At 33.2% G+C, this 144,179-nt stretch overlaps 7 protein-coding genes and 2 long non-coding RNA genes across 12 annotated transcripts; 4 read left to right on the top strand and 5 right to left on the bottom strand.

The window, feature by feature from the left end:
* Nucleotides 1-11,280: 11,280 nt before the first annotated feature.
* LOC122589763 lies at nucleotides 11,281-19,610 on the bottom strand. Of its 3 annotated transcripts, XR_006322330.1 has the most exons (4): nucleotides 18,990-19,610; nucleotides 17,786-17,935; nucleotides 13,184-13,247; nucleotides 11,281-12,325 (listed from the first exon to the last, which is right to left on the bottom strand). It is a non-coding gene; the product is annotated as an uncharacterized LOC122589763 (long non-coding RNA). The 3 variants fall into 3 exon arrangements; XR_006322329.1 differs by lacking the exon at nucleotides 17,786-17,935 and having other exon boundaries at nucleotides 18,990-19,607; XR_006322328.1 differs by lacking the exons at nucleotides 17,786-17,935; nucleotides 18,990-19,610 and having other exon boundaries at nucleotides 13,184-16,229.
* A 4,219-nt stretch (nucleotides 19,611-23,829) lies between these two features.
* On the bottom strand, nucleotides 23,830-26,290 carry LOC122587002 (60S ribosomal export protein NMD3-like). 2 transcript variants are annotated; one of them, XM_043759058.1, is made up of 2 exons: nucleotides 26,215-26,290; nucleotides 23,830-25,553 (listed from the first exon to the last, which is right to left on the bottom strand). In XM_043759058.1, exon 2 carries the CDS (start codon nucleotides 25,549-25,551, stop codon nucleotides 24,004-24,006), a length of 1,548 nt encoding a protein of 515 aa, XP_043614993.1. In that variant the 5' UTR covers nucleotides 25,552-25,553; nucleotides 26,215-26,290; the 3' UTR covers nucleotides 23,830-24,003. The 2 variants fall into 2 exon arrangements, with proteins under 2 accessions (XP_043614993.1, XP_043614994.1); XM_043759059.1 differs by lacking the exon at nucleotides 26,215-26,290 and adding an exon at nucleotides 25,725-25,746.
* Nucleotides 26,291-42,326: 16,036 nt separating this feature from the next.
* Nucleotides 42,327-42,678, top strand: LOC122586768. Its single transcript, XR_006322065.1, has 3 exons — nucleotides 42,327-42,368; nucleotides 42,467-42,568; nucleotides 42,654-42,678. It is a non-coding gene; the product is annotated as an uncharacterized LOC122586768 (long non-coding RNA).
* Nucleotides 42,679-72,257: 29,579 nt separating this feature from the next.
* On the top strand, nucleotides 72,258-76,626 carry LOC122589006 (probable LRR receptor-like serine/threonine-protein kinase At4g37250). Its single transcript, XM_043761233.1, has 2 exons — nucleotides 72,258-73,964; nucleotides 75,659-76,626. The coding sequence occupies exons 1-2, from the start codon at nucleotides 72,338-72,340 to the stop codon at nucleotides 76,351-76,353; spliced, it is 2,322 nt and encodes a 773-aa protein (XP_043617168.1). The 5' UTR covers nucleotides 72,258-72,337; the 3' UTR covers nucleotides 76,354-76,626.
* Nucleotides 76,627-91,261: 14,635 nt separating this feature from the next.
* LOC122588451 (cyclin-D3-3) lies at nucleotides 91,262-93,567 on the bottom strand. Its single transcript, XM_043760572.1, has 4 exons — nucleotides 92,856-93,567; nucleotides 92,529-92,733; nucleotides 92,288-92,418; nucleotides 91,262-91,729 (listed from the first exon to the last, which is right to left on the bottom strand). Exons 1-4 carry the CDS (start codon nucleotides 93,300-93,302, stop codon nucleotides 91,445-91,447), a joined length of 1,068 nt encoding a protein of 355 aa, XP_043616507.1. The 5' UTR covers nucleotides 93,303-93,567; the 3' UTR covers nucleotides 91,262-91,444.
* Nucleotides 93,568-105,057: 11,490 nt separating this feature from the next.
* Nucleotides 105,058-107,152, top strand: LOC122587291 (F-box protein SKIP2-like). Its single transcript, XM_043759417.1, has one exon. It carries the CDS (start codon nucleotides 105,251-105,253, stop codon nucleotides 106,886-106,888), a length of 1,638 nt encoding a protein of 545 aa, XP_043615352.1. The 5' UTR covers nucleotides 105,058-105,250; the 3' UTR covers nucleotides 106,889-107,152.
* Nucleotides 107,153-130,689: 23,537 nt separating this feature from the next.
* Nucleotides 130,690-132,727, bottom strand: LOC122590022 (F-box protein SKIP2-like). The gene has a single exon (XM_043762359.1). The coding sequence runs from the start codon at nucleotides 132,643-132,645 to the stop codon at nucleotides 130,996-130,998; it is 1,650 nt and encodes a 549-aa protein (XP_043618294.1). The 5' UTR covers nucleotides 132,646-132,727; the 3' UTR covers nucleotides 130,690-130,995.
* A 2,069-nt stretch (nucleotides 132,728-134,796) lies between these two features.
* On the top strand, nucleotides 134,797-136,217 carry LOC122588151 (UPF0481 protein At3g47200-like). The gene has a single exon (XM_043760285.1). The coding sequence runs from the start codon at nucleotides 134,797-134,799 to the stop codon at nucleotides 136,159-136,161; it is 1,365 nt and encodes a 454-aa protein (XP_043616220.1). The 3' UTR covers nucleotides 136,162-136,217.
* On the bottom strand, nucleotides 136,210-142,456 carry LOC122590023 (probable beta-1,4-xylosyltransferase IRX14H). Its single transcript, XM_043762360.1, has 3 exons — nucleotides 141,439-142,456; nucleotides 140,786-141,358; nucleotides 136,210-136,778 (listed from the first exon to the last, which is right to left on the bottom strand). Exons 1-3 carry the CDS (start codon nucleotides 142,203-142,205, stop codon nucleotides 136,526-136,528), a joined length of 1,593 nt encoding a protein of 530 aa, XP_043618295.1. The 5' UTR covers nucleotides 142,206-142,456; the 3' UTR covers nucleotides 136,210-136,525.
* Nucleotides 142,457-144,179: the final 1,723 nt, after the last annotated feature.

The raw sequence follows: 144,179 nt of genomic DNA, 5'->3' as shown, positions 1-144,179 counted from the left end.
ATCAGGTTTCAATTTAACTATTCTACTAATTATTTGCCTTAAACTTCTTATTCAGTACAACATTTTATTGCATTATTAATTCATTCGTGCGATACGTGCTTACGATTTACAAACCACCGACTTGGGACAAGCTTCTATTAAACTAGCTAGATTATATATGAAGGAGACTACCTGCCAAGCGTTGTAAGATACACACGTATAGATATATTTTTACGTTTCAAAATAAACGCTTTATTTGAAAAATGTATAAGCTTTTAAGAAATATCAAAAAAGAAAATACTCCGTACTACATTATTGGTTCATAAATATATAAGAAAAATTGTCTGTAAAATCATGTTAAACTATCTGGTGTTGGTACTTTTTATTCACATTCTGATTATCTAATTAACTAAGTATTCATTTTAACTAAGAGAGTTAATACGACTATGATTGAAAACTTATCTCATGTAATAGAGACATAACTTACTAAAATTAAATCCATCGTTAATAGTATCTATACATATAATTGTGAAGTTATTATACTTCTAATATGGCTAGCATCAATTAATTAATTTGAATATTTTAGATTTATCATTTTGTAGTTATTATTAAGTTGATAAAATTTATCATTGAAAAGATATCTGTTATTTGAAAAGGCGCCTGGTGATCCGACCAGTTTTTTATTAAAATGACCACACTTTTTGCAGCGAGGGTCGCTGTAAAAAGTCAGTGTACGAAACCGTACACTGTGGACCATCAAGTCAACAGTGTACACACGGTTCTATATATGGAAACAATTAGCGTCCGAAAGTTTAACTATCGTTTTTAATTTCTTTCTATTTGTTCTTTCTATTTCTATATCATTGTTTTTTCATTCACAATCTTCAGTATTATTATTATCAGTTTTAAATATATATATATATATATTATTGTTTTCATCCGAAAGTTTAACTATCATTTTCAATTTCTTTCTATTTGTTCTTTCTATTTCTATATCATTGTTCTTTCACAATCTTCAGTATTATTATTATCAGTTTTAAATATATATATATATATATATTATTGTTTTCATTTATATATATAGATATATAGATATACATTAGATTTTCAATATACTATAAATTGTAGATCTTTAGTATTATTATTATAGTTTATCATTATTTCAGATGGATTTTGAAAGTATATGGGGCGAAATGGGTGCGGAAGGTTTTGAGCTTCACTTAGAAGAACCTGATGAAGAATTTGACATACCAGAGGCGGCCCCTCATTTTGACTACGATGCTAGAATTTTTCACACCGATCAGGTATCCTTGTTAACTTAAAAAAAACTAATTTAGGCAAATATCATTATTAGTTTATATTTTAGTAGTATTTAATTTGTGTTTTTTTGTTAAATTTATTGCATATTTAAAATGTTAGATATTTATTAGTATACAAATTAATGATAATTTTTAAAAAAAAACTAATTTAGGAAATATCATTAGAATATTTATATTTTAGTACTATTTAATTTGTGTTTCGTTGTTATATTTATTGCAATTTTAAAATGTTAGATATTTATTAGTATACAAATTAATGATAATTTTTATAAAAAAAACTAATCTATGCAAATATCATTAAAATATTTATATTTTAGTACTATTTAATTTGTGTTTCGTTGTTAAATTTATTGCAATTTTAAAATGTTAGATATTGCATATTTAAAATGTTAGATATTTATTATTATACAAATTAATGATAATTTGTTAAAAAAAACTAATTTAGGCAAATATCATTAAAATATTTATATTTAGTACTATTTAATTTGTGTTTCGTTGTTATATTTATTGCAATTTAAGATGTTAGATATTGCATATTTAAAATGTTAGATATTTATTAGTATACAAATTAATGATAATTTGTTAAAAAAAACTAATTTAAAATGTTAGATATTGCATATTTAAAATAGGAGCTGATTTGCTCAAGGTAATAATTACTCTGCACAAGGAAAATATTATCAAATGACTTTAATACCCCTATTCTTGATTTTACTAAACCCCCTATTACTTGTAAACTTTTACCGTAATTTTGTATAAATATATTGTTAGTCCAAAAACTAAATATTGCTAGAATATAACAAATTTATCTGTTTTTCATTTTATTGATAAGATATGTATTATGTTTGAGAAATATCATTAGAATATTTATATTTTAGTACTATTTAACTTGTGTTTCGTTGTTATATTTATTGCATATTTAAAATGTTAGATATTTATAAGTATACAATTTAATGATAATTTTTATAAAAAAAACTAATTTAGGTGTTCGATTCACACGAAGAATTGTTCAACTGGGCCAAAAGTACAGGATTGCAGCTTGGTTATGTGTTAATCAAACGACGAACAAATTCCAACTTAGCTGGTGTAAGAAATAAAGTGACGATAGTCTGTAATCTTTCTGGGAAAATGGATGATAGGATAAGCGGCCTCGTTAAAAAGACACTTAAGTGTCAGTGCCCCTTTAGATTAATCGGTCGTTTAACTGATGATGGTTGGAGGATAACCGTTGTAGACGACACACATAATCACTATCCAGCTGAGAATCTGGAGGGTTACGCGTACGCAAGAAGGTTGACTGAAGAGGAGAGATTATTTCTGGAAGAAGAATATCATCGTGGTAGTACGCCCCGTAGGATGTTAAAGCTATTGAAAGAAAAATTTCCAGGAAACTTGACCCGCAGTGATGACATTTACAATTTCCAAAAGCTATGCGGAAGAAGGCGGCCGAAAAACATGGGAACACTCCAATGCAGGTATATCATATCAAATTTACATATCTTTTTATTTATTTACTATGATAGAGTATCGGAAACGACATATGTACGCCATATTGTTCAAACGAAACAGGTTATGTTCAGTTTGCTTAAGGAGCATAATTACTTGTATTATCATACAACAACAGTGTATCTGGTCGGTTGGGGAATCTGTTTTTATACATCCGACAGCATTTTAAATTGTGGCGTGCATTCCTTATGTTATCCAAATAGACGCCACGTACAAAACGAATATGTACAACATGCCATTGGTCGAGATCGTTGGTGTCACTCCAACAAACAGGACCTTTAGCATATCATATGCGTTTATCATAAGCGAACAAGAGCATAATTATAGATGGGTGTTGGAGTGTTTGAAGTCGACGTTAGGTGAAGGCTTTGCTGTGCGTGTCGTACTCACGGACCGGGATCTGGCGCTAATGAAAGCATGCAAAACCGTTATGCCTGAAGCATACCATTTACTGTGTAGAGTGCACATATGGAGGAACATAGACAAATTTAGCATGCCATCGTTAAAAGGGGAAGGGAAATGGGGGCCTTTTTACTGATGGTGGAAAAAACTTTACGAGTCCCGCACACTAGAAGAGTACACCAACAATTTATCATATTTAAAAGAGAAGATGGGTCCCCGTTTAGACAGTAATTGAAGTGCTTTTGAAGTTTTTTTTTTCCTAATTTTTGTTAATCACATATACCACACAAGCTAATCACATGTAAATTGACAGAGGTTTACAAGTACCTGCAGAAGGAGTGGCTTTCCCCGTACAAGGAAAAGTTTGTGTCCTTTTGGGTGGATCAGCACCTCAACTACCGTAATTACACTACCAACAGAGTTGAGGCTGAGCATTCACTCCTCAGCACCTCATTTCCTTATTTTAATCAATTTTTTAACAAATTTTAATCTACGTCATTTTTATTTTGTCAATATTCTAACCAAAAAGTAAAACACCTAACACTAATGACTAAAATATTCTAACAAATCAATATATTAACTTTTTAACTTAATTTTTTATACTTTTGAACTTAATTTTTATAATAATCTTATGTATATTTTGTTGAACTAAATTTATTACGTCTTAAGTAGTTTATTTAATCAAAATTTTACATAATCTTGCCTATATTTTAATCAATTTTTAACAAATTCTAATCTTCTTAATTTGCATTTAAGATATATATTCTAACAAATCACTAACAAAACAAATTCGTGGCTCTAACAAATCACTAAATTATCAATAAATCAAAACTAACTATACTAACAAACCTATTAAAATCCTATAAACAACTAATAATCCTAACAAAACTAACAAAACTAATAAATATACAAAAACTATACTAACATACCAATATTCTAACAAAACTAACAAAACTAATAAATATACAAAAACTATACTAACATACCAATATTCTAACAAAACTAACTAATTAACAAAACTAACAAAACTAATAATAACATACCAATATACTAACAAACCTATTTAAATCCTATAAACAACTAATAATTATAACAAATTAACAAAACTGATATATGTACAAAAACTATACTAACATATCATGGAGGCCCGAATTTTTTCACTTTTTGCAGCGAAAAAATTAGTAATGGTCTAGATACTAAAAAATAATGGTTTGGATATTGGGAAAAGCATAAAATACATACCACAATTTGAAAGGCCCGAGTTTTTTCATTTTTTGCAGCGAGGGTCGCTGCTTTGAAATGGCTTGAAAATTTGGGGGAAGACGACCGACCGAAATTTGGGGGAGGATAATCCCGACACTGGCGGTACTGCGGTGGCGGTGGACGGCGGCGGCGGCTGGCGGTACTGCACGGTGGTGGCTGGCGGTGGACGGTGGTGGCTGGCGGCGGTAATGCAATAGATGGTGGAGGAAGAGAAGGCTGGCGGTACTGCACGGTGGTGGCTGGCGGTCGACGGTGGTGGCTGGCGGCGGTACTGCAATAGATGGGTGGAGGAAGAAAAAGTGTTATATTTTGAAGGGTGGAGGAAGTGTAATCTGAAAATGATGGAATAGATGATGGGTGGATCTGTTTTTAAAAAGGCGCCGGGTTAACTTATTGCAGCGACCCTCGCTGCAATAAGTGGAGTAACGGTCGGGTCAAACATTTAAAGCGGTGAGTGGAAGCTGACGTGTCGAGGGTTATTGCAGTGACCCTCGCTGCAAAATGTGTCTGGTCAAATTACAAAAAAAGGTGGTTGAGATACGGGCCGCGTTTGAAAAGGTTGGACGGCTTGAGGTATCATTTTATGCAAGCTGTTGAGATATTTGTTGCTCATAAAACAGAAAAAGGGATACGTATCCGGTTAGGGATGCTGGTACGGTGTACCTTCTACCTAACTTTAATTATTGTACCAAATGTTTGTTTCTTTTCCTTCATCTATATATATTCTCTTTTCTTCACCACACGCTTTCTTTCAGATTTATACAATTTCTACTTTAGCCCCTTACTGTTTGTCATTTTCATTAGTTTTACCCTCTGATTCTCTTTTCATTTAAAGCAATCCCGATTTATGTCCAATGTTTTTATCCAAGTCCCCCAAGGTAAATAATGAGTAATTGGTCAATTACGTGTTCTACATATTCGCTAGTCACTGTTAAAAGGCTTCCAAATTTTATCCAAACATCACCAATCAAAATGATAGATGAGTTATTATGTTTCATAACCATAATCACAAGTTTTAATATGATGAAAGAAAAACAAGGACATAAAAATTAACTTGAAACACTTTAGGTATAAGAGAGTTTGATAATGATTTATCTTGATCAATTATCAATTTCCATTGTATAAAGCTATAATTTTGAGGTAATTTTCGAATCTAACATATTTTTCTCGAATTATCTTTTTGTAAATTGAACATGTGACATTGTGATGTGAATCCTTTTATGTAAAAATAAAGAAAAAGAAGTTATACCGTACTAGTAGACTTCACGACAAAGAAGCCGTATAACGTACAGTAACACCCAATAATACCGTTTCTTTTCGTTTCCTTTTTAAATGCTTTTTCACTTGTAATGTTTTATTGTTTTATTTATTTCGTTTTTTATGCATGGGACATCATCTTTGTTGTTCGACCGTTAACAAGCATGTGCAAAGAGAGAACTAAATCACGTGGGAGGTGTTCATGACCCACACGTGCGACTTGTAACACCATTCTTTTTCTAAAAATAAAAAAACTTGTACAGATATTATGCCTTACGGTTGTTTAGTTTGTCATCATTTTCGACTACATATATAGTTAGATTTATTCCTACTTAATTAATTGATGTATGGTAAAACTTAGCCCGTGTTAACACACTTTGCATTTTCTTATCATCGTGTTGTATAGCTTCTGCGAAAAAAATATATAAATAACTCATGATCGACTTTCACTCGTCGATTTATATGCAATAGCGAATCCAATGTTGTAGAGAGAAAAAGGAAAGGGGAATTGAAAACAAAAAAGGAACCCAACAAATTTTTAATTACCTTTATCTATCTAAAAATAAACTAAAATTATTATAAAATAATCTTACTTTTTAAATACCATAAATAAATTTATAATAATAAATTAATATATAACTGTATATTTTTAATACAATTAAAACTTTTATATTATTTATTAATTAATTAATAGATAGATTTAAATTTTTAATACAATAAAAACTCTTATATTGAAAATAATATTATATCTACTGTTACTATAATTGCCTATAATTGCCTATTTCCATTATTTAGTTTATTTATAATTTACTATAAAATATAAAAATAAAACTTATTTAATCTAATCCATAAAATATATTAATTTGATTAATAAATAATAACAATATATCTATATCTCAAACTAATAATTAATAATCTATTCACCTAAAAAAACGTGGTTGGAAATTTTCTAAGAGGGAGTTATGCCCTTTTTTCAAATGGGGATTAATGATCATTATATGTTATTTTAGTGTCTCACGAGAGTTATAAAAGTTGATGCAAATCAGGTCATTTTTCTAATGGGTGTTGGAGTTTGAAGTTTTTGTATCAAATTATTATTGTCTATATTAGTCGTCAAATTTAACAAAACATATTGAGTTTTTTTTTTTTTCACATTTTTTTTTACTTTATACTTTTAACAAAAATTGTCTTTTTCCCGTTTTACCTTTTTATTTAATTAATCATTTATAATTGCTACATGATTAACATCGTTTTTTTATTATTATTTCAACTATTCATAACACACATTTAAATAAAAAAAACTAACGAAATATATAACATAACTAATTTTTGTGAATTAAAGAGTATTTTTTTAATAATCATTAAATCAAAATGATTCACTGTCCTGCTAAAAAGACGGCTATTGCAACTTCATCCATGTTTTTCCCTTTTAAACGACACTATGAAAAAATAATCATCAATATGGTTTCTCAGTTTAATGTTTTCATTGGAATAAATTATTGCTTGATACGATGTTAAGTTCCCATTTTTGAGACAAGAACATGTTATATTAATGTTTGGAAAACTTAAATGGAACAAAAATGCGAAAAAACACCGTTAAGTAATCCGTAATAGAAAGCCCAAACGAGATGCGACGTGACAAAATCCAAAATAATGGTAATGGTAAGGGATATAGGCATAAAAAAGTTGCAATATATTGTTTGAAAAATCAAGAGGAAAAAAAGTATGCAAAAACCAATAAATAACCCGTAATAAATGGATCGGACGGGATACAATTCGACAAAATTTTACAAGATGTTACATGGACGAATAGTAACTCGCCACTTCATCCGTTCATTCCTCTTAATATTATGTATAATATAAATAAAAGTTTCAGTAATTTTTCTTTTAATTTTTGCATAATTAAAAAATAATGAGTAAATATAAGAAAAGTAATTTATTAAAGGGTGAGCCTCATACTCTAAATCGTTATAGATGATTCAACGAGGTAGCAAAATTACAATCCCAAAGCGTCAGGTAAAAATAACATTACTCTAAAATGAATGTGTCGAAGATAAAATTCTAAAGAAAGTTTTGTTTACTGTATTAGACTATTATGGAGTAGTTAGTTATTGGGTTTTTACTTATTATTATAGCTCAGTGGTTGAGCACCAATTTTACATATTAGAGGTCTTGAATTCGAGATATGGAAAACACATTTGAAAGATTTTTACAATAAAGTCCTCCAGTGAAGCAGGAAAAGGCAGAGTTTTATCCCAATTAAATGTCGTGCCTTCAGACAGTTTAGTTGAAAATTTCTCTTCTTATTGCGAGCAAATAATCTACACCTTTAAAAAAAGAATTAGGTTGACGCCAGCTAAACGCATTTCCAAGTTTATTTTCTACTTTAAGAAAGTGGACTAATATATATCCATTTGCTTTTCTCATTCCATCATCTTCCTAACCCCCTTTTCCTTTCTTAATAAATTATAACAGATGTCTTTGAATTGTAAAAATTAGACTAATAATTCATGATTATTTCCAACCGAAACTTAATATCGAACAGAATTTAATTTTTCTAATTAAAAGAGTTACATATTTCTCACACTGAAATTTCAATAGACATGGACTTACCAACATCTGTTAGTAGATTATTTCGATAATCAATTTTATATCTCACTCGATCATTACAGAATTGTATATCATTATTGTTAGTTGTGTGACTCGGTTTTTAAACGGGGTACATTACAAAAAAAAAGAAAAAAAAGAAAAAAAAGAAAGAAAGAAGTATACATGTCGATATTATATATGCCCTTGATAATATAAGGATTATAAATATTTCTCAAGAAAGGATTTGTGATTATGTGTTGGATAATTTATTTGATTGAGACATTAAGCACAAGCAAAAACACAACTTAACAAAGGTAAAGAGTTATATTTCCCTATAAAATTCTTAGATTTAAACCCTATTACATAAATATTTTTAAGGTGGCCACTAGGGGTGAGCAAAAACCAAACCACAAAAAACCGAAAAAACCAAACCACAAAACCACCCCATAATAAAAAACCGATTTTATGGTTCTTGTATTTAGAAAAACTAAATTAATGGTTCGGATTTTGGTTGCATATAATAAACCAAACTAAAAAAAAACAAACGGAACCGCATTATATATTATCAATAAAATTGAATTAAATTTTAATATTAATTATATATATATATACATCTCAAGATACTAGATCATAGTCTTTCATATGTATATAATGGGCAGTCCATTTATTGTCGTATTGCTCAAGATAACATACCCTAGCTTTTCATACGTGTGTGTGTGTGTATATATATATATAGTATACCCTATTTTTCTCAAAATCAACAAAGTAGACTTGTTCGATATTAGCGGTGTTTACCCTTTTTTAGTGGTGCTACTCCAACCTCGAGTATCACATATAAGGGTGAGCAAAAGTAAACCATAAACCACAAAAACCAAAAACCAATCCGAAAAACCAACCCGCTATAAACCATTTACAAATGGTTTAAAATTTTAAAAACCCACAATAATGGTTTGTGTTTGGTTTTAGCTAAAAATCGCACCATAATCACCCCTAGTGGCCACTGGCCAAAGATTGGCTATACGTGAAAAATCCCGATTAATCTGCTACAATGAGCTATAATGCCTTTTTTATTCAAGTCGTTAATTAACTGATTGTAGTTAGCATAATTAATAGTTAACTAATATTATACCAATGGGGTTGGTGGCTCATTAATAAGGTCTTTGACCTTGGGGAATCCACCTGGGTTCGAGTCTCACTTCCCATACTTTTTGGGGTGGATTACTAAGGATTTTTCGAGAATTATGGGTTTCATCTCAGACATGCATGTAAGTTAGGACTAGAAATAGATTAGAATGCCGTTCTAAAAATAAAAAAATAATAATAAAAAAAATTGATTGCAGTTAGCAATCGGATTACGGTCACATTAGGGCTCCGTTTGGTTTTAGAAAATATTTTATGGTTTCCATTTTTAATTTTCTAGAAAATGAGAAGGGTTTTTATTTTTTAGAATACAAATAAAAATTTTGAAAACGCGTTCTAATTTGAAAATTAAAAAATATGATAGGGATGTGAGAGGAAGGGAGGGGGGAAATGGAAAATGAAAATGAAAAACAAAAAACAAGGAAAAAATGTTTTTAGGTTTTCAATTGAAAAATAAAAAAATATTGTTTTTTATTTTCTTGAAAAATATTCTTAGAAAACTATTATTAGCTAGCGTTTTCTATTTTTCATGTGTTCTTGGAAAACAAAAATAGAAAACAAGGGTTCTTTTACACAACCAAACGCACCCTAGATTTCTAGTCGTACATAACTATGTTTTCCAATTTATTTTTCTTAGCATGTAAGTTAGCATTTGTGTGTGTGGATATAGTCGAACCAATGGTTCCTTTTATCGTAATATAAGATTCGACCAATTAAACTAAAATAAAACACAATAATCATGATTGATATTCTTTTGGTCGATCAATTAATTCATTTTAAATTTCCATCTTTATTATAATTTAAACAAATAAGTTTATTTCAAAAAGATAAAGAAAACCACTACACAGGAATCCCGCTAACATAAGCGGCATGCTGCATTCTCTCTATCGTACTGTCCAAAGTACCTCACTCGTACACCCACTTTTTTTTTTTCCTTTACACTTTTTCTTTTTCTATTATTGGCTCTCAAAAAAAAAACTTATTAAAGTTGATCAAGTTCCACTAAAACCTGTGTAGGTTAGCTGCATTTTTGGATTTTTTTGGAATACTTAGGCTCTAGGAAACCATACACACAACTTGTATGTTTTGCTTCTCTATGTTGTAACCTTTGTTGGGAAAGGTTTTTCTTTTGTATAAAATGCCAAGTTGTTTGTTGTTTTTTACTTAAAAGAAAGACCATGTGCATTTTATATAGGTAGAGGTAGGAGCGTGTGAGAAATATAACAATGTCAATATAATTCATGAATTCATCCGTCACTCCAAATGAGGAAACGAGAACAGAGCTGCAATTCAAGTACACACATCAAATCGAATGCGACTAACAGTTCGAGAGCTGACACCAGATTGAACGCGACTGAGTTCTCAAATTATTTGGACCTCCTATGTTTATGAGATCTGGAATTGTTTTAATAAAACTTTAAGCAGTAAGGAAAAAGGTCGTGTGATTCACGTACAGGCACCTCCTTGGAGCTGCCGTCGAGCTATATATGCCATTAACTCATTGAGTCATTAACTACTTAGCTACTAGAAAACTCATAAGGTTAAGCTCAATGTCTAAAATACAAACAGACAAAAAAAATAAAAAAGATCACATTTCTCATATTGACAATCGCTTAATATACCAAATTCTATCTCTTCCTATCACTACAACCACATAAAATTTGGCAAAAAAGGTGGGGTAGAGGTTTTTCAAAAGTCCTGGTTCCAGACATATGTGTAATTTAGGAGTAAAATAAAATGCCAGTTAAAAAAAATAAAAACTAAAATCCTTAATATTCGGAGTAACAATAAGGTTTTCAAGACTAGCAGCAAGATTAGGAGGGGGACGAATAAAATCTTCATGACAAATTAGGCAAAGCAAATTTCAACGGAAAGGGTTTAATTGTAGTTATAGCTATTTTTTCTAGAACCAAGTGATACAAGTTGCTTGTCGCTACACACTACAGTCTACGGCTCTTTATCGGGAAAACTTTATGCATGAACTCCACCAAATTAACTGCATGACTAATGCAAGAGAAAAAGAAATCGATCCGAAGATCCATTTGTTAATTCTTATGACTCTAACAATAGCATCATGTTTAAGAACAGGTTGTTCTGAATAGAAGAAAGTCTGCCTGTGGGTAAAGTGTCGTGTTAGCAGCAGCCACCTACTGATCAGGGTTGGCTTGAACTCAAGATGACGACTCACATATTTGATCCTGAATCGCAGACTTAACCATATAAGCTTTGCTCAAGAACCGCACCATTCATAACCTCTTTTCCAACTCCCAGCTTGACTTTAATCCTTTTAGAGTGAGGTTCCATCCAGATAAACACTGCATGAATCAACCTTGCTTATTTCAAAATCAATTTGAGCTTTATGCCAAGTTCTAGGTAGCTGCAAGTAGCAATCACATTCAGGGCAGTGAATGATGATAGCATGCTTAGGAAGAACTTTGACACACATATTGGCATTTAGCAAGCCTCCGAGGCCATTCGCTAACACAACACACTAGCATCAAAGATTTACCAAACCATAACATAAATTTGCTACATCAAATGACAAACAACTGATGAACTTCTAGTGATGTAATTTTCATTATCACTGGAAATTATGCCAAGTAGTTCTAAACTTTACCAAAAAGACCAACTCCAGAACTTAAAACTAGCAGATCCCCAAGACTGATGTTTACGTCATTCATGGTGGTTCATCCACGGATACGTTACTAGCTTTAGTAGAGTGTTCAGGCATCATGACACGTCCACCCAAGGAGTCAACCGGATGTGTGTCCAAGGCCCACCTTTTCATCCCATTGCAACCATGGGTGGTGGTGGTGGTAGCAACCCTGCCCTGAATAGAAGATGTTGCACTGGATCTGAGGGTTGTGCACCAACTGATAACCAATACAAGAGATTGAATGTAAGAAATAAAAGATGACATTGCCACTATTCTTTTTAAAATCCACATGTACTTGCTACCCTATCATTACCAAGATTTCTATGTTTTCCAGAAATCATGTTACAATAGTTAAAAGTTCAAAATATAAAACTTGCCGGTTTACTCTAAAGTCAACCTATACATGTAAGTATATTTGTTTAATTCATTTGGGAGGCAATAATAAGACTAAACAGAATAACTGTAAAGTAGACAAACACACTGATAGTGTTTCTTACATGTATTATCAGCTTAATTTACCTTAGTCGTTTACTAGAGCCTAAACTGTCTTTCATTTTCAATCAACTAGCATCTTACATTGGAAATGCAAGCAGCATAATTTTGGTCTTGTTATTTAAACTAGTAAAAATTATTATAGTTTACCACCCAAAAAAACATCGGTTTTCCAGTATTAACCATCCAATTTAAGATAAGCAACACTCATCATATTCACACAAAAACATGACGTTACATATATATCACAAAAAAGTATTCGTTCCCGATTTATGAATTTTATTATTTGCTATTTTCGAATAAAGTGTCCATCAAACAAGTATCAGCAAGCCCATCCATTAAATTTAATCTTATCTTAAGAAGCAATGACATGTACAGCTATTTATATTAATAATAATCGAGCAACATTTTTTTGTTTCATCACAAGGAAGCAATTTGTATTCCAGTGGTTTACACGACACGTCCTTCTGCAACTATAGTGCACAAACGAAACATTTCAAACATCTTAAATGTAGATACTGCCAATTACATATCAGCAAATGATAAACAAAAAGACTGAGAAATTATCAACCAGAAAACTTACTTCACATGTTTGAAATTAAGTCCCATTCGTTTACCACCATCTTGACCTGTATTAACCATTGAGTCTACCAACAAAAAGCAGCCGGTTATCAGTGGCTTCAATTAAGAAACACAGTAGGAATTACAAACAGCTGGATTTTCGGGTTTATTGGATGTACACTATGAATGCAAGTATCTAAGTATCGAGACCTTAAGTTACAATACTCAGTTCCCAGTAAGAATATGCCAATATGAAAGTCAAATAATCGGTTTTTACTGATAAGTTTGATACTAGCTGCAGCAAAACTGATCATCAAATTGTACATTTGCCCTAACTTTATCAATAACTCATAATATAATCACAATGATACATTTTAAACCAAGCGGTAAACACGCAGTTTTATTACTAACTTAGTGACTTTAAATTGCGCTTGCAAAACGGCAGATTCAAAAGGCAGGTCAACCTACTTGTTCAGAAACATGTTCTCTCTCTGATTTTTTTTTTTTTTGTGTGCAAATAAGCAGATTTCCAAATGATTTGTCAAACACTAGTTTCTGACTATTCGCGGTTTGCAAACACCATAATCAAATAACCCTACCTCTTCACAAATTCGGAAGAGCCTCTTGGCAGGATAAAATTATAACTTTGAAAATCATACTTCATGATCTTTTCCACTCGTACATGGAAACTGATACAAACCTCAAGGTTTACACAAAAAAAAAGACGAGTCAAAGCAGCTGATGAGAATCAGGAGCAATTTAATGCTATTTCTGGATTCTGGGTGGACCCATTGGGTGAGCAAACTATTGGGCAACTTGAAGCGAAAGAAGCAGTTCAGATCCTTCAGATTAGGGGCAGTTAACTTCAGTTTTATTATATTAGCAGGCCTACGTTTTAGTTTGGTTATTCAAGTATTTTTCTTTCATGTAATAACATTATAATGGAGACATGCCATCTCGAATTTGGCTTTTCTTTCATCAAACTTTGAATCACTTTCCCGCTTATCCTTATGATCTTTAATACTATTTATCATTGGTTCCATTGCCAAGAAATTTGAAAGCATGCTACAGACCCGATTCAGATGAAGGCAGTAACCCACCAGACCCAATTGCAACATAGTTGGCCACCATAGCTAAAAAATTAAATAAACTACAGAGAGATGTTGTGGCTCCCAAAACACAATCGCACCATAAGAACTGATTAGATAGCAATTTCAAAAAGCAAGACGAGGGTGAATCATTCTGACATCCTCATAGGTACCGCCCCTAAAACGAAATTGATTTTCCCACATTTAGTGATGCCGTGATGGATACCCTCAAGGTTGCGTCCTTAAGGCTGAGAAGTATTTCCTTCACTACAATATATCGGAAGAAAAGAAGGTAGATGTTGCGTGAATGCACTTGGAAGGAGACACACTAGATTTGTATCCCTGGCTTTCCACTGACCAACCGAAACGGTATTGGGATAAAATAATTCGTGCCCTAAAGAAAATTTTTGGGCCTGCGGAGATTCAAAACTCAGATGAACATTTGTACAGCCTAGGAATGGTACAAGAGTACCGACAAGAAATCGCTACACGTTCTTCCTGGGTTTCTAATTGGCCTGGACATTGTTTCCTAGGGGTGTTCCTCAATGGCCTCAAAGAAGAACTGAAAGCGGATGTAAGAATTCAGAAACCGAGAACGGTATACAGAGGGTGAGTTTGCTTTGTAATTTGGGCCAACCTGGACAGCACCTTCAAACTCAAAACAACCGACCCCAAATCTTCAACTTATACACCAGCCCCATCCACCAACTTCAAAAAACCCCAACGAATTTCTGATGCAGAAAAAAGTCCTGCTGCTCAGGGGTGAGTGTTACCTGTGTGGGGACATACGGACCAGGTCATAGGTGTAAAACAGGCACTCTAAAGGTGCCGGAAGTAGCGGAGACTTCGATGAGAAGCCCTTTAATGAGGCCGATCAGACAGAGGGAGATAATAGCAATGTTGCCTAGATCAGCTTACATGCGATTTTTGGTAAACCTTATAGTTATGATAGTTCAAGGTATATTGGAATCTACTGAGTTACTAGTTTTAGTTGATCGGAGATCCACAATTTCACCTCAGATGTATTGGCAAATGAATGAAACTTGATACCCAAGCAATGACACCTTTTGGTGTTCAAATAGGGACTCACACTTCAAATCAATGCCTCAAAGATGTTCAGAACTTTTATCCTTTTTCAGTGGGTGGTGCAGATTTGGTATTGGGAATTTAGTGGCTGTTCGACCGGGCAGATTTGGTATTGGGAATCCAGAACTTTTATCCATTTTCAGTGGGTGGTTCATATTTGGTATTGGGAATTCAATGGCAAACGTACAAACTCTAGAGTATTATAACGGGGACCCTAAAGTCATCAAATTTTCAACATTTAGCTGTTCGACCGGGCAGTAATCCCGAAATTCCAACCCTATTACGACCTGTTATAAAACACCATAACCACGTTTTTGAAGAGCTGAAAAATCTTTCCCCATAGCATCCACAAAACCACTCAATTCCCCTACTTTCAAACTCGACGCCTCCCAAATACGTTCATATCAATACCCCCACTCTCAAAAGGCTGAAATAGAGAAACAAGTGGAAGAATTGTTAGTAGCAGGCTCTATTCGATCAAACAATGATCAATTTTCATGCCAGATTTTGTTGGTCAAGAAGGGTAATACTTGATGTGTGTGGATTACAGGGCTCTAAACAAGGTTACTATAGCCAATAAGTAACACTCCCAAATATTGATGAACTGTTAGATGAGTTGTCTGGCACACGGTGTATTCAAAGTTAAATTTACATATCAGGGTACACGACACGGACATACCAAAAAAAGCCTTTCACAGTCATTCTGGGCACACTGAGTTCAAGGCTATGCCATTCGGCCTAACACACACTCCCTTTACATTTCAGGCTGTCATGAACGACTTATTTCGCCCCTATCTTTGTTGTTTTACACTAGTATTTTTCGATGACATATTACTATATTAGTATACATCCCCGACATGGAGCAGCACCTCTCACATTTGGAACAAACCCTGAAGTTACTATACAACCACCAGTTTCTTTGGACAATCCACGGTTTCCTTTCTTGGACATGTCATCACTGCACAGGGTGTACAGGTTGAAGTGTTGAACAGGAGAAAGCCTCAGTTGTACAATCATGGCCTACTCCTTCTAATGTCAAAGAAGTTAGGAGATTTCTGGGTCTCACACTCTCACATGTTACTACCGGCGTTTTGTGCAAAATTATGGTATGATTGCACGTCCCCTAACAAGCCTTACTAAGAAAGTCGGGTTTGTGTGTTGTCTAGTGTGACGCGTCATCAGCAAGAGTTGGACCTATTTTGTCTCAAGAGGATCACCTCATAACCTATTTCAGGAAAGGATTTTCTCCAACTAATCGGGTTAAATCAGCATACAATCGAGAACTATTAGGCATTGGTTCTTGGCGGTAGGGCGTATCGTCATTCATATGATCATTACACCTTGAATGTCTTATTGGAGCAGAGACTTACTACAATCGAACAACGGTTATTACTCATACTCATGCCCTGTGATTTTTCTATAAGCCATATAGCTGGGAAAGGAAATACGGGGGCGGTTGAACTCTCTAGGAAACTCCAATCAAGTGAACTATTGAACTCTGTTGGTTCCCTACCGTCTTGAAATCACTAACATCAGAGTGAGGCTTCAACAAGATTTTTTAAGGGCAGAGTGATTATTCCTAATATACCCAATCTTAAATTAAATTGCATCAAGAATCACACTTCTCCAATGGGTGGACATTTAAAGACTTTTAAACGCTTGTCTACTTATTTTATTGGCCAAATATGAAGCAGGAATTACGGATAATTGTGCAGCAATGCTTGGTTTGTCAGCATCGAAGTACCAAACATTATCCGCAGCAGGTTTACCACAGCCCTTAGCAAACCCGGTTCAAATATGGGAGGATATTTCTATGGATTTCATTGTGTGCCTGCTAAAATCAAACAGGTTTACTACCATCTGAGTGGTGGTTGATTGCCCAAGTTAATATGCCCATTTCCTAGGTCTAACTCAACCCTATAGGGCTAAAAGCGTGGCTGCCATATTTTGTAAGGAAATCGTCTGTCTACATGTAGTTCTTCGCTCCATAGTTTGTGATTGGAATGTCAATTTCATGAGAATCTTTTGGCAGGAACTCTTTCGTTTGAGCAACTCTTAGCTGCAATTAAGCACTAGCTACCATCCTCAAACAGATGATCAAACCGAAGTAATAGTGATACGTACTATTGATACAAATTATGTTCTAATAATGCATCCATTTGAGAAACGCTCTTGGGCACCTGATACTTAACCAGTCTGCAGCGGTATTTGGGTCATAAGTAAATTTAGTGACCTGATCCAAATCCATGTATATGTAACTTATATAACCCAAATTGTACAATTTGATACTTAAGTACTTAACCAGTCCGCCACAGTCCTAGTTCCTTTCTGATATATATTTGATTCCATAAATGAAGAGATTATGTGGAAAACAGGGACGGAGAGAAAGAGAGAGGAAGAGAACAATGCAGCAAAAAAATTAAGGAGCTTTCAAGAGAGGTTAAAAGTACCTTGTTGTTCTGGTAGAGAAGATGATGATAGCAGTTATCTTTTACTTTTAGTCTGCTGGCATCTCCTTATTGGCTTAAATTAAATAACAAGGATCTGACGAATTCTAAGATATCCATTGTTGTATCTGACAGTTTAGGCTCTTCCCAGATCTAATATGACAATCTTAAATAATGACTTAACAATTTAATATCGTTCATGTTTAAAGTCAATAAAATCAACAATCTAGATGAAAAGTCAATAAAAAAGAGTTGACTCACCGAGTAAATTTTCATATTGCATTATCATTGGCTTAAAGGGCGTCACATGGATCACCAATTTAATCCAACGGACACAAACTAAACATGAAAAGAGAACCAATTTGAGGGCTTTTATATTCAAGACTTGATATAGCAGAGACTGGATCTGCTAAACAGTTTTGATGGATGGGGTTTACAGTCAGCTATCATATTGACCAATAGAGAGTGTCAATATAGATAGTAATCAGTTCACAACAGCACATGGAAGCATTTTAGAAAGAGAGGCGACCTTGCAATCACCAGGATATAATTTGTGATGTAATCGTGCAAGCATATTATTCTGTTTGGTACAAAGTTACCAACTTACCATGTATAATGTTCAAAAGAGATTAGAGGTGGCAATATATGAGCAGGTCATGTGGGTTGCATAACGAGTTTGGGTTAAAACAGACCCGGGCCGGGTTGTCCCACATACACAATTTTAGTATTTTGTACAATTGTAAAAAAAAATTATAGATGGTGATTGTGTTAATTATAACTACAAACCCGTAGTATTACAATCATAATCTGAATCTTAAAAATAAAACAAAACTATGAGGTTGTATGCATTTAAGTATAGATGTTGGGACGTTGGGTGCTTTAAACCCATTTGACCCACTCAGCTTATCACTTTTTTTTTTGGCCCGTTTGAGATAAAACACAACATAAATCAAGTACTACTTTCATCCTCCCCTCACTATTGTGTGGGACTTTTCAGTAAAAGTACATGGGTCACCAGGGTTCAGTGTAAAAGGATTCTATGGAAATACAAAGTGACTTCTAGTCATCAGGTTTAAGGTAACAGATATTTTCTACAGAGGGTCGCATTATTGTAGATATTAAATCAGTAAAATAAAAGATCCAGTCATCAAGTATAAGATAACGGATATTTTAAAAATTACGGTTTATGAGAGTTGATATCAGTTACCTCAGTTGGAGCTCCAACAAGGCCAGTTCATATTATAAAGATACTTGTTCAGAAAAAAGCATTCTGAACAACCTTTCTTCTGAGTTCCCAGTTTCCTTTCCATTTGCAAAGGCTGCTTCTTACCAAAGATTCAAGGTGAATTTCGCCACTTTGCTTCCCTATTAAACGTTCAGGGTCGATTGCAAATCAATCCACTAGTCCAAGATTTTCTGTCAAGCTTTCTGCATCTTCTATTCATCAAGCTATCAGTCCATGCTCATCCATTAGCAGGCAACAAGAAAACAATATAATTTCAGTTTTTTGATATAGGTAGAGATTTTAAGTATAAATATAATGGTAGAAGGTCACCTCAAACAAACAAAACTAAAAGCACATGACGCTCTACTGTATTTAAAGCAGTTTTCTTTGCATTTCTGTGTAATTACGGAAACCATCTGTGGATTTGAGATATCAATTTGTGTGACCACAAAGACAAAGCACAAAAGCTATGCAAGTCTACTCTAAGAAAACCAGAACCTTTTCAAAGCCTTGCTTAGCATGTACAAGTCATAGAAATATAATATAGTACAAGTGTACAACCACAAAAACCCTTTATTTTATGGTAGGATGTTCTCCAGAAAGCAATTGCCTTGAATGGTTTGCTTTTGATCTAGAAGATGAATCATTATATACATATTATCATGTAAGCACAAATTGCTATATAATGCTCATCAAAATCCTAGATATAGCATAGAGGAAGCTATTACAGTCTTTTAGGCAATTTACATAACCTTTTGTATCACTTTCTTCTTCGGTATAACGGGAAATATAGAATAACATATGTAACATCCTCAGATGAGTATCATATTGACCACTCATCAGTGTCAATATAGATAGAAATCAGTTCATGACAAGACAAATCAGTAGCACATGGAATCATTTTAGAAAGAAGAGCAACTTGCTATCAATGCAATCATGCAAGCATACCATAAAGACAGTAACCTTGTGGTGAGTATAAGTTTACTTGATATCAAAAAGCAAAATACCATTAGTAATTCTTGTGTAAAAACATATTTAATACGCATTTTCTGTACTTAAATAGCAGTGTCACGTCAAAACATGAATGATAAATAAAGTCAAAATCACATTGAATTGGATAATTCGAAAGCAAATGCAATTTCTGCAACCAGAAGAGCCTACATACACACTCTCAACTCTCAGGTACAAGCATCAAGAATAGAAGTTGAAACAGGTAATTAGGTGTTACAGTAGTTGGGAAGTACAAAACCAATTAAAAAACATATGCAAACCTTGTCCCCGTTATCAAAAACATCAAAACCACATGATCCTCGCTACAACCACCACCTAAATACACACGATCAAACCCTCAAGTACAAGCCTCAAAGTACAAAAGAAGTTGAAACGGGTGATTATGTGTTGTCATAGTTGGGAAATACAACAGCAAGTGAAAACTTTAAAAACGTCAAAAGTCAAAACCAGAAAAATTAAGGGACTTCAAAAGCTAAAGCATTTGAAATGGGGGATCAGAGCAGTTGAAAAATCAAACATACGTAATCCCATTATTTAAGATGTCAAAACCAAATAAAGTAAGAGAGTTCAAAAGCTAAAGCAATCCCCTCTACACCAACAACCTAGATACACACTATCATACTCTCAAGCACAAGCCTCAAAGTACGAGAGAAGTTGAATTGAGTGATCAAGTGTTGTGATAGTTGAGAAATACAAAAGCATTTGAAAAATTAACACATGTTGCCCCATTATTTATAAAAAAAAAAGAAGTCAAAAACACATTAAGTAGGGGAGTTCAAAAGCTAAAGCAATCCCCGCTACACCAACAACCTAGATACACACAATCATACTCTCACGTACAAGCCTCAAAGTACGAGAGAAGTTGGATTGAGTGATTAAGTGTCGTGATAGTTGGGAAATACAAAAGCAGTTGAAAAAATTAACATACGTAGCCCCATCAAAACCACATAAAGTTAAGAAATTCGAAGCTAAAACAATCCCCACTACAACAACAGCCTATATACACACACAATCAAACCCTCATGTACAAGCCTCAAAGTACAAGAGCATTTATTACAAGTGTTTAGGTGTTCTTGTAGTTGGGGAATACAAAAACAGCTGAAAAAGTTAAAACATATTTAACCCCATTCGGTGAAACGTCATCAAAGAAAGTGAGGGTAATCATAAGAAAAATACCATGAGTTATACTCGAAAAACACAGTATATTTATTAAAATATATAGCAAATCCAAAAATCAACATAAATAAACAGAAAATCCCCATATCAAACTTTTGCTACAACAACCAAGAAAAAGAAAACGAGAAGTGAAAACAACACAAGAATTTATGCCCAAAACATTAAACAGGAAGTGTAAAAATCCATAAAAGTAATAGGAAAAATATATATGTATGTATATGTATATGTGTGTGTGTGTGTGTATAAATTGTAGACAAACCCTGGGCAGATAATCAACAGGCATAATAACAATGAATACAAAAATTAGGGCACAAAAGTAGAAGAAATAATCAGATGTTTTAATAATAAAGAAGTAATATTTGGGGGCCGTACCTGATGATACATGAACCACTGAAGAAGAAGATGTTTAATGAGAAAAAGAATTGTGATTTTTGAAACAGATAGGCGCGCGGCGGTGTATGATTTTATTAATGATTGATGAAAGGAATATAAAGAAGACGGTGTATGATGTTATTGCGGTGGCGCCACCATTCATTGCGTTTCAAATAAGCAGCAAAAATTAGGGATTTTTATTTATTTATTTATCTTTATAAGCCGCGTTTTCAAATCAACCGCGTTTTTTAAAACACATATTTTAGTTAAGGCCTTAAGGGGCGATTATATTGGCGTTTGCATTTGTTATATGGATAAACAGTAAAAAATGAATGAAATTTAACTTTTTACCTACTTTTTTTTTACGAAAAATCTTTCTTTTTATATAAAAAGGAAAAAATTATTCATAAACGATACCAATTAAAAAAAATTCAACCAATACAACAATCAATTATATCGCTAATAGGGGTTTTTTAAGCCACTATACTCATGACAAATTAAATTTTTTACCCTAGATGAAAATCAGAGAAAAAAAAACTCAAAAACATAGCCGAATAAAAGATCTTGTCTTTGTTGTTGATTACCCAATATTGTACATTTCCTGTTATGTGAGCCAAAGACAACAACCGATAACCATCTTTGTTACTTGTCTTTTGTTTTGAGAAACCCTTAAACCATCGACCCAAGCCATGAGGTCCTTCGGGGTTAAGCTGCATAGTTGATCCACCTCAAGCTACTTAGCAATATAGCCCAAATCCTATTATTAGGAAATAAAAAGTAAAAAGATATGTATTTTCAGAATACACATGGGGCAAAAAATACTAGAAATGTATGTCTCTTTTCGCTAGATTTATACGATTTTGTAAATAATCGAAAACCAATCCTAGAAATATTCTTAGCATCAATAGCTAGTTTTAGCAGTTGAACATAGAAGCTCAAAGACCTATTGGAATTCCAATTCCATTTATCGTCCCCTTAAGTAAACGAATATCTTGACAAAATGCCAGGAACATCCTTCAGTTCGGCTTCTTTTGTCCCTCATCTAACACCAAAGTTGTAAATATCGTTTTTCGGTATCGTTGGTCGACTACCGATAAGCGATATATCGGAGATATATCGGAAATATATCATCTCGGTCGACTACCGATAAGCGATATATCAGGGATATATAGGCCGAGATAACCGAGATTTACAACCATGTCTAACACGCTTCTCCATTTTGAGCTTAGACCCCCTTTTGTCCATCTGCTACTAACCAAGCAGCAACTCTAATCTACCTCTAGGGCTCTAGTCTATATAAACGTGAAAAACTCTGCGCCAATGGAGAACTATCAATCCAAATGTTGTTCCAAACAATGAAGGCATGAGGACAATAAAAAACAATGAAGAGCCATCATGGCATTCTTTTATCTACCATTCTCCCAAAAATAACATTTCGATGGCATAAATCAGGTGTGATAAAGACATAGACCCCAAGTGTAAACCCCTGACCATCCCATCCTCTTTTAAATCCTCAAAAGCTACATGGAGACCCTTCAATAAAGAGTCAAACATATTGTAAAAAAAGAAAGAAAAAATAAATAAATGTCGATCAAAACAATTTCATTTCATAATAAACTTCAAAGAAAATATTGATGAAAGGTTAAAAATTGTAGTGTACGGTGTACCTAAATATATAAGTTTGTAGAATTTCTTGCAATTGTTTGTGACCTTGAATTGAATATTAACTAAGATTCTACACAAGCAATTGAAAAAAATATGTAAAATCCGCTAAACAAAACTGATCAAATATCGTTGTATCTTTATCAAGGGTGAATTTGTACATGAGATTTTTTTATCTACTAACTTTATTTTAAATGCTCGAACAGTTCACTTTTTTTACTAAAACTTTTGCTTCCCTTATCAAACTCTGAATGCTTTTATATATTTTTATCCTCTACTTCATGACACTGCCATGCCAAGGTCTCAACCCTCCTGCTTTCTTATTGCTGACAGCCAAAGGCAATTCATATTTTAAAACATGCATCAGAGAGAAAAGACTATCGGTTTTAATGGGTGTTTTGTTCTTTTTCCGTCCCAACCCCATTCTCTTATTCTTGGTTTTGTTTCTTCCCTGTGTGACCCATTCTCGCAACACTAAATTATAACGTCCTAAATGGAGAAGCTTTTTTAAGTTTTTCAGGCCATTTCTGGGGTCGAAGACCAAGAGTCAAAAACCATATTACTAACTGAATCCACTGGGAAGGCTTCAAAAACACAGAAATTCTTATAAAAACCGCAACATAAAGAACTTTATTAGATTATAAATTTTAAAGACGATATCAAAACTGCCAAAGCTTTTTCATAGATTTTCACAATAGAAAGCAAATAAACAGTACATAAAAAGAACACTCAACCTAACACATACGGATTGAACTGTAGCTTGTTCCAAATTTGATTATTCGTTCATATCTTCATCTTCAGCATCTTCTATATTTATGTCATCTAATTTGAGGTCATCAAGCAGCTCTTCTAATGGCACAGAAGGCGCATCCTCACCATCAGCCACGGAACCCATTTCTGATGGCTGATATTCTTTGTCTCGATACAAAGAGATATTAAATCTTATATCAGGGTTCTCTTCAAGATCAATCAAGAACTGTTCATAATCTTTGTTTGTCTTTTCTTCATCGGCTCTACCCCTAGTCTCACTCGCATCAACCTCCATATTGATTCTTTTAAGCTTCCAAGCACGAGGTTTTCCACGCTTCCTTTGCCTGTTTTCTTCATAACTTTTCTTAACTAAAATAACTTCAGGAATCACAAGACCTTTATATTTGTCAAGATCCACATCATTACTGTTAGCAGAATGCATATCATAACCAAGAGCATAATCACCGGGACTCAAAAGATGTCCCAAATGAGTCCTAATAAAAAACATGGTATCATTCTTCCCAAAATCAGACACACGAGCCACCTGAACATCAGCCATCATATACTTTGAACCACCAATCTGAACCTCTGATGAAATCAGATCAACATCTAAGACTACATATTCCACAAGCTGTTTAGAAGAAAGAAGTGAAGTGAAAGATGTCCTCCAGTATTGCTCAGCATCAAGAAAACAGTGCCTTAGAGTCAGCGGATCCAGCAAAGCGATACTGTTGGTAACTTTTGTGCAGATGACAATTGGGCCAAGGTTTCCAAGACTAACGGCAAGTTTAGGCGGGAGACAAATCAAATCTTCACGACAGATTGGGCAAATTTCAACAGAAAAGGTATATTTGTAGTTATAGCTATTGTTTTTAGAATCTTGCGACACAAGTTGCTTGTCACTACGGCTCTTAATTGGGACAACTTTCTGCATGAACTCCACAAACTTAATAGCATGACTACGGTTAGAGAAAAAGAAATCAATCCCACGATCCATTTGTTTAATTCTTATAGCCCTAACAGCAGCATCATGTTTGAGAATAAGCTGCTCCAAATAAAAGAAAGTCCGCCTGTGGGAAACATGTTGTCTTAGCTGCACAGCAGCCACCCATTGATCTGGGTTGGCTTGAACTCTAGAACACGACTCACACATCTGATCCTGAACCACATACTCGACCATATAAGCTTGTTCAAGAATTGCACCATTCATAACCTCTTTTTGAACTCTCAGCTTGACTTTAATCCTTTTGGAGTGAGGTTCAGTCCAGATAAACTCTGCATGAATCAACCTTACTTTATTCAAATTCTTCAACCTCTTAACACAGAACGTCAAGAGTTCTTTTGATTCTACTTGGGCTTTAAGCCAAGTCCTAGGTGGCTGCAAGTAGCAATCACATTCAGGACAGTGAATGATGATAACATGCTTTTGAAGACCCTCTGTTATATCTACTTCAGAACGTAGACATTTGACACACATATTTGCAGCATTTGGGGGCATCAGGATACCACATTTGCAACATAGCACACTACCTACAGTTTGGTGTACCGTAAACATTCCTGCTTCTCCAGCCATTGCTGCCAACATAAGAAAAGTAGAAAACAAACTTAGATCACTTATATAACTAATATGCCCCTCCAATTCAATACGTAAGTACACTTCGAGGATTCTCATTTAGTCAAGGATACTGAAAATGTCGTTCTATGTGTTGCTTGTTCAAACTATGTTAGGAGAAAACAATAACATACCGATTAAAATCACAAAACTAAATCAGCCATCGTCTTAATCAGCATGCACAAACCAGAGATCTTACTAGATTTATGAAAGTCTTATATAATGGAAATCCCAGCGTTGTATATCTATAACCATACAACTTATACATTAAGAAAACCAAATAGGTCAGGCAATATATAAAAAAATTCCCAAAAAGCCAATAAGCTCAAATTTACTAACTTAATAGCTAAAATAAAAAAACAAGCTCAAATTGATAAGCTTTATAAGCTGTTTACATTGAGCTGATCGGCTTTCCAGAAGCCTATAAGCCAATACAAATAAGCTAAACCCAAACCAAACACACCCTTAATCAAAATGAAAAAATAAAAAGGGATATAAATATACAGTGTCTACTCTAACTGAATAATTTAATACATACAAAAACAAAAGAAATACATACAAATATATTATTTACCGATCAAATAAATTAAATAAATGGCAACTGAAATTTGAAGAAAAACGTACCAAAAGTAAGGGAAGGGGCGGGGGCAGGGATAAAGAATGAGAAATTGTATTTAGGGTTTTAAGAGGCGGTCCAAGGTTTTTGTGTGTATTAATAATTAAAAAAAAATTAATACTAATACATTGGACCCCAGTCATATATTTCTATGAAAAGGCCCAATTTATTTTAATGGGTCAAAGTCTAATAAAGACCCAAACAATTGTCTTCAAAACAAAATAGCCCAACTTTTCTAGCTTTTGTTTATCTATAATACCTTATAAAGGAAACTAGTTCCTCTCCTTTACTTAATTAAGAACCTGATAAGACAAAAATACCCTTAAATAATCTTCCTTGCTATGCACCTTCTCATGTGATATACCAACTATACCCTTCAACTATTTTCATCTCTAAAAAAGTACTCTCACCGCCATCACCGGACCGTCTTCCCCACCACCACCACCGCCGCATTGCGCGGATACCATGCTCGTTAACAAGAAAACGTATTTACCTTTGAGGCTTTGAGAGTTTGAGATATGTGATGTTTTATTATTGACCTTAAGCTTAAAATAACATAATCAAAGTCTTATAAGAATTATTATAGATATAGATAATAACGACATTTAAATGTCCTTTGCTAAAATCATATATTTTTGCTTGATAGTATTTGAGGTGATTTATTAACCGAAAGGTCACTTGTGTGAATAACTATGTACTGTGTAAAAATTTGCTTCTAAAGATTAAAAACAAAACATAATTCTTGCTACAGAGTTTTGAGTTGTTTTTGTAATGGATCTTTCAGTAGAATGTAATGACAAGATTGTATTAGTTGATCCATCTCAAAATGAATGTAACTTAACCAAAATAGAAAAGTTACATTCATTTCCAAAATAAATACCTTAAGCATTTTACCTTGCAATATATATATTTTTCTTTTAAAACCGATTTAAATGACTACAGATACTGTAAACTTTGTGTTTTTATGAAAAAATTTACTTCAAGCCGATTGATGATAAATATGTTTAAATAATATTCCTAAAGACCTATATTACATATTTGATGATTTGATAAACTATATGAATTATCATTACCCCATGTATCTTTATCATATTTTTAAGGCTTTTTTAAAATATGTTTTAATAATTTGCACCAACATTCTGTTGGCTATCTAGAAGAAAAACAAAATCCAAAACATTCTTTTCTTTAGTGACAACATATCAATAAACAAAGTATTATTTGCTTACATTCGAAAGGACAACATTGGAGACAAATCCTCGTCTCAATTTTGGACGAATACAGCAGATCATGAATGTTACATAATAAAAAGAAAAACATACCATGATTTCCATACCCCTAATAATATATATTTTCCTGAATACGAACAGTTGTATAATTATTAAATAATGATACGGGGGTAGCTTTAGTGCTGTCGCTATTTCCTTTTTCCCATTCACGGGATAATTTATATAATGGTAACATTAAATAAATTAAGTTATACGAGTATATAATATCAATTTTCACTTCACTAGATATATGCATATATGTATACTATGGTAGATGGTTGTAGTTTTGAAAAATATATATGAAACTACATAGTTAATATTTAAGTTGCAGTTTAGTCGTTTTAATTTGTTCCACGTAATATTTTGAATTAAAATTATATGTGAGAACATTCGCAAGAACAATTTTGGAGAGTTATTGACATTAATATTGGTAGATAAATAGAAACTCAATCTTAACAATGGAATAACGGAATATGTTCGCAAAAGAGAAGAATGTCGATATATAAAAGCTCATGGACTATTCTCTATTCTATTTGTTGGCGTTGAGTTTTAAAGTGCGATATCACTAAACTTATATAACCATTGGGTTAAGCCCCAGTGGCCAGGGATGTTTCACTAAACCTGCTATGCGGGACCCCGGGGGAGTTCACTCCAATGTCTCGTGTTCAAGCCTTGGTAGGTTCTCCTCGACGGTATTTTCCAATTACGAAGGTAGTTTAGTGATAAAGACTATTTAAGATCCGCTTAGTGCGAGACCTTTTTGTTATGCAATTAACACACATCATACGAGTCTGAGATAAAATTCACTTGTAAAAAAAACTAAACTTATATAAATGCTGGTCATTATTGTGAATTACACCAAAATATGTTAGGGCAGTGACTTTTCTTTTTATGTGATTTGCTAATGTTGTAATTTTTAATTGTCCACTATATAATGAACTTATAATTTCCATGTTAATGTATATAATAATAGATAAACATTAGTAATGATCATAATTAAATTATTATACCTATAAGTAGCTATGAGTTAGCATGGTTGTGTGCTTAAACTGGAAAAGTACAACAATAATGGTTAAGACTTAAGATCGTGCACTTCTATTACTTTGGTATTTTCATCCTCTCTAGTCATGCTAAGCTAGCAGCCTAGCATCTTATAATTGGATGAATAAAAGGCACACTTAACGAATGGACCATTTATATAATTCTATATCTTTATTTTTTTTTTTTAAACAAAGTGATCAATTTTATTAAAGGGTTAAGTGCATGAAAATTTAATAATTATGTTTAAACAGTTATTGTGTGCAACCTCTATTGTATGTAAAGAACCATGCTAAAGTGTTTATTGTATCATGAAACTTGATAAAAGCATATGTGGGGCCCGTTGCCTCCAAATTAACCTATCAAAAACCTATTTTTATCCCCTTTTAATTATTCTTTTTCTTCACTTAATCTCTTTTCATTTCTCAATCAAAAGAACTCTAAACACTCATCAATTGAGCATCATCATCATCATTATCGAGTTTTAATTTATTGTATTATACACTTATCATCATCATTATACAAATAGCTTCATCATCATCAAATCAGCCTCCCTGTAAATATTTATCAAATGTGAAGATGGAGTTGGTGGGTTTCAAGTTTTGATGTATATTTACCAAAGAAAAAATATTGAGATGATTGAGGGTCCAGAGTCAAACCCATATAATGATGATGATGATGATGATGTTCATTTTGGGATGGGGTGGTCAGAAGTGTTAGTGGTGATGAGAAGTGACGACGACGGCAACAAAGTTACCGGAGTTGGTTTGCCGCCATTAATGATTTCAGGTTTAAGATTAGATGGCCGAAATTTGCTCCCTATCGTTTTTCCGGCCACCATCTCCGCTCACTTGTTACCTTTTCTTTCGTTTTTCCAGCCACGTTGGTGGGTTTTGTTTTTAGCAGGGTTCCTTACATACAATAGAGGTTATGTAAGTTCATACACACAATAACTTTTTTGGCATAGTTTATTACATTTTCATTCACTTAACCCAACATAAAGTTCAAAATGATAACCTGCTACTTATACAACCGATCATTTTTTAACTCTTTAGAACTTTTTTCCGAGTTAGTTACATACAATAGAGATTCTGTAAATTCATGCACATAATAACTTTTTAGACATAGTTTATTACATTTTCATGTACTTAACCCATTTTAAAAAAAGCCCAACCCAAAGAAATGTCGGAAAATTTACTAAGTGTAGGTCTCCAAGAAATAGAACCTAAATGGACCACTTATATTAAATACAATCACAAGTCACAACATGATCATTACTCACATTTATTTCAACAGAGAAATCGATGATCGGATTAATTAGCTGAATTTGTAGTCTCTATTGTATATGGGAAATGATAAATCTACAACAACTTTTGGCCATCCACAACAATGTCTGCTTTATACAGTTGTACATTGTGCAGTATAATGTGTACATTTGTTGTGGATGGCAAAAAAATGTTGTAGATATATCACTCCCCATTGTATATTATTACTAACTAATCAACCCGGGTCAAACCCGGGTATTTTAAAAAAAGTTTCGTAAATACGTACATTAAAATATATTTCCGTTATGTGTGTTTTAGCTACACGAGAATTTGATATGAGGACAAGGAAGAGGAAAAATATATATACTTCCTTATAAAACAAACTCAACCAACCTCCTCTCTTAAATTTAAGAACCTGATATGTCTAATTTGCCCTCATCTTAATTTATTACATCATTAGTTATATTCTACACTGTGACTAAAATGTCCTTAAAAAATTCAACTTCTATCTTTCACTCACGTAGAAACAAATAGAAAAAACCTTAATTCACAATACGTCCCTTCCTCTCCCGTTTCTCATTATTCCCACCGCAAAAATTCATCACATCGTCGACCGCAATGAAATTATTTTTACGTTAATAACCACGTTGTCCCCGCCTCACCGCCGCTGTATTGTGCAGACACCAATCTAATATGTAAAAATAAACCCATCAACAAACACAATGCTATAAAATTTCTTAGTAGTTACCACAACTAAAAGTGACCATGTAAATCCGTCATAGGAAATAAAAACTCGTAACAAAAAACAACAACATACAATTTAATGAACTCATTCTCTCGTGGACTCCATTCCATCTTTAAGCCCTCTTATATCACACTCATACCATCATAATATCATTCCAATTTTCCAACCATATTCATCATAAAAAGACTTTAAATTTATGTATAAAAAAACTATATTATAAAACTCAACCAGAGCGGTTCATCACAACGCCAAGTCTAAACTATAAATTTAACTTATATCAAAAACTCAATGCATCAACCTGAAATCCACATTTAGAATTTGATTGATGTAACTGGTTGTTGTCCCTGCCCGGGGTAGGGGTGTGCTTCACTCGTCTTCTACACTTCTAAAGACTACAACATTCTCAGATATCTCCCGCTCCACTGCATCATCTATTGTGAGTAGGTTTTTGCAGGGGTGAGTACTGAGTAGAGGCCGCCGTAGAAGCTGAAGATGAGGGTGTTCAACGATTTCGATTGTACTTTTAGTTAGCTAAGGGTACGACTTCTGCAAACACATTCTCCCATCCTGGGTAAATCCTAAAACATTAGCATCAACCAGAGTACGTTATTTCTTCATCTTTATCCTGATCACAACGTAATTCCATTGTTGTCCGTCCGTATTTGCTACTACTGCTCTCACCCACCCTAACTTCAACCATTCGAGTCTGATACATAATCACGCAATATAATATCAAAAGGAGGACCCACAGCGAGAAGAAATTTTTTATAACATCATATGAACTCAAATCAAATTATAGATGTTAAACTCCCAGAAGTACTTTAATTTAAATTAATTTGCATAATTTCCATCATTATCATGAAATTGATTCTTAACAGATCATACTTAAACAAATATCACAAGTAATGTAAATTATCTAAACTGATATTTTACCCGAAAAACGCACCACCAACATCATTGTGTGTCCAATTCCAGTGACCAGGCTGATAGCCATCTAAATATTTCATCTATCACGTATTGTCGTATTGATAACAGTGTTAACATGTTAGCTATGTAACACACAAAAAAGGGCTTTCTGTTTATATGAAACTAAACACAAAATACTTAGTACTATACAATAATCAGAATAAAAGTTGAATCCATTGACTCAACTTACTACCCATGTGTCATATTTAAGATAAGTAATTATGTTGCTTCATATCATACTAAAGCTTGTTCCATATTGGTTCGGTTTCTGATGTTTTTCAGGTATGTTTTAAAGAAAAATGAGCAAATACACCTCCACCAATGGTTAGTGGTTACATTGACTAAGCTTTATCCCTTAAAGCCAAGATATCCTACATAATCAAATTCTTTAGACGGGCCAAACGGGTTAGTCTAAGTAGGCAGTAAATGTGTTGACAGGGAAGGGGTTAGTATCACATATCTTAAAATAAAAGTTGAGCACTGAGGATAAAAAAACTGTATATCAACTTTCAAGACCGACAAAGTATGAAATGAATAATATCTACAATGGCTACCTGTTAGTTTCAAATTCACATTATAACTCAAGAAATCGGGAGTACAAATATGTTTATAGATATACAAAATATACATAACTAAAGAATAAAGATCATATATATCTCAAATTTAAATACCACACAATATTGAACCCCTCAAAAAAGAGAGAAAAAAAGCTTAGCTTGGATATGTATAAAACAATAAAAACATTAATTAATCAGTATATCAAAGTATCAAACATTCAATGTGCATCACATTATTTTTTATCAAACAAATATGTGTGAAAATCAAACTAAAAAAAAGAAAAAATCAAATTAAAAAACCAAAAGAAAAACTCCAGATTAAAAGAATAATAATAACAATAATAATAATAATAATAATAATATCTATATATATACATAAACTAAATAAATGATTTATGAAATTATACATGAAACCTTGTATATATTTGTACAGGACAAAAAAATTGATCGAATGGCAAACAAAAAGACAATCAATAGGGAAATTAATCAAGCATATTACTTACCTTTAAATATAAATGGTTTTGGGATGTAGAATATAGAAGTAGAAGATGGAAATAGCCTATTAAGGTATAATCTTTTATGAATAGGTTTGAAGGAAACAGGCGAGTTGATTTTTTTAATTTTATTTTTTATTTTTTTTGTTGAGATAAGTTTTGACGGAATGTTTGATAAGGAAAAGGGAAAGATCGCCACGTGGCAAGTTTTTTTAAAAAGGTTTAAGTTAGGAACCTTGCTTTATTAAGGAGAGAGATTTGTATGCAATTATGCATTATCCTTTGTTTATGTGTAGATCGTGCGAAAAGACGACTGAAGCCAAAATGAGGCGCGCTTTGCTCTATTGGCTGATCCAGGAATTGTACAGGAAAAGAAAGAATATTTCCTCCGATAATAATAATGGGTCACAAGTTAACTGTTATTAGAATATCTGGATATGTCCATGTGATTAGTTTTAAATACTTAAAATTAATTATGTGATTAGTTTTAAATACTTACAATTACTTCTGTAAGTACAAGGTATTTCCTCATTCTTCTTCCTTCTTCCTTCCATCTCCGACCACGACCATGATCTTTCTGCGACGGCGACCATCTCCAGCGAGACTTACACATGTGTAAACTTACACATGTGTAAGTACAACTTTTTTAGCATTTCAGGGATTAAAATTTCTAGGTTTTTTCCTTCGCGAGACAACCACCACCAGCTACCATCATCTCCGACCACCCCAACCACAACGTCGGCGCCGGTATCAAGGGCTTCGCCTATACCGTAGCAAACCGTCACCATCTTTTGTATCGTCGTCCATCAAATCCATACGATTCTCATATGTGTCCCTTGACGGTCAGCTTAGAACGGATGAGGGCCTCTGGCCCGTACCGTATCCACCCAAAAACGAACATGATTCTCGCCGGAAAGTTAACTTCCACATGTGTAAGTTGTACTTACACATGTGTAATTCTTGCCGGAGATGGTCGCCGTCGCCGGAGGATCATGGTGGTGGTCGGAGATGATCATGGTGGTGGTGGTGGTCGGAGATAGAAGGAACAAGCATGTTTAAGTTAACTTACATATGTACTTTTTTGTACTTTTTTAAATATTTGTACTATAAATAACTCACCCATATATATATATATATATATATTTAGCATGGTACCCGCGCAAATGCGGCGGCGGTGTCCACAATGCGATGGTGACTGGCGGCGGTGGCGACTGACGGTGGTGACGACGAATAGTGTGGACTATTATGTAAATCTAATTAATACAATGGTTAGTATAGTTATTTTAAAGGTTGATGGACTAATGGTGTTTTTGTTTCATTTAGAGTGTGGTTGTATTGCATTTAGGAGATATTGTTTTAATAAAGGGCAATTCTGATATTTCCCCCCTGTAACTTTCAACAGAGGATCTATTTTTTTTAATAAGGAGTATAGATATGTATATATATATATGGGGGAAGTGAACATGGGTTGTCCTCCATCTAAGCTTAGATGGGGAATCCCACACATTTGGTTTTTATAATTATAAAAATGATGGGGGTCCATGTATTTATTTAAAATTCAAACAAGTATTATAATATTTGTATGTGAGAGGCTCCCCGTCTAAGCTTAGATGGGGAACAACCTCATACTCACTTTTTCTTATATATATAAGCTAGCGAATTTACCTGGGTTCAACCCGGATGTTTTAATTAAAATTATAAAACTATAAAATATGCATGTAATTTTTGTCATTAATCTCTCAATATAACTAAGAGAGGATAATTTTTTGATTAAGTGACAATTATGAAACAATGTCATATAGGATTTTTTCTTAATGTGTCATACCTACATTAATTTCCTACTTTTAAGCATTCTTTTGAAAATTATTCTCCATCCTAATCGTCATTAATTAATAATAAAAAAATTAAAAACCAAAAAAATAAAATAAAATTACAACTTGCCTAACAAAATAACATGTCGGCTAACAAGTCTTATTTATATGAATTTAAATAATTCAAATCTAGAGTTTCAATGAAATTATCATGCGTAATACAAATATAGTGTTATCGTAAAAGTTGTATTTTTTTAAATAAAAATTGTGATTTGGCATTCATATAAACTTAAATCTAAGTATTTGAATATATCCGTATACTTCTTTTTAAAAGTTAAAAATTTCAATCTTATTAAACATTTATATAAATCATTAGCATTATATATATATATATATATATATTTTTAAACTTAGTCAACATTATTAGTTGATTGTCGCATAAGATTTTAGTTTAGTTGTTCAGTTTATCTTAAATTTTAGTTGTTCATTCAAAATTATTATTGTTATTATTATTATTATTATTATTATTATTATTATTATTATTATTATTATTTGATCACGATAATAATTCATTGGTTTTACCATATCCCTCTAAGTTGTTAAATACATGGTGGTCTAACAAAACATTGCATTTACATATGCTAAATATCTGATAGTTTAAATTAATTCTAATGGTTACTATTGAATACATAAAAAAATAATGATAATAAAATAACAATAACCAATTTGTTTAAGCTTTATGCATTTACATTAGTTCTGTTTATTTTTATCTATTAATAACTACATTTTATATAAATGATTACTATTTTAATACGTAATTATACATATGTATTCATCGTCATTGATGATACAATATATTGTTATGTCATCCTTCAAATTTGATGGATACATTTTTTTTGTATGACTATATAATGTGAATTATAACTAATTGTCTTACCATGCAACGCATGGATTTAATCTAGTATATTATAAATCGATATGGAGATGATTAATTGAATAACATAATAATTATTTAAAAAAATTATTTGTTTGTAATAAAAGATTAGGAACTTTAAAGAATTATTTAGTGAGCTATTTTTAATTAAAAATATTGTGATATATTTATGACATCATAATTAAAATAAAGATCTTTTAAGAAAAAATGTAGACTTACCACATCACAATTTTTCTAAAAATATTTTTGAAAGACAATTATCTTTTATTTTATTTAGTATATATATATATATATACATATTAAAACAGTAAGAATCCTAGCATTTTAAAGCATTCTCCAATTTAAGACTATTTTTAAAAATTGTCACCTAGGTCTTTATCCTATGTGGCATTTTATATTTTTTTGACAATATATAAATCCATAAAGTTATATTATCTAAATATATTTATTCAAATAAAAATAAAATCTATATATACACAAAATTTTAAAAAAACAAAAGTGAAAAATCAAAGCCTACATCATGATACAAATCGTATGAACTGAAAATCTACAAATAAAATTAGAAAATATCTGGGTTTCAAAATATTTATATCTTATTCTATTATCCACTATAACCAATAACCAATAGTATATATCATATTGTGATTTAGTTTTTTTTTTCTTTCTTTTTTTAAAAATCATTTTCTTGGTAGTGATTCACGTTTTTGAATCATTAGTTTGTTCTTTGTAATCTAATTGTAATTTTAATTTGGTTTCTAACTATATTTAAAACTTTTTAGTTTTTATGAATTTTTTTATTTGATGAAGTAATTAGTTTCATGAAACTATTTCATTTGAATGTGTGTGATGAAATTATAATAAATCACCTTTCACTTTGCAAAAAATAACGTATTGTTATGATTTTACATTACATTTACATTTTAACTTAATTTTATGTTAATTAGTATAAAATGAGGTATAATATATGATAGAGTATTTAATATGAATATTTGATAATATTTTTTTGGAAATGCAAAGATTTTCCTAAGTATTAAGAGATATATTTTAGATTTATCTATTTCAATAAATATAAAGATTTCCATTTAACAATAATATAGATTTATATGTACATGCTTAAATAATTTATAGTGGTTTAAAATTACAATATTATAAATATCCATATAACTAAACAACCTTTTAAAATAGCCGCAAATCGTGCAGGTAAAAGACCTAATATATATATATATAGGGGTGGGTTATTTTGAGAACCATAAAAAAAAAAAAGAACGCGAGAACCAATCCTGGCCATTGATTTTGATCTTGATGATATTTAATTTTCTCTCTCCTCATTTTCACCCAATTCATTCAAATGGTTTTATCTCACAAACCGTACATCGTTAAACGAAAAAAAAAGCATGGGTAGTCTTAAAATTTCGTGCTCTTTCATTAGAGATGCGACTTGATATACTTTTGACAAACTTTTAAATTTTGATTTTTTTTTTAATTTTTTTTTTAGCGATAATCCTACACATGTGCAGGACATGTGTAGGGTATACATCATACACATCCTACACATGTGTAGGTTATACATCCTACACATGTGTAGGTATGTCCTACACATGTGCAGGTAAAAAAAAAAATTCGAAAAACAAAAAAATATCAAAATTTAAAAGTTTGTCAAAAGTATATCAAGTCGCATCTCTAATGAAAGAGGACGAAATTTTAAGACTACCCATGGTTTTTTTTTCGTCTAACGATGCACGGTTTGTGAGATAAAACGTTTTGAAAAATTTGGATGAAAGTGATGAGAGAGAAAAAAGGAGATGAGATGTGTGGCCCAGATTGATTCTCACGTTCTTTTTTTTATGGTTCTCAAAATAACTTTCCTATATATATATATATATAAAAGATTGCTTGTAATAAAATATATGGCATTACATTGCACCACTAGACATTGTAAGTTAATCACTACGTAGTACATATATATACAGTCATAAGAAATATCAATGAGACTATCATCTTATATTTATATTTATCTATTTATATATAAAAGGCGTAACTCACTAAGTAAAAAGATGATATTGGTACCATGAGTTCGTATTAAAATACCATATTTATGCATCACCTATCTGTTTAGTTTGTTATAATATGTGATATCTTCTATATATATATATATATATATAATTCTCTATCTTTAAGTGATGATGTGGCGTATCTCTTTGCTCGCCACATCATTTTTTTTATGTGTCGTTTTTATATCGAGTTCATCTATAATATTGCCACCTTACCTGCCACATGTATACATATGGCGTTGCATCTATCGACTTCAAAATAAAAATAAAAATAAAAATACAGTTAGCGGGTATCGAACACATGCGCTCACATATGCTAGGAAAGTTTCCAACCATTATACCAATAGTGTTTTCGTTTTTTTAATTTCAATCCATAAAGTATTATTTGTAGTTTTGCACCGTCAAATACTTATAATAACTTATTTTCTTTCTATAAATATATTTACTTAATATCAAAACCAAATATAAAATAAATAATACGAGCATAGTGCCCGCACGTTGCGGTGGCTAGAAGGCGAGGACAATATAAAAGAGAGGCGGTGGTGGAGATCGAAGGCGGCGGTGGAGAAAGATGACGGTGCGGAGGGTGATAGAATGTTGATGAGAGCGTCTAATGATTCAAAAGAATGGAGAAAAAAAATATATAAGGGTTTTATGTTTAAGTAGGGGTGTAAGGGGTATTATGAGAATACTGAAAAGTGTTTAATTTCCTAAAATAGATGTCCAGTATGTTTTATAAAGGTGTATAAAAATATTTATTTTTGTTGTTTTAAAAACGTATAATATGTTTTAAGTAAAATTCATATTATGCTATAAGAGTGTTTCAGTCATTTTATTACTTATTTCATTCCGTTAGAAAAACCAACCAAACATGTAACTAGAATGATAATTAATGTTTCATTACTTCTTTTATTCTATTCTATCTCATTCAGTCTTACCAAACATTTATATGTAATGATTATTATACCGAGCTATATATAGTGTTATTATATTATAATTGAGATCTGAAAACAATTTTTTTTAAAAATGTTTTCAAATACAATGCAAATAGTAAGTACCATTATAAAATAGTTAACGATGTAGCGAAAAAAGGCTTTGGTTTTGTCTCGGCGAGAAGATGAAACAAAACTTTTTAAATAGACAGTTTGATTTTAGCAAGTTAAAATTTTTTTGTTTCTTATCTAATTTGATTAAATTAAAAGTCAAATTTGGAGTTTTGCTTTGTTTTTTCGCATTTTTAACTCATGTATTTCAGTTTGTGTGAGGTTATAATTTTTATTCTACTTATATGTATTGAAGCAATATCAACTAGGACATACAATACAAGTGTAAGAGTTTGAGTCTTGAATATTTGGTGACAAGATACAAGTGATAAGGATTTTATATTGGAACTTATCTTAGGAGATGAATAATTTTGACATATATTCGATTTATCTTGTCTTTTTCATTTCACCATTTTTAGCTTAACATGTTATTGTGTATAGATAATAGAAGTGATAGTTGTTTGTGTTCTTTGAATGTCCTCTTTATGGAGGTTTTCATCAATTTAAATCGAGTTTATGTTTCTATATATGATATCTTTCGTTTTGTTGACATTTCTACTTAAATCTATATAAACATTTATTTTATGATACTAACACGATATCCGCGTAATGCGGCGGTGGTCGTGGCAACGATGGTGTGATGGTGGGGTGACTGTTGGTGAGCAGGCGATATCGAGTGGCGTAGATAATTTGATGCAAAAGTAATTGATATAAAAGATTCATGAAGATATTTTAAAAGATAAAAAATCGATAGTGTAATTTAAACATTAATGTTAATGGGTAGTGTAGGTGAAAATATTACACAATTTTTCAATACTTTTAAAAATAATTTTGTGTTTTTTTTATTAGATGGTATAGATATGTAGATATAATCACTAACCTCAACTTTTAAAAGTTGTTGTTACTCTATATGATTTACGGCGAATCGTTAAGAACGTGCAACGCACGGGACTAACCTAGTATCTTATATATAAATAAAAGGAAATTGTTATGAGGTAATCATTTAAAAAATTTCTTATGTGGCACCACCATGACTTTATAATAATTCATACTTTCCATATAAGAATTATATTATGACATTACATATTTATTTATTTTTTTATGTTTAATATTTTCCAACTATTTTAAAAAAATGTTTTAAACATTACCATAAATAGTATCATACCACGATGGTTTAAAAAAAACACTCTATTTTAAATTTAGCGATTTATTTGCTAAATAAAAAAATACTTTCAATGATATCATCTATTATTTTAATATAAAAAAATTATATAGCTCTATCACAAGTCCACAATCAATTTTTAAATTCAATCTTAAGAAAAGTGATGTCATATTTACATTATCAATTTGTTAAAAATTATTATTCCAAATCCAACTTATTGTCTCAACTCTCAAACTCATTTTCATGAATGTTTCACTCGGCTCATGTTTTAATATTTATAAAAAAAAGTTGTGACTTTACGAGTTTTGACATCAAGTTTATCATTTTATGCTAATTAATGTTAATAACGATTATAAGTTTTAAAATTTATAAAACGCGCCCCGTATCTCGACCACCATTTTTGGTAATTTGACCAGGCAAATTTTGCAGCGACCCTCACTGCAATAACCCTAGCCACGTCAGCATTCCACTCACCGCTTTAAATGTTTGACCAAACCGTTACTCCACTTATTGCAGCGACCCTCACTGCAATAAGTTAACCCGGAGCCGTTTTTAAAAACCGATCCACCCATCCATCTATTCCATCATTTTCCTTCCTCCACCCTTCAAAATATAACATTTTCTTACACTTTTTCTTCCTCCACCCATCTATTGCAGTACCGCCGCCAGCCACCATCGTCCACCGCCAGCCACCACCGTGCAGTGCCACCACCGTCCACTGCCAGCCACCACCGTGCAGTACCGCCAGCCGCCGCCGCCGTCCACCGCCACCGCAGTACCGCCAGTGTCGGGATTATCTTCCCCCAAATTCCGGTCGGTCGTCCTCCCCCAAATTTTCAAGCCATTTCAAATTGTGGTATGTATTTTATGTTTTTCCCAATATCCAAACCATTATTTTTTAGTATCTAGACCATTACAAATTTTTGCAGCGACCCTCGCTGCAAAAAGTGAAAAAATTCGGGCCTCCATGGTATGTTAGTATAGTTTTTGTATATATATCAGTTTTGTTAATTTGTTAGAATTATTAGTTGTTTATAAGATTTTAATAAGTTTGTTAGTATATTGGTATGTTATTATTAGTTTTGTTAGTTTTGTTAATTAGTTAGTTTTGTTAGAATATTGGTATGTTAGTATAGTTTTTGTATATTTATTAGTTTTGTTAGTTTTGTTAGAATATTGGTATGTTAGTATAGTTTTTGTATATTTATTAGTTTTGTTAGTTTTGTTAGGATTATTAGTTGTTTATAGGATTTTAATAGGTTTGTTAGTATAGTTACTTTTGATTTGTTAGGAGTCACGAATTTGTTTTGTTAGTGATTTGTTAGAATATATATCTTTAAATGCAAATTTAAGAAGATTAGAATTTGTTAAAAAATTGATTAAAATAAATAGGCAAGATTATGTAAAAATTTTGATTAAATAAACTACTTAAGACGTAATAAAATTTAGTTCAACAAAAATATACATAAAAATTAATTATAAAAAGTAAGTTCAAAAGTATAAAAAATTAAGTTAAAAAGTTAATATATTGATTTGTTAGAATATTTAGTCATTAGTGTTAGGTTTTTACTTTTTGGTTAAATATTGACAAAATAAAAATGACGTAGATTAAAATTTGTTAAAAAATTGATTAAAATAAGTAGCCAAGATTATGTTAAAAATATATGTATTGAACTAAATATACAAAATTATTTAAAAATTTGAATTAAAAATTTTGATTAAATAAACTACCTTAGACGTATTAAAAATTACTATAAAGTTAAATTTAAAAGTATAAAAGTAAATTTATATTGTATAAATGGAGTTCTAAAAATTATTATCAAGTAAAAAAGATATATAAAAGTAATTAAATTTGTGATAATTTTGTTATATGATTTGTATTTTGCAAAAAACGTATAATATGATTTGTATTTTGCAGTATAGATGGCGACTTACCATGGCGGTGATGGCGGCAATGAAGACCCACGTCGACCATGGTGGAAGATTACATGGGGCTGCAAAGGCAGCGGCGGTAAGGAATTTGGTTTTTTTATAATTCATATTTTAATTTAATATTTTTTTACTAACTTGTCTTTTTAGAATTTGGTTCTTTATAATTCATATTTTAATTTAATATTTCTTTTACTAACTTGTTTTTTTAATTTCTGCTAGCCCCACGAAAGGGAAAGGGGAGGGGGCCCTGTCAAAATTTAAATCTGGAGGCCGAGTTCGCGAAAAAGGGCCGCCTGTCGATCGACTTTGACACGAGCAACTTAAAAACGTGGCAGACGATCGGCCCAAATTCTTCTATGTATAAGAGCCTCATTGGCACCTTGGTCCGCCACATCCCTCAGACATACGACTCCTGGGACCATGTGCCTGCTGAAAGAAAGGATTTTATCATCCCGACTCTTAACGTAAAATATTATTCATTTTTAACTTCTTCTTTGATGTTTGTATCAATTTTTAATTTCGCTAACTTTTACTTTTATAAATTGCAGACTCGGTTGGAATTGGACCACTTTATTCAGATTCCTAACCCCGAGGATCCTATCAGGCGGGGGTTCAGGCTATGTGTTGATAGGGACTGCTCCGATCAGTATCGGCTCCGAAAGAGCCAGTTCAAGAGAGCCCACTTTTCCAAAAAGGGGGGCCTGGATGCAGTTCCCCAGTTGGAACAGGCTGTTCCTCCAGAGGGTATGTCACAGGAGGACTGGAGAGCTTTGTTGGGGTATTACCAGAGGGAGGACCGGGTGAAGCAGTCGGCGAGAAACAGCAAGAACAGGGGCAAGCAAGTTCTTGCGGGGACCCATGGTCGTAAGTCTTACTCTCAGTACGTCCACCAGGAGAAGGTTAGTTATGAATTATATATGTATTAATATATATACTTGTGTTTAAAAGTATAAATTAAAGAATGTATATGTCTTATGATAAATTGATGTGTTTACAGGTTGAAAAAAACAAGGACGTGGACTTGGTGGATTTGTTCGAGATTAAGCACAAGAAGAAGAAGGATAAACAATGGGAACACCCGATGGTTGAAGAAATACATGTATGTGTCTCTCTGTAGGATTTTATATTTTTTAGTATTAAATGTTAATTAATCAACCTTATGTATAATGTAATGTTTTTTACAGTCTCAGCTCAAGAAGAAGAAGGAGGAGGAACAGGACCCCGTTCCAACACCAGATCCTGACATTGTCATGGATGTACGGGGACCCTGGGCGAGGCATCGTCGAGGCATAGGGCGGGTCATCAGGCAGATGGGTACCGAGGCGTATGACTATACGCATCTTACCCAGGGACAGCCACGTGCATCATTCGACTTGAACAATGACCCACCTCAGCCTAGCCAGACGTCCTCCTTATTTGAGGAATTATTTAACTATTCTAGTTATGCACAGGCTCCTTTTCCTCCTCAGGCGTCCCAGCAGTTGCCCACAGCCCCTCAATACTCAGGCGGATCGTATCATGTCAATTTAGATGACGATGATGATGATGATGAGAGCGATGATGCTCATGATTAGTATTTTGTGGTTATAAACAATATATTTTTTATCGTATCAATTATGTTTGTGGTGTATATGTGTTTATCTTTTCGGATGTTCTGGTGATGATGGTCATAATAAACGAAAAAAACGTAAAAAAAATATGCCTAATCTATATAAATAAATACGTCAACTATTATTAGTAATAGAATACGTCAACGATATCTAGTACTTATAAAAACAAAAACATCAAAGATAGCTATAGAATACGTCAACTATTATTAGTAACAAATAACAAATATAAGTAAAAAAATACATCAACGATATCTATTACTTATAATAACTATTATTACATACGTTAAAGAGTTACAAACAAACAATTATACGATATAAATAAACTATTCAAGGATCTCATATCCCGTAGGTCCCTTATTAGCTTGAATGTGTCTGTGGTACTCAGTCAAACGGTCTCTGTACTTCGGATGTGTTGCCCAGGCCTGCGATGCAGGTTTATCATGTCCCCAAGCTGAGGTGTAAGGCATTGGGCAGTCCTTATCTAAAAAAACCGTAACAAAATGTGTCGACCCCGATACCAGGGCAATGCATATCGGGTCATCTACGTATAGCTCGCCTGGCCCCTTCCAAAAAGGAAAACATGTGATATTCTCCTCTAAACTTAAACAGATAATTATTACCCTCAACGCATTAGACAGAAGCATAGCGCAATATGGATTCATCATCCAGTAATCGTGTGGGCGACCATTTGGATAAGAAATTGATACCAAAGTGTGTATGTGTTTAGCGTCACCAGCGAATGCACCCTCATAGTATCCGCGCCTGGACTCATACTCCTCTAGCATTAGTTTGCGAATCCACTCGAATTTTTGCTCGTTTTCACCCAAAGCAACAGCCAGTGCCCGAAACCCACAGTTACCATCAGACTGTACATTTTTTATGTTGACAACGTATCTTTGAAAGAACTTAGGGAGCTGGCCTAGGTAATGACTCATGTCAAACGATGTTGACTCACTCGGGAAAAAGTTGTGTGTAAACGGTTCAGGGTTGTTCTGCTGATTTTGTGTATTCTGTGTAATGGGTGTCGAGAATAATTGATCAACAAAGCTATATGTTTCTTCTTGCGTTTGGTTATTCTGGTCTCCGAAATAACATTGTGTGTCTGCAAAACGTGAATCGCTACCCACATACGAACTATGTCTGCCACTTTGTCCCCAGTATAGTTTGTTATAAGGTTCGCTAAAGGAATCTGTATTTCCCGGGATGTTAAACTCGTAACCCACATACCCACTCTGCCTACCACTTTGACCCCATAATACTTTGTTATATGGTTCGTCTACATTGTCTAGCATGTTCATTGATAGGCCCACATAATTACTTTGTCTCCCAATCTGACCCCATTCGGGCTGGCTTTCAGTTTCATTGAAGAAACGTGATGGTGTTTCCGGGAAAAAAGAACTGGTGCCCACATAATCACTCTGTCTCCGACTTTCAGGTGATTGTGGTTGGCTTTCAGTTTCATTGAAGAAACGTGATGGTGTTTCCGCGAAAAAAGAACTGGTGCCCACATAATCACTCTGTCTCCGACTTTCAGGTGATTGTGGTTGACTTTCCGTTTCTTCAAAAAAACGTGATTGGGTGCTCACGTATTCACTGTGTCTCGCATATTGGCCTTCTCCAAATGCACATGACGGCTGCGAAAATTGATCGGAGAATTGAACCGACCTGGATTTTTGAAGACCCGAGGGTGCTGTGTTTGTCGCTGGTCTGTTATGTTCGGGCGCCTGCAAAAAAAAAAATTTTAATAACAGATTACACTTACAAGTATACTAACAAATATGGGGCAATTACCAAAAAAAAAAAAAAATTCAATTAATTAAATATAGTTCGAATTATGATCCGACATACTTGAGGTATATTTTTCTTTGACCCGATTGGTCTTCCACGTTTATTTTTAATAACAGAAGGGTCCTTGATTTTTGTTCTCCCCGGATAGACGATGTCTTTTAATTTAGAAATCCAGTTTTTGCGATTTGACTTCGGTTGATCCTTAAACTGGACTTTAACATCCTCTACTAATTGGTCAATAGCTTCGTCATCATCAGAGTCTTTTCGATGATCGTTGTCCGGAAGGCATGTCGACGGTGTCAGGTCTAGCTTTCTCCAAAAGTCATTTATGGTATGCACCTCAACACGTTTGTCTACATTTTTGACGAAAAATAATTACAATATTTGTGCATTTACCAAAAAAAAAAAGCAATTGCCTATATTTCAATAAACTTACTGCAATGCATGTACGCAGCTAGACGACAGGCACATGGAAGACCACAACTAGTCCACACCTTACACCCGCATTTTCTCAAGTCTTTTCCGATCTCATTTTTTAATTGTTTAATTTCATCGACCATTATATCAAGAGCTGTCACAGATAAAACACAAAGCAGGTCTTTCAAACATGGGTAGTTGTGTTTACCAGCTCTATAAATCCTGCTTTCTTCTAGTTGGCCCTTGATTTCTGTATCTTGTCCGAGGAGGACATCATTAACACATTGAATTATTCGTTGAAATGTACATCTCCCCTGTAACTCGGACTTGAGGAGTGAATGCTCAGCCTCAACTCTGTTGGTAGTGTAATTACGGTAGTTGAGGTGCTGATCCACCCAAAAGGACACAAACTTTTCCTTGTACGGGGAAAGCTACTCCTTCTGCAAGTACTTGTAAACCTCTGTCAATTTAACATTTGATTAGCTTGTGTGGGTACATGTGATTTACCAAAAATTAGGAAAAAAAAAACTTCAAAAGCACTTCACTTACTGTCTAAACGGGGACCCATCTTTTCTTTTAAATATGATAAATTGTTGGTGTACTCTTCTAGTGTGCGGGACTCGTAAAGTTTTTTCCACCATCCGTAAAAAGGCCCCCATTTCCCTTCCCCTTTTAACGATGGCATGCTAAATTTGTCTATGTTCCTCCATATGTGCACTCTACACAGTAAATGGTATGCTTCAGGCATAACGGTTTTGCATGCTTTCATTAGCGCCAGATCCCGGTCCGTGAGTACCACACCAACAGCAAAGCCTTCACCTAACGTCGACTTCAAACACTCCAACACCCATCTATAATTATGCTCTTGTTCGCTTATGATAAACGTATATGATATGCTAAAGGTCCTGTTTGTTGGAGTGACACCAACGATCTCGATTAATGGCATGTTGTACATATTAGTTTTGTACGTGGCGTCTATTTGGATAACATAAGGAAATGCACGCCACAATTTAAATGATGTCGGATGTATAAAAAACAGATTCTCCAACCGACCAGATACACTGTTTGTTGTATGATAATACAAGTAATTATGCTCCTTAAGCAAACTGAACATAACCTGTTTCGTTTGAACAATATGGCGTACATATGTCGTTTCAGATACTCTATCATAGTAAATAAATAAAAAGATATGTAAATTTGATATGATATACCTGCATTGGAGTGTTCCCATGTTTTTCGGCCGCCTTCTTCCGCATAGCTTTTTGGAAATTGTAAATGTCATCACTGCGGGTCAAGTTTCCTGGAAATTTTTCTTTCAATAGCTTTAACATCCTACGGGGCGTACTACCACGATGATATTCTTCTTCCAGAAATAATCTCTCCTCTTCAGTCAACCTTCTTGCGTACGCGTAACCCTCCAGATTCTCAGCTGGATAATGATTATGTGTGTCGTCTACAACGGTTATCCTCCAACCATCATCAGTTAAACGACCGATTAATCTAAAGGGGCACTGACACTTAAGTGTCTTTTTAACGAGGCCGCTTATCCTATCATCCATTTTCCCAGAAAGATTACAGACTATCGTCACTTTATTTTTTACACCAGCTAAGTTGGAATTTGTTCGTCGTTTGATTAACACATAACCAAACTGCAATCCTGTACTTTTGGCCCAGTTGAACAATTCTTTGTGTGAATCGAACACCTAAATTAGTTTTTTTTATAAAAATTATCATTAAATTGTATACTTATAAATATCTAACATTTTAAATATGCAATAAATATAACAACGAAACACAAATTAAATAGTACTAAAATATAAATATTCTAATGATATTTGCCTAAATTAGTTTTTTTTAACAAATTATCATTAATTTGTATACTAATAAATATCTAACATTTTAAATGGGAGCTGATTTGCTCAAGGTAATAATTACTATGCACAAGGAATATAATCTCAAATGACTTAAATGCCCTTAATCCTATTTTAACTAAACCCCTTTTAGTTATAAACTTTTAGCGTAATTTTATATAAATGTATTATTAGTCCAACGTACACCTTAAGATGATGGCAAGGGTTCATGCTAATATAATGTACAAATTAGAACAAAAAATGAAAAGTAATAACAAAATAATGATCTACTTTATTTTTCTCAAATAAAACAAATTATATTACGACATTAGAAAAGAAGGGGGGAAACAGCATAAAGAAAAAAACAAGTTAAATTAACAGACCATGAAGAACGGAAAAAAACAAATAATTTGCAGTAACATCCTAATTAATATTTCTCAGACATAATTTGTATACTAATGATATTTGCCTAAATTATTTTTTTTTAAAAAGGCGTCTGGTAACCCGACCATCTTTTTGGTAACCCAAATTATCATTAATTTGTATACTAATAAATATCTAACATTTTAAATATTCAATAAATTAGTTTTTGCCTAAATTAAATACTACTAAAATATAAACTAATAATGATATTTGTCTAAATTAGTTTTTTTTAAAGTTAACAAGGATACCTGATCGGTGTGGAAAACCCTTGCGTCGTAGTCAAAATGAGGGGCCGCCTCTGGTATGTCAAATTCTTCATCAGGTTCTTCTAAGTGAAGCTCAAAACCTTCCGCACCCATTTTGCCCCATATACTTTCAAAATCCATCTGAAATAATGATAAACTATAATAATAATACTAAAGATCTACAATTTATAGTATATTGAAAATCTAATGTATATCTATATATATAAATGAAAACAATAACATATATATATATATTGAAAACTGATAATAATAATACTAAAGATTGTGAAAGAACAATGATTTAGAACAAATAGATGGTGAGAAATAGAAAGAACATATAGAAAGAACTTGAAAACGATTGTTAAACTTTCGGACGCTACGAGTTTCCCTATATAGAACCGTGTGTACACTGTGGACCATTAAGGCCACAGTGTACGGTTTTGTATACTAACTTTTTGCAGTGACCCTCGCTGCAAAAAGTGTGGTCATTTTACTAAAAAACTGGTCGGGTCACCAGACACCTTATAAAAATATGTCATAATATTAATGTCCGGATATCATCAGGTTGATAAGCTAGTAACTTAATAGAAAACCATGATAAGAATATTATCTCGCATCCAGTAATGCTGGGGTAATTATTTAAGGCATAAGCATGTGGGGCAACAGCTAAGAAAAAACTTTTTGACTAATCAAAGATTTTGGAAGTAAGCCTTTCCAAGAATCTAACGCACCCCTAGTAAAACTTAGTGGGTTTAACAAGATCCGTACTGTTTTATTATTAATTCCGTATTAAAGTATTTTACTAAATTAGAAAACTTAGGTTGCATAATTATATATTTTTTTAAATTAGATGTAAATTTTCATGCATATACAGTATGTAGGTATGCTTTGAAGATATAGTGTATGGATTAGAATCTTTAAAATTGATCGAATTAAAGTTAAATCAACTTTAGTCATTAGTTAAATTAAATCCAATGATCAAGATTAAAATTTGATGTTTAAATTTTTGTCCATTGAATTTAATGATTAAAGTAGATCTAATTTTACTTATAAAATTGAATCAATTTTAAAAGATCTCAATCTATAGTGTATGTAGTAATTATGAAGTTTAAGTTAGGTTGTCATTTTAATATAATGGTTGATCATTATATTGTAGGAAGATGATATACACACTACTTAATTCGATATAGTTATCACATTTATGCATTATTCTTTCGAATATTTGATTTTTAGAGTTTGTTAGACTCCGAGCAACTCAGATAGGATGTAATCGCAGAGGATTCTAGGAACAAACCTCACTAGTTTGTCGCTCCGAATAGTCGAACCGAAGAGCTATGGGTAAAAACCAAGGATGTCTCGTTACACTCTCCAGGTAATTGTTAGTTGATCAATGTTTCATTAACGAGGCATTATTGATTTATACAATATTAGTATAACTTATATATGTTGATATATGTATCCAAAATTGTTACTGAGTAGTATTACCTTCCTTTTTGATACATGAACATATTTCCTTTTAATTACTTTACTTTTTATTGCCACTTCTTTATGTTCTAATAAATGGATCTTGATTTAGACATGCATTTAGCACAATACCCTTAAGCCTTAAGGCACATACTTAACAATGCACTAATTGGAGGTCATCAGTCAACAAAAATACATGATAAAAAGTTATAAATATCCATATAAAAAAAAGATATATTTTAACAGCTTTTTAATAATGTAGTCATTTGATCTCTATAGCCCTAAGCTACCAACATTTTTATATACTCGTACTTAATTGGCTGTGATTATTGAAGGGGAAGGAAAACAGGAAAACAAGCTAACAATTATTGGCACATGGTATTTAGTGAATACAAAACGATGATTGTAAATTTGGAACACATCGCAAAAGCTAACAACTTGAGAACTGACTAAAGGTTTTGGCCCATCACACCCTAAATGGAGAAGGAAGTCAAAGAACATACTCCTCGTTTCGTTGATATGGTTACTAAAGAAATCTTTTCCTATTTCGTGAACGTTGAATTTGTATAAACTATAAACAAATGGAAAATGCTAAATAAAATTCTTTAAAAAATTGTATATATGTCTCTATATAAAAAGCTTATCCCGAATTTTATGGTAAGTGTATAACTATTTAATGCACCTTAGCGAAAACTCTTAGGACTTCGTTTAGCAAAACCCGAAAGAAATATCTGTTAGTATATGATCACGTAAAATGAACGTATGTCCAGAAATGATTTAAGCCTACGGGGTCACACGTATTGACACGAATGTAACTATAATTAATTAGTATAATTAATGTAATTTATTTATTAATTAAAGATCACGAAAAACTAACGGTCATCCGTTAAAATGTTAATAGTTAACGGTACTTAACTGACGGACTTAACGGATGAGATAATTGTAATTAAGAGAACAGTTAGGAAACCCTCTAGAATGTTCTCTAAAGGGGACGACTACAAGGAGAAGGGAAAGGTTTTCCAAAACCCTAAACTTTGTAAACAAGTTACCTAATCCTATAAATAGAGGTCTAACCTAATTGTTTTTCATACATACAATTCATAAGGTTTTCCAAAACCCTAAATCTCTCCTCTCTCTCTCTCTCTCTCTCTCTCTCTCTTTCTCTCTCTCTCTCTGTTCATAGGGCCGAAATTCTTAACCCTTTGGGGTTCTTGGTGATTTTGATCAAAGTAAGTAAAAGGAGAAGTCAATCGTTGTCGGTTCGTGATCAAGTACTAGCATACATACATCCTTGTGTCGTGTGTGTAAACGTAGAGGGATTTACTTCAAGTCCTCATAAAAGTTTCTTACTTTTCATCTTCAAATAAAGGTACACGTTTTCTTTATTGGTTAATTAATTAACTATATAGATCTATCTTTCACTGCGTGCTTTGTGATTTAATTTGATAAATTGTTATATAACCCAACAATATCATGATCCATACACCACCTAATTTTTCTACTAGCTTGTGTATAGGTTTGACAATATATTATAGTTTAGCAAAACCCGAAAGAAATATCATAATCCATACACCACCTAATTTTTCTACTAGCTTGTGTATAGGTTTGACAGTATATTATAGTTTCTGGCATCATCATTAAGATATATTGTGATTTGGTTCGTGACACTCTTGATTATTAAGACAAATGCATATATAAATACATATTTAACCGACCTAAAAACTATTTATTAGATATATTAGAAAGGAACTGCATTTTCAATATACATAGAAAAAATGTCAAATTTGATAATCAAGTAAATATATATTGTTTTGAAAGTTCTTCGGTTTTTGGAGTTTATAATGCGCGAATATATATGAAAAATTGAAAAGTTTGGTTTTATGAAGTATATCATCATTGTTCTAAAAAGCATAGCCAAAGTGTATTCTCATTCCCAAATGTGAGACATACTCATTGCAAAGGATTGATGAAAGCGTGTGCTATTTTACTTTCTTACTTGAACAGTCAAAATTTCGAAAGTTAAGAAAAATAAAAATAAGACACTTATGATATTTATGTTTGCATACTCATAGAGCTATCAAGTCGAGCGCTGCCAAGCTCAACTCGACCCACCCGACTCGATTGTATGGAAACCCCTTTATAACATGATTTGCATTTTGCAACGCCATTTTCTAGCAAACGATCAAACTGATTTTAGGAAGATTGGAAAAATATACATAAACTTGGTTTTCTTTAAAGAAACTTGTTTCCTCCGGTTAGACACATTAATATTATTAACCAAAGCTTTGTAATGATAAGACTCAAAGACCGGGGGTGTTTGTGATTGAGTTTTGAGTTGATTATTTGATTATTGCGTTTGTATAACGCAAATAATCGAAAAATGTGTTTGGCAAAATAAGTGATTATCAGCGTTTAATTAGAGAGAAAACGCATAATCTATTCTGGAAACGCAAACACAAACACCCAAATCTGTAAGATATCTAAGAAAGTTAAAAGATTATATTATATGTATCATTTTTTATTTTATTTTTTTCGATATAAACACATATTCACATTAAGTTATTAATATCAGAAAAACATTTATATAATTTTAATTTTTACTTGCATATGAAAAAGTATATAAGGTATAAAAAAGTAAAGTAATTATGTGTCTTAATATCGTATTTGACTATATATGTGGGATGTTAAGATAAGGGTTGCGTATTGTAAAACAAGTATTAAAGTAAAAACAAATAGGACAAGATCTTGACCCTTAAATTATAGTTAAATTGATGCACGAAGATTCACGAAGCAATTGATGCACGATGATTTTCATGATGCACACGTATTGTTTTATTTGTTTTTTTTAATACTTGTTTATTTTACCTAAAACCTGTTAATATGTACAGTAAAATTAAAGAAGTTGCTTCAAAAAAAAATATACATCCGGCCTTACAGGGTATAAAGTATCAGATGCGATTCTAATCTGTAAACCATTTTGATGTATCTATATCTCCCATGGTATAAAAGTTATCCCTTTAGGTGCACTTTATGAAAAAGTAAGTATAAAACCTCAAATCAATACTTTGATGATGAGTGTTGTGAGAATCGATTCTTCATACTTTAATAAATTATATGTGATGCAACTGACAACATCTAATCTTAGATTTCATTTGAGGACTGATGATAGTAGATTAACTACTAAAAGAGGGTTAACTACTTTTATATTAATCGCTTTGTTTAATTTAATATAGTTGAATAAAGTGGCCACACGTTCATCTAAGCTAAAAAAAGAAAGGTTAATTCTTTTCATCAGTGATGATGGGTAATATGACTCTGTTCTTGAAAACGAGCGTCAAATGATGCATTGGTCTGAATGTCTGATTACTGTAAAAAAGTAATTATGTTTGCATATATAGATGGACGAAACGAAATGGTTAAACGATAATATTATGTTGAATCAATTTATGAACACAAATTGCTGATTACAATTCGAACCCACAATCAATAAAATAAAATAAAAAAAATTACTTGCTAACTACATTTTCTGATGCGAGTATCCGATACTTGGAAGGGAAAAAAGTTGTTTGTTTACTAAAAAAATCTTTTAGATACCTAGCAGAGATTAAATTTAAAGAAATCGGCTATATAGACAAGATCGTAAAACCTCCCCGAGTCAGCCGAGTATCCAAAATAAACTCCTGACTCCCCATCTCGCCGAGTCGACTCCGAATCACGACTTATGCAACCTTGATACGGACAAAATCAAGGTGAATCGTGAATTTATCAACTAATCTAACGTGTAATTTTCAAGTTTAACTTATTATGTTAATATTTTTAAACAATTATGTTTAAATTTGAAGTTAGGAATATATTTTTAAAGTTCTGTTATATCTAATATCAAAAACACTTATGTTTGTATATAATACTCTAATCCGAGTTCTCCCCGAGTCGAGTGCGATTCTCCAAATCTCTTGACCCCCCTCACTGAGTCTTCGCCAGCACCACCAGTCGTCTCCGTCACCACTGCCGCACGCTACCACCATCCTTTACCGCCACCGTATGCCATCACCACTTGTCACCGCACCCAACTACTGTCATCATCACACCGCTGTATCGCGTAGGTACCCTTTGTCTATATTATTTTATAAAGCAAAATTATTGTACTCGTATGTTGAATTTTAAGTTTCAACAAATTCATCAAAACCACATTACGTCAATAACCTATACTACTTGACGCGGCCATTGCCACAGCCAATCGCCGTAGCCGCCATCACCACTACCACTGAACGCCACCACCGTCGTCATTAGACCTTCGCGTCACGCGAGCCCTTTTTTTAATATAAAAATATATATTTAATGTCATTTTAGAATATAAATACTTTAAAATTTTAAAAGAAAGGTATTTCCAGTGAAACGAAAATGCAACTAAAAAGTGACAACGAAAAATCTCTTCGTATGATATAGCAAGTTAGCAACAGTTTTACTATAGCCACCTTGTTTTATATACTATGACAAATATACTAGCTTTACTGTTCAAAACAAAAAACAAGGCATAGTGTTCAATTGTTCATACATAGACAATAATCACTACGTATATGAATTATACTAGTTTACTGTTCAAAAAAAATAAAATGGTCAGTGTTCAAGGAAAACATATAGACAATAATAATTATAATCATTACGACACGAATATGTTACTATACTACGACAAATACACTAGCTTTACTGTTCAAAACAAACAAGCGTTCAAGAAAAACACAGAGACAATAATCACTGGTTCACTACAAATATGTTAAAAAGTTACTATAACCCATGGATATATAATAATAAATTTGCTAACGAAGCCTTAAGGGGTGTTTGTTTCGCAGAATTCTAAGAAATTCAATGGAATTGAATCTGAATTTTATTCCACATCTTGTTTGGTTAACAGAATGGAATTCAGATTCCATTTCATTTTGGTTCGTATAAAATTGGAATTAGATTCCTTTAAATTCCATCATATAATGGAATTCAAAATTCCTTCACATTTTTTATGGAAAGTTTGAAATTTCTTTGGATTTCAAGTTTTCGTTTTTTTATTTTTATTTTTTTGATTTTTGAGTTTTGATATTATTAAAATTATTATAATATATTTCAAAACCATGTTTATTATCATTATTTCTGTTAAAATTATTATATTTATAAAACTATAGTAATAATTATCATTATTACATTATTAATATTATTGTTAATACTTACTTCATATTAGTTAAAAAATTATTAATTTTATAAAAAGATAAATAATACTTATAAAGTTTATTACTACTTATTAAAGTCATTTTTATTATAAAAATCTAATTTTAGCTTGTAAATTTTAATACTATTCGATAAAAATATTATTTTATAAAAATATAATAATATATATAATAATATTTATATTATTATATAAATATTTATTCATAGAATAATATATATATATTATTATATAAATATTTATATAATAATATATATTATATAAATATTTATATTTATTTATATTTATATTACAAATTTATATAATATTTATATAAGTATTTATAATTATTGTATAAAAATATTTAAAATTTTATAAAAATTTATTACTATTTAATAAAAAAATTCTTATTAAAAAACTAACTTTAGTTTAAAAAATTTAATATTATTCTATAAAAAAATTTATATTTTATAAAAAATTAATAATATATTTATTATAATTTTTATAATCTGTAGAATATTAAAAATTAAAAAAATGTATTTCAATTTTTATTATTATTATTATTTTTATAATTAATATTATGAATTCCATTCAATTCCATTCAACCAAACACAAAAGTTTATAATTCAATAAAACTTCAATTTCATCAGATTCCAACATATTCAAATCCCAATTCTAATTCCATCAAATTCGATTTCCTTTGACAGATTCTAATTTTTTCAAAAAAAATTCTGCGAAGCAAACGGTCCCTAAGGTTTTTGTTAAAATGCATTAATTAGTTACCATAAAATTCAGGGGTGGACTTTAAATATGGAAATGTACAATCTTTTTATGCACGTTAAATAAAACCCTAAAGGCTTTGTTTAATATTTTCCAAAATATGTCTTTGCTCATATGCAATAAAGAGAAAAAAAACTTGAAAAGGTCTTAATATACATACAGGAATAACATATATGCTTCTAGAAACATATAACTAGGTGCTTCCAAAGCAAAACTTTAAAATAAATATACATTTTCAGACCTTACACTATTTTAAGTATATACATATATGGATGGGTTAGATTAGGGGCTCCTTAAATTAAGGACCATTAGCGACATATAACTTATACATGTGTAAGTTGTAAGTTGTAACTTACACATGTGTAAGCCATGGTGGCGATGGTCGTCGTCGTCAAAGGATAATGGTGATCGAAGATGATGGTGATGATAGTTGTAAGTCGTGGTGACGGTGGTCGCCGTCGCCGGAGGATCATGGCGGTGGTCGGAGATGATGGTGGTGGTGATGGTGATGGTGGTCGAAGATAGTGAAAAATGAATGATTGAGAAGTGTCCCTAAAATAAGGAGTCCCTAATTTAACTTTTCCATAAACATATAATCCTTTATTTACCTTCGGAAGTAATATATATATATATATATATAACGCTGTTAGGTAGCTAAACTTAGGTGTAGAACACTCACATATATTTTTTTAATCCATAAAATTCATGGGACCATGTGATTTATTTAAAATTCAACAAATATTAAAAAATTAGTATGTGAGGGGTTTCATACCTAAAATTAGATGCCGGACAACCTTATATTCACTTTTCTCTCTCTCTCTCTCTCTATATATATATATATATATATATATTAGTTTTTTAATTTTTTTATTCATACTTATACGCATAGATGATGTATAATCAAAAACTAACTACTTATTATAGTTTAAATATAATCACAAAAATATATATTTTATTTTGGATGTTAATAGAAAAAATCGGGGGAGGGGGGGGGTGTTAATGATTTGTTCTGATTCTGATAGGTGCGCCTGACATGACATTTTCACAATTAACTAATATTTCAGTTTGGTTGTTGCCACCAAGTCTCTTGCTCCTGATAAGCTCAACATGCGTCCTTCTCGATCCTCTTGTATTAGGGAAAGGTCCTATCAATGCTCTAATGCCCACACCGGCTTGCTACGAGTGAAGGAGTAAAAAGTTTCAAGAAAAAATCTCTTTAAAGCGACTGAGGGAATGATCTCATGCACTGTCTTAGTAGCAAAAACACACACCGCATAGAACTCATGCATTATCTGTGGGTCCATGTGGTGACATGATGACAGATTATGGCGGCAACACTAGGGTTTGATCACCCCATTAGCCATTGGTAGGTTATTCCTACTTTATAATTTTAAAGAAAGATGTAAAATATGTTAAAATTACGTTTTCTGGATAAAATATGAAGATCATACCCTGCTCGTTTCTATACCTTTTATGTACCTACAAACACATAAAATATCGTAAAAATTTACACTTGTTAACAAGAAAAAGTCAAGCATGCTTTGCTAGCAATTTTAATGGAGATATTATAAAAAAAAAAAAAAAATTCCAAGAAAATATATAACATTTCTATGGAATTTTCGGGAAATGAAGTTATTTTCTTTTCCATAAATTATACAGTATTATTTTGTTAATTGATTGGTTGAAGAGAAGAGTCGATTTCTCTTTTTCCCATTTTGTATAAAAAGATGTACGTGGTTCCTCTTTCCATTTGGAGTTAAAATTTTCACCTAAAATATTTAAAAGGACTGAACATATTCGAGTTTCATTTTCAATGCCGGCTTAAGCTTTTTGGGGCCTTAAGCGATATTAATTTTATGGTCTATTTGATTATACACATTAAAGTAAATACAAAAAAAAATAAAAATAGTTTATCATATATACTAGGCTGCTATGTGAAATAAAAGCAAAATCATGTATCATCTTTATGAGAAAGTAAAAATAACTCCTAATGCCGTCTTCCACGGGTTTTGGGTCCCAATACCGTCTTCGACGGTGTATGGGGGAGGTTGATATGTAGACAGCCTTACCCCTATCAAAGGTAGAGAGGCTGCTTCCAGGTTCTACCATAGGTAGAAAAGAACCTCCAGCCTTACTGGGCATGAGGATCGAACCCATGACCTCTGTTTCCAGAGGCATGAGCTCCAACCACTGATCCAACCCAGTTGGTTTTCATCTTTATTAGAAAGTCTTTCATATAATCATCTAGTCTTTTTAAAAGTAAATCATTTTTAAAAAGACTAGATGATTAGTCCATGTAGACATTTTTAATGACATGTCAAGACTTGTTGACATTTTTAATACCAATCATCAATAGATGAATTGGTATATAGTGGAATCTGAGACTGAGAGTTTTTGAGTTCAAATCCTGGTGTGAGTAAAATGTTCCAAGGAATAAAGACATGAGTTTTCCTATTATAAGTTTTCTTTGGAATCAGAGTTAGATTTATAAAGAAACATGCTGCTGAACCCAAATTTGTCGTTAAAAAAAATTAAAAAAAATTGTTGACCTTTAATGGACTGACTAATATAAAAAACTAACAATATTTCGTATTTTAGTCAAAGTTTAATAATATAGTCCTTTAAAAAAATAAACAAAAACAAAAATGAGTTTCCTTATAAAACTTTAAACATAGAAGTTCCGAATTAGTTTGCCCCTATCATTACTCTTCGCTAAAGGTAAAATAAAAAGTTCCGAATTAATTTGCTCATCGAAACAAGTAGAAAACCTGAAATGCAACAGTTTTGATTTGACATTCACAATGACGTTTTCAATTGAAGCAATGTTATACTAGCTTGGTTGATTCATTCACGACAAAGAGATGTTAATAATAATATGTGTGTACATCTATTTTTCCTGTCTCATCTTTTATTTTTAGTTTGTCTGGTTTAAACGCCTACTTCTTAACTGTTTGGAAATGGTTCATAAAACCACCTCCTTTGCAATATGAATGTTGAGAGTTGATACCCAAAAAGGCAAAAAAAAAAAAAACATGTAATACATCACTTAAAATAATCTAGAATATATAAACAGCCGTGAGCCTTTTTTTCTCACGTACACGAAAGTCCTATAATTAAACATTTGTCGATGATTGACCCTACTAACACCCAATCAATCAATGTGTAGACTTATGCAGATTTGTTTTTATCATAAAAGTTGGTAATCATGTTTTTTTATATTTTCATTAAGCCTAGTTAAGGCAATCAGGTAATTTGGAAGAGTTAATTCCCAAAAAGGCAAAATAAGATGTAATACATCCCTTAGCTTGAAAATGATCGAGAATAATAAACAAGCATGAGCCTTTTCTTCCACGTACACATATATAATTAAGTCCTAAAAATATTGTCGATGATTGACACCAATCAATGAATTAATGCATGTGTATAGTTACAAATTTGTTTTTATCATAAATTTTGGTAATCATGTTTTTTTTTTATATGACCTTAAAAAACTTTTTTTTTTTTTATCCTAATAAAACAAATTTTTTTTTTTCTTTTAAAAAAAAAATGTTTTTTATATATATATATATATTTTCATTAAGCATACATATATATGACCTTAACGTATGAGGTTTGGAAGTTTCATTCTGACATCCCAATTGACATAGATAATAGATTATCACAAGAATTAGCAAAAACAACGATAAATTCACACTTGGAGAGTTGGAGGTATATGATCGATGACTCATGACTCGCAAATGGACGAACAATATTGGAGAAAACTTATTATATTTCAAATTCTTCCCTGCAAAGAGATTTTAAACCAGTTAATATACATACTATTATTTAATAGGACTAAACATTCCAGCATATGATCCACATTATTAAACATAATTAATTAAAGAATAAATAGTAAGTGTATCTTGCCTCACAAACAATTTATTCTTTTGTAAATATTCTATTTTAAGAGCATGAAATTAGATGAACTTGATATTGAAAAGAAGAACATGTATGCAACAAAGTGAGTTCAAGTGTAATAATGAATTGGGAAGGTGAGTGTTGACAAAGACATACAAGCGCAAAGTTGGAACTTGGAACGAAACCCGGCCATGTCTAGTACGAGTAATTCTTTTCTTGTGAAAGGTTATATCCGGTTTCACTTAACACATTTGTAATGTATGCAAATTGTGTAGTGAACCTTTAAAGGAAATAATGGAAAGTAGGTATTTGAGAGAATGTAGATATTAGAACTACTATTAATTTGGTGCAAAAAGGTTAAGTATTATTTCATGTGGGGGTTTATATAGGCATATAAATTACACTTAAACCCCCTTCATAATTACAAATAAGTACATGGTCAATTACAAAATAAACCCTTATCTACAACATAATAAACTCAAAGGACAACATAATTACTTAATTAAAAAACATGCACTACAAAATATAAAGCTAACAACATCAATATTCCACATTTAACTAAAAATAATAATTGAAGTATCTACTAGATTGATCGAACTATTTTCATCTGAAGATTTGAACTCGTCCAAGTAATTAATTAATAATTGATCGACTCTTAAACTTAAGAGGGGGATTTATTTGTTAATCAATAAGAAAACAAATTGATGATAATGGAGTTTCTCACAAGAGCCAAGTTAATCATAACACCAAGAAAATACTATACTACTGTACAACCTGAAAAACAAAACAAGGATGAAAAATCAAGACAAGCCAACTATACCAACAACCCAAAACCAATATTGAAATGCATACACCAACCAAAGATTAAAGCCATGCAGTATAGTAGTAGTACTCTGTGGAATACTCAAGTCTCAAAACCCAGCCTTTTCAAGTGTGGAACCCAGTCATTTATATCTGTGGGGGGTCATTTTTGTCATTTCCTTGTTGTACCTCAACAAAACTTCCAAAAAACCGTTCTCCAACATCCAATCTTCGACTGTGCAACAAACACTAAGATATGTTGTTCGATTCACATGCTACCACCGAATTATTAGCAAAATATAATATTCATATTTGGTTTTATTGAAAGTATATATTGTACTCCATACTAGATTAACAATAGATGTTGGATAAAGAGTCCAAACAAATACGGGTTGTAGGGATAAGTTATTAGGACGTGACGATATAAAACTCGTCGACTACTTCACCTCTAAAAATATCGTCTTGATGTTTTCAAATCATACCGTCTTTAAGGGTGTAATACTCTAGCTAACGGACTCGAGTTACTTGTTTTTTTTAAATTAATTTTAATTTTAAAGCCAAATAGATCGAGTAAAGCTTTGAGCTATTAAAGTAGACATCTGAGTTAACTATGAGTTTGAGTACCAAAATGTTCAACTAGTAAATTCAGATCACTTCTGTCATTTTGAAATTTCATCTAATTTTGCCAAAAAAGCTTATCGATCGACCAATACTAATTGAATAAAGCTAAAAGGCATTTTTTGTTCACATCATATTTTTGAAATCAATTAAATCTCTCAAAAAATTTATTATTTGGAGGAATAAAATTTAAAGGATTAGAACTTGAAGGAGTGTTTTTTGTCTTTTTGAAATTCAAGCGACAAACGGAATGAAAATCCTTCTCACGCTCCTCACAAAAGGATTTTACATTAAAAGAGAGAATGATTACACTCAAAACGATATTTCTTTACTTTTAGACAACCAAACACACTAAATATAAATTAATTCCAATACGATCAGAACAAAACACTACCTAATTGAAAAAATTTGATTCTGATTTGACCTAACCGGCCTACATAGTTTATCGTCTTTAACGGCCAGTGTGTTCCATGTGTCCTAAAACGCCGAGCTTCCAGCGTATTGAGTTAAGTAGCGAGGGGGGAAAACTTCTATGGAATATTTTATTATTTTTTTACATTTTTTCTTAGAGTGCGGTTTGTGTATATTGCTTTGTATATATAATGAAATTCAAATCTATGTGTGTGTTTTTCAGTTTGGGATTAATATTACTTACAAGTGGCATAATGAATGAGAAGATATACCCGATAGCAATTAAATTAAATTAGACAAATGTCTGAACAATGCGGTAACAATGGTATGTGGTAACAACAGAGGTGTAGTGGTGGCGAAGACGGGTGGCGACGGAGGTAGTGTCGGTGGTGGTGGTGGTGGTGGTGGTGGTGTCGGTAGGGATTGTTAGGGATCTTGATCCCCATCCCCATCCCGGGTTTTCACTTGTAATCCCCATCCCCGTCCCCATCGGATATCGGGGATCCCGTCGGGTATCAGGTATACATTTTTTGATCAAAACTAAATTTACCGTAGAATAAGATAAGTAGTAGAACATACAGTTCGACCTTTTCTTTTTATATATAAACTAATGTTTATGTTAAATAAATGATAAATAAAATATAACATATTAAAAGTATTAAACAAAAAACTCTAAACCTAAAATAATTATAACATATGTAAAAACTTAAAGTAAATCTAATAAATATATATAGTAAATTTCGGGTTCGGGTATGGGGATCAGGGATTTACAGTTTGTCATCTCCATCCCCATTGGGGAATAGAATAACATCCCCATCCCCGTCCCCATTCCTGGCCAATTCGGGGATTCCCTGGTCAAATCGGGTTCGGGTATCGGATTCCCCATCGGGTACGGGTATTTTTGCCTTCATAGGTGGTGGGGCGATAATGTTGGTAAATGTAAAAGTAATTTATGTTAAAGGTGTCGTTAAAAATAATTGATGTTAAAGGTGGTATTGTTATTTTTTTAGGGTTGAGAGATCTATATTTAAATTACTAGTTAAGTTAATCAACTCGGGCATGTTAATTAAAATTATAAAATTATAAAATATATATATATATATATATATAATGTGGTTTTAGGTAAAATAAAACAAGTATTAAAGTAAAACAAATAAAACAATAGGTTTTCCTTTAGTGAAGATTAACATGCATCATGAAAATCATCGTGCATCAATTACTTCGTGAATCTTCGTGCATCAATTTAATCATGATCTAAGGATCAAGGTCTTATCTTATTTGTTTACTTTAATACTTGTTTTATAATAGCTAACCCTTATATAATGTTTGTTATTAAAAAATTATAACTTGATATAATTCTAATAACACAATAACTATATAGTTAATAAATCAACTAATACAATAATAATTTTTAAAATAAAAAAGACTACCGCATTAAGTAAATAAAAAAATACATTTTATTTGTAATATTATATTAGAGAGAATTTTTTTTCTTTAAATAAATGATTAATACTTTTATTAAACTTGTAAAGGGCTATTTCTATTTTATTTATAAATGACATCATAATTAAATAAAAGAAATTTTAAGGTGAAATATGGATTTGCCACATCAAAAGCTTTCTAAATATACTTATAAGAAACAATCTTGTTTTATTATATATAGAGATTTCATTAAAGGTAATAGGTTTATTAATTGGATATGTTTAAATTATTGAATAAAAAAAATGTATTTTGGATAATTCAAAGTTATAATTTGAGAAAAATATAAGGGAGTTAAATCTTTATAATGAAATATAGATGTTAGAGTTGGGTATTGTACGTAAAACAAGTATAAAAGTAAAAGAAATAGAACAAAATTTTGGCCTTTAAATAATGTTTAAATTGATGAGTGAAAATTTACGAAGCAATTGATGTACGATGATTTTGATGATGCACGTGATTTTCAGTGAAAAAAACCTATTGTTTTGTTTGTTTTTTACTTTAATACTTGTTATATTTTACCTAAAACCTATCGATATTAATTATATATATATAATAAACTTTCATTTTAGCCCCTATACTATTACATGTTTTACAAAACATGTTAAAAAAAGATATATACTATGTATTATTATATTTTGTATTATTATTGTGATTTTTTATTTAATACAATGATTTTTTAATATATTACTCCACATAAATGATGTTATGGTACCAATAAATTAGTATTTCAATGTGAAAGTTAAAAATAAAATGGTTCATTGTAATGAGTCAGAAAACTTATGATGTGTCATTAATACATCATCAATACACTGAATTTCAGTATAGTGGATTAAAAATACTTTTAGGGTTCGTTTCTATTTTTAGTCATTAACTGTTAAATGTATTAAGTGACTGAATGTATAAATAATGTCTGTATATATTAAGTGAAAAATAAGTAAGTAATAATTATTTTTGGTTGTTAAGTTGAAAAATAAATATAAAATTTAACTAAATGTTTTAAGTTTTAATTATGAAGTATTTTAAGTGAAAAATATCTAAGGCTGAGCCTCTCCAAACCTTCCATATTTGGAGGGCCCAATATTCCCAATATTTACTCAAAATATAGAGTATAATAACTATAACTATAGCTATAACTATTCAATCTTTGAAAGAAATAATTTATCCTTTTGATTTTTGATATATTTTTTGTATTTAGAATTACCAATTATTTACTAATTAACTTATTAGTCAGCTAATTTAAGTTTCAGTTTATTTAAGTTAATATAATATGTATTACAATTTAGTGTAAATGTAAATAATTTTGAAATTCAAGAATTAGAAATAGATTGTTGGAGATGGAATGTTTGAAAGAGAGAATCTTCTCCAAAGATGCTTTATTTTCCATAAATAGGATGATAAAGAAATGTAGATGATTCAAGATAGCTTCAACATTGTTTACCTAGCTATAGGTTTATCGACATTCCATATACTTACACAATGAAATTCATTGACGAAAATACACCAATATGGGCAATATACAAAACATCAATCAATCACCAATTTATACTATATGAATGATGAATTTGTAGAAAGAAAGAAAATTACAAAAGGAGATATTTATGCTAATGACAACAAGAACAAATAATTGCTTAGCCGAGGGAAATGGCATCTTTTTACGTGACATGACAAAAGATAGTCATGTATTTCAGGAGTAGATCTTTGTCACACATTTGACTTTTTAAATTTTCTAATTTTCTATGCAGTTTAATAATTTTATTAACATAAAATGCATATGTTAGTTGTTTTAAAACAAGATTGTTTGCCCACCATACAATTTTGATAAACACAGTCAATTAGTTTAGCATTTAAAGACCTTGAGTATTAGCTGAGTAGTATAAGAACATCCCTTACTTTTTTGTGGTCTTTGAGTTCCGGTCTTGGGGCGGGGATAGGAGCGTTCCATGAGAACTTGGTCTGGCTATTTTTAAGTTCAAGTTTGAGGAAACAGGGTTTTCCGTTATTAATAGTCGTACATTTGGTCAGATTAGTAAGGGGTTTTACCCCACCGATTATTTGAAATAGGCATTTCTGCTTCAAGATAGCTCTTTAGCGCCAACCCGGTTTAGACAACGTATACTAAATCTTCTGCTGTCAAATCGTGACACGAAGTTCTTAGTAAAATTCACCTTAAAAAAAGTTTAGCATTTAAAAACATCTTAAAAAAATCAATAGTTAACAATCATTAAACTATTAGGGTACACTGAGAGTAACACTTATAAATTGGATAAAGAAATGAGCTACTTAATAGGAGCATGAAACATTGAAACCCATAACGGTGGAGGTTCCGTAGCGCGTCATGAGCACCGGGCTAAGGGGAGGTTGAGCAACTCAAGCGAACCGCCCTACCTTACTACAACATAAGGACAAAAGGGAGAAGTTTGTGAAGGTGGCCTCGTTATCCACACCTTCGGTCGGATGAATGGAGGACCAAACGACCCGAGTTTTCACGAGCGTTGGCGGGTTCTGGAGTGTCTGTCAACGGCGCTAGCGCATACCCCGGGGTGATTATCACTACCTGCACCTCAAATCTCGGCAAAACAAACTAAATATGAGAAAACACAGATAAAAAGGTGAGAAAGAAAAAAAATTGTAAACAAAAAACATCTTAAAATCTTTTGAAAGCCTAGATGTTTGGTTTCTAATTTCTTAAAAGAGAAGTTTATTGTGATTTTTGATGATATATCCCTCCGGTCATACGAAGGCCAATGTCTACAAAGGTCATAAAACGAACCCTTGGTAAAGGATAAAGATAAACTTCATTCGAAATAGGAAAATGATTTGGTAAATATCCTTTTCCCGGTTGTGGTAACGACAAATAAGCAACTACATCATTGTTGATAAACACAAATCAAGAGCCGAGTTTTTTTACTCTAGCTTTGGGAGGAAAAACATTCTCCTCTATAAAAAGAGAGATCAGCCTTCTAAATTGGAAGAAATAACATCTTGAAACCTTTTGAAAGCCCATATGTTTGGTTTTTAATTTCGTAAAAGAGAGGTTTGTTGTGATTTTGTAGAAAAGTTTAGAACCGGGCTAGTATGACTTTATATGAAAATTGCTATAATTCTTATACAAACTATCATACAACTCATCCTACTAAATATATTAATCATCCATTACATAGAAAATGACCCGACCTTCATAGGGCGCTCAATATTTGTTAGGTTCTAAGCAATCGTTTTAGGCTTCTAAAAATTCAGGGCCTACATTTTTTTTGTATAACAAGCTTAGTATTTAGACTTTTGGCTATATACCATTAGAAAACTTGCATTGCAGTAACACTTTTATTAGTTTTTGTATCAACCTCTACACATTTTTGATTAGTAGTTTAACAACATAAATTAAGCTTACATTTTTACCCCACTTTATTTGTTACTTTAACTAATATCCTATTGTCGTAGGCCCTTAAATTTGATCTCGTTTAAGGCCCTGAAAAACCTTAAGTTGACACTGGCGAGCTTTTGCTCAATGGTTGAAAGACCACCCCCTTGCATGAGGTCTTGTGTTCAAGTCTTGGGGAGGACATAGGAATTAAGTCCCTTTATGAGGGTTTAACTTGGGTATACCCAAATCAAATAGGAGAGGACAAGGTTTACCTTTATTAATCGTCGTGTTTTTTGGAGGATTAGTAGTAGTTTTCTCCCGTCGGGTATTTGAATTAGGCATTTCTACTTCGAAAACGCTCTCTAGCGTGAACCCGATTAAGATAATGTATGCTAGACCACCCGCTGTTGATTCGCGACACAAAATTTCCAACAAAATTCACCTTTAAAAAAAAAATATAGAAAATGACTCCCTAACTCCCAACTAGAAAAATGGAACAATAAAAAAAGTCATAATACCTCTATTTTTTTCAAAAGCTTTTTTTGATAATTCACATATAAATACCAAAAATACCATTAATTAAATAACTTACCACATCTATACCCCAATTTTTGAAATGACTACACTATTGTCCCTATATCAATTATATTTATATTAATAACCATATCGCCACTAGCACCCCTCGTTGCCATTACTACACCGCTATCACCACCATCGCCACTGCATCGTGACAGTTTTCGTTAAGTCAAAAGCTATATTGGAAAACCACATAACCAAAATAACAAAAATGCAAACCTGAAAAATCAAATAAAAAATTAAAAGATCTAAGGACGGTGACAATTGGACAAGCATCCAATCGGCATCATCTCATGTTGTACTCAAATAGTACTATCGCCAAATTTGAGGCATGAGTGAGGCATGAAATGGCTTCGCATATATATTGTCGTGTGAGTTTCCGAAGAAAGAAAAAGAGATGGAGAAAAAAAAAGAGGACAAAAAAGAAAGCGGCATGATTGGAGGGAAATAACTTTGGTGGGAAAATAAATGGTGAGTCATGATTGCCATTAAAAATATACTAAAATGAGGCACGGGGGATTGAAATGAGATGAAATTATATAATTTGTAGGCTTTGTGATAGTAAAGTATGATTAGTCGTATGTGCCACTATCCTAATCACATAGTAGATAAAAATATAGATATATTGGTATTAACATTGTAACTTTTTGAAAATATAACTATTTCAAATGAGATAGAGTATTTTAAAAACCTGCAAGGTATAACATGGTTTGGTATATCAAAGTCTTAACTGACGACACTCGTCTTTGAAACCCATTATTATTGTTAAAAGAATATAGTGAAGAAATTGCAAAATCGAACAATGACTTGATGAAATTGACCATTTTAGGGATTCGTCCAAACCATTTAATCAGATTTAATTCAGAGAATTAAAAACTTCTAATATGTGTGTTTTGACTTGAGTGTGAATTCGAACCAAAAGATAATGACTAAACGAAAAGGACTATGTCTTTTATTACAAGGTTTGGTTCAATAAACTCAAAATGATCATGTCAAGGGCTAAACCCCTTTGGACCCTGCTATCGAGGGTGTCAGGGATTTCATCCTCAAATTCATAATAAACTCAAAAGCGTGCATTTTGTATTTTCAAACTGATATGATGTTTTATGATTACAATATTGGTTAATCAAATTAATCCAATTATACTAAAATATATAACAATTCTTATTTTTTTATTGGGCTAATAGAAAAGGTTAACTAAGTGACTAATTTATCTACCTCTCTTTTACTTTACCACCTCGTCGTGGCTGAAACAACATTACTTACTTAGGCCTCTGCCAACCCACGATACCTTCCGTGCTCTTCCCCACTGCCACATCAGCTCTTATACTCTCCTAAAACACTTCTTCCTCACTAACTACCAACCTCACATCTTCCTCAACTTTTAATTTATTCTTATTTTATATTTAACAAAATTATATAACTTTAAAAATAAATTAACTTTTATTTTATTATCAGTTTGTGGGGTCCGTTTTACTGATTTTGAAATTTGAATTTTTAATTTTTAATTTTTAATTTTGAAAAAAAAATGGCTAGTGTATATTTTTTTTTGATTTTTTCCCCCTATTTATATTCAACTTAACACACTCATTTCAAATCACAACTTCTTCCAAATCATTTTTTATCCTCCTCAAAACCTTTCTATTTCAATATGACCAGACAAATATGGAGTGAATCCGAACAGCTTTTGTTATACAGGTGTTGGATAGCCGAAAGTGAAATGGTTAACTTACGAAGCCAGGCCACTTTTTGGACCAACATATCTGAGCGTTTCAACGCGAACACCACCGAAGGTCCAAGGGGCAAATCTCAACTACTAGGTAAGTTCCAAAAAATTCGCAATGAATGTAACCAGTTTCAAGCAATTTATAGGAGGTTGAATGCACATATTCATTCTGATAAGTTGCTCTATGCAACGGCGCATCAAGAGTACCGTCGGAATTATGGGAAGGGCTTCAGGTACGAGCAGTGTTTCAGGGAGCTTATCACGGTTGCCCACTTTCGTCAGAATTAAGTTTGTTTTATGTATTTTAATTAAGTGTGTTTTGTGTATTTTATTTAAGTTTTTATTATGTATTGTAATGTGTACTTTATATTTTAATAAAAACAGACTTTTATTCATAATTTAAAAACACTACAAACTTATTAAAGAGAAACATACAACATAATAGTTCATAGAACTTATTTCTTCATCTCATAGACTGCTCTGGCATTCATGATGAACTCGTTGAAGGTGAAAACCGCATTAGCAAGTTGGTCAATAGCAAGTTGAATTTTGTCGTACTTCCCTTGCAAATAAGTGAAGTATTGACATTCAAGATCTGTACAATGCCCTGTTTGTATATAACGGATTTGTTCAAGACACCATTTCTTTTTCGCTGCCAGTTTAGACCAATTTCAACAAGTTCCTCTTTGGACTTCTGGTGGTCGAGGATATCAGTCATGATACTGTCATTCACTTTATCGACAGTCATTGGTGGTTTATATTTAGGGACTCTTGATGAAGAAGCCATTGCAAATGTAATGGAGTTTTTGTTTTGGTAAGAAAAACCTGATATGGAGCCAATATTTATAGATAAACTTAAAGACGCTCCAACAACGTTCGAATTCAAAATATTTAGACAATTAGTCCCTTCGACGTTCGAATTCAAAATATTTACAATTTTAGTCCCTCAAACGGCTAAAAATTCAAAAATAATTACACTTTCAGTCCCTGAACGGCTAGTTGGATTGCCAGGCTATAAATACCAACCCATAACAGAATTCAGTTGCATCCTCATATCCATTTTCATTATTTTACAAACTCACTCACTCTTTCTAACCAAATGACGTCCTCATCATCAAACAAGAATGTTCATCGACCTCATCTGACCGAACAAGAGATGAAAACACGAATTATGGCTGATATCAAAGAGGATACCCTCCTGCAAACTGAAGTCTCTTACCAAATAGGTTACCTACGGGAGAAAAGGCGACAATGCGAGCATCGGCTTGAGGCAATACAAGCACCAGGTCGCAAGGTCTCGAAGCACGAAGAGACATATTCTATGTTTATGCAGGGTGAGATCAAGAAGATAAAGAGGGTGGTCGGTGATGTTTTTAACGTTGGTCACACGTTGGGTGACTAGTGCACTTGGGCTTAATGGTATCACGACAACTGCGGGAAAGACAAAAGTACTTGGGAAGTCAAATGCCCGCAACACGACAAGTGGTGGGCAAACGAAAGCGCTTACCGTGGCTTAGGAAAAATGTCAATCAAAGATGATGAAGATAAAGAGTAATCTTATCATTGTGTATTTCGTGTTTTTATCAAGTACTATGCTTTTTTATTTATTTTGTGTTGTCTTTTTTAATGTGTTCTGATAATAAAATGTGTTTGGTTTTCATTAAAATACAAATTCTCTTCTTCACATACATAAATATATACTACACATATACAAATAAAATCAAAAGGAAAAACAAAAAAATACAAAACAAATTCAAAAGAAAAAAAAAAGAAGCTGGCCCACCTGCACGCTCCTTTCCTCCGTCGTTCGAGTTCGTCCCATCGAAGGGGAGCCATTGACGAGCTCCACGAACACTTGCTGCCAACGCCTTCTTTGTCGACGAGGTTGAGGAAGGGGTCACGAAGGATCCGTTGGCTGAGGCCTTACTAGAGTTTGTTGTCTCCACTTTTTGATCTATTGAGTAAAAATTAAAAATTCTGTAATTAATATGCTAATTTAAATTTAAAACTAAACAAGATCAGAAAAAATATACCTGGCGGTTTGCACATTACATATGTAATTTGACAATTTGCTAGTATAACTTGGGTAGATATTCGCTTGGGTTTTTTCTAACTTGAGGGTCTTGTTGGTACGAACTTGAACATTAAATCTTGACTTTTGATTTTAATTCAACGGTCAAGATCTAATCAAGTTAGAAAACTTACGATCGAGTATCTTCACCTATATAACTTAATGTACGTGTGTTTAATGATTTTGCTATGAATAGTGAAGAAATAATTTATAATTCCTCATGTTTTTGTTTTGCATGTAAAGAATCGTTCCTTTCGATTTGCCTACTACTCGTAAAAAGAGTATGTGGACCCATGTACAAAATTTCAATAGCATGCACCTGTTGTCGATGCCGTACAACTCTAGATGTCAAACAACGTATTGATCGATCAAACGGACAAATATTTTAGATTTGATTATATAATCTACAACACTATACATATTATTATCATCATAATCGATAATATAACTATGAAACAAATACCATTAATATATTTGATTAGTATACATAGTGATATGTAGGATCAAGTGGTTAATTATCACCTTTATTTTCGAACCGGTTCTTATTCCTTGTAGAGTTGTAGGGGTAGAAGATTTTTTTTGTATTTTTTTTATTTTAGGTATAACCTAAAAATAATCTCTTGAGATAGTTAGGATAATGTTGTCTACATCTCAACATCTCTCATGTATTATCATATACGTACTGAGGGAGTGCTTGGTTCAAAACAAGTAGTAGGTCTGGGAAAGATAATAGGAATACTAAGGAATATAATGAGCATTATATAGTATTCCTTTCATCATTGATGTTGCTTGGTTAACAAAAATATCCACTATCCACATAATAACACATACACACAAACACAACAAACAATAGTAAATAATAATAACAATAAAAATAATCATGATTAATTTTTGTGATTACTTTGTTATCATTTTATTAACGTACATAAGGAAAAATATACAAATATGTATAAATTTGTTATTTTTGCATTACTTGGTACCTTCTAAACATTATATAGTTAACGCATAAGAATATAATTAGATTGCATATTACGTTTTTTATAAGATATGTGGTAGGATAGATCAATCAGATTTTATAGTAAAAATTATTTATATATTTACTACTATTATTATTAGCAATAAAATAAAATTATATCTATAAAAATTATTGTTAAGGCTTTTGAGTAAAACAGAGAAAAAATCAAATTCAAAATATAGTAACCGTCAATGATATTGGAGAAAAATAAGAAAGTATGGGATAATTGTCATTACCTAGTTTATTACCCCCAATTTTATGGGTAATGGGCTATTACCAAATAGTGGCAAGTGATTAATTGGTTTAAATTTAACCAAACAATATTAATAACCATGATTATCATTACTTAACCTTCAATATCTCTAACCAAGCACACTTTAAGATTCATAACTCGTAAAATACAGTATTAATTAGATGTTACTTAACCTTTGTTTCAGATAGTAAACATATATTTGCTGAAAAAATGTTATCCAAATTTAACCATTAGTTTGAGCGTTTTTATTTTTATTTTTTCGTTGTAGAGAGAGAAATCAGGGGTTAGAGAGAGAGAGATGAGAAGGATAACATTTTTGACTTTTTAACCCTCAAATTTAACATTATTTATATACAGTATATAGAATTAAAAAGAGAAAATAAAATTTCTTTCAATTGTACATAAAGTCGGTTATGGTAATTGTTAGAACCAAAAATAATCAAAGTATAAATCTTATTTCACAAACAATTTCTAACTCAACTGAATTGCAAATGAAGAAGACAAAACTTATATCTATCAAATTCCGATATACCAATTTACAAACTTGACCCACATTAGCCTTTATATCTTTACATTACTAAAGTATATTTTAATGGTGAATAATAATCTCTATTAATTTAATCCAAAAAGTTCTGAACACAGAGCATATTGGTTTGTGGATTTATAGTTTTTAAACATTAATTTGTTTTTGAAGTGAGCTGTGTTTCTGAATCTCTCTCATTATTTTTACTTATTAACTCCACTTCACATGGGCTCTGCTTGTCATAAATCTCACTTAATATTCTACACTACCATCCTCCTCTCTCTCTCTCTCTAACCCCTGTTTTCTCTCTCTACAAGGAAAAAAAAAAACAATGTTGTATCATTTCTCTCAAACGCAAACACAATGAACAAAAAAACCATGGCCAGCCACTATATTTTCCTACCAATTATTGCTCTGTTTTTTGTTAATCAATCATTTGGATTGACAACTGATGGTGTTTTATTACTCTCATTCAAATATTCTGTTTTAACCGATCCTTTTGGTGTTTTAGATAATTGGAATTACTCCGATGAATCACCGTGTTCTTGGAACGGTATCGTTTGTGGCACTCCTGGTGACCCGGCTGCTAATAACCGGGTCACTGCAGTGTCACTACCTAATTCAAAAATTATCGGTTTCATTCCCGCCAATCTTGGTTTGATTCAACACCTTACTAAACTCGATTTATCAAATAATTCAATCAACGGGTCTATGCCGTTATCATTATACAACTCAACGAAACTCAAATACCTCGATTTTTCAAATAATTTGATATCGGGGGAGCTTCGTGAGCTTGTTAAAGGATGGAAAAGTCTCGAGCTTCTCAACATTTCCGATAATTCGTTATCCGGTCAGCTTCCAGAAAATCTAGGTGTTTTGACCAACTTAACGGTTGTTTCGTTAAAAAACAATTATATTCACGGGAATGTACCAACAGGGTTTAATTCCGTTACGTTTTTAGATCTATCTGCGAATTTAATCAATGGTTCGTTACCTAAAGATTTTGGCAGCAGTGATCTTGTTTATTTTAACATTTCGCACAACAGAATTTCGGGCGAAATTCCCCCGGAATTCGCTAACAAAATTCCAACAAACGCGACAGTCGATTTGTCTTATAATAACTTAACTGGCCCGATACCTGAGTCAAGTGTTTTTTTCAATCAAAACCAAACATCTTTTTCAGGAAATTCTGAGTTATGTGGGAAACCGTTAAAAAACTTGTGTTTGATACCTTCTTCGGCATCTACACCGCCAAATGTGACGTCATCACCACCAGCTATAGCCGCGATCCCAAAAACCGCAGAGTCGTCTCGGTCAACAAACAATAATAATAAATCATCAAAATCCGGTTTTAAAACCGTGACGATTGTTGGTATTGTTGTTGGGGATGTTGTTGGCATCGCGATTTTGGCGACGGTTTTTATTTACATTATAAAGAGGCGCAAAAAGGTTGCGCCTCAGAAGTCAGAAAACAGGACTAATAAGGAATTTGACTGGGCGTCATCTTCGGAAGACCAAGAGCATAAGTGGTTACGTAGCTCATTGCCTTGTTTGACTAAACAAAAAGTCCCGGAAGATGAGTCGTCATCAAACGTAAGCACGACTTCTGAAAGTGATGAAGAAAATGATGTGATACTTGCGGCGTCTAAAAATGCTAAAACCGAGGATTCTAAAGGGGAATTGGTGACGGTTGATGGCGAAAAGGAGTTGGAGTTAGAGACGCTATTGAAAGCGTCGGCGTATATACTCGGTGCCACCGGGTCGAGTATTATATATAAGGCGGTTTTGGATGATGGGACCGCGTTGGCGGTCAGGAGAATTGGGGAAAGCGGGTTGGAACGGTTTAGGGATTTTGAGAACCAGGTTCGGGTTATTGCTAAATTGGTGCACCCAAACCTGGTCCGGATTCGTGGATTTTATTGGGGTGCGGACGAAAAGCTTGTTATCTACGATTACGTTCCTCATGGCAGCTTAGCAAACGCACGTTATCGTAAGTCCATAAAGCGACCCTTTTTAATTTATTATCCCAAAATTATTAATGTTTATCATGCATATCAACATTTTAACATTTTAAGATGATAATAATTGGTAAAATTTTTGTAAAGATATATAATGAAAGTATTTAGGAACACTTGATTAGGTAATTAATTAGGATGTGAATTTAGTGTATGAAAGTGCGCAAGTTAGCATGTAAGCTTTTTTAAATGATTTCTGTAACACAAAAAGGATAAAGTAGAAAATTGGATCCAATGATAAGTCTATTTAAGGCAATGAACAAAAATTTTAATGAAAAGTATATGCATTAAAAGATCTTTAAACCTTTCAATTTGTGGTATTTAAAATTACAACTTTTTAGTTCATAATTATCTGCATTTTAAGTCTTTTAAGAGATATAGCACGGTGCCCGCGCGATGCGGCGGATGCTGTAACTGCGATGGTTGGGAGACTTTTGCTGGTGGAGCGGCGTTGAGTTGTGTATATAATTGATGTAAAGGTTAATGGACATATTTTAAGTGATAAAAGGATTGATAGTGTAATTTAATCATTAATGTTAAGGGGATTGTGTATGTGAAAGCATTTTAAGGGGTGCTAAGTGAAAATATTACATAAATATTTTTAACATTACTAAAAATAAAGAGGGTTATTCTTTTTATAATATAGTATAGATAATTCAAAAATCTAGAGTTACAATGAGCTAGATATATTAGATTCTTCACAGAACTAGAGATTAATTTTTTTTCCAAAACTTTAACTATTCAAACTATATAATAAGTGAGAAATCATGCCAATTAAGATTGTTTTTTGCCCATACTATGTAACATGAAGATAAATACTATCAATTAATGAAAATTGTTAACAATTGCTTTATTTAGGATGTGAGCATTAGCATCTGATAAGGTGCATGTGAGCATTACTGCATTAGATGGTGCCCAATTTTAGATGTAAGCATTGAATGATATTTGTAGGAAAGTAGAAAGTTGGATCCAATGATAGAAAAATGGACAAAATTTAGTGAAAACAATAGATAAGAAAGTTTTTTGTACCTTCTATTTCTGACAAATTTCATTCACAATGTTTCACTACAGACTTAAACCATATAAAAGACCAACTAATATAAAGTATATAGATAGATATTGACTTTGTTGCTATGTATATTTTTATGCACATTGAATTAGTCCACCTTTTCACCATAAAGACAATTTATTTGTTATATGGTTATTTCGAATGGTATAGACACTTTTGACGAGATAAAATACCCTGTTTTATCTATCGTGCTAAAAGCAATTGGGAATTTTCTTTTTTAATCACACGAGTCTTTAATGAATTGCCAAATATGGTAACCAGATAAGCATGCATGTGTATATGCACATGTACATGCGCATTGTAGTGATTCGACATCGGTGTTGACTCTATGGTGAGCTGACGGTAATCAATGGTGGAGTGGTTGCAACTACAGCCTTTGTTATATAAATGCACCGAGTGGTACACCACAAGTCAACTGTCACGTAGCGTTTAACTCTTAGCCCAAAATTGTATTCTAACAATTGACGTGTCCTAAAACTTTTTAAAATTCATATAAATGCATCAAAATATCATGGTGGACACGCTGATTGAAAATGACACATCTTTCGCCTTGTTTTGTATTTTTTAACTTCTTGACAATTTGACTTGTATATCATCCAGGAAAGGCTGGATCTTCACCTTGTCCGCTACCTTGGGAGGTAAGACTCAAGATAGCGAAAGGAACGGCTCGGGGGCTAATGTACATCCATGACAAAAAACAAGTACATGGGAACCTCAAGCCGAGTAATATTCTGTTAGGCTCTGATATGGAGCCTAAGATTGGAGATTTCGGGCTTGAAAGATTAGTTGTGGGTGAAAATAGTTGTAAAGTTGGGGGTTCATCTAGAAATTTTGGTAGCAAGAGGTCAACTGCATCCCGTGACAGCTTTCAAGATGTCACGGTTGGGTCAAACCCCAGCCCAAGCCCTAGTGCAATGGGGTGCATATCACCATATTATGCCCCCGAATCACTCAGGAGTATAAAGCCTAGTGCAAAATGGGACGTTTTTTCGTATGGTGTTGTGTTGCTAGAACTATTAACGGGAAAGGTCATCATCTCAGATGAATTTGGACCTGCTAGCATGACATGGAGTTCCCCATTGACGGATGAAGAAAAAGTTAAGGTGTTACGAATGGCTGACGTGGCAATTCGTAGTGACGTGGAAGGGAAAGAGGAAACATTTTTCACGATTTTGAAAATAGGTTATAATTGTATATCTCCGGTACCACAAAAGAGACCGCACATGAAAGAGATCCTTCACGCTCTCGACAAATTCCCCTCTGCATCTTCTTCGTATTATTTTGGTCACATATAATTTATTAGGAGGAAATAAGTAATTAAAAAAAAAAGAAATTTTCTAGATGTGTATTTATGATGAAAATGGAAGTAGGTGTTGTATCTTTATTTTAAAACTAGAATTGTATCCATACAATGCATGGAGATTGATAGTTTCAGTGTAGAGATACGGTTAAGACTCATGCATGACGGCCGATTACACCGATTAATGGTAGTGGGAGGTGGTTTAAGAGAAGTGTCTAACTTTTTTTTTTTTAATGGCAAATTACATCCACACTTAATTCATACAATATTTACTAGTTTTACCATTATATGATTTGAACTCAAAATCATATGGTTGATGGTCATATTGATTGTTAATATATACAAGAGATATATTAGTAATCTTGATTGATGATTGATGTTCTTGAAATTTAAATCTAAGACGATAGTCAAATGTTTTACTCTTATTATTTAGTAACATGGCAATAGATAATGTTTTTTGCGATTTGTTTAGAAGTAGGATTATCTGTCCGTGATTTGTTATTATTTATTTAACACTAAATTGCACCAAATCTTCTCACTTGCTACCGTTAATAATTCATTTTTCTAGCAGTAGTTTCTATTTTAAACTATCTAATAAAAAATTCTACATTTTCATATTGAAAAAGATATGTTTTTGATAAGGTGTTATCAACTAATATTGTATATTAGTTAATTAATTTATATAAATTTTAAAAAGATTTATTAGTGAGTCTAGGGTAGTAACAATAACAAGTCTAGTGTACTATACTATACCTTTAATAATACAAGGTAGTAGAACACTTAATTAACCAAGTTGAGGATATATATAATAGTAGAATGCATTTTAGCCATGATTTAATGGTTGAAAATGTAAAAGAACGTACAAAAATGATACACAAACTCGCAAACGACATGGTAAAGCAGGTATGACGTAAACAACTAAACAACCATATCTTGAGGGTAGTATGACTGTTTTTTATATTTTTTTATACCCAAAACACGAAAGGTAAATCATATGTGTATGTGCACACAATATTTAAAATATGCATAATTTTTTATTGATTAAGAATTTAGATTGGAAAATTTTGATTAAGAATTTAGATTGGAAAATTTTCTCCATATCACCATATGTCATATTCGCTTTTGTGATTGAGTAGTGTTGAATGTTGATCACGATGGATGAGCTACAAAGAACTGACTATAGCCTAACATGAAAGACATATTCGCTTTAAGAAGTCAAATCTAAAGTATTCATTATTTAAGACCGAATGAACGATATTAGCAATTAAGCACAGAACACCGTATGATTATCTAATAATTGTGTGGCAAATAAAAAGGATTTATGCATCTAAGCCAACGAAGTCAAAATCGAGTTCAGTGAATTGGTTGAAGGTTTGCTCTAGGTTGAACTATATCAAACCAAACCGAAGCATAGTTATAATAGATATAGATACATTTGTTAAAGTATATTTTATATCCTTTTGTATGCCTTATCCTCCGGATATAACATTACTAGTTCTAATACTCGTACGATATATGGTAGCTAGATCTAGTTTATCCAAGGAAAAAAGTTGGTTTGACTCGAAAATTTTCATAATCGAATTGACCAGTTTGGTTCAATTTTTTTTATAATTCCAAACCGTTTATACTGCTAAAACCAACTTGTTGCTTAAATTTAACTAGCCTGGTACGCACGCATTGCGGCCGATACAATTAACATCACAAAATCATCCAATGTATTACTAATTTTTCCCCAAATAGAGCATATTTAAATCGCAATGTTATACTTATACTAACAAGGGGTGAGTTGTGTGTGTTCAAAGAAGTGTGGATAAAGAGGGTATAAATGTAATTTCGACATATGTAACTTTCAACATTTATGAGTGAGAGTGCTATTCTTTTTATAAAAAAATATAGATGAGTAAGTAGTAACGAATTTAATACGGAGTATAATATATCCGAATATCATTTGTTCCTCTTAATATCAGTTGTGGGCCAATTAAAATTACATAAACGGGACAATATTCATCAATGTTGACCTAACCTATCTTTCTATCTATGAAATAAATTCCTATGGTTGAAGATTCTCCATTTCAAACTCAGATTAACTACATATTGAATTTGATTTCTCCATTTCCTGAACTTAAATTATCTGTCTTCCATATGGTTTTAATTACTTGTTAAATGAGTAGACACTATTTGGACATACGATGGACAAGGTTTTAAAGTTATTTGGGATGATTGAATTAACTCAAACGAGTATGGTACCCGTGCAATGCGGTGAGGAAGATGGTCTAGTGGTGTCAGTGATGGTACTATTGGTGGTGGTGGCAGTGTCAAGTGGTGTAGATTGATATAATTATGATAGTAGAAATTTTTAAAAGATAAGGACGTAAATTGTTAATTATTAAAATAAATGTTCAAAGTGTAAATTAATTAATTAAGAGCAAATTTGGTATTTTATAAAAACCTTTTCTATTATCATAATTTATTAAGAGTAACTTAATAATTCCGTATGTAACTATTGTGTTCTAAAAATAGGGGTGTAATAATTTTTATAAAGAAGTATAGATAATATAAAATATTAAAGGCAATTCTGTTAATTTAAAGACAGAAATTACTTAAAATAAAAATGAACCTTTTACTTTATGAGGAGTAGAGATAAAAATTTTTGGAAGCCAGAATACAAGTCAGATTTATACAACTACCACGAGTATGATTCCATATAGAAAAAGAGGAACTTCTACCCTAGTCATGGTCCTTATGTCCGTTTCCGAACCCTTTCCAAGACCATCTCCAAAATGTTTATCTAAAGAGATTTGATCGTGAGATTTACTTAAAAACATTAGAACGTGTGACCACTGGACTATTTTGATAGTGTTTCTTTGTATGTGTGATGTATTGATCTAAAATTTTAAACTACTAATAATGCTATAACTGGACATTATGCATATCAAGCCCCGCTCAAACAGTCCCGACCTAAGTATGGGTCGTTTGAACACACTATATGAAAGAATGCTAATAAAAACTATTGAAAAATGACTCATACTTTGGAAAGGAACGAAGAAGTATCCACATCTCACAACCAAATCTTTACAAACTTACAGAGGTGGTACTAGGAAAAAATTTCAAAGAGGACAAACTTAGAAAACTTATGAAAAATAAATTTAAAAGGGGGCAAAATGTTAAAAACCTATAGAAATTTTTTAAAAATTTATGAAAAATTTAAAAATACATGACAAAATTTAAATTTGGAGGGGGGCATTGGACCCCTTTGCCCCCCCTTTAATACTGCCCCTGCAAACTTATATGGTAAATTAGGTGGACCAATTAAATTTCAAGCTTTATTTGTTTTTTTCATACAAATTAATTAAAAATTCTCTGGTAAATTTATTTTATTTTATTAGTGACAACTCAATTTATAAAAATTGTTTATAAATTGTTGTATCTCAAGCATTTCTCAAGATACTAAATCTCTATCTTTTCTATCTCTATATATAATAAAAGAGAATTGTCTTCTAAAGTTATTTTTAGAAAAAGTATTATGTGTTATGTCTATATTTCTTTTTAAAAAGTTTTTATTTTATTTATGATGTCATATTTAGTATTGAACATTTGTAAAGATAAATAACCCATAAAATACTTATTTTAAATTTCTATTTTTGATTGAAAATATCTTATTAAGTTTTATTAATGCAATAAGTATTTATATATAAAAAAATTTAAACTTCTATTTTTATTGAAAATGTATTATTATGTTTTATTAATGCAATAAGTATTTATATATAAATATTATATTAGTCAGTTTAATATCTCCAAACCAAGTTATAATGTATTAAATAACAAAAATTACACATATTTTTCTTACATTTTATTTTCATTTAAAATATTATTTAAAATGCCTGAGTTAAACCGGGTTTATTGGTGACAACTCAATTTATAAAAATTTGTTTATAAATTATTTGTATCTCAAGTATTTCTCAAGATACTAAATAGCATAATATAATATTATCTATATGCATAAAATATCAAATACTCGAGTAGCTGTCATGATTTATTTTGTGGCATGGTCCATATATGAAGATCAATTAATGCATAAAACATACATATCACATTGATTATCTTCTTCTTTCATTTTTTATCATTATTATATTAGGTATTGATTGATTGATTATTATCATATCAAACAATTACATATATCTTTAATAAATATTTGGGGAAGAAAAATGAAAAATGCTAAACAAAGCTTATAAAGCTTTATAAAGGTTGTAAGTTTTCATATTAAAGTTCATTCCTGAAATTTATGTTAAGTGTAAAACTAATTAATGCGTCTTAATAAAAACCCTTATGGCTTTGTTTAACAAAACCCAAAAAAATACATCTTTAATAAATCAACTATAAGTGAGTCATTACTTAACATATATGATTCTATGATTATTTTTTTTAATAGGTAAAACTAAATATAGGGTTGTAATTTACAATGACATTTCTCACTGTTTACTATTAAATTTTTTTGATAAGTTTACAACTATCTTATGCACCTTAATTACGATGTTTATGGTTATATTTAACAAAAACCTTTTTTAATATACTTATATGTAGACATAACGATATAATGATGATGATAATGAGTATTGACCATTTAGCTGGTGTATAGAATAACACAATGGTACTTCTTTTTATCTATCTTCGGTTCACCATTTACATCTGAGGGATTATACATCAAAACACCCAAGCCGTAAACACATACTATTTGATAAAACTAAAGGTGCAAAATCTAATGGCGCGTTTGGTTCACGGAATGTTTTTGGATGGAATGAAATCTATTGAAGGAATTGGAATCTGATGGAATGGAATTTGATGGAATGTTTTTCATCTTTTGAAGATTTAAGGAAGAGACGGAATGAGATTCCTTCCCTCATCCTCATGTAATGGAGATTCCATCAAATGAGGGAATGTTGACATTACAATGGAATGATATTCCTTCATCATTGAGCAACCAAATGCACTAAGGAATGGAATTCAATTCCGATTCCATCAAATTCCATCAGAATCTACGAACCAAACGCGACCTAAGAGTTTAAGCTGGAACCAAATTAACAAGAAAAAACGTCATAAGCTAAAAACAAATATACATAATTAAATCGTTATATGTCCTATAGGACATATTAAGCTCAAATAACAATTTAATATTTTATTTGAACTTCAAAATAATAAATGAATATAAAATGAAACACTGTAACTCTAATATCACCAAAATTGCAGGCAACCTACTGGAGCGAACTGATAGACATCATCATTATTCATTGGATATATGTACAACAATTCTCGTGGTTTAATTAAATACTACATTACTACTTCAACTCATCATTCAATGTTGATGATTTCTCTTACAAAGACGGTTAGATAGCTATGTTTTAAATTTTAGAGAAAATTATATTTTTCGTCCTTCAATTTGGCAGTTTTTTCAGTTTTGACCCTAAAGTAAATTAATTACAGAAAAAACCTTAAAGTTGGTCAAAATTTTCAGTTTTGACTCCGTGTCTATACGCCGTCTATTTTGACCGTTAAGTGAGGGGCAAATTAGTCATTTCGCCGTCTTTTTCTTCTACTTCATATTTTCCTTTTTCTTCTCCTTCTTTTAACAGATAAAACCAATATCTATTCCTACCTCAATCTATATCTTATCATCAAACTCTCTCTCTCTCAGACACACATACATACATATATATATATATGTATATATATCATCATCATCATGAAGATAAACGATAATCAGATCTAAAAACACACACTTCTATCTTTGTATATTTACATATAAATATAAATGTATATCTATATATCTATACATATACATATACTCATCAAATCTATATACATATGTACCGAGCATCTTCTTTGGTCACCAATTCTTCCGTCGGGATCTCAACGATTTGCAAGAGGGTGGTTGGATATGGTGTTTGACGGCGGTGACCGGACACCGGTAGCTACAACAACCATTTTATTATTTTTCTATTAATAAATGGAGGTGTGGGTTCATATTAGGTTCAAAAACAGTTATTTGCTTTGAATATGAGTTCTTATTTGAAAACCATGTAGGTGCCATAAAAACATATTAAGTTTGTTGTTTTTTTTTTATATCATTATTTGATATATGAAGATGATAAATTCTGCTAGAACATGTTTTACAAAATTACATTACATTTAAATTCAATTTGTTGATGTTATAATTTATTTGGATTATGATGGATTCGTATATCTCATTTATTTATTTTGATATGGAATGAGATTTTGATGAATGTGTTGATAATATTACATGTCTGTAGATTCGTGAGGTAGGAATGGATCTTGGTTTCATCTGTTAAAAGGAGGAGGAGGATAAGATGAAGAAAAAGAAGACGGCGAAATGACTAATCTGCCCCTCACTTAACGGTCAAAATAGACGGCGTATAGACACGGAGTCAAAACTGAAAATTTTGACCAACTTTAAGGTTTTTTCTGTAATTAATTCACTTTAAAGTCAAAACTGAAAAAATTGTCAAGTTAAGGGATGAAAAATGTAATTTTCTCTAAATTTTATTACAGGTACTCATACATTAAGATGGTCCCGAATATGTTATAAAATAACCCGTTGTTAATTATGTTGTTCAAATATATAAGTATATTTCGTATGACATATTTTTTTTTCATATTTAAATTGAAAATATATAAATTAATATAATTTGAATGAGCTTATTGTAAAAATGAAAATTTTCATTAAATATATAAAATAGAGTTTTAATTAAGATTTAAGTTACATTAATTTAAACATCATTTCTTATATTAAAATGCTGTAACTTTCTAACAAAATTGATGTAAGGCCGTAACGGTACAGATAAGCCCATTTGCAGTCAAACTTTTATAGGCTACTTTTGAGCCATTTCTAGTAAACCTATAGGCCCATATATATGAAAGCTCTTTTTGTTATTGGGTATTTGGGTGTCTATTACCCTATAGGGTAGCAATTCCTAAGTATTTCATGGGTTAGATTCCAAAAGTTAGTTGGGCTCATAAATCGGTAGGAGCAAATTTAGTAAGTCAATCGATCTACGGACCATCTTCGGTTGGATTATTGGCTGGGTTTGTTTTTGTTTTTCTTTTTAACCGCTACATATTATAAATAAAAAGTCATCTAACAAAGGACTAAATACCAAACCAAGTTACAATTATAATTACATTATCTAGAAAAATAAACGATAGCAACAAATTCCCAGACATTCCTTGTAGCTTGAACTGCGAAAACCGCAAAATATAGGGTCAAACAACTCGTGTCAATTAAAAGACAAGACACTAAAAAACCTTTCTCAGAGAGGCCGTGTCACCGGCTTTTATTATGTGGTGTTTTGATGCGATCCAGATAAGTTTCTAGGAACAAAACAAACTTACACAAAAAGAAGCGGGTTTTCAAGCAGAAGACACAAAGCTTCCTACATCACTCATCTCGTCAACCCTATTATGACCTATACCTTTTGTTTATAAATTGCAATTCATCAAGAAATACAGGTTACATACTTTCATGATATCAAAGTTATTGGGCCAGACTTTGTTTCAGCATTATAATATCACTTCCAAAGTTAAAGAATCACAACATGGCTTCGGCCTTTAGTTATATTACCAACAGCGCCCAAACATAATACTGTATTAAATTATCGTTAACATTCTAGTTAGATATTTTAGCAATAATCTGAACTTAAAAGTATAAATATAAATGCATGTAATGATTCACTGATTAAGGGTTGTCATAATAAAGTAAAAACCACATACAAATTGATAAATCTATAATAAAGACTTTGTAGGTTACCATCGGTCTTTAGTTTCAAGTATTTTTGTATTATAGTGTCAACGGCGACATAGAGAAGCATGAATGGATAGATGACAATATCACGACTAGTTACTTGTAAGCATGTTATATATGTGTTCTACACTTCAATGAATGAAAAAATTATCTTAGTTATAGAATTGAACTTGAAGCTATTAGTTTAAACCTGCAAACATATACCCCGGCCCGTTATTAATTAACCATCACCAAAACCACTCCCTAATCCTTAAATTTATGTCAACTCATTTGGTTTTGGAGTGTGAAAGTGTGGAACAATACGAAAAAATTTGTAATGATCGATGATCATATTAAAATCTTAGTGGCTTAGTCACTGCCGGCTCTAATATACAAATGGGTTAGGTAGGTGTTTTGGACCCCCAAATTTATAAGGCCTCAAATTTTTAATCCAGATTTGAATTTTATTTTGGAAAATGATCAATTCTCTTAAAAAAATAGCCTAAAAATTCTCTTAAAACTATTAAAAGGTGACATGTGTCATCTACTCATTCTCTTTCCTAATTTTGTTCCTGATTTTTTCACATGTCATCATCTCATAATTAAAAGGATCTTTAGGCTATTTAGTTAGGAGGATTAATCATTTCCCTTTTATTTTGCATAGGGTTTTTTTACTTGGTATATTTAACATAATGAACTAAAGAAGTAACTAGTAGCACACCACAAATATGTGTATGTGTAGTGGATTAGTCTCTAACCATAAGTTAAATGAATCTTCAATGAGATATTATTGTTCTATCTTCTATGGTTTCTTCTAGTTTAATTTAGAAACATTATCTTTCTATGTATTGATTTGATTAGTAGTAGTAATTATTTATCTCGCGTAATTTATTCATGTGTTTATTGTGTTTACTACATCGTCCCATTATTTGGTTTTGAATTTCGAATTTGTATCTTATGTCCGAATAAAAAAGGAGAATTTTGTTAGAGATTTTAAAAGGTAGGCCTCCAAAATCAATTTCGCTTAAGACAAAAAAAAAAAAACGTTGAGTCGGCTTTGGGCTTAGTTGTTGTTGCTTGCTAATTGATATACTAACATATATAGGCCATCCTTACTTGATGTTGCTAACTGACTGGACCGAACACAATATATACTTAATTGACATATAAGAGAACACATGATCCCATGTAGTCTTTAATTGGTCACAATGAACTCGAATACTCGATGTCATAGTAAATATTTTCTTTCTTCATGTTCTTCAATAAAAACCAATATATATGCGATTCAAGATGCCACAACACTTGTGTTTGCCAACAAAAAAGTGTCCAAGTGCTAGACTAAAGCTATCTTTCCTGTTCTTTAGCGACTGTCTCGACAGTCGACAGTAAATTACATTTGTGTCCCTCTAACACCTTTTTACTTTAATGTTTGAAATGAAGGTGTGGTCAAAGGTAATAATAGATGAATTTACAAACATTGCGTAAATGCATTATGCATGGTCCATCTAATATACTCCTGTAAAGTTTTTGTTGCCTAATATTATTACACACAATTATGATACTTCATGTGCATATTAAAAATTGTAAGCAAATCATTGACTTAAATGCTCAATTATATGGTTGTCACCATTAGCTTCCTCCTTCTATATATAACGAAAATAAAAACGAATTCTTTTACTAATGAATTTGGTACTCGGTCTTTGTACATTGAAGTTTATTATTCGGGTTTGAGTCTTACTTCTCCCATACGTATACGTTGAATAAAAGAGGGTATTTACGGTATTTTCAGAAGTCTTAAACATTCAAAGTAATTATTACACTGATCAAAATGTTTGGTCAAGCACTCTACAATGAGAGGTTAAAAAAAAAGCCTTTGAAAACTGGTTTAGTTAATTTATGAAAAATGTTAAACAAAGGTCTTAGGGCTTCACTTAATATGTATAAAAAGATTGTACATTTTCATATTAAAAGTCCACCCCTGAATTTTATGGTAAGTGTACAACTAATTAATGCACCTTAACAAAAGCCCTTAAGGCTTCGTTTAGCAAAACCCTTAATTTATATATGCTTAATAATATATACTCGAATCAAAAAATGTATTTCTTACTAGAGGTGGAAACCGAATTATTTTGTAGAAACTATACAACATCTATTATTCATGAATGAAAATCCAGTGGCATTTTTAGTTTTTCACCAATGATGTAGCGTCTATGAATTTACATCCATCTACAAATTTATATAATGAAATCAAAAGCAACCACATTTTGTTGGTATTATTTGATTAATGGGTTATGAAATTGACATATCAAGATTGGTTTTGTAAAAAAGGGCAAATCCCTTTAGCAGAGGAGGATCATAGTAAGTTTCATTTTGTTTTTGTGCATTATATTATAGTCTTGTATATTTAAGAGTAGCGACTACTCCTTGCCCTGAAAAAAACATTGATTTGCTTTTACATGATACAGTATATATCATTTGGATCTTTCTCATATTTGGAGTGAGCATCTAAAGTTGCACATTTACTTTTAAAAGGTAATACGAGTATGTAATAACCATTTCTCTTTAATTGCATAGTATTCAAATACCCATCCCCAGCTGGTTCCCAACGATTAAGCTTCACATGGCTTCTAATATGCTATTTACCTTTTTGGATATAAATCATTGTTTCCCTTTTTGTGATAATTAACATGTACAATTGTACTTATGCAATGACAGTTGTTATTGGGATATAAAGTTTATCGAAATGAAAGCATACCTGTTTGTGCATTCTATAATCAGCCATAGAAATCATTCCAAACCTTTAATCGGTCAATGTTGAAAATTAGGTTAAATTGGAAGGAAAACCTTAATTCTTTTGCATTGTTACTTATACAACCATTAAGGTTTATTGTAACGAGATAAGTACACCTAAATGCTATCGAGTCAATTAAATCTGATCTGCCAATTTTTTGTTAGGCTCTCCACAATAGGGTTCTGCATAAGCAGTGCCGCAGTAACGGGAGGCCACTTGATATATGAGCGGGACTTGATAATGAACTAAAAAGGATCTTAAAAACCTCATATTATTTTCGAACAGCTAAATTTATCAATAAAAAAGATTTCAGCAAGGAACCGAAGAGTTAAAAGTTTACATCATATGACTCGGGCTAAGTTGCCATCGAGTCCAAGAAAAAGAAAAACATTTATAACGTGAGCTAATCCAAAGGTACGAAACCGATACCACCTGATTAAACAGCACATTATAAAAACCTCATATAATTTATGATTTTGTGCTTTCAGCAAACAATAGGCGACTCGATTCTATTTCTATGCTTACCTATTGCTTCACCCTACCCATAATGGACTGACTATGAGGGGAGAAGATGAACGGAAACTGGCTGAAAACCCGAAACGCTTGATCCATACTCGATCCAAGTGGTTGTCAATGTTGGAAATTTGGATATAAGCATATACCATTCAGACAAAACCTGTTTTGTGTATCTTTAAAGAAAAACATTATTGTGACTTTTTGTACGTAAGGGTAAATTCGTATGTACATATTACCAAAAAAAACTATTACAACCAAGTGAATTCAGTCAAACCAACACTACGCGAGTTCCGGCCTGGTGGCTTAAAAACTATATATCATCAATATCAATTCTCCTTCATGTACGTTGTATATCATATAATATTAATTAATTATACTACAATAACATCTATACCAACATTAGTTATGTACTTTGATTCATAAGGTTAATAAATTAATTAAGGAACATCAAATTGAAGAACCCATAAATTATTATGCAATTTTGACAATAACTTGTTCCAACCAACCTTAGTTCAAACCTAAGTCAAATTAGTGATGGAATAGACTAAATAGAGTAGCTAGACAATATAACATCGCCATCATCCAGCTTGGATATATCAGTGTAAAATTAACTTAGCTGGTCACATGATATCAAATGATGTAAAGATAAATATCCCATTATCATAGCTTACCATATTATCATGCTTCTAACTATAACGGATAGATTATAATATCACATTAAAATCACACTTATTTGAACTAGCTTTACAAGCCACCTATTTTTTGTATTTAAGATGAAAAAATTCGATGTTCAGCTTGCACTGCATACGGTACAAGCTCCTATATATCACAGTATTGCTTTGTTATCCATCTTAAAGAGATTGCAGAGAAGTCAAAAATGTGATTTGGGACTTTACAGGAACAAAAATGAAATCTTATAAACACAAACGGAGACCAATTTGGACAACTCATTGTGCACAATCTGGCAGTCACTTTTTTGTTTATTTAATTTAATGACGATTATAAACAAATCACATAATGATAATGTTTACACGTAATATATTTGTCCCAAATGAAAACAATGTAGCCAAAAAGATAAAAAGCCATAGGTAAACTGTAGTAGTCAGTCTCCCTCTGTAAATATTTCAAGGTAGAGTAATCCAACAAGTCCAATCAAGTGTACCACAATATGTTATGTGTGACAAAGATGCACCCGCTCATTACCAATTAAGTTACACACTGTTGACGTTTCAATCCATTGTTGTGAGATGCTTTGAATAAGAAATGAAAAATAAGGCGTCTGGTATCCCGAACATATTTTTGGTAACCCGGCCAAACTATTAATGACAGGGGCCCGTTTTTACTCTACCAGATTTGCCATTACAGACAGAGGGGCCAACACTATTTTGGAGCGATATGGTCGAGAAACCAAAAATTTTAGTTGGGATACACCATCCGAAAAATAATCCTGATCACAAATAGACTCGCCTCTATTAGACGTCGCGTGAATCACCTTATTAATATCATGGAAATCCATCTTATTTCTTATTTACAATAATACAAAGAGAGCATTATTGTATAAACTTCATATTTCAGATATAGATTAAAAAAAAGTAGAGAAAGAGAATCTGTTATAAAACTGCAAAAAATTGGTCCCAATGATGCTTGTATTCACACTTTGTTTCTTTCTCTCTGACAAAAAGAAATTCAAAGAGGGAAGTCCAGCAGCAACCCATCCTTAGCAAAGTGTTTAATTTGTAAGTATCACTTTGACCAGAACCAAAAGATGAAAACAGTAAAAAAGAAAAGTTGTTTACTTATTCAGTTTAACTCATTCATAAATACAGAAACTTTTGAGATTATAAGTGTATTATTTGTATATACTTCAGTCTGCTTTCACTTTGACCAGTGAAAAAAAGATGAAGCAGTAAAAAGATTTCATGGTATTCAAGTAAATCCAATCATATATATAGAATCTTTGAGATTATTTTACCAAGCAAAAGGTACAAGAAAGTGAAAAATTCCCACCAAGGTGTTTTTGTTTAACTAAATTATCACCTATGAATGAATAATTCCCACCAAGGTTTTTTTTTTTTAATGGTGAAATTCGTTGAAAACTTCGTGTCGCGATTCGACAGCGAGAGGTTTAACATATGTTGTCTTAAACCGGGTCCGCGTTAGATAGCTCCTCAAAGTAGAAATGCCTATTTCAATATCCAATGGGGTTCCCCCTACTAATCGGTCTGAAAGCGCAACAATTAATAGAAGTAAACCTTGTCTCTTCAGATTTGAACTTGGGTATACCCAAGTCAAGTCCTCATAAAGAGACTTAATTCCTTATATTCTCCTCAAAGTTTAAATACAAGATCTCTTACAAGGGATGGTATTTCAACATTGAGCTTAGCTCAATAACAATTTTTTAACTGAATCATCACCTATGAATGAATAATGGAATACTGACTAAGTCAAGCTTTGACATTTAGAGGGAAGATGATGTTCAAAAAAAATATACTCATATCATTCCAAAATTATTTGTGTGGACCCCAATATGTAACATTGAAATCTCTGTTTCACCTTAAAAGTATTATTAATGAGAAATTATTGGTGTTTTACAACTAATGTCAAACCATAATCGTAAAGTAGAGAAAAAGATTTAAATATTGAAATTTAGGAGTGCCCTTGGAGTCTGGGGACAAAGATAACCCCACAAACTCAATAGGTTCCCCCCATATCTTCATTTTTCAAGTCAAATACCTCACAAACTTCATAACATACTTTTACTTTTAATCTTTCTTAGATCTTCACTACTGTTTGTCCTCAATGATCAAATTGTTTTTTAATAGTTAGTTTTTCAACAATTAAAATATTTTTCTTGATGTCAAATAGTCTCAACAAATACCTTTTCTCAACCTAACATATTATGAAGATACAGAGGCATTCTTTTAACAAACTCTAGTGACTAAGTCAGACAACTAATGTCCTCGCAAGAGGTTTTACCATTTTAAGTTTGATCCTCGCCAATAGCATCTTTGGTGGCCAGGAAAAAGGATGCCGGTGAAATTCAGGTTAAACTGTGTACAACTGTACATCTAAGAAGACTCATCACCCCCGGATAATCCATTTAACGGACATAGAGGCATTCTTTAAGAATCTTGAAAATCTCATCCTAAAGAATATATAAACTAAAGGTCCTCTTCAAGAAAGTTTAAAGTCAGCAAAAGAAGAATCAAAGTCCTATCTTCAAGAACATGTACCCTTTTCTTGATTTAATTTATTAAGCAGAAACAAAGCATTATTTTTTATAAATCAAGAACCTAGAAAGTGTAATCCTGCAGAACATAGAAAGACAGTTCAATATATTTAAAGTCAACAAACAAGAAGTGAAGAAACTACCATTAGTTGATCTTGTTTATAGTGTCGATATTGCTTATTATATTGAATACTCATATCTTAAGAATGTAAGAAAGGTAACCCTTTAATTCAAGAGAATCAACACTCAGGAAAATATGAATCAAATCTATACCAACATCTGTCTGCTATATTTGAAAGTTCAACTGACTTGACAATTCCCGGGACAGCAATATGTATATTTATGATCTTACCCACTTCTAAGTTATTGATTTATGATATTCAACAAGTGGCATTATTCAAAATGAAATTTGAAAAGCATCTCTTGCATTAATACCAATAGACAATACTGGCCTTACACAGATTGATATCAGGAAGGTACTGAATGGACAGATAAAATGGTGCTAATTTGAGAGAAAACTACACGAATCTCACAATTCAATGCTACTTCACATATATAAATCAAGGAGATGTTCATAGTTGAAGCAAATGTATTGTAGAATATGTGTTTTTCCATCACATAGGTTTGACCAGAACAGAGCTTTAGATTAAGGGTAACAATGTAATTGCACCATAACAACATACTCTGATAAAATAAATATCCGAAGAAAGAGATTGTAAAATAAATACCATACTAAAAGATAGCAGATTAACGGATGCTCAATGAGGGTTGCTAAGAACGCTGATGGATACACGATTGGCTGGAGTCAATCTCATTTGCTGCTCTAGAGCTCGGTTCTTCTTGAATGGAGGTTCTGGTGATGATGACACTGATGATGCAATTGCCCATGAGTTGTTGGAGTTATCACTGCTGAAATACGCATCAACTACACCACTTGGGCTTCCAGGAACCGAAGAGTATCTCCGTTTGTGAGTTGGGAAGTAGCAACTTCCATGATTATGTGATACATCTGTGATGAATTTGGAACACACCGCTAAGTTTTCCTGTTAGGATGTATACATTAAAACACATATTAGCTACATTTTCTGAAAACTTCTTATATCAAAATGTCAGCAGATCCAACATTTTCGACAAGGGTATGAAGCCATGTAAAAAATGGTTTTCAGGGTGTATCTAAACTCTAGACTATTATGCGCACAAGATGTATAGTTTATCCTTTCCTATGAGATGGGTTAAACATTGATGTCAAAACTAAAAACAGAGATTGTTTCATACTTTCATATATCATGAGTCGAATTATGCTCTGGTGAAATAGTAGATGCAGATTCATACTAGTGCGTCATATAAAGTATAAAATCCTAAATGCTCCGCCTATGATTACATTGTGATTTAACCATATAATATAATCAATGCAGCTAACTTTGATATAATCCCTGTAAGGATAAAACGCATAAGACTCAATTGATCAACCATCCTATTGAAGAGTGTAAAAACAAACCACCCTATTAGTCCAACTCAAAAAGACTGATTTCAATAATCAAAATGCATGCTAAAAGAACTCATTTGCTCGGCCATCCTATATAAGAAAGTGAAAAACAAACCTCAGATATATCGAGAAGCCGCATAAGCTGATTCTGATAATCTAACACGTTATCGGGCTCAATCTCCTTACTAACAATGCACATTATAGAAGCAGCCATCACAGATGGAAGAAACCCCTGAAACCTTGAATCTGCATTCATTTTAACACACATTGATAAGTTAACCATTGATAGAACTATAGAAGATACAATAAAACTGGACAACAATTAATAGAAATGTGAACCACATTAACAAACTTACCGTTGATAACCGATAAAAGAATCCGTTCGCACCTTCGCAGGAACTCGTATTGCAGATTATGAGTCATTAAATTAAGCCTACGCATAATGTAGTCGAAAAACGAAAGAGGGGTTACAGGGTTCATCTTCCATTCAAGAGAAGACAATACCAAAAGTTCCATCTTCATAATAGTCTTGGACTCAAACACAAACTTTGTTCCTTCAATCTAAACAAAAAAACCCCCAAACTTCAAATTAATTCTATCACCTTAATATTCTCTTAGGCATTCTCACAAACACATACAATGCACTTTATAAAAATAATAAAAAAGGAAAATAGAAAACTTACTTGCAAATCCAACAAAAGGGGGGCTTGGATCTCTTCAACTTTAGCAGCTAAAGACAAAGAAGCAACAGCAACTAATTGATACATCCATGGTTTATTATTATCATTTTGAAAAGAACTAGTGATTAAAAATCTATCAAAATAATCAACAGCCAAAATGGTGGTTTTAGCAACAAAACCATAATGACTACAAACCTTAACCATCCAATCAACACATTCTTGTCTCAAATCATCAAAAACAACCAAATGTGTAACACTTTTTTGTTTGGACAAAAGACTAGTAAGCTCATCTTCATCCCATAAAAGGTATTGTTGTGTAAAGGTTGGATCTTTATTATCATCATTCAAGATTTGAGAATAATGATGATTTGATGAGCTAAAATCAAAGTTTTCTTGTTCATCACAGAAAAGGAAATTATCAAAGATAAAAGGATTTTGGGGAGAGACCATCTTCTTGTGAGAAGAAGGTGTAAAGAGCACTATTCATTATCTTCTAAAAAGACAAGAAAATGGTAGAACAGGAGGATGAGTGTGTTGTTGTTGTTTGTAATAACATATCTTCTTATTACTATTTGTTGTGTTTTTTTTATTTTTTTATGTTATTATGCTACACACACACACACACATAAACACAGTGTGTCTTTCTCTCACTAGAATAGTGTATTATGTATTGGTCTGGAAATGGGTTTTAGAGAGAGACACACACTACACAAAATGAGTAATCAAAGAGAGGAGATTTATCTGAATTAGCTTTCACGCCTGTCCTTTTTTTTCCCTTTATCCTTGCTATTGCTATGTCACACACTATACTTGATATTTCACTCTATATAAGTATATATACATAGTTACATACGCACTACAAATATATAAAAAAAAATAACTTAAAATTAATTAGGGGGTGTTTGGCTGTTGATGTAATGGCAACACATCCAATCAGTATATACGGACGTACAGTTCGTGGGTGATGGGGTGTGTATGTGCGGAAGATTGGTAGGATACAAGTTCGTATTGGTATTTTGTCTCATTATAAATATAAATATAAATGTATATTTTACGGACTTTAGCCTTATAATCTTTAGTTTTCTACCATTTTGCCCTCCAAAATTGTATATTCATGAAGGAAAGTAAATTTGATCTGTTTTAATACGAGTGATAAAATAACTTTTCTTGTTTAAAACGAGTAATTGTTGCAATTTAGTACATTAATTAAAGTTATTGTTTTAATTTGATACATTTATGGGGAATAAGAACAACTATCCGTATATGTTTTAGGGATTGTGTAACATGTGTCGTAATATCGCATCAAATAGTATTATTGTTCGATTAAAATAAAGAGTTAACGACACAAATCGTCCTTGTGGTTTATTGAAATAGTTATCTTTCGTCCCTGAAAATGCAAAACCTCATGGACCGTCCTTATTTGGATAATAACCTTCACCTTTCGTCCTTTGACTATTTGACCGTTAACCCCCATCCGTTAAACCCCCACGTGGCTCCCACATGAGGGGTATTTTGGTACTTTCCTGAGCATAAAGGACCAAACTTGATCATTTTATGCATTTATATTCATCATCATCATCTCCATTGAAAATCCCATAAAGTTTCTCTCTATATCTATATCTCTATATATATACAAACACACAACAATAAAGGTAAATTACAACCAAAAACCCATTTTTTTAATATCTATGTTTACATCTAGTGATCTAGATCTATGTTGAATGAATCATCACGATGTAAAGGAAAAAAGAAAAAAACCAATAACAATCTGATCGACTACTTCTTGAAAAACCATTCTAATGGACAACTTTTTTCATAAGCCAAGTTGATCTCTTCTACCCACAACCGGAATCCCAAGCCGGAAATAATCTCTGCCACCTACAGCTGGAAACAAACCACCGCAAACCACAACCGGAAAACAAGGGTCAACGAAAGGAAAACCCAATCGGGCTGGTGACGGTGGCCGGATCTTGGTGTTAGTGGTGGTGTGTTGCCGGATTTGGAAGGTGGTGACCTTGTTTCCGATATGCAAAAGAAAGATGTAAATCGATATGCAAAAGAAGGATAGGTGTAAGGAAATCAAAAAGGTTTCCAATTGGTTTTGCGGTCACTTTTCCTCGCCAACCGCTCGATTTTCCGACCAACTGTTCAAATTTCCCGCCATTGGTTCGGTTTTCCGACCAATGGAGCTTTATTTTATTCGTTTATGCTTTATAATCAGAATTTGCTGCAAACAAGATTGGATTGGAATCACCAACTACATCGATGGCCGTGGTGCCTGGTGGTGAGAGCGCTCGCCGGCGACCAATCTGGTGGTGTTTGATTTATGTATTGGATTTATTATGATATAGAGATATAGAATAAATATGGATATATGAATTGATTTGGTATTGATGGATGGATCGACTATTATAGTAATGTATAGATATATGAATTGTAGATATGGGGATTGATTTTTAGATCTGCAAATCTTTAAAATTATGTTTGATTGTATATATATAATACATATATATATATTGACTTGATTTTCAGATACATGTAAAGAAGTAGAGTATAGGTGCGAAAGACACAAATACCCCTTACGTGGGAGGCACGTGGGAGGTTAACGGATTGAGAATAACGGTCAAATAGTCAAAGGACGAAAGGGGAAGCTTATTTTCCAAATAAGGACGGTCCATGAGGTTTTCGATTCTTAGGGACGAAAGGTGACTATTTAAGTTAACCACAGGGACGATTTATGTCGTTAACTCTAAAATAAAAGACAACTTGCTAGGTACTAGATGCTCAAAAGAGTACAAGAGAAAATACAATTACAATTAATAACAACCAAAACAAAACAACATGATCCTCGACTTTAACCGCGAGTATTACAAAAAGGTTTAAAAAACTCGTACGAATTACAGAATCTCAAAATATGAAAAAAGACGAAGACCGAGCCATGTGCCGGTTTTCTCTTCGTAGTGTTTTTGGTACAATCTCAACAGCACAATTAATCTATTTATTTGTTTGAAAAAAGACAACACAATTCAATTTAAAACAATTCACTTTGTTGAAAACAAAAATAAAATAAATGATTTTTCTAATAACAACCCAAAAATCTGTCAATAATTTGCGAAAAAACTAATACGTATTATGTCAAATGTCACATCTAGAATCTATAATAAAAGTGTAATTATTTTATGTATATTAGTAACGGCGCCCGTAAGTTAACATTAGCAAAACTCTAAAATAAAATAATTTCGGTCTGTGGTTATTTTGTACATTTAGTAGTTCTACATTTAATTATGGCGTCTATGTATTTTAAATTGATCTTTTACAATTTACACTAAATTATACCCGCGTAATACGGGAAACATATATAATTAATGACATGTTAAATTTTTATAATATCATAAATTGACAAATATTTAACCAAGTTAAAATTAAACCACTAAAAACCATGAAGTTACATTAGTAGTCGTTTGGATTCCGGTTAAAAATGACCAGACAATTGAAAAGTGGATACGTCATCTGTTAGAGGTCTCACTAACCAAGGTTTTCGTTTATTTGGATGTTTTTTATTCATCCGGATATGTCTGCATTGTCACTGTACTTATGCATAGTACCATTGTAGTTCTCATACATTTTTTTTCCTGATATATTATGTGATAACTTACTATAAACTTCATATTTGCTTTTTAGTTCTTTATTAAAAAGGCCGGTTTGACATCCGGTCCATTTTTCAAAACATTGATTTAATAAAAACGTTATATGATAAAAGTTTTATATAAAAAATTCTTATCACCAACTTTTATTCGTTATATGATATAAATCTTATACAAAAAATATAATTTAATAAAAACGTATTACATTAAAAAATAAAAATTTTATTATAGAAAAATTAAAAATTAATTTTAAAGATAAAAAAATGATGTAAAATATTAGTTTCCATAATTATATCATTAAAATAATTAATTATTATTATATACAAACTTAAATAAGGAAATACTAATAATTTAAATTTAATAAAATAAAAATAAAACTTAAAGAGTTAAATAAAGTATATGACATCATCATTTGATCTAATGATTCTAATTAAAAGTTAAATTTCATCGAATTAAAGTTTCTTTTTTATATATATATTAAGGATAATATATGTATGGCCAATATAAGTGTCACATGTATCACATCTCTTAACTAATTATGCCTTAAATTTCGACCATCATAAACATACAATGTACTTATGGGGTAACAATTCATTGGACGTATCTCTTTTGTTATAAATGTAAATATATGTGAAGACAAAATGGTAATTTGATATTTTTACCCAAAGAGATGTACTACTAGACAAACATTTGTACCCGAAAAAAAAATTGTTTCCTTATACAGTTGTCAAAAGCTTGTTTTATTTGGTTACATATAAAACTAGCCAAATAAAAAAAATAAAAATGATAGTAATTATAGATATGAAAAGAAATTAGCAAATTGCTCTTCGATTATGAACTTGTGTAAGGTCGTGTCTGGTTCACAGAATTTGATGGAATTGGAATTGATTTTCATTCCTTAGTGTGTTTGGTTGGTTAAAGATGGAGGAATCACATTCCGTTAGAATGTTAACATTCCCTCATTTGATGGAATCTCCATTCCTTGGGGATGGGGGAAGGAATCTCATTCCGTCCCTCACTTGAATATTAAAAAAATCAAAAACATTCCGTCAAATTCCATTCTTTCAGATTCCAATTCCTTTGAAAGATTCTATTCCTTCCAAAAACATTCCGCGAACCAAACGCGCCCTAAGACTTCGTCTTGGTGTCAATGTGTCTTGATGCATATATACTTTGATCCACATGATGCAAGAAAAGCAAGACATCCATGACATGTAGAAGTCGATTGAATCAAATCCTCATTAGACTTTTTTGTTTTCATTAAAGAAGCTCGGATAACAATTTTCTTCCATTAATTCCGCAGTTATATAGAGTTCTTAATGTAACTGTAAGTTGAAACCTCCAATTATAACTGTGAAACTTCCTGATTCGATCAATTATTGTCTTGACCTAGAATTTGACCATAATCCATAACATTATGTTACGGATTAACATAGTTGTAAACTCCCAAAAGTATATATAAAGGTTCAACAGAAATTAGTTGTGCTCCAGAAGTTTTGCTCAAACATGTATAAAATCATATGCTATGTACTCATTTAAGAATAATTGGAGAAGTAATCACTTTGTTTTCAAGAATAATTTTACAGACTACTCGTACATTATTGTATATTGGCATCAATCATTATTATACTCAAATAGTCAATTAACACATCTTTAAAGACTTAAACTAATAATGTACTAGTTTGATGATATAAAAACAAATTAAATGGACAGACATTAAAAACCGAACATCGTGAGAACCACAACCCTTGATGTTTGGCTGCATTTCTTCCTCTTTACGAGAGTTGTATGTTTCTAGTCTTCTGATCCCATTTTTTCTACTCCTGCTACTTCCTGGCATTTCTACAGTGTAATTTATAATAAATTAGTCAAAGTAACATTATTTTTATAGAATATCATGTAAACGGCAAAAAAAAAGTAACATTAAATACCTTAACCAGCTTACGTCAGATCCGAAATATATTGGATAAATAAAGCTGACTGCGCAACTAGACAATGGAACAATGTCGACACTCGACATAGAGATCGGATACCTACCTCAAATTTTAGGACAAATTTGTTCTATACCTTAAACTAACACAACCTATAGGCCGGGTTCACAATATGAATGGTTTGAATAAATCAATCAAAATCAATATGAATGGTTACATTGAAATAAATGCAACAAATAAAGTTGTTGAACTAAAAACAATGTCGATATTCTAGTCCCTATTGACACAATGTATCAGATACTTTGGTTTGAGCTTTAAGATATAAGTAGTTTTTTTATAAGATATTAGTTTGGGTATACTTAGGTTCAAGTCTGAGGGGACATAGTTTACTCTTATTAATCGTCGTGCTTTCGGACGAATTAGTCGGGGTTTTCCTCCAATTGGGTATTTAAAATAGACATTTATACTTTGAGAGAGCTCTCTAGCACAGACCCGGTTAATAAAGCGTATGTTAGATTTCTTGCTGTCGAATCACGCACGAAGTTAAAGCGAAATTCACCTTTCAAAAGAAAAAAATGTATATATACTTTGGTTGAAATTAAACAAATGGGATCCCTAAAAATTGTAACTAATTATAACAATATAAGTATGTCAAGACTACGAGATCGTTATTCTATGCATATATGCATTTAAAAGCTAACAAGGTAAGCTTAAGAGGAGTGTGGCGGGGTGATAGGTGATCCAAGGTGGTTCGCCGGCTACAGTACCCCGACGATCCCCCCTTCAAGCGACTTCTCTAGTTTGCTTCAAATATGTTTGACCGAGCCCACCTTTTTCAAACTAGTCGTTCTCAACGACATTTTCTAGTAAAAAAAAAACTTTTTTTTTTATTAATCTATTTTTTTATCTATGTTTAAACCAATACATTTAACATTTTATTTCACACAAATCTACTTATTAGTATATTATCTTACAATATGGATGATGTATATGATTTACTTTCGACATCAAGTTCCGATTATGGTTCAAACGGTTCGACAGATCTAGAGATGAGGCAATCAATAGTGCGGTTGCTATGACTATTGGTACAATGCTACAAGCCGCGGAGGAAGAGAACGATGAAGGTAGACCATTTTTTAGAATACGTTCCGCCTGAAATTGATTCTTCCCTTAGTGACGACGACTAAAGTGTATTTTGTTTTTTTTTTTATTTATTATGGTGTGTTTTCTATTTATTTTATTTTTTGTTTTTCTATTTGTATTTTTATTGGAGTGTTTTTTTATTTTCTTTGTAATTTTTTGTATTACTATTTCTATTTTTAATTATGAAATATATTTTATTTTGTTATAATAAAGTGTATTTTTAATAATAATCTAAACAAAGAAAAAAAAATAATTATTACCCTAACTCACCATTCAAACAACTCCACTCTCACTTTTTTTTCCCAAACAACCCCTAACAATCCAGGAGGTCACATGGCACGCTCTGATGCAAGTAGCTCAATCTCCGACAACTTCACTCCTCTTAGCCTAAGATAAACATAACTAGAAAGTAGAAAACAATAGTCCTAACTATATGTTTCAGAATTGTCTCTACGATATCAAATGTGCGATATTTAGCCTTTACCTTGTAGAGAAATATCCATATACATACATAAATATACTTACAATCTATATACCATATGATACTAGAATGCTCGGGTCGCGTTTGGTTCACAGAATTTGATGAAATCTGATGGAATTGGAATTTAATTTCATTCCTTAGTGCGTTTTGTTGTTTAAAGATGAAGGAATTTCATTCCGTTAGAATGTAAACATTCCATCATTTGATGGAATCTCTATTCTTTGGAGATGGGAGAAGGAACTTCATTCCTTCCGTTACTTGAATTCTCGAAAAATAAAAAACATTACGTCAAAATCTATTCTTTCATATTCCAATTCTTTTGATAGATAAACACATTATGTGAACCAAACGCGACCTTAACTTCTTATTTGACTTTTTCCGTGAATGCCATTAAGCCGACGTCAGCCTAAATCCTATCTCGTGTGCATCTTTCTGAAAATTGGTCTTAATGTTCATGATAGAAAAACGAAATTATGATTGTTTTGACAAAGCTTGTAAGAAATAATTAAAGACTTAGGCCTGGATTAGTAGATAATTGATCTAAATATCATTTACTTGCTGTAGTTTAGGAAAGAGCTTGTAAAGTGAGGTTATTTATTCGTCATTTTATTGCGTAGCCCTTTATAATTGTAGTTTTGTGAACGCAAACTTGTCATCAGGAACGATTTTTTGGTGGTAGTGTACTCATCACTTGGTCCATCCACCTCTCCTAGTGTAAAGGTTATGTTCTCATAGCCTTATAGGGTGTCATCAGCTTATTGTTTATATGCTAATCAAATTAGTTAGCTAGGAGGTTTCAAATATGCATCATTTGTTTAAGATTAAAACATAAGCTAAACATCGTCCATATTATCAAAACAAATGGGTCAAAACTATCATGGTCTACTACACTAAACTGGCCCATAAATCATCTATCAAATGTTTAAAACATTCAAATTCCTTAACTTAATCATATATGTCTTCAAGGAGGCCCATGTCCAAACCTACATATTTTTTCAAAACAAAAATAAGGTTTAGTCGTACAAAGAACAACACCTAAAGAGAATTCTATAAAGTTTTCTAATGTCATGAATATTTGTTTAGGCTTTGCCGTAATGTGTAGACAGTGTGAGTATTTTCACTCATTTTACACTCCTCGCAACTAAAACCCCGATAAGAGACTAGAGTATGTATTTTTGATTTCTAACATTTAATACATAATTCTATTGTTAAATAAAAGGTTAATAAATGTTTGTAGAAGTATATTTGTATACTATATATTAAATCGTCCAATATTATAATAAATAAGTAATATATGTTATTTTTAATACTCGTAGAACATTAAAAACTGAAATGTATTTGATATTGTCTTTGACACAAAAAAAATAATATAATGATAGTCTTTAAAATTGCAATAAAAAACTTATTATAATGATAAAAAAAAAATAGATCTTTATATAACAAAAACCATTTGAAAAATATTAAGTGGCTATGATTAACTTTAACTATTAGATTTTAGATTATTATAAATAATAAAAATACAACTAAAAGTCTAAAACAAGCATAGGAGTAATTTAGAACTTAACTAACATATTTTAGGTATTATGTGGCATCATGCATGGCATGAAAATATATCAAATATTAAGAGATATATATGTGGCAATTAATTAATAAAGACAACTAAGTCCTAAACTATCCTCTCGATTAGGAGCAAAATAGAACTTAATACATTTGAAGATAATCACAATTTTAAAAAGAAATCAACAAGAAGTTGGCCTAGTGATGAGAGAAGCACTTGTTGACCTTAAAGTCTCGAGTTCGATCTTCGCTTGACATAAAAAATAATTCATTTAAGGTACTCCTTAGCTATTATCAATGAAGTCTATACTTTATACCCACATGTAAAGTTTCAAAGATGCGGGTTAGATCCTTTAGGATGCCCAGACCATGTGGGGATTAGGATGGAGGTATTGTACCGTTACGGGGGAGTCGATAGGTATCCAATTGTGGTACCAGGCTACGGTTCCTCTCTTATCCTTAGCCATAGTCTTAGAAAGAAAATAACTAAAATAATTATAAACTCAAGTCACATATGTGAGGGTAGGAAGCATGTGGTTGTCATATACCTATCTTAACTATAAAAACTCTCACATTTTACTTTTTAATCCATAAAAAAAATAGGGGCCTAATTATTTATTTAAATCATTAAAAAATTTGTGTGCTAGGGATTCTATACTTAACTTAGGTACATGACAACCACACCTTCACTTTTTTCTATATATATAGGGTGAGTTATTTGTAGTACATGTACTTTTTATAGTACATGTGTAAGTTAACTTACACACTTCTTCTTCCTTCTTCCTTCCATCTCCGACCACCACCATGATCATCTCTGACCACTACCATGATTATCCGGCGACGACGACCATCTCCAGCGAGACTTACACATGTGTAAGTTAACTTACACATGTGTAAGTTAACTTACACATGTGTAAGTTAACTTTCTGGCGAGAATCAGGTTCGTTTTCAGGTGGATACGGTACGGGCCAGAGGCCCTTATCCGTTCTAAATTGACCGTCAAGGGCCGCATATGGGAATCATATGGATTTGATGGGCAGCGATCCAAGAGATGGTGACGGTTTGCTACGGTACGGGCGAAGCCCTTGCTGCCGGTGCCGCGGTTCGTGTGGTCGGAGATGATGGTGGCTGGTGGTGGTTGTCTCGCGAAGGAAAAAACCTATAAATTTTAAACCCTAAAATACTAAAAAAGTTGTACTTACACATGTGTAAGTCTCGCCGGAGATGGTCGCTGTCGCCGGAGGATTATGGTGGTGGTCGGAGATGGAAGGAAGAAGGAAGAAGAAGTGTAAGTTAACTTACACATATACTATAAAAAGTACATGTACTACAAATAACTTTCATATATATATATGGGCTTAGCATACGTACAACGGCTGTACCTATGCTTGGGTACAACATAGCTTAAAATCAGGGGGCATTTTTGAATATGTAAAAAAGTTAAGGTGCTAAAATGTAATTATTTTAATTTTTTTTGTCTTTGCTGTGCATATGCTTGGGTACAATTGAAAGTACCCATCATTTTCCCTATATATATATATATATACCCCTATACAGTGAAGGGATCAAGTGAGAACCAACATATATGGTGAGAACCATGAGAACTATTGAAAAATCATCTCTAAGGGCTTTGCCCTTAGAATTATAAAGGTTGCTGTCCATCTCTTGGATCGCCGCCCATGAAATTCATGCAATTCCCATATGCGTCCGGTGACAACCCCTTTAGAATGGATGTAGGGGAACGTCAGTACCGTATCCATACATTTTCTTAACAAGTAACCCATATGATTTCTTACAATATTTTTTTTTTTTTGGAATGGTTTTTGTTAAAAGAAAATGAAAAACAAAAAAAAGTTTCAAAAAATGAAAAATAAAAATTAAAAATATTAAAAACCACGCAAAAAAGAAGAAAGAGGGAGGAAAACTATTGGTTCTCATGGTTCACATTAACCCTACCCTATACACACACACACACACACACACACATAAAGAAAAGTTAAATAAGAAACTCTTTATTTTAGGGACTATTAATGACACTTCTCAATCATTCATTTTTCACTATCTCCGACCACCACCACCACCATCATCTCCGAACACCATGATTTTCCGCCGACAGCGACAGTCGTCACCACAACTTACACATGTGTAAGTACAATTTACACATGTGTAAGTCGTCTAACTTACACATGTCCCTAATTTACACATGTGTAAGTTACATGTCCCTAATGGTCCCTAATTTAAGTAGTCCCTAATTTAACCTAACACTATATACATATATGTTTACAGAATCACATTCGGGTTGGTTTTTCACTCATTTATTTTTTTCTTAGGTTTCGTTCGGTCTGATTTTACGATTTGTAAGCTTTATTTTTTACTCCCATGCTATGGTCATCATTTTCCTTACTTAAAATGTATAACCGGAAAAAGTTAAATTCAACAGTTGATCTACTCGTAAATGGAATATTGTCAACATACTATGATTGAAATTTCAAATGACTTCTTCTTCGTTTCTTTTTGGTTAGCCGGTCGTCAATGATAACGACATCTCCATTTGTATTCAAAAGTCAAAGGTTGATACTTCTATACATGTAAATTAAAGCTCCTATTTTAATGAAAGTATACTTGAGGTTAGAGTTGACGCTGGACTAGAATCCTTCTCGATGAACCGTTCTTTGATTTAAAGGATGTTTGTGACTACATTTTAAGTTGATAATCTGTTTATTGCATTTGAATAACGCAAATAATGAAAAAAAGAGTTTGAAAAAATAAGCGATTAAATACGTTTTATTAGAAAGAAGACGCTAATAAAATGCTGTTGAGAAAAACGGGTAGAACATGCTTTTTCAAAATGCAATTTTAAATGCATAATCTATTTTATAAACGTAAAAACAAATGCCCCTTACAATGTTATAAAAGTATTATGTACTCGTAAATCATTGGATAAAAGCATAAAGAGTGCTCAATTTTTATATATATTAGGTTATATTTTTTAAATTTGTGTTACGTGAATATCTTATTATCGTCGTTATGTACGCGTACATGCTATTAATAACTAAAGTAATACACGCGTGGTGCGGCGGTAGCAACAGATGAAGGTGGCAACAACGACGATTAGTGGTGGTGACAATGACAAGTTGCGTAGATTATATTATTGTAAAAGATGTAATGTATTTATTTTAAAAGTTAAAGGTATATTTAGATTAATGAGAAAATTAATTTTTTATAATGTATTACATATAGAAGATAATCCATTTTGTAAAAATAAAATATAGACGTACGTAATTTATTGATAGCAATTATTTTACAATCTATTATAGTGCTAGAGATAGAAGATTTATACATATATAAAAAGTACTCGTATAAAAGAAAGAAAAAAAGAAAAGATAGTGTATGTCGGGAAATGAATAATTGAACCGTTTAAAAAGCTTTCAACATCTTGAAGTCTAACTCACTCCACCGAGCAGCCCCAGCCACCCCCGTTCACGATTCATTCCGCCCGTTTGACGGGTCTCTTCTTACTTTTCCACGAACCCCTCTTTTCATCTTCCCCCATATATCCTTTCTTTCTTTCTTTACCACCCCCCCAAAAAACACAATTTCATTTCACATTTTTTATACCACTACCTGAGCAGCCAGCTGAAAATGGGTCAATCGCAATCTGCACCATCTCCCTCCGGGTCAACTCACAATCGGCCCATCACTTTAATATATTCAGCAACAGCCTCTGGATCTGAAGTGAAAAATAATAATATCAATTACATACATCACGATGACGCTATATCTTACAATAATATACATATAGATATAGATGTAGATTACACGGGTGAAATACCAGACGATTGTTTAGCCCTAATTTTCCAATTTCTAAATCCGGGAGACAGGAAGCGTTGTTCCCTCGTTTCCAAGAGGTTTTTGATCGTAGAAGGCCAAAGCAGACACCGTCTCGCTCTCAACGCCCAATCCGAAATCCTTCAATTCATCCCTTCTCTTTTCTCCCGTTTCGATTCCGTCACCAAACTCTCCTTACGTTGCGACCGCAGATCCGTCAGCCTAAACGACGCCGCTTTGATTCTCATCTCTCTCCGCTGCCAAAATCTCACGCGCCTCAAAATCCGTGGCTGCCGCGAGGTCACTGAAATCGGTATGTCTTCTTTGGGTCTCAACTGTAAAAAATTAAAGAAATTCAGCTGTGGATCTTGTATGTTTGGTGCTAAAGGCATCAACGCCTTCTTAGACAACTGTAGCACCCTTGAAGAGCTTTCTGTTAAGCGCTTACGTGGCGTCAACGACGCCGCGTCGCCGGAATCCGTCGGTCCCGGCGCTGCTGCTGCGACGTTGAAGTCGGTTTACTTGAAGGAGATTTATAACGGTCAGTTTTTCGGACCCTTGATTGCGGGTGCGAAAAAGCTGAAAACTTTGAAGTTGTTGAGGTGTTTGGGGGATTGGGATAAGCTGCTTGAAATGATTTCGGATAATAATTGTTTGAGTGAAGTTCATTTGGAAAGGCTTCAGGTCAGTGATGTGGGCCTTTCCGCCTTGTCGAATTGTGTGAATTTGGAGATATTGCATATTGTCAAGACTCCTGATTGTAGTAATGTCGGTGTTGTTTCAATTGCCGAGAGGTGCAAGTATTTGAGGAAGCTTCATATCGATGGATGGAAGACTAATCGGATTGGCAACGAGGCTTTGATTGCAATTGCTAAACATAGTGTCAACTTGCAGGAGTTGGTTTTGATCGGTGTCAATCCGAATTCCATTAGTTTAGAAGCAATTGCTATGAATTGTCAGAAGTTGGAGAGGTTGGCCTTGTGTGGGAGCGAAACGATTGCAGATGGGGAGATTTCTTGTATTGCGTCCAAATGTGTTGCGTTGAAGAAGTTGTGTATTAAGGGGTGTCCTGTATCCGATGAAGGGATCGAGGCTTTTGCTTGGGGATGTCCTAATCTGGTTAAGATTAAGGTCAAGAAGTGTAGAAATGTGACTGTCGAAGTTGGGGATTGGCTCAGGGCTAGGAGGGGTTCGCTGGTGGTTAATTTGGATGTGTGTGCCGTTGAGGTTGAAACTGTGGATGCAAGTGCGAGTGAAAGTGGTGGTGCCCAAGACGACGTGGTGGAGTTCCCGCCTGTAGCTGCTGCTCAACCTGAGTCGCTGACTACTAGCGCTAGTGGCCGGGGGTCTGTTTTCAAGACAAGGTTTGGGCTTTTTGGAGGAAGGAGCTTCGTGGCTAGCGTTTTGAGGAGGTGGTCAACTGGCAATAGCAGTTCCAATGGTAGCTCATGACCTGTTATCTCTCTTTCTAAACTACTGAATTGATCAACACTTTTTTTCAATCACTTTTAATTGATGATACCCATCCAATGATGCTGCTATTTATATGTTTATTCAACTTTTGTTTTAGTTTTCTGAACTTTTGTTAGACAATTAACGTATACATTGGGTAGTGGCACATAATAACTTTTGACCATAGACAACGGTGCAATTTGTTGCGCAGTGTACGGTTGTGTGAAACATACACTTGTTAATGACCAAATTATTTTGTGTACATATTATCGATTTATCTCCTGTAGTAATTCGTTCACCTCTCCGTTTTGTCTCTTGAATATGTTTTGTTCATGTTGCTCTTTTACAAAGATTGAATAATTTAGTATAGAACATGGCATTCTCCTTAAAACTTGTTATGAGTTTTAATTATTGTTAATGTTAACATGTGTCTAGTTTATATGACATATTATATGCATACATGCATCTTGTTTTGCATTTTTTCATGTGAGTTTCGATTCTTTTTGTTGGTACCTTCTCTTCATTAGGGTCAACTATGGTTACCGGATCAGAGAACTGTTTTTATGGCATTTGAAGATAGTCATTTTTGTGCTAGTACTAAGAGAATGCTTCAAACTCTTCTCACTTGTTAGGCTGTATATAAATGTTTTTTATGTGATGAATGTTAACCTATATGTGGATGAAAAGAATCAGTGAGAATTTAACCACGGATCATTTCTGCATCACACACTTAAAATGATGTGGAGCATAAGATCGTAGAGTCTGACCACACGCGACAATCTCATTGTTATCAGATCCCCGGGATTCTGTTACCTTTCAGTGATGATGATGCATTTGCAGTTCCGATGGTGGATTTATCATATAGCACCAATGTACCATTGTTCTTTCTTTTACTACTATATTGGAATCGTCAATAGTTTGAGGAAAAATGTGCAATCAGCTATGTTTAGTATATATTGGCAAATGGCAATAGTCAATAGTTTGATGAAAAGAATACCATCAGCTATGTTTAGTATGTTTATTATATTGCTGTTTCAATTGTTGTATGATCGTCCAGGTTGTGTTTAGTCGAACTATGAGACAGGAACACTACAAAAGCTATCCCCTTTTATTTCGTTTTCTTTATTTATATATAGGTTTTTTTTAACATGGGCCAAGAACGTATATATATCTAAGCATACTAATGAAGCAGGTAGTCTCAGTTTGGATTGGGTTTTGTCAAAGCCGACCATGGTATATGAAAGTGGGTCCTTTGATATGCCTTAAACTTATAATTTTGATGCCACATACGACTATACGAGTATAAGATTATTTATTAGCTATGCATATTTTTAGTTATACTTAGATTGAGATTTTTTGTTTTATTTTTTCTATAATCTCAAATGGGACATAGCTTTGAATCTTTGATCAAATCATCTTTTATATTTGCCCTTCATTATTTAATCAAAGTTATCATAAATATTTTCTCTGTTGTAGTGTTGTTGGCCTGCTTTGATTAGGCTTGGTGGCCAACTTGTCCCGTTGTTATTTGCCCATATTATGATATCTTAGCATATGGCCAATAATCATTATCAATATGAATATGAATATATTAAAATAAAGCAATAATACCAATCTTTTTGAACAACTAAACGATGTTTCATTTCTATTCATACTCCTCAACTATTCTAAATATTTTTAAAAACAAAATTGAATTATGGACTTCTCCCTAAAGACTTAAAAGACACAAGTTCTCTACCAAATAAGCTAATCATATACTGACAATTAACAATATAATAATTAACAGGATATAAATCGTCACCATCTTCATTTTTTTTACACTTTTTATCATAACGCTTTTATTAGAGGTTGTTTTACACCTCCCTTCAACGAGTGAACATCGTGAGGTTGGACTTATCTTTGGACTCGTTCTTGTGTCACTCGTCCCTAAGGAACGAGCTGTTTAAGCTTTTTTTTTTAAAAAAAATTGTGTATAACTAAATAAAATATGGGTTCAAGATTAGTCTTTAGTATGAGGTTGGTTTTAAGGGGATTAGTTTTGAATGATTTTTTTTTGCTGATGTAACGCTGAGTATGATTAGTCCTCCTAGGACGAGTCTTAGTATAAGGAACCTCCTTACAATAACCATTTGTGACAGTTGTGTTCATTTTTTCCAAACATAAAATGTTTTATAAACCTTATTAAATCATTGTTTTTCACCCATAAAGACCTTCATGGAAACTCAAATTAACTATTCAAAAAAAAAAAAAAATCAAAATCAAAACCAGATCCACAATTGCCAATAACTAAATCCAAATCAACCAAAACATGCTCAAATCTAGAATCAAAGATGAAAAAAGGAAAACGAGAAGATACATGCGGTCGGTGGAGCTGTTGTGGTAGTTGGCAACAACAAACGAAGCTGTGGTGGTTAGCGGCAGTGAACAAAACCGTGGTGGTGGTTGGCCTTGGCCCGATAGCGTTGGGGGCAGGTGTGGAAAGTGGGATAAAGGAATTTTTTTTTAAAAACTTACTGTTTTTCTCAAACAAACTGTCTTAAAAAAAATGACATGAACCTAATATGATCTATCACTCTTTCAGGGGAAAAACTACACCACCTGAGGTTCATTTTTTTTTTCCTAAATGACTCGGTCGAATAAAATATTAGGGGGAAGGGAGTGGTGGGCGGGTTGGCAACGGGTTGCCCTAGCCCTCCAAGGAATACCGCCGCCATAAGAGAGGGTTGAGGTTGGGAGGGCTTTTAAGCCGTTGAGGATTGGGGAGAAAGAGAGGGTTGAGGTTGGGACTACCAGCTTTTGAGTGTTTCTTTAATAAATAATTTGGGAGGGTTGGGTAAGTGATGAATGCCATGGAAAATGGTTAGGATGGTTGGTTGGGAGGGTTGAAAAGAAAAAATGAATTGGAAGTATATGATTGGTGGGATTTGAGAGAGTTGGTTTTTTTCATTACATGACTCCCTTCTCCCTTAGTTGGTGTCTTAGTTGGTGTCTTGGTGAGGTATTGTTGGAAGAGTAACTATTAGCTTGAACATAAATAACTTTACAAGTAAGTTATATAATTGAATTACATGTCTTTCTCAAAATTAAATTACTCCAGTTTTCAGGATTCTGGTTTTTGCGTGCAAGTGTGCAACCAAATTTAATCGGTTTTTAAATTCATTATAAAGATAAGAAGGTGTTCGAACATGGAATGTAAAATTTGCTAAAATGTGTAATGAACCTTTATGTGAAATGGGAATGTAGGTATTGAGAGAGAATGTAGGTATTAGAACATGCAATAATTAATTGGTTAAAAGGTTATTATTTCATTCCATGTGAGGGTTTATATATGCTTATAATTTGCATATAAACCCCTTCATTAATTACAAGCAAGTACATGACTAATTACAAGACAAACCCCTTAATCTAAACATAACACCAAGGACATATCAAATATAAGTTTACAAAATAAGCACTACTAAATATAAAGTTAACAATCTCCCCCTTAGTGCTGTTTTGTAAAAGATCAACGATTAGCTCTTTTCTTCTCCCTTTGGCGTCTATTTCGCTTCTTTGTTGATGATTCGGGTTTGTCGTGTAGAAAGGTTTGATCTTTGAAGGCTCGTTTTTCGTACTTGTGTTTTGATTCCTTCCAGTATTTCTTAGGCACAAAGTGATATTTCAGGTCATCAGGTCGATTGGGTGGTTCGATGATATTGTCGGCAAAATTAACTGGGGGCATGTTGTGAAGGCCTTGCTCATTATTGGGTGAATATCTAACCCAAGTCCCCAGTGGATGGTGAATCACACCTTCTTGTACTTTCGGCAATCTTGCTTCTTGGATTCGTCTTGATCTTGTTCTGTGATCCAATCTAGTCTTTATCTTCTTGATCACTCTTTCAATTCTCTTCCTCTCTTTGTCATTATCTTCAAATTCAATGAGGCTTTCAAACACTGCAACACACTGTCTCAACGTCCCATCAGAGTATTTACAAAGTTCTTCATGTCTGATGAAGATTTTGTGTCCTTGATCACTAACGAATACAAATCCTCTCGGATTATCAAATATAGCACCAGTATTGAAATTCTCCAGATTGATTCCTTTGATCCTTTGATTGGGCACCGTGAGGTTAACTTTCTTTCTCCTCTTTTTGATAGCCAATTGGAAGTCATTTTGTGTCTGACTAAGGATAAGACTGTCCATATATCTCTTGACAACATAATATGCTTCTTGATTCTCATGATCCTGTTGAGCAAGCTTACTTCCAAAATGGTGAAGGAGAAAGATCAAGTCATCAGCAGACAGTAGATTGAGTCTCGCTTCTCCGAACATGTACTGACGCCCGTCTTCTCTTTTAACAACAAACCACATTAGCCCCGGAGGTCTAGCAAACCCCGGTTCACGCCATTCTTTGAAGTGGAAACCAATTACTTCAACAATTTTCATCTTGAACTGGTTTTTCCACACTTTGTTTGCTCTTTGGATTTTGGCTTTCAAAAGATCTTCTAAGTACTTGTTTCTTTGATGATCAAACTCATATGCTCTTCTTGCTCTTAGTTCATCAATGTTGATCTTTTTCAGCTCTTGTTTTCCAGAGAAGATTTGAGAAGCCTTTTCTTCAAGGAATTTTGTTAATTTGAACAAATTTGGATGAATGGTGAGATAATTGATTTTTCTCCTTTCATTTGATCGAAAGCCTCCTTCATTATTTTGGACTTGTGGTGCTCTAGGGTTGATATGAATTTGGGGATGATTGAGATGATAAATGAGTTGGTCAAAGTTCAATTGATTGAGTGAAGGTTTTGGTTGAGGAACTTTTGGATAATTATCAAAGCTTGGAGGAGGAAGATCGTCATTGCCAGATGAATCCTTGTCATCATTAGGATCAATATCATTGTCTCCAAAATCAAAATCATCAACATCTTGAGAATCATTATTAGCATCTTCAATAATAACTGTGGGATCAAGACTGAGGCCTCGAGACTGAGCATCATCTCTCATATCTGAATCATGAATAACTTCTGTTGCAGCGCTAGCTCCAGCCACTGACTCTTCAGCATTCACTTCTTCCGTATGTTCAATGTTCTCCCCCTCGTGTTGATCCTGATCATCAGGATCATCACGCCTCTGATGAGTTACTGCAGTTGATTTACACGAAGCTTCTAGCTCGGTTATTCTTTTAAGTGCCGCTTCGAGTTGTGCCTCTTTTAAGAACAGATCTTGAGCTGCTTGATCTTGAGAAAGTTTGAGTTGGTGCATATGATCAAAGCGAGCTTGAATAGATGCTTGGATTGCAAGATCGAATGAATCGGTTTGTCCATCAATAGAAATAAGATTAGCAAGAAGAGAATCATAAAGAGAATCAAGATTTGCCCGACTTTCGGGGGGCATTGGACCAGAAAGTTTCTTAGAAAGTTTCTTAGGTGATGAATGAGGTGAAGATGGATCAAAAGGTAATGTTGGTTTTGGCGGGCGAGGATTAGTATGTCTTTGATGTAGGAGGCCTTGAGCATCTAAGGCCGCAACAGCTTCACGCTCTTCTCGATTAATTGGAATATTAACTCTTTTAGAGATAACCGGGGGCTCATAGCGTGAAGCAGAAGGGATGGCGACAGCTTTGCCTTTTTCAATGCGGAGCACTTCGGCTTGTGTTTCGGGAGACAGAGGAAGACCTTGATAGACCGACGTAGATGTCATTGTCACAACTGTAGGCTCCGTTGGGTTTACAGTGTGGCCTGAATGGTGTGAGCCATCAGGGCTTCCCAATGATTTATGAAGCGATTGCTCGACATTGGTTGTTTCAGAACGAATTGGCTTAGCACGAATGCCAAGCACAATGTTCCGGTAGGTGGGACTTCCGGAGTCTCCTAGAGAGCCCGTTGGACTGGGAGTTTTACCTCGAAAATGCACGGCAAGCCTTGCTTCTTCAAAGCTCAATTCCGCAGCGCCTTTCAAGGTTACTTGTGGTATGAACACATAGACAGGACTTCCAAACACTCTTTGAGACGGTGGAACCACCGACTCTCTTTCTGTTGAAGCAACATTCAAAGAATGTGCGTGCTTAGAAATATGTGTCCCAGGGGATCTAGACTCTATTGTGTGAGCAAATGAAGTTGGGAGAGAGGCAGAAGTCTCCACTGCTTCAATATCAACGTCCTCCGAATGAGAAGTCGATAGTGGATGCGGTTGGTGCCTGTGCAATGATGAAACTGGATCCTGTAGAGAGGATCCAGAGTGGCGAGAAGGTGTAGAATGCGAGGTTGGGGAGTCCTCGGCTTCTATCCTAGTGGTGGCATCCCGGTTAGTTGGTTGAACTGTCGGAGGGCCATCGTTTTCTTTATGCCCTATGCCTATCCTGGACCATACATTCTCTCCATTATGTTTTTCGACCTCACCCTCAAGACCACCTTGTTCCTCCGGAATATCAAAGAGAACTTCATTCAAAGGAGGTTCATCGTCACTGTCATCATGATGAGATGAGGATTGTTCTTCATGAGATTCCTCAGGAATAGGTAGAAGAGGAGTTCTTACACGGACAACAAATTTGGGAATTGGGAGGTGCCTTTCAGTAAAAGATGATGAAGATGGTGAAGAAGGAGTTTCAGAAGAAGAAGATGAAGTAGTGAGTGGAGAAGGAGCAGTAAAAGATGAAGATGTTGTTGATTTAGACTTTGATTTGGAAGATTTGAGGTGACGAGACTTATGTTTCTTTCTTTGTGGAGCAGATGATTCAGGTATGTCGGTTGCAGAAGAAGAAGAAGACGAAGGAACAGATAAGCCAGGTGCCGAAACTACTCCAGACCCCTCTTTTCTTTTCCTAGACCTATGACCCTCTCTTGGCGACCTATGCGGACGTGGGGAAGGCACAACTCAGTGGTGAGCAGCCATACGCTCGTCTAAGTACTCTCTGTAAATCATGAGATCAGGATTATCTAATGGCACCTGGCGAAGCAGAGTTTCAGGAATAGGCATGAAGTTAATAGATTCGATTCTGTTATTTGTATAAACACTTCGGAAGCTTGAAATGAAAGCACGTCTTGAGGTGGGAAAGCGTTGAATGTTGTCGTTGTTGTTGACGAAGTGTTCCAAAACGACAGACAAGAAACGGATGAAAGCAATGTATTTCTTGTTGGCCGTGAACTTTCCATTTACTTGTAGTCGGAGATGATCAAATGCAATAGCAGCAAAGTCCACATGTACATCGAAAGCAATTCCAAAAAGATAAGAAAGTGTGGCCTTTGTGAAGTCATCTTGACCTTTGCGAGATGGTGACAAACAATTGTTGATGATGGAGCAAAGTGTGTGCCATAACGGGTGAAAAATTCTTCTTTCTAAGTTTACTCAGTGCTGCAATCTCTCCATCATAACCTAACTCATGAACACGATGTAGCATCTCAAGTGTTGGTGGAATTTCAACAAAACTTGTTTCTCCCGATCTAGAATCAGCAGCTGGGAATTGTAAGATAGTACGGAAATCATTGAGATTGAATGAAAACTGTTGAGAAGCACCATCAGTAGTTTGGAGAGAGAAACGGAAGAAGGGACAAGCTCTTCCTCTTGCGGGAACGAATTCGATGGTTCGCCACATTTGAAACAGGAGTTCCTCTTCAATGCCTTTGGCGGTGATGGTCAAAACATTAAGCATTGGGTGATATGTAAGCATCACCGGGATAATTCCATATGGACATGTAAATGGAATCATGAGACGAAAATTATTTGTCATTTGTTCTGTAGCACCATCTTGTAGAAACTCCATTATGAAATTAACAAGAATACGAATGGGAAACATTGTTTCCAAGGTTAAATTAATCACCAAGATTCATCTTACACTGTTTATTCACAAAAGATGTAAAGGTAGTACAACAATGTAACACCCCGACTACGGCGGAAACACGAGATGCCACAGAACGACATGGTACAAAAGATTAAATGGAAAACATCTTAATTAAAGTCTTAAAACCATTCCAAATTAAACGATTACATAGTTCAAAGTAAAGTGTTAAAAATCATTACATAAGTCCAAATCCGAATCAAAGATAAACTGTTTGCATTACATGTCTTCGTTCACCAAACAAACACAATGTCCAAAAGCGGTCCATAAGCAAACCTACTGCTCTAAACCTGAAAAGCATGAAGAAAAAGTGTCAACTACGAGAGTTGAGTAAGTTCATAGGTTTTTAACTAATACAATAAGCATATATACACATCATCACAAAATAAATTAGGAATCACCAATTTCCATGAATATTTCCAATTCATCCTTTGATAATCGTTTGTTCAACTCAATTTTAACCCAAGTAAATAAATCCTTGTCACATGACCACAAGGTCTAATTCCATTATCTTAGATGAGTAAGTACTTGAGCCACTACTACTACCATTTTATTCAAGTCCGATTACAATCCAATAATTCAATTCATAGCACAAACTGTCAATCAAGTGCCGTAATAATAATAACAATGATGATAATGGGTCGTGCTATGGAGACGCCCGATTATCTTAAGGTAGTTAGAACACCCGGGGGCCAGACTAGAAGTGGAGGTTGTCACGGAGGCAACCAACCTTCTAACGGTACGCTTTGGGTGGGCGGACGAAACCTAGTTGCGCAACTAACTAACTACAGGCCTCCACTTTCGGAGTAAATAGTAGTGTACCGAACGTCGCGGTTTGACAGAACTCAAGCTCATCACATAAATCCTTTATTATCATTTCATACTCATATATCAAGAATCATTTCATATAACAAACTCTCTTTCAAGAAACATTGCATATATAGAAAGTAGTTTCATTTATCATGCTTTTCACCCCGAAAGTAAAACACATAAAAGAGTTTGAAAGGGGGCTATGACTCACTTGATTTGAGAGTAATGGGGGCTGATCAAATACGAGATGTGCGCCTAGTGGTGTCGTCCCTCAAGCAAGCCTAAACCATGGTATTCAAATATACACAACGTAAGTGCGTGTTACATGAACTAGTGAACTAGATCATGAGATTTATGCTAGTAGGCTTGCCTATCTTTGGTTGTTACTTAATTATGGAATCAAAGTGTATTATGATGTTCAAGATGATTGGTTAAATTGGAATTGATGGTAAGAGTAGTTTTTGCGTTAAACGTTTTTGCGCGTTTGTTGGAATTTCGGTAATTCGGCTTTGATTCGTGAGATTTCTTTTGCACACTTTGCTTTGTACTATTATTTGATATTGGTACAGTAGTATTTTGGATTTTAAAATATATTTTCTGATTTATATTAATTTCCTTGATTTATTATTATTTAATTAATTATTTATTCCATTTATTCATTAATTAATTAAATAATTCCTTATAATTATTCTTAGGTTCTTAAATTACCTTTAAAATTTATAGATAATTATATTTTGATTATCTACTGAGTATTATGCTTTTAAACTTGTAATATTATTTATTTATTTATTTATTTAAGCTCTATTACTATTTATTTAATAATAGTGATTAATTAGTGATTTTTAACTTAGTTAGTTATTCTTAAATTATGTAAAACTTGGTTCTTTCCTTGAGATTACTTTTCTCCAGTAGGTTTAAGTTATTTTAACCTTATTTATGTGATCTTGTCCAAGTTCATGATTTATATAATTTATTATTGATTTATTTATTCCTTAAAATCCCTTTTAAATTCACTAAATTATAAAAACACTTAGAAATCATCACAAGAGCTTTTGTCCAAAAATACCAGGCCTTTTTAGGCAACTTTTATCAATAAAAATTTGTAACCATTCAACCTCTCTTGTGCCCTTATAATTTGAGGACTTTTAAACATAAAATCGTTTACCGAAATAGTGATTTTTGCCTCATTTTTCAACCAATTTAAATGCTTCAAAAGGGATTTTTGTTCTTATTTCATTTTGTCCAGAATGTCCATCATATTTTGATGACCTAAGTCGTGATTGTGGTGGTGGTGTGCTATGTGCAATTTTGTGCTTTCGGTTGGTGATTATTTGACCCGAAAAGACGATTTTTTGAGCTTATTCTTGCCATGCATCAAATGACTTGAGTTTTATACTTTTAATATGTCATATTTCCAGTATGTTCATCACATTTTCATGGTCATATAGTTATGGTGCATGTGTGTGCTCAAAATGCATTTTAACAAGTTTTCGGTTTTCGATTTCAAGCCTATTTTGCCTTGTTTGGTTCCATAATCATATTTTTGTTATTACCATAATTTTTCCAGAATATTAACCTTGATATTAACACATTTTTCACTTATGACAAGCCTAGCTTCATCTCATAATCCAAACAACAATCCAACCTTCTTAAATCTAGCATATATGCACTTAAATCAATACTTTTTAACATAAAGCTTTAACCATCAAAAATCCATCAACATAAAAATATATTTTTCATGAAATATTCCAGAAATATATATGCAAATATTTATACAACATGTTCATCTTTTTATATAAAAAGTTACTTTACAATCTATCAACACATATCCACCTTTTTGATGCTAGCTTTTATAGATCCAACACTTTATCAATAAAATCTATATTTTTATAAATATTTCCAGAAATATTACCTTCATTATATGTATGAATATAGCCATCTTTCAAAGGAAAAATCACATCAAAGACTATTAAACTTATATCCACACTTTTGGGTCTTAAACTAGTTGAATCCTTGGATCTTTCTTCATGGATTCAACATGCATGAGCATGGAAAGAAAGATCCTATCAACTTTGCCCTCATCAAGTGTATATTCAAAAGAAAACATGAAGAAAACACAATCTTTTGATAAAACCTTTTTAATATAAACAAGAACAAGATTAATCTAATAAAGAGATGAAGATGTATACCCTTGAAGAACACTTTTAGATGATGAAAAATGGCAGAAATTTCGTGGCCTATATCTCCAAGAATACCCTTGTTCAAACCTTGCAACAACCCTTAATCTATAGCTTAATCAACCCCTTTGTTAATCTAGCCTAAACCCTTATTATTAGTATAAGTTTAAGTTGGATTTTTGCCTTGTTCTTGCTCTCCTTTGGCTGCCGAAAATGATGAAGAAAATAGGGAGAAGAAAGAGTTTTTGAGAGAGAATTGATTAGTGTGTGTGAAATGGGTGTGTAGTGTGTGTTGGAGTGGTGAGTTCCAAGACTAAAAGCATGCAAAGAAATTTGAAATGGAGTGATGTATGTGTGTGTAGGAGGCCGGCCACATGAGGGGGATTTGGAGGGGTTTTATCTTCTTTTTTTTTTTTAAATTTTAATGTATAAGTTGTTGTATAAGTATATGTTAATTATGTATTTGTTTTGTAAGTGTTTAGTTAGTTAAGTGTAAGTATTTGGTTGTTTTAGTTAGGAATGTGTATATATGTGTATAAGTCATGTACATTTATGTGTATGGATATATTTTTGTATTTTTAGTTGGTTACATAGGTCATTGGTTGTAAATTTGTATTCATTTTTAAGCTTATATGCTTACTTATTAAGTTTTCGACGCTTTTACGTACATAATTCTTCCAATTATATTTTTAGTTGTAAATTTTATTTATCATGATCATATCCTCTTGATTTGGTTTTATTTTTGATTTGTTGGGCATTCCATGGGAATTTTGATTGGTATCTCAATTTGGGAGTCTTAAGTTATTATTATCGTATCGATTGACCACCTCTAAAATTTTTTGTTCCGAGGTATCTTCATTAGGAAGTTCTTATACATATCATTAGCTTTAGATTACTAATTTGGGGCATTACCTACTAGCTTCCAGTACAACTATGGCTTGCGGGAACGTAGACAACCTAACTAGCACATATATAATATTAAAAGTGCGGTTGTTACAAGCAAGGCGTTCGATACCTTACTTCTTAAGGAAAAACAGTGTAAGATAGGAAAAAGTTTAGTTTTATTGAAAAATAAATTGAACATACACCCTGTTTTACAGAAGATGCAAAGACAGTACATCAAGGTGTTCAATGTCTTGCTTTTAAAGAAAACCCGATGTATGACAACAGTATGTTTGAAAGATATAAATGATTACACAGCCTTTTTCACAGAAGATGTAAAGGTAGTACATCAAGGCGTTCAATACCTTACTTCTTAGAGGAAAAAAAATGTATAGTCAAAAGTATATGCAAGAAGAAATGTGGCAACCAATATGTGTGAACTCAGATAGATTAATGAACATTAGATTGATCAAAAATGAAATGATGTGAGAACACAATGATATGATTCTTATGAAGAATAAGATATGATGATGAAAAATCATTTTAAAATTTTTGGACAGAGTAACTTTTTATAAAACTGAAAATTTTAAGAATCAATACCAGTATATCATACTGATATTATGCAAAGAATCAAGATATCAAGTAAATACTTGATATCGATGCACTTGCTGAGATATACAATCCAACTAATATAGACAAAGCACGATATAAGCAGTTAAGCAATCATAACAGATAAACATGCATGTAAAGTAATTCTTGCACATAGTATAATCACATGACAATTAAGCATAAAGTAAATCAGAAATGAAATAGGACAAATAAGATACCCGAATACTCAACAAAGATAAATGATACAAGAAGATCACGTAAGAGTCAAGTAATCACCCCTGGGAAAAACAAAATCATGAAAAATCATGAAAACCGGTAATAAAGTATCAAAAGAAATGAAAACCGGTTTTACAGTATCAAAAGATATGAAAACCGGTTTTATAGTATCAAAAGATATGAAGACCGGTATTTCATAATCAAAAGATATGAAAACCGGTATTACATAATCAAAAGATATGAAAACCGATTTTAAAGGTTTGGTCAAAACCGGTTTTTTTTTTTAAAAGGTTTAAGATTTCTAAGCATGATACTTAAGGCAAAGAAATACGGACAAACTCCCCCTAGGAAAAATCATACAGACACACACAGATAAGAAAATTACAAACTCCCCCTAAAAACATGCATTCTACCCTTTTTCTCCCACTCAAACATTGCAGATAAGAGCAAGTAAGCAGATGGCAAGCGTTTGACCAGGAAAAAAAACATAGACAGCATGTTGTTAAGGCATATTAGGTTTGTAGATCAAGCATACCTAACTTAGTGATCAAATAAGTAAACCGTTGGCGATCTAATGGTTTAGTGAACAGATCAGCAAGTTGGTAGTCAGTTGGAACAAAGTAGAGTTCGATGTTACCTTTTTTGACATGGTCGTTGATAAAATGATACCTTACATCAATGTGCTTTGTCCGTGTGTGTTGAATAGGATTGCAAGAGATGGCGATAGCACTTTTGGAGTCACAGTAGATTGGTATTCGATCATATTTGAATCCATAGTCAGAAAGTTTGAGTTTTCATCCACAAAACTTGTGAGCAGCAACTTGCAGCAGCCACATATTCAGCCTCAACATTTGAGGTGGACACACAAGATTGTTTCTTTGAGGACCAACCGACTAACTTGTCACCTAGAAACTGTACACTCCCAGAAGTACTTTTGCGGTCTAACTTGCATCCAGCATGGTCTGCATCTGAAAAAGCTATTAACTCGAATCCAGTATCTTTTGGGTACCATAAACCAAGATTTATAGTTCCTTTAAGATACCGAAAGATTCGTTTTACAGCTTGAGCATGACTTTCCATAGGGTTAGCTTGGAAGCAAGCACACATGCAAGTGGCAAACATAATGTCCGGTCGACTAGCTGTTAAGTACATGAGTGATCCAATCATACTGCGAAAAAATTTCTGATTGTATGGTTTTCCATTAATATCAGCATGAATTTTAGTTCTTTGATCCATTGGTGTGGCAATTGGTTGGCAGTTTGTCATGTCAAATTTTTTCAAAATATCAAGAATGTATTTATTTTGACAAATGAAAATCCCATTTGAAAGTTGTTTAACTTGTAAGCCAAGGAAAAAGTTTAGTTCACCCATCATGCTCATTTCGAAATGCTTGACCATTAATGCAGAAAAGTTTTTGCAGTACTTAGGATTAGTCGAACCGAATATAATATCATCTACATATATCTGGATCAAAAGTATATCGTTACCTTGCCGTTGGATAAACAGAGTAGTGTCGATAGTACCTTTAGAGAATCCAGAGTTCAGAAGATATGTGGTAAGAGCATCATACCATGCACGTGGTGCTTGCTTCAATCCATAGAGAGCTTTGTCAAGTTTGTAAACATAATCTGGATGTTTTGGATCAATGAATCCTTCTAGTTGTTCGACATATACTTCTTCTTTGAGAACCCCATTAAGAAAAGCTGATTTAACATCCATTTGATAAACAGTAAAGTTCTTGAATGCCGCATAAGCAAGGAAAATGCGAATGGCTTCAATACGAGCAACAGGAGCGAATGTTTCATCATAATCAACTCCATCTTGTTGAGAATATCCTTTAGCAACAAGTCTAGCTTTATTGCGAACAACAACGCCACTTTCATCTTTCTTATTCTTGAATATCCATTTGGTCTTTATTGGTTCCTTGTGAATGTATGGATTAGGAACCAATTTCCACACTTCGAGACGTTCGAATTGAGACAGTTCATCTTGCATGGCTTTTACCCAGTCTGGATCACATAGAGCTTCTGTGACGTTAGTAGGTTCGACCATACTTAAGAAATTGACAAACAAGCATTCATTAGCGGAAGCGGCTCGAGTGGTTAGACCAACAGATGGATCACCAATGATTTGACTTGGTAGATGCGGAAGCATGGATCGAGACCATTTTCGAGAATGAGGTAACGGTTCAGCTGGTTCGTTATTTTCATCGGGATTAAGAAAGTTGGGTGAATGTTGTTCAGCAACTTGCTCATATGTTGGTTCATCAGGTAGAGCCATTTCTTCAGGATCTGAGTTGGAGCTAGATGATGGACAGGAGATTGAAGGATTTCTTGATGATAGAGTATCTGGGGGAGATGGAGTGGGACAATTTATTGGTGATGTTGGAGAGTTGTTCTGTTGAGATGAAGATGAGCTTTCGAACTGAGAATTTGTTGAAGATGAGGATCCAATTTCAGAGAAGGTAGGTTCCTTTGTTGAAGGAGAATCATGATAAAATTAATCAAAAACTGTGTCTAACTCTTCGGTGGTTGGACATGGGAAATTGTGAGAATGATCAGATACTGATTTAGGGAAGTGAGCTGGAGGAGTAGAGACAGAGGATGTTGAAAAATGATGATCTAGGAGCATTCCAGATAGTTCATCAAATTTGACATTCATTCTTTCTACCACTTTCTTGGTTCTGCGATTATAAACACGATAAGTAATGGATTCACGTGAATAACCAATGAAATAAGCCTCATCTCCCTTTGGTTCAAATTTTCCAAGATTGTCATGGTCATTGAGAACATAGCATACACATCCAAAGATATGAAAGTAATTCACATTTGGTTTTCTCTTGTTGATGACTTCATATGGAGTTTTGTCGAATCGCTTATTGATAATCGATCTATTTTGAGTGAAGCATGCAGTAGCAACGACTTCGGCCCATAGATTAGGAGGAAGTCGAGAGTGAGCAAGCATGGTTCTTGCAGCTTCAACAAGTGTGCGATTACGACGTTCAACCACTCCATTTTGTTGTGGAGTTCGTGCAGCGAAAAATTGATGAGAGATACCGACAGAAGAGAAAAATGACTCAAGTGTAGTGTTTTTGAACTCGGTACCATTATCAGATCGAACAGAACGAACAGAAGCTTGAAGATTAACTTGAGTCCGTTTAATGAAGTCAATAATGACTTGAGGAGCTTCACTTTTCTCACGAAGAAAGTAGACCCACGTGTAGCGAGAATAGTCATCAACGATAACAAGAATGTATCGTTTACCATGAATGCTTTGAACACGCATAGGACCACATAAGTCCATGTGAAGAAGATGAAGAGGAGCATCAGTGCTCAGATGTTTCTTTGGTCTGTGAGACGCCCTTTTTAGTTTGCCAACTGCACACGCCGAACAAACATGATTGATGTCATACTTGAAATCAGGCAGACCATCTACAAGTTGTTTATCAACAAGAGCATTGATGGTATGGAAGTTGAGATGAGATAGGCGTCTATGCCATAACCAAGATTGTTGAGCAGAAGCTTTTGAGAGAAGACAAATTTCAGAGGAAGGTGATGGGATGTTATTAAGATCGATAGTAAACAAGTTGTCATCTCGAGAGCCAGTCAGAATATCTACCCCTTCTTCAGTCTGTACTTTACATTCATGGCGTCTAAAAAGGACTTGAAGATTATTGTCACAAAATTGACCAACACTGAAAAGATTGTGACCAAGACCTTCCACATATGAGACACGTTTGATAGTGATCCCATTTTGAATAATGTCACCATATCCAAGTATTGGAGCAATATGATCATTTCCAAAACGAACTGTTCCCATGAACTTTTCAACAAAATTCTGAAGAATAGATCTATTGCCAGTCATGTGTCTGGAACATCCGGAGTCGATATACCAGACACAAATGAAGAATTCCTGACAAAACAGGAAGTATTGGTTTAGGTCCCCACTTGAACTGGGTCCATTGATGGTTAGAGGTAAAATGAGCAGAATGATTAAATGATGTAGAATTATGATAAGAACCAACCATGCATTTTAAATTAAAGGAACAAATAATAAACACACAAAACATTCATACATTTATTGAAGATACGAAACACAGTCACTCAGTTCAAACAAAAAATACAAAATACAAACATTAAAATAGTTTCAAAAGAAGAGAGAGATTAAATAGAACTAGTCCTACAAGACTTGGGACTATCTACTGAACTAGTCCTACGAACTCTCCACACTTGTTTCACAGAAGTTGACTCTTTATCATGCTCGACTCTCCTAGATGCAGCTAAGTGTCTATCTTTAGGAAGCCATTTACTTCGACAATCTAAGCACAAGTCACCTGAAACATGAAAAGTTTTTAGGTTAGAAGAAAACTGCTTGAAGTGGGTTGTTTTCGGTTGCCTTTTAGGTGTGAAATGGATGGGTGTTGACTGTTTTTTAGTGTTAAAAGGGAACCAACCGTACTGATCTTGACATCTAGTAATCTTCCCAGAATCATCTTTAATAACGGTGAGCTTAGGTTTGGTTAGATGATGTTTGGTAGAACTAGAGTACTTTCTTTCCTTTGGTTGTTGAGGCAGTTTCATTTTAGTAAGTTTTCTCTTTGGTGATGGGGTGGTCAGTTTGACAGGAGTTTTTGGAGTGTTAATTGTCTTTGCGGTATTGTCAGAGAACTTCAGACTAGAACTAGTGATTTTTCTCCGTGGTGTCTTCCTTGGTAAACAAGCGGCTGGCAAGGGGTGTTTGTTGGGAATTTTTCTTAATGTGGGATCTTCCTTTTTCTCCTTTTTAACAAATTTGCTTTCCAGTTCAGGATCATAAGTGTTATTTTCTTCCAAGAAGTTGTTAAGATCCGGGAGGTTTGACATATCTAAATCAGACTTTGGGTCCTTTAGATCGGGTTCTATAGACACACTAGGGACTTTGGTCTTTGAAGACCTCGAAGTCTCGTTGGATGACTTTGTTGCATTGACATTTGGTAACTCAGGTTTGTAACCAGTAAGTTCTTTGATGATTTTGCAATATCGCCATTATTTAGTTGCAAAAATGGTTGATTTATTTTGAAAAACCTTTTTGTCTTTTTGATGAGAGTCGTATATGGCGATTTTGCTTTGCTTTTCCTTTTCTAAAGCTTTTGTCAATGCAGCAATTTCATCCAAGTAGACTTGGATTTGAATGAATGTTTCAGTTGGTTGAGTTGAATAAGAGGTAGTATCAGTGGAAGTATCCAAAGTACGAGTTACATTCAAAAATTTTGAGAAAGGACCAGACTGTAGTAACTTTGATGCCTTTTCCTTGTCATTATTTGCAAAAGCTTGAAGTACAATGTTTTTATACTCCACTTCTATCTTAAGTTTATTAAATTCAATTAAAAGGTTTAAACGTTGATCTCTTTCAAGTTCAAATCTTTTGGTAACAGAATCAATTTCACTTAGATAAGATTGAGTTTCTTCAGAAAATTGAAGTGGTCCGGTATTAAAAACATTTGGAAAGACATGTTCAGATTGATCCACTGACACTATTTCTTCCTCATCATGGTCATTACAATTAATGCTGTCTTGATCGGTTTGGGTGGCAGCATTGTAGGTCTTAACATAATCCCAGTTAGTTTGCACAGAAGCATCAATACGTTCACAAGTAGTATCAAGAGAAGAGCAAGATGTGGGATTCAAGACAACACATACTGGACAGTTAAGATCGGAACAATCATAGACAACACTGGAAGTTTGAAGTTCAATATCTGGGACATCTTTGTTATAGTGATTCTGAGGAATTTATGGTCGAACTGGAGCTGGTTTCGGAGGAATTATTTCTTTTTCAGATTTGGACTCACTTGACTGCTCAACAGTTTGTTTTTCAGTTGAGTTTTCACTTGAGTTTTTATCCAATTCGACAATTATAACAGAGTGTTTTTTGTTTTTAGGACAAAGTGGAAGATTAAACAAATCATATGAATCATTGATGTGATCATAGTTAATTTTAACTTCACATTTGGATAATTGTTCTTCTGTATCAAAATCATCATAACTGGGTCGGACAAATTGACTGAGTAGACCATACCGCATCATGTTTTCATCATACAGGGGTGGTACAATGAGTTGTCCTGTGAGTAAGTTCTTTGGATCTTCAAATCCTAACCCTTTAGTGAAATCTTCAAAATCTCTTGGTTTGTTTAAAAAGATTTGCTTGTTGGATTGATCAATTCTGTAAACCTTAACTCTATAAAACTTGACTTCATCAGTGAGTTCATCAATTTTATTTTCGAGTTTTTTGTTCTGAGAATCTTTGATGCAACATGCATGATTTAAATCAGAAATTTGATTTTGTAATTCTTTCACTGTAGGGTTGGAATCGTTGAACTTAGACTGAAGAGCTACAAGATCCTCGGCCAAAGCATTTGCTCTAAACATTTCATTTAATTGTGCAATTTTTAATTCTTTGATGATTTGGTTTAGTTCAAATACTTTGAGCCCAAGTTCTTGATTGGAAAGATGTAATTCAAAAGAAGTAGTAAAAGAAACCGATGCATTACTGGCTGTTAAATCATTAAAATCTTTTTGAAGAATGTTAAAATCTTGTTTGACTTTAGTTAAAGAATTTTCCTTTTCTTGTAAAGCATAGGTTAATTTTGCAACTTCTTCTTTCAATGAGGCATTTGTAAAATCAGTTTGTTCACAATTGTTCACTAAACGAGCAAGACCACATTTAGGGATATGGCATACCTCATCATCATCAGATTCTGAACTGTTACCTTCTTCTTCAAGCTCTTTGGATCGTTTGATTTTGGTCATGAAGCAAACATTAGCAGCAAGTTCCTCAGTTTCTTCATCTGACAGATGCAACCACTGGTCGTCTTCTGCAAGAAGTGCAACTCCACTTTCTTGTTGCTTAACAAGCAAGAGTTTATTCTGATAATAAGTAGAGTTCTTCTGCTTTGGTTTGGGAGAATGGATAGCAAAATGTCCTGTTTGACCACAGTTGAAACATCTCGTCTTCAGGTTTCTTTTCCAGAATCTTCTTCTCAAATGACTTTAAAGCATCATATTTCTTTTCAGGTCCAACATTCTCAGACGGGGTGTGAAACCTTGGAGATTGATTGTTACGAGCATAAGAGGACACTGATGATGTACGAAGTTGATTATTTGTGGGTTTCTTGTTGAAATACTTTGACTTGAAAGATCGGGTGAAACATGCCAAGTCATTATACATTTGTTGTTCTTTGTCATCCAACTCAGAGGCATTGATATTACAAGAATCAAGATCTGGAATGATATTAGCTGCATTGGAATTGAAGAGTGGATGTGTCATTTTGTTAGCAACCAAAGCAAGAGGATCTGAAATGAGTTGTTCACAAGAGGAGGCTTGTTTTGCCTTGACATCACGAACATTGAGCTTCAACTTCTCATATAGAGTGTGAATGGTAAGATCCTTAAAATCAGAATGTTGGTTAAGTTGAGTACCATACTCATGCCAAACTGGATCAAGGTAGTTCAAGAATTTGATTTTTAGTTCCATCTCAGTCTTCTTAACCTTCTCTTTTCTTAAAGCATTAATGACAGTGCAGAAACATGTGGGGGCATCTAGAAGAGATTCACCCTTTTCTTGTTTGAAGGTTTCATAGAGATGAAGAACATTAGAGAGACGAATGGTGGACCATAGATCAGATCCTTGAAGTTGTCTTTCTAATTCATCCCAAATGTCTTTTGCAGTGTCATATGAGTCTACATTACAGTAGATATCATTTGGAAGGGCCATGTAGAGATTATGTAAAGCAAGATTATCACCTTGAGTTCTATTTCTTTGAGTAGTATTCCAACTCTCAGGGGGAAGAGGTTCTTTGGTGACTGGATTAATGTGTTCAACTGGACCATCGTTGATTGAAGCGAGAATATCAGTCCCCAGAGGTTGTTTCTTAATCCAGTTCAAGAATCTATTCTTCCAGAGTGGGTAACAGTCACGATACAAAACAGGAGGCCTTGATTCGTTACCAAGAATTAAAGAGTCTTGAGAAGCCATTGCACATAAAGAAAGAACTTATTGTAAGTCTGAAAAAGTTTGGGCAGAGTAACTTTTACCAGAAATAGATGAAAAGTAGCACAAATACCGGTTTTGATGTAAACCAGGTATTTCAACACATAACACAAACAGAAGTCAACTAAATCCGGTTTTGGGTAATAACAGAACTAATACCGGAATTTGATAAAGAAGGACAAATACCGGTTTTCAAATGAAAATTTGAGCAGAATCTCGGTTTATCAAAGTAAACAATAGAAGAACAAATACCGGTTTTGGAGTTAACCAGGTATTTTCACTTTCAAACTCAATCACACAGTCAAAACCCTTTCTAATACCGGTATTCAGTGGATAAGAGCACTAATACCGGTTTTCGGAAAAATACTTGAAGATATTAACTAAATGATTAATAAGAGAACAAATATTGGTTTTGGAATAAACCAGGTATTATTAAAGGCAAAGAAGATAAAAATCAAATCAACTAACTGATACAGGTATTCTGATGATCTTTAGAAAAACCGGTTTTCAAGAGGTTAGTTATTGATTATGAGTAGCTTTTTATTATCTATGAATAAAGTGACTAATACCGGTTTTGGTGTAAACCAGGTATTGTGATTAAAATCAACAAGTACAGAAGACAGATAAAACCGGTAATGAATCCCGGTTTTAGAACATGTAACAATCCAATGAATTCCGGTTTTAGAACTTCTATTCGGGAAATCTGGAAAACCAGTAATGAATCCCGGTTTTCAGAACAGTCGATGAAATACACAATCTAGCACAAACAATTAACAAAATCAAGCCATGGATCTTTCACACGATGTGATTTTGCTCTGATACCAAATGTAAAATTTGCTAAAATGTGTAATGAACCTTTATGTGAAATGGGAATGTAGGTATTGAAAGAGAATATAGGTATTAGAACATGCAATAATTAATTGGTCAAAAGGTTATTATTTCATTCCATGTGAGGGTTTATATATGCTTATAATTTGCATATAAACCCCTTAATTAATTACAAGCAAGTACATGACTAATTACAAGACAAACCCCTTAATCTAAACATACTAAACACCAAGGACATATCAAATACAAGTTTACAAAACAAGCACTACTAAATATAAAGTTAACATGGAACAATGTTGAAACGTAAAGCTTGTGATATATTTTTACTATTGATGCTGGTCAAACTCCTGGTGATTTTAGACATCCTAAAAGTATGACAAAATTCTATACATACATGTGCAATAACCAGTTTAAGTTGGAGGTGAAAGATAAGTTGATCTTTTGGCTTCATAACCGTAGTAGTTGATGGGTTTTGATCATAAATTATTTTTGGGGTTTTTGAATATTAAGAAGATAAAATGTTGGTATTATGTATTTACTAGTATGGCTATATATATTGAGATGTAATTTGTGTTAGGGGTAGTTTTTGATTGGTATATGAAATTTCATATTTTTCTCCCTACACAAGTGTGTGTTAGTGTGTGAAATACACTAATTATCGGTATTCTTTTTTAATCAACGATAGTTAGAAGAATTGTTGTATTCTTAGAATCAACAGGTCCAATTTTCTATCCTTTTTTCTCGCTACGTCAACTATTAAATTTAGAGTTACATTTATATCTCTCTCTGACCACAAGACAAGGTCAATCTCGTACAAAGGTTAACCCCCCCCCCCCCCCCCCCTTTTCCGAAATGGCAACTCGAGACGCCCAATGGAAAATTATCCCTTTTATTCTCTTATTTTAGAGACCTTTTATCAAGACAGACACATGTATGAATACAAACTGCAAGTTTTACATATTTTGCTATTATAAACTTTATAAAAATTTTACAGCATAATATAACATATAGAACTAAAAGCGAGTGACCACAATTCATAGATTCATACTATTCTATCTACCGAATTGAATATTAGTAACATACCTTTACAAAAAGCAGCAGCTTGAGAACACATCAGCATTTCCAACATTATCTGCTCCCCACTTAAAAAGAAGCAATTTACGTTCATGGTTCGAGTCACTCTTCAATGACACCCCACCAGTCACCAACTTTGATTATATCGAACACTTCAAAAATAAGAATTACAGAGTGTATGTTATATCTAACATATTAGAAAGTTAGGATACCTAAAATATGATACGAAAAAAGGACAATACAGTGGAATAACGATCCAAGAAGCAAGATCAAGAAATACCCAGAACGGAGCAAGAAGATTAATTTTAACAAAAACCCTATAATGGTCAAAGATGCAGATGAAGTAAATCCCAGTTTTAGATTCTAGAGAACGATCTCAATCTGATGACAGAAAAAAAAAGGGGGGGGGGGGGGGGGGGGGGGGAGACGGCGGCGTAACTAATCAAGAATCTTACGCCTGGTATCAACAGGTCAAAGGACTTGGTTGAGGGTCAATGAAATACAACAAGATTAAGATTTTCTTTGAGAATATCTTTACACAGAATCTTCAAAGGATCCATATGCTGTTTCTTATCTAAACTAACCATATCTTTGTTTTTCAGCATCTCCCATCTCTGTCGATTATACCCTCAGTCATAGTTTGTCCAACCAAATTCGGTTTCCTACAGCCATTTGTTTTATGAACGGTCCAATCTACATGCAATGATGCAAAGACTACATATTGTTAATCCTCCATTATATAGACGGAAGGAGTACTAACATCCAAAGTTGCCTTAAGATACTAACAGCCTAACAATCACTGACTTAGAAAACATTTACAGTCATCAACTCAATAGTGGAGAACTAGATATAGTTTTTGACTGCATAACTTAAAACAATTGATACAACAGCAGATGGATTTTGTAGTTTTCATGTCAGCTGACTAAAGGCAGTCACTAAACACAATCTTAAGGTTATCCATCAGTTGAGACAAAAACACCACTTCAATATAACCATACTAAACATAGCCAATTGCCTTATTCATCAAACTATTCCAGATATAGTAATGACTAATGAAAGGGATGGAGACAGTTCTGGTATCATACAAAAAATTCCTGCAACTAAATATCTGGAATGTAAAAGGATCCTGGAAAGCCTACTAAGTACCTCAAAAGTAACAAAATCTCGGAAAAACTATAACACAGGCGATATATCAATGAGAGAACACATATTCTACAATCTTTGTTGGTTCTTACAAGTGATAAGACTTTGATTGGTAATCATAAGCCTAACACTGAAACAAACAATAAGTACATTAGTTGTAAAAAACTTATGCTAGATGATTATGTAAGGTCAAACTCTTTTCAGTTAACATTCAGGAGCAAGAACATAACAAGATAAAGATACATGGCTCACTATATCAAATAACAAATGATTACATGTTTTAAGCAGAATTCCTGCCCCTTGATTGTTGTGATAGAAATAAAAAAGACAAAATCAAAATACATTTTGAAAAGACAACATCAAAATACATTTTGAAAAGACAACACACAGAGGTGAACCACCAAATACGGTTATCACTTGGTGGATGACAGTTTCCATTGTAGTATGACTGAATAAAAATCATAACTTAAAAAAGGAAAGGAAAAAAAGCAAACACTTTTCGATTATGTAGTTTAAAAGGTAAGATAATAGGTCATGAGCTACCATTGGTACTGCTATTGCCAGAGCTACCATTGGTACTGCTATTGCCAGCTGACCACCTCCTCAAAGCACTAGCCACGAGACTCCTTCCTCCAAAAAGCCCGAACCTTGTCTTGAAAACAGACCCCCGGCCACTAGCGCTAGTAGTCAGCGACTCAGGTTGAGCAGCAGCTACAGGCGGGAACTCCACCACGTCGTCTTGTGCACCACCACTTTCACTCGCACTTGCATCCACAGTTTCAACCTCAACGGCACACACATCCAAATTAACCACCAGCGAACCCCTCCTAGCCCTGAGCCAATCCCCAACTTCGACTGTCACATTTCTACACTTCTTGACCTTAATCTTAACCAAATTAGGACATCCCCAAGCAAACGCCTCGATCCCTTCATCGGATACAGGACACCCCTTAATACACAACTTCTTCAACGCAACACATTTGGACGCAATACAAGAAATTTCCCCATCTGCAATCGTTTCGCTCCCACACAAAGCCAACCTCTCCAACTTCTGACAATTCATAGCAATTGCTTCTAAACTAATGGAATTCGGATTGACACCAATCAAAACCAACTCCTGCAAGTTGACACTATGTTTAGCTATAGCTATCAAAGCCTCGTTCCCAATCCGATTAGTCTTCCATCCATCGATATGAAGCTTCCTCAAATACTTACACCTCTCGGCAATGGAAACAACACCAACATTACTACAATCAGGAGTCTTGACAATATGCAATATCTCCAAATTCACACAATTCGACAAAGCGGAAAGGCCCACATCACTGACCTGAAGCCTTTCCAAATGAACTTCACTCAAACAATTATTATCCGAAATCATTTCAAGCAGCTTATCCCAATCCCCCAAACACCTCAACAACTTCAAAGTTTTCAGCTTTTTCGCACCCGCAATCAAGGGTCCGAAAAACTGACCGTTATAAAGCTCCTTCAAGTAAACCGATTTCAACGTCGCAGCAGCAGCGCCGGGACCGACGGATTCCGGCGACGCGGCGTCGTTGACGCCACGTAAGCGCTTAACAGAAAGCTCTTCAAGGGTGCTACAGTTGTCTAAAAAGGCGTTGATGCCTTTAGCACCAAACGTACAAGATCCACAGCTGAATTTCTTTAATTTTTTACAGTTGAGGCCTAAAGAAGACATACCGATTTCAGTGACCTCGCGGCAGCCACGGATTTTGAGGCGCGTGAGGTTGAGGCAGCGGAGAGAGATGAGAATCAAAGCGGCGTCGTTTAGGCTGACGGATCTGCGGTCGCAACGTAAGGAGAGTTTGGTGACGGAATCGAAGCGGGAGAAAAGAGAAGGGATGAATTGAAGGATTTCGGATTGGGCGTTGAGAGCGAGACGGTGTCTGCTTTGGCCTTCTACGATCAAAAACCTCTTGGAAACGAGGGAACAACGCTTCCTGTCTCCCGGATTTAGGAATTGGAAAATTAGGGCTAAACAATCGTCTGGTATTTCACCCGTGTAATCTATATCTTCTTCTTCCATGTGTATAATATTTTTGTTATTGTTATATTTCATTTCAGATCCAGATACTGCTGAATATGTTAAAGTGATGGACCGATTATGATGCTGGTGGTGGTGAGTTGACCCGGCCGGCGATGGTGCAGATTGTGATTGACCCATTCTTAGCTGCTCAGGTGGACATGGGAACCATGAGTTTTTGTTTTTTTTTTCTTTCTTTTTTTAGGTTGGATGTGGGGAAATATAAATGAGAACAGAGGAGTTAGTGGTAAACGGGTTGTAATAAGACCCGTGAATATGGGTTAATAGGGTATTTTCGACATTGAAAATATCTTTAATATTTTTTTAACAATAATTTGAGAATCGATTTTTAGGAACACATTATCATAAACGTACAATTGATCTTACCTTTAATTTTTTTTCGTAACAACAAAAAAGAAATATATATTCTTTAACTAGCATGGTACTCGTGTAATGCAACGGTTGTTATCACGGCGACGGTGTGGTGGCAGTGACTGTTGGTGGTGGTGGGTGTCGAATGGTGTAAATTGTTGATGTAAAAGTAATTAAAGTTTATTTTAAAAGATTAATGATTGGTATTGTAATTTGATTATTAATGTTAAGGAAGTATCAAGTATGCAGACAAAAATATTTTGAAGAGTATTATGTTATAAATATTACACAAATTTCAACATTTTCAAAATTAAAAAAGTTACTTTTTTATAATATAGTATTGATAAAAAGCAGTTGTGAAAATATATAATTTTAATATTATTTAATATTTATTTTTATCCTCTTATTAACTATGTTTAAGAGATTTGTTAGTATGTTTACTTTGATGTATATAATGAGATCAGTGTATCTTTTAGATAAAAATAAACAAGAAAATATATATAGTTTCTTACAAAGTATGTGTACTTAGGACAAGTAAGTTATACGTCCTCTTATTTGCGCAATCATCTATCTTTCTTTCTAATCATGTTAGGAGAAGAGGAGTGGCTGTGAAAGGGTTCTTCTCCCCTTTCCATTGAAGCAGGGATGATCTAAATGATACATATAATTAAGGAAAATCTATTGTATGTTTAAGTTATTTTTATCATATTATTTACTTAATAAATTAGACGAATTATTTCTAACTCGATAAGAGAAATTTGTAAAATAAATGAATAATATTAGATTTTACAAAAGTGTCTATTTTATGGGAATTCTTCAATATTTGTTATCTCTTAAATCAAAAAGAAGTTAGATATTGAAAATCACTAGTGTTAAAAGTAAGTAGTTTATAACTTTGTGATATATTTGTCAATGGGTTTGATTTAGGAGACATATTCACGATCTTTTCAACTAAGAGTGATATATATAAAAAGACTTTGGTATTCTTTAATTTGTTTTATTTTTATCGTTCATCTTATCTTATTATCTTCTTACACTATGTACTGAAAGTCGTTTTTTAAGAGTCTAATATAATATTAATCATAATTCATATGGGTAAAGTAGGTTTTTTATAAGCTAAATATGGTATTTGATACGCTTATCTTAAATCATATTTTTCAATATTTTTTTTTATTATTGGAGGACAATAATAATGTGATGGAAGGAATAGCATTTTTTTTAAGTAATATATTAATATTCCACGAGAAAACAACAATTGGTCAAATTGTTTGATAGAATGAAATGACTCTTTCCGTTCATTAAATTAAATCATTCCATGATACCAAAGGAGACTATTCATAGCAAAGAAAAGATCAAAGGTAAATGATGAAGTAGTAAAGTACAAGGATTGTCATTGGCTTACAATCTACTGCATATACTTTTAGGGGGTGTTTTGTTTGAAATTAAATGAAAATCACACTATGAATATGAATGAATTATATATGAATGGTTTTCCTAACACAAGGGATTGTGGGTTTCATTATTATACCATATATGATGAGTTTGATTCTTATTGTCAAACCAATTAAATTATTAACCAAACAATTTAATGAATAAAATGTAATTTGTAGTGCTCTCGTTTAATAAGTAGTTGTATGAGCAAAGTTACGTTTTAACTTTCCGGTAATTCTTAAACAACAGCACAAATTGACCAAAGCCAATAAGGTTGAACCGATCAGAATCTAGATTAATAAAAAATAATTGGATCGACTTTTCCTCTTCTACTTGAGCCAATGCGTGTGATCAGTAAGTTGACGCATGCTTAGTTAAGTTGTACGAACGTGTAACACAAGCAAGCCCGCATCTATTAGTATCCTCTCTTTGGTCATTCTACCCCACCACAACTTCACAAAGTTGCTTAATCTCGAACTCAACTGAATAATGGAGGACGATCAACATGACAGCCAACAACCGCAGCCCGAATGGCTCATCACCATTGCAGAGGAACTCGAGAAAGCACGGATGAACAACCAAGCAATCTTCAACCGAAAAACGTGCATTTATAGAGTTCCTAGATGTCTACGTGAAGCTGACGAGAAATCCTACACCCCGAGTGTAGTTTCCATTGGGCCTTACCACCGTCAAAATGGCCATCTACTCCCCATGGAGCGCCACAAGTGGCGTGCCTTTTACCAGACCATTAATCGCCATAAACATGACTTCAAGCTCTACCTTGACTCCATCCAAAAGCTCGAATCAAAAGCACGAGAATGCTATGAGGGTGAGATTGACCTTAACAGCAACGAGTTTGTGAAGATGATGGTTCTTGATGGTTGCTTCATCCTCGAGCTATTTAGAGGAATGAACAAGGGATTTGAGAAACTCGGTTATGCAAAAGGTGATCCGGTATTCTCAATTTGTGGGTCATTGGATTCAATTCGAAGGGATATGGTGAAGATAGAGAACCAGATTCCTCTATTCATACTCGATGAGCTCTTAGCCTTTCAAACATGCGAGGGTCATGATCCACACACACTAGTGAGAATGGCAGTCACTTTCTTCGCACCATTGATTCCAACCGATGAACCTTTCCACAAAGTTAAGGAGTTTAGCCAATACGATCCACTTCCCCTTCATTGCCTCCATCTTTTCCGAGAAAGTCTAGTCAGTAGAGAATTAATCTTACCAAAAAGAGCCAAAAAGTTGTGGAAGAGAAAGTTGAGCCGTAATGTGGTAGGCAAGCCCACAACACAGGTAACCTATTGTGTATCTCAACTCAGAGAAACTGGGATAAGGTTTAGAAAACGGCAGACTGACCAGTTTTGGGATATCAAGTACAAGAATTCAGTTTTGGAGATACCTCGCATCTTAATTCACGAGGGTACCAAATCCATATTTCGTAATCTTGTGGCATTTGAGGAGTGTCATCATGAATGCAGCAACGAGATAACAGCTTACCTAGTTTTCATGAACAACTTGATAGACTCTGCCGAAGACGTAGCCTTCTTACATTATAAAGGGATCATCGAGCACTGGCTTGGAAATCATGATGATGTTGCTGACCTCTTCAACAGGCTATGTCAAGAGGTCGTGGCAGACCTCAATGACAGTTATCTTTCAGGGTTGACAGATAAGATTAATAAGAGCCGTGACAGTCGGTGGAGTACCTGGAAAGCAGATCTGAGCCACAAATATTTCCAGAATCCATGGACTATGATCTCAGTATTTGCAGCCATGCTGTTGTTGCTGATCACCGTTGTACAGTCATTTTATGACATTTTTTCCTATTACAAGCCGACTTCTTGAGTCGTGCACATACAGATATAGATGTACATATGTAACAAAATAAGCACATAAATAAAATTGGCACAACTCTTCTTTTTTAAATTCCATTTTAGTATTTCCGAGACCTATTTATAACAGGCAAAAACTTGTACAGGCTTTTCCCTTTGTCACTCACCATTGAAAATAGCCAAACCTCTAACTTTAAATCAACCACAAACATACATGAAATGAAACTGAACTCAGAAATAGAATTTAAGCTAAGAAAAATTCAAATAACCGTAAGATACGCCCCCCTATTTACTTTGTATAAAAGATGTATTCACCTCCATTGATGAATGTATGGACTTCGAATTCTTCTCAGCAATTTCACTATGACCAGAGATGTCTAGTTATTGACTCTTTCTCCAGAATTCCTCGCTGAGATGCGTGCATCTGTGTTTCTTGGTTCATGTTTTCTTTTGCCACGTGAACTGCGTCTTGATTTCGGTGTCCGAGTTTTTGTTGCACGCTTTTCAGCATTCTCTTGAGTGGTGCTGGTGATCACTTTTTCGGGATTAGATGGGAGTTCAAGGGGAGCATCAGGCCATGGAGTTCGCTTTGCTGGGACTGTCATCTCTAATGGAGGATCAATGGTCCATCTGCACAAACAAAGCCAAAGTGCCAAACATCAGGAAAACGATTTCAAATTGACAAGTATAAAGATCTTATGCAGAATAAAGAGTTTAACCATGCAGTAATCCATTTGAAGGAGTTACAGGTTCAAGATAAGAGATAATATTATTTATGACATAACAAATGTACTTTCTTGTCAGATGCAAACCTAAAATGACACAACTTAGGGGAATCAGATATGATGTATAGTTACTTATTTAGGGTTTCTCGTAAATGAGCCCGGCTTAGGTTTCTAGGGTTTGTATTTTGGAATAGTAAATACTTATCGATGTGCATAATATGTTACACAGTTTTCATTAATCTACACGGTATTAGAACCTGTGTTTAATATGTCCTGCATTTCTCCTCATCACTCCACACCCCCATAACTTTAATCCAACACCTCTATTGATCTAAATTTCTCTATCGAGACCGTAATACAGTTATAAAAATGTAGCCCTTAAGGTGAACCCAAAGAGTAGAGGGGAAAATTTTTAGCCAATTATTTATGAATAAGTCCAATTGGGTTTTTCTAATCTCAAACGGGTCAAAAATATTTAATAAAATAAAAGGGGAACAGGTCAAATGACACGAAGGTTACAGCAAAATGTATCTATAATGCATAATGCCAGACAACATTTTTATCCAAAGATTAAGGCTCTCAACGTGATCATAGATAACAGATTATGGATTTACTGAGAAGTTCTACAAACAAACAAAAATGTACAAGTTAACGTAGCCCGCCTTGTTTTGACACATACGGAAGCTGAGCAGTCTTGAACCAATCATGTATTGACACGTAAAGCAAACAAGCCTTGACCTTTATTAAAGTAGAAAGGTATAAAACTTTTCTTTCAAGGATTATGTTGTTTGGGCAAAGTTTATACCACCTAATAAACATCCCCTCTAGAATGGCTCCTTGAATTGCTACCATTCCCGGCAGACTCCTAGAGTTTTTAAAAATATACTAGGTTAGTTTGTAGTATAAATTTTTTTTGCAACCACTAAAAAGAACTCCTTTTATCAACTAGGATGTGATCATAGGGGAAGGTGACATTATTATTGTTTCTTTTGGGACCAACGTCCACACTCTTAGAGAGTTGGAGTACTTATTTGTAATGTATATTTTGAACTTTGGGACCAATTACTTTTAAACCTTTACATGTAAGTTCGATTATTGGTATGTGTATGTGTATGCATACCAGTGGTATAGAAAGCGAAGAAAAAAAGATATGCAAGTTTGGTGAATATGTGTATAGTTATTAGTTAACATAAGTTTGTCCGTCACAAAAAACTAGCTCCACATAACTTAGCTTCTTGCGTAAATTCTCTGACACAGTAACTTGGACTAAGCCCATATAATCGTATAAAACAGAAGTATTACGTAATACCCTCATGAAATACAGCTTGATACATAAGCCCTATTAAATTTCCATAATAATCAAGTAATCAACGATAAAATTATATATATATATATTATTTTGAGAACCTATTTTGTTGTAAGAACCGTGAGAACTCCTAAAATTCATATTGGATCACATGTTTTTTTGTTCATTCACATGTGAAACGTTAAAAAAATATATGTTGCAGAAGAAAATTTTTTCCAAAACCTTCTATGTAGTCGTTTGTCACATGTGAACAAAAAACGTGAACAATTTCATTCACAAGTTAATAAAAGGATATTTGAAAGGTTTCATAAGAAATTTTCTTCTACAAAATACGTTGCGGCGGTGAGATGGTGGGGGTGATAGGTCATAGAGTGTGATAGGTCATAGAGAGTTATAGCCAAATGTCTTAGCCGAACAGGCTCCGCCCCCAGATTTAATTCGTCGAAAGTATATCGAATGACATCTCTAATGAAAGAGCACGAAATTTTATGAACACCCATATAATTTTTATAATTTATCGATATACGGTTTTTGAGATAAAAGATTTTGAATGAATTGGAGGAATAAATGATTTATGGATGAGAGAGAAAGAATATGATTGGTTGATATTTGAGGAGAGAGAAAGGGTAATATAGTTATTTTAGGTAAATCTAGAATACATAGGAGGGGCATTTCAGAAAAGTAAATGTTGAAACTTAAAATTTAGACAGAGGAATCTGCTTTATAATATAGTATATATATAAGTGGGGATGGGAATATAAGGCTGTCGGATATCTAAGCTTAGGTGTGGAACACTCATATATTGTTTTTTTAATCCATAAAAATCATGGGGGCCCATGCATTTATTCATTAAACAAGAAATAATAAAATATTAGTATGTGAGGAGTTCCACACATAAGCTTAGGTGCCGGACAGCCTTATATTCCCTTTTCCCATATATATATATATATATATATATATATATATATAGGGGTGGGTTATTTATAGTACAAGCATTTAAAAAAGTACAAAAAGTACATGTGTAAGTTAACTTACACATGTTTGTTCCTTCCATCTCCGACCACCACCACCATCATCATCTCCGACCATCACCATGATCCGACGACGACGACGACCATCTCCAGTGAGACTTACACATGTGTAAGTACATTACACATGTGTAAGTTAACTTTCCGGCGAGAATCAGGTTCGTTTTCGGGTGGATACGGTACGGGCCAGAGGCCCTCATCCGTTCAAAGCTGACCGTCAAGGGACACATATGGGAATCGTATGGATTTGATGGGCGGCGATCCAAGAGATGGTGACGGTTTGCTACGGTACGGGCAAAGCCCTTGATGTCGGCGTCGGGACCGTGGTTGGGGTGGTCGGAGATGATGGTGGCTGGTAGTGGTTGTCTCGCAAAGGAAAAAACCTAGAAATTTTAAACCCTAAAATGCTAAAAAAAGTTGTACTTACACATATGTAAGTTACTTACACATGGGTAAGTCTCGCCGGAGTTGGTCGTCGTCGCCGGAGAATCATGGTGGTGGTCGGAGATGATCATGGTTGTGGTGGTGGTGGTCGGAGATGGAAGGAAGAAAGAAGGAGGAGGAAATACCTTGTACTTTTTATACTTTTTCAAACCCTTGTACTAAAAATAACTTTCCTATATATATATATATATATATATATATATCAGATCAAATCAGAAAAAAATGGTATATCATTTGAGCAATTATATTTTTCATAGTGTCTACACAACGAACCAAATAAAACGAAAACATACATACATACAATTCTATATTTCTACATATACATTTTAGATCTATAAAATTGCTTAGGTCAAGTTATGGTAATTTGTAAATTCAACAGCTTTCAATGGGAATAAACACAAATGAGCCACACTCTTACAATACATATTCCAAATTGAAAAACAATCATATCCTTATACTAACCTTCCTAACTACACTTAATCAAGCATCCGCGGAAACTAAGAATATCATCATATTGGGGATTTTCTGTTATTTATTTCCAACCAACAATTTACTATTATGACTTCGATATACTCAGTTTGTATGTGCTATGAATAATGTGAATTTAAATACGAATATCCTATTAATTAGTAGTCAAACAATAAGTTGCTTCAACAATCAGGTAATTTAGTTTTTCAATTATAGTTGTCTTATAAAACCTTGGCAACAACATATTTGTATGGTTGATAAAAACATAAATTGTCATACTTTAAAATTACTCAAAAGTTTATAAGAAATTTCATCTTGGTCATCTTATATAGTAGCTCCTCTAGATTCTAATTATCTGAATCTGTCGAACACTAAGAAACTGTTTCATTTCAAGATTGTCTTATTTTCATTATCATATCATAATATCAGTTTTAAACCGCACATCCAAACATGCCAATAGAAACTTTGGCCATCGTCATGACCTCTCAAACTAATATTAGCATGAAATTGATGAATGAAATTCTTAAACTAAAAGATTCTAAGACAGCAAGAATCTAACAATCAGCACAGCTTTGAAACAGATTAGACGCACAGAAAAACAAATCAATATATGCACATAATATTCATCAAAAATCAGAACTTTTATCATTGAGAGAGATGACTAACCCGGCAGGGAACTTGCTATCCGCACGAGCCTCGGCGCGAAGCCACCAAAGCATCACTTTTTTCCCGCAACTACCTAGTGGCTCCACCGTAGAAGAGTCATTAAGCAAAGAAAGAGGACTCTCAATATCATCGTCCCCATCAACCCCCACAACGATATCCAAATCCTTAATCCACTCAGGCCTAAATTCAGCTTCACTCCATACCAACCTTGAGTTTATAACAAATCCTGACCACTCTAACTTCCTTGGCAACACAATCGCCATATCACCAATATAATTTGCATTCTTCCCTTTGTATAAAAGTGAGTTAAACGTATGCCAACCAATCAATCTATCAGATGAGTTACAAGCCGGACCTTGAATCGGCAGCAGTGATTTCTTGTCATCTTTTTCATCCATCGTCTTCTGAACCTCAAATGGATCTTCATCAGGATGACTCGAATGAGCAAGAATCCCAACCGAAACAGCACCGATCCATTCCACTTTTTGGATCTCGTCAAAGAACTCCAAACTATGCATATTACTATCATCTGCAAACATTACAATCCCGTCTAGCTTCTCTTCCCTCACCATTCTACACACCAAAAACAGCAATACATATAACATCATAATAAAACTCAAACAAAAAAATACATCAAAATCCTTAAACATTACCTCAACGCTCGCATCCGCATCTGAGACTCCATCTTATGTCGAGCCTCCCAAAATATTGGCATCTTCTTCTCGAATCCAATATGCCTAACTTTCAGCTTCGACTTGGCCAACAACGCAGCCGTTTCATTACTCACACCACCGGCTTCCACAACAATCCACACAACATCATAATTCAAATTCATCAAAGTATGCATCAATCCAGTTAGATGCAAAGCTTGAAACGTCCGAACATAAGTCGGCGTAACGGCAATCAAAGTCTTAGCATTCTTAATCCCATACTGAACCTTCTGTTCTCTCTGAACAGCTTCAATTATCTTATGAGCTTTCATAACTTGAGTCGGATCCGGATGCGGCCACGGCCGGATCCGGATTCCGTGCCTCCCTACCACAACTCTACTAGCAACAACACTATGATTACTATCACTATTAACCGCCACTACAGGCGGCGAAAGGTTACGAATAGAGGTAGTAAACGACAGCGTTTCAGCTATATCATTAGCACTAGTACTAAACGACGTCGTAGTGGAAGTATACAAATTGTTGATAGAAGAAGTCGAAAATAAAAGATAAAAAATCAAACGCGAAAACCTAAATCCAAGAATAAGACTAATTAAACAGCATAAACAGTGAAGAATTAACCAGAAAATACTAGCTGGAGATTTAACGGCGTTAGGTCCGTCAGCCGTTGAATCTAACGGCGATTGGTTTCTGAAACTGTTATTCCGTCCACGATTAGCGTAGCTCTGTTGTAACGCCTGTAACTTCATTTTTCATATAAAAATAAGATATAGATTTGTAATTGTAGTTATAATAAGTATAAGAATAATAATAATAAGGTGGTTATTGATGAGTGAAAAATTGAAGAAGAAATGATGGCGGTGGTTTGAACTAACTGAAGGATTGGTTGGTGTTAAATCAAGGAAGAATGCTTTGAAATGAATCAATCAATGATGAATCGATGTATGTATGATTTGGAAAGTTTTAATGAATTGGAATTGAATATGGAATTGTTGTTGAAGAGGTCATTTTCAGTGTTTAGATAAACAGAAGATTCCTAATTTATACTGTGTGTCTTATTTTTGGACATATGGTGATTTTGGTTTGTGGCTTATTACCGGGAGTAAATCTAGGGGTTAAGTTTTTTTCTATAATTCAGTAATTCTTGAATGCGTTTGGTTCATATAATATTTTTGGAAAGAATGGAATCTATCAAAGTATTTGAAATTTAAAGGAATAGAATTTGACGAAATGTTTTTAATTTTTTGCAAATTCAAGTGTGTGAAGGAATGAGATTCTTTTCTCCATCCCTAAGGAATAGACATTTCATCAAATGATATAATGTTTACATTCTTACGGAATTTGATTCCTTCTTCTTTGAACAACCAAACGCACTAAGGAATGAAATTCAATTCCAATTTCATCGAATTCTGTGAACCAAACGCGCCATTTAAGTTTTGAGACTGTTATATACTTCTTATTTAACTGTGTTCAAATTTATATTTTATATGAGAAATTATCACAATGGATATGGGAAACAACATGGGATATATTGTAATTGATGAGCCAGAGGTGGTAGATCATAAATTGAAAAGGATGAGTGAATTTGATGGTCTCCAATGAAGATACTATCTATCAATATGTGTGGAACAGGGTGTGATAAAAAAAGAGAGAAACTTCGTAACATCTTAAATAAACATCGTATCAATTTTTTGTCTATTCAAGAAACGATGATGTCGGTATCTGATTCATTCCGTGTGAAAAGCCTTTGGGGTAATTATGGATATGATTTTGCTGAATCTCTTGCAAATGGCCACTCGGGGGGTTTACTTTGTAGATGGGATCCTAATGCTTTTGTTAAGGAGGATGTTTACTTATTCGATAGATTCATTGTGGTAAAAGGAAATTGGGTAGCGTTTAATCTGAGTTGTTATATGCTAAATGTATATGCTCTTCAATTGGAAAATAATAAGGTCGAACTATGGAACAGTATCTTAAGTTTCATGGATTCTTATAGAGGGAATTACACTGTTTGCGGGGACTTCAATTCGGTAAGACGTCCAGAGGACCGTATGGGTAAAACGTTTTCTCGAGTAAATGCAGATAACTTTAATAAATTCATCGATCATGGTCATTTTGTTGATCTACCACTTGGGAGGCACAAGTTTACCAGAACAAGTATTGACGGGTCAAAGGCTAGTCGTATTGATAGGGTCCTTGTTAATCATTCTCTTCTAAATGTCATAAGCGACCTGGTTTTAGTAGCTCTTGATAATGTTTTATCTGATCATCGGCCTTTGCTAATATATCAGAAGTGTCTTGATTTCGGCCCTACGCCTTTCAGATTCTATAATACTTGGCTCGATATTGATGGATTTGAAGATCTCGTCAATACTAGCTGGAAGAAAGATAATGCTCTTCACAATCGGAATGCCTTTACTGCATTCAAAGATAAATTAAAGGTTCTAAAGGCTGATGTTAAAATGTGGCGTAAAGAAAGGGAGGTTACGCGTAACAGAGATAACATTACCATGGAGATCGCGAGTGTGGATAAGCAAATTATTTCAGGAGGTGGTGATAGTAATTTATACCAAAAAAGGCGTGGTCTGATCAATGAACTAAATGTGATGGATTATCGAATTAATTGTGATTTAAAACAGAAAGCTAAGGTGAAATGGAGTGTGGAGGGAGACGAAAATTCAAAATTTTTCCATGCGAGCATCAACAAGAGAAGGCAATCTGGT

This window comes from Erigeron canadensis, chromosome 2, assembly GCF_010389155.1.
Source record: "Erigeron canadensis isolate Cc75 chromosome 2, C_canadensis_v1, whole genome shotgun sequence".
Taxonomy (NCBI): domain Eukaryota; kingdom Viridiplantae; phylum Streptophyta; class Magnoliopsida; order Asterales; family Asteraceae; genus Erigeron; species Erigeron canadensis.
This window is presented reverse-complemented; position numbering and strand designations above follow the sequence as displayed.

What these genes read in the sequence shown, in the direction of transcription:
- LOC122587002 (XM_043759058.1), bottom strand. Translation starts at nt 25,551, where the DNA reads ATGGCTGGAGAAGCAGGAATGTTTACGGTACACCAAACTGTAGGTAGT.
- LOC122589006 (XM_043761233.1), top strand. Translation starts at nt 72,338, where the DNA reads ATGAACAAAAAAACCATGGCCAGCCACTATATTTTCCTACCAATTATT. An exon ending in CTTAGCAAACGCACGTTATC is followed by an intron (nt 73,965 to 75,658) that starts GTAAGTCCATAA and finishes TATATCATCCAG; the next exon opens with GAAAGGCTGGATCTTCACCT.
- LOC122588451 (XM_043760572.1), bottom strand. Translation starts at nt 93,302, where the DNA reads ATGGTCTCTCCCCAAAATCCTTTTATCTTTGATAATTTCCTTTTCTGT. An exon ending in CCCTTTTGTTGGATTTGCAA is followed by an intron (nt 92,734 to 92,855) that starts GTAAGTTTTCTA and finishes TTTTTTGTTTAG; the next exon opens with ATTGAAGGAACAAAGTTTGT. An exon ending in TCTTTTATCGGTTATCAACG is followed by an intron (nt 92,419 to 92,528) that starts GTAAGTTTGTTA and finishes AAATGAATGCAG; the next exon opens with ATTCAAGGTTTCAGGGGTTT.
- LOC122587291 (XM_043759417.1), top strand. Translation starts at nt 105,251, where the DNA reads ATGGGTCAATCGCAATCTGCACCATCTCCCTCCGGGTCAACTCACAAT.
- LOC122590022 (XM_043762359.1), bottom strand. Translation starts at nt 132,645, where the DNA reads ATGGGTCAATCACAATCTGCACCATCGCCGGCCGGGTCAACTCACCAC.
- LOC122588151 (XM_043760285.1), top strand. Translation starts at nt 134,797, where the DNA reads ATGGAGGACGATCAACATGACAGCCAACAACCGCAGCCCGAATGGCTC.
- LOC122590023 (XM_043762360.1), bottom strand. Translation starts at nt 142,205, where the DNA reads ATGAAGTTACAGGCGTTACAACAGAGCTACGCTAATCGTGGACGGAAT. An exon ending in ATGCGGATGCGAGCGTTGAG is followed by an intron (nt 141,359 to 141,438) that starts GTAATGTTTAAG and finishes TTTGGTGTGTAG; the next exon opens with AATGGTGAGGGAAGAGAAGC. An exon ending in GATAGCAAGTTCCCTGCCGG is followed by an intron (nt 136,779 to 140,785) that starts GTTAGTCATCTC and finishes TTGTTTGTGCAG; the next exon opens with ATGGACCATTGATCCTCCAT.